We start from the raw sequence: 139,821 nt of genomic DNA on the forward strand, positions 1-139,821 counted from the left end.
CTGTTCCTATTAAATAGGAAAATTTATTGTAACATCCTAAAAACAAGAAAAGAAAATAAATAGGGTGGAAAGAGCTGAAATATACCTATTGTACCTATTTTAGTCACCTTTGAGAGCTGAATGGATCTCCCAGTAGGAAAATTAGCTGGTGCTCATGCCAGTATTTTGTAAGATTAATTATTTCAGCTATTGTTCCTACAGTTAATAACATTTTCTCTTGGCTGTTGTCCTACCATTATTATCAGTTATAGCACAATCTACCATGCTTACCTAAAACTTCAAATAATAGTGGAGTTTTATCAGCATATTGACTCCAGTGCCTCATACTCTCAATGACTGCAGATAAGATTCGCAAAGAATTCTTTTTTTCTTTAATTTTTAATTGAGATGATGAAACTTCCTTTCAGAGGAAGATGAAAACTCAAGTTAGAGACACACACTCATACCATTTCAAAAGGCACACAGACATTTATAGGTTATGCTAAACACCAAATATTTACATTCAAATTACAGTATTTGTTCAGACTATACAAACAACTCCCTGCCAATTTATATGATCATGCTGAGAGTTGTAGGCTATTATAGTATGGAAATTTCAATTCTAAATTTTCAGAAACTTAAGAGGTTTACTAAGGCAGCTAGGACTGATGAAAGCCTCATCTTCCCTCAATTTTCTTTACTGTTCTCTTCATTGTATCTTCCTATTAACTCTCTCCATAAGTTTACCTGACTTTTGTCTTCTGGAACACAATCAGATTGGTTTTCATTCATTTTATTTTGTGGAATTTTGTGGTTAAACTTATATGGGAGACTACGATCCTGCAGACTTCTTGAATCAGTGTTAGGTTTCAGTGGCCACTGTCCTTTAGATGTGTATGTTTGGCTGGTTTCTGTTGTTTTGACATGCTGAGATGAATTACGGTTATCAGAGGTTTTGTGCTGCTGAACAGTTTTCAAACTATTTGAAAGGCTCTCAAACTTTCGAATAATTCCACTATTAGATCTTGAACCTGTTGTATTACTTAAAGGAGCATACTCATTTCTGTTCCAAACCTTAGTACTGGGAGCCTTCTCTTCTGCCCTGCAGTACAACATAAGACACAGTTCAGTATCACAGTATCTATTTTGAATACTCAGATATGTAATAAAAGCAACCTATATATCGTCGTTTTGGCTTTAAAAACAGCTGTTAAATATTCAGACTCAAAACACCTGAGTATACACTGAAATTTATCCATATACAGGGTATTGATCACACCTGTGCTTAAATCCAGCTGAATTCAATAGGCCATAAAAGCTTGCTCAATTATCATCCTGCCCTGTAGAAGGGATCTTTCCTGACCCAAGAGTCACATTTTTTTCCACAACTCCAAAATCAAATAAGCAAAGCTTCTTCTGAGAGGGCTATTTTCAAATTGTTCTATCACCATCACTGAAGAAGTCATTTTACAACAAACTCTAGTGTTGACCGTATTATTTGGAACACCCTTGGTTCTATAAAGGCATCTCAGAAATTGCTTCCACCTACATTCCATTTTGCCCTTGTTTGAAACATTCACTCTCTTTTTGCCATTGGGGAGGAATAGGAGGAAGGGAACAGAGAAAAAGGACAATCACAACATTGTTGGAAGTTTTCCTGCCAGCTCTATGCATCTGAATCTGTAAGCTTTTCCTTGGTTTATAAAAGCACAGAGTTCACAATTATATCCAGTTTTGCTTAAAAGTTTTGATATACGATGGCCCTTATTACAATTACAGAAGCTTATTTGAGTCTATTGATAAATTTTACTTCAAGTAAAGGGGAATCTCAAAAAGTTACATCTAAGACAGGCAAAATTCAATCAACTTTTATGGCAAGACTGAATTTTAGGCTGGATAATAAAGCTAGATATTAGGTCTGATTAATAGGCCTCATTAGCTACACTGGAAAGATACTTAATTTCAGTGCCATTTGGCTCATAAGCACAATGGAATTATTGAGGACTACAGTGATGATCTGAGAGTTAAAAGGGTCCCTCTGAATGCTACAAGAATATTGAATAACATAAGATATATTTTCACATGCGAATAATTTTCGTTAAGGAAGGATAATAAAAATTAAAGACTTCACCAACCTGCAGGCATACGAGTTTTTTCCAGCATTTGTTAAATGCTTTGATGCATTCAGTGGTTTCATAAGGGAAGGAGCGACCTGATGTTCTGTTCGGCTTTCAAAGACAATGGACTTTGATGCATTTGGTGGTTTCATAAGGGAAGGAGCAACCTGATGTTCTGTTCGGCTTTCAAAGACAAGTTTAGTATCAGTGACAGAGCCACAGCGTTATTGTAAGACAGACACATGGATCATAGTTTGTGAAATAATTAGTACCCAAATAAAAATCAATAAGGGACAAATAATTGGCTTTTACATACCCATTGTTTGATGCATTCTGTAGTTCAGCCACTTCCGGGTTTGCAGTTCCCCAGCCTAATTCTCAAAAGACAAATGATTTAATATGGATACAAACTGAAAAGACTGAAAAGGCAATAGGTCTACTTAGGGCTCCTGATCTTCATCAGCTGAGTGTTCCACAAATAGTCTCACAGAGGAGGGAGAATTAAAAAAATATTTAAAAAAAAAAGGAACACGATCTTTTGATATAAGGCAGTTTCTAACAAGTAGGTTAATCCTCCAGACTTTTTCTTTATTATAAGCAAAGTTTTTTACTTTATTATAAGTAAAACATAATGAAAGTACCAAAGGCAGAATTCTGCATCATTCTTTCCGAGTAGAATTTGAGGAACATAAGTTCTCTTCTGAATGACAAGAAAGACATGTTATAAATGTTTCTTCTTGTAACACAGGACTTGAATGTTGATTGAAATCAACTGAAAACAAAAGGTCAGAGTTTCAAGAGACTCTATTTAAATGCCAGTGCTACTTCATTCTCCAACACACAAAGACTCAAACTCCCTCTAGGCACAAAGTATAAAAAGCTCAATTGTATAAAGGAGAAAGAAATTTCCTGAAGGACATTTTTTTACATAATGAACTTTTCAGAAATAAACAAGGATGATACAGTTCTTGATAATGTCTAATTTAATAAAATACAAGTATAAAGTTAAGATTTATTTGGATTTAGAGCCATTGCAAAAAATATATATCTTACTTACCAAATGATGTGGGAGAAAAGTTGTAATTACGAGTCCCAGAACTGGTACCTGGCTCATTTTCAAGTGGATTTGAAGTGAGGGGTTGTCTATTTCTTTTTTTCTGATTGAACAGAGGTACAGGCAGACAACCTAAAATTAAATTTAAAATAATAATACTACTCTTCCAATAGCAAAATTGTACAAAATCTACACTTAAAATATGTAAATAAATTTAGGCAACAATTATTTTACAGCATTCAGAGGAATTACATTTCATAAACATGTAACAGACCAGCCATTGCCTCCCAGAATTTCTATTCCCAGCCCTCTGTCCTGCACATAATCCTGTGAATGAGACATTTCCCTTAGTGACCAGTCCCCTGACTCTATTCAAAATCTTGCCCTGTGCTGCAATAAAACAGATAACCCATGCAAGGCCACTCAGGAACTGGGGGTCTAGGACTGAATACTCGATATGCTGTATGAATACTATGTGTGTGTGTGTGTGTATAGATACATATAAGCATAATGAGGTACGAACTGCAAAGCACAAATGAAGGGATGGTACCTGCCGTGCTGCGAGTTGAGGTGTCAGCCAAGCTCCTTTTCATTTCTTTGCCGTATCTTAACAGGCAACACTGTATTGATTACTCCAAATTTGCTGTATGGAAGTTGGATAAGCAGACGCAATAAGCTAATTAATGTTGTAAACATATCTAAATTTTATGGCAGTTTCTCTTAACTCTAGGCACCCAGTGACAGGCATCGCTTCAGAAAAAAGCCTAACATGCGAGCAGTTATACTGAATTTAGAAGATCCACATGTAACAAGCAATTGCTCTTTGTAGATTAAGGGCTCAAATGATTACATTCTTGAAGTAAAAGTTTTTTTAAAGTGGATTAAAAATATTTATTTCATTTCTGAATTTAAAAGCACGTACACAAATACAAGGATTTTTTTTTTAAATCCTGAAAATAGAATGCTAATAGAAAACGCATACTTACACATTGCTGCAAAGTGTGATGGCAAAGTACATGCTTTGAGTAAACAACTTAACTGTTCTGTAAAAAAGTGTCACGCTTCAACAAATAAACTTATTTTCTGTACTTTATGGTACAGACCTAAAACCTTTACCCAATTTCCTCATATATAACATCCATCACAAGTTAAAATCACATTATTATCAAATATTATCAACAAAGTATACATTAACATATTAGGTACAGGTAGTTTGTTTCCTGATTACTCGTATAGTGAATGTTTATACATTTCTCCATACGTTGAGGATACTACACAGACTGTTATGTAGCTTTTGTTGCTATTCTATCACAGTTAGCTACTGGTGCATATTGCCTTTAGTGGCACGTGAATAATACCACATACTTGTGTGTATAAATAATGTAAGACATTACCTGTACATTTGTTTTGATCTGGCAGTTAACAATAGGCAGCTATTAAAGATGCTGCTCAGAATGAAGCACAATTATCTACTACAGCTAGACTAATAGATCAACTCACGGTCTATTTCAGTGAGATACGTCAATTACACGTTACATTACAGCAACTTCTAGTTCATTGCTGTTATACAATTTAGACTGTATTGCTAGCACTATGAAGCCTAATGGTTATCAGTAACTTGTACAATAAAACCCCATGAACTTGACATTTCAGTTTACGAAGCCAGTTTTGGGGTTGCATAGCATTTCAGATTGCATTGTTTTGCTTTCTGTCCCCTCTTGATGGGCAACCAAAACCCAGACCTAAAGCTATAGAAAAAAAAAATTCGGCTAAGGCTAGAGAGGAGGAGAATACCTGGGCAAGCCTCTCGCTGTACTTCACACAGCAGCAGCACCAGACACTGGCTAAAAGTGCCTGAAGCCCTTGCTGGAGGCTGAGGGAGAAGGCTGAGGAGAAGCCCGCCAAAAATAACGGCCCGAAAGCGAGCGCCCTCGCGCCTGAGGGAGAGGAAAAAGGGCGGGAAGGGGCTGCTCGCGCGCTGCTCCCTGAGGCGGGGCTACCGCAGGGGGCGGCCCTGAGCGACGGGCGGCGGCACCGGCCCGGTGGGAGAGGGCGGCGACGGGTGGGGGGGGGACACGGTTAAGTTGGTCCTTTCGAGGATTTAATCAATTACCTCCGTACCCGTGGAGCTGGTGCAGGTGATGTTACGTTCAGTACTTAAGAGAACCCGGGGCTGGAGCTGAATTACCACAAATGTGCGAACACAAACATAAATAAAAGTCTTTTGCATTCTCAACGCTGTTTGTCTCTTCAACCACTCTTCTGTGTTGTACACACTGATGTCAACTGTGTGAATCCTGTCTGGTTCCTGTATAAAACCTTCGGCAAGACTGGGGCCTGTACTGTTTTTGTAATCCTTCAGCCTTAGAAGGCTTTGGTTTCATATACATTTTATTATTGCATATGTTTTTCAGCTCGTGGCACAAATTTGAAGCACTGCCAGATAATTGTATGTAGTACGTGACAGCAGTCTGAACTCTTAATGAACTAAACACGATCCTACACCATTTTTCAAAGCGTAAGTATTGGCACAGCACAGGAATGAGGGATTTGTCCCGGTGTTTAATTGAGAAGAGCAAAAGCTTTTCAAGTATCTGCATTTATGCCACAAATTTGTGGGTGCTCGTAATGCCCTGGGAGACCAGGAGTTAAAAACTAATTGGAAGTAAAGTTGTTCTAAGGGTATAAAAGAAGCCTCTAGAGCTTTAGTTCCTAAACTCATGTTTGGAAACACAATCTGCCCTAAAAAAGCTCTTCTTGGGGGATGAACTTCTTGCATGTTAAATGAGGTAAGTGCACAAATGATCTCTGTTCCATTCAGTGTTTTGCAAGGAACGATAACTGCTGCAGTACCACCAGCAATCAAAGATAAACTATACGTTCTAGCTCGGCATTTTTGCGTTTTGCCATCCACTTTTGGAACTGCTGTGGTGTTTAAATGCAGCAAACCCTAGATTCGGGGCGTGAGGGGTTTTCCCAGGCAGGGTGTAAATTGCCGTCCTGGCACCACCGCCGAGGAGACGAGGGTCAAAGGACAGTACAGACTGTCCAGCATTGTAAAATACAGCTTTACTGCTTTGTTTAATAAATTACTTACAATGATTAAATACCCGACAGCTTCCAAGTGCAGCAGTAATACAGCTGAGCGTTTAAGTAAACAGCTGCTCTGTATTAACTCGTTGTAAGGTTCAGCAAACCTGTACACACAAGCTGAAACAGAGAGAGCAACTTTGGTAGGAAATATATTCCTGGCAGAACTTGTCTTGATAAGTCCTATGTTTAGCTTTATTTTCATAGCCCTCCAGTCTATTAGCCTGCGTTACTAAGCCTTTCCTAGGCACGAGCCAAACAGTCCCTCAGCCACTGGAGTATAATCTTAATAAACAACAATGTTCAATAAACACTCTTTATTCCCTTGCAATATAACCTTTTTTTTATATTTATATTGTATGTCAGATACTAATTGCAAATATTTCTGTCATTTACAGTAGTTATTATTACAGTTTCTGTTATTAAGACCTTTTGTTCTAACTGTTTTGATCCTCATGATGCAAGTTATGGCTGCATTTTGGCTTAAGTTTCAGAAGCCTCTCCGAATGCTTTCAGCAATGGAAAAAATCAAGTTGTTGGCTAAGGGTTATTTTGGGGGAGAACACACCTATTGTCCCATGGTGGTCTGTACCTGTTTCCTTTTCAATAAGAGATTGCAGAAGTTAGAAGGGCCGTCACTGACAAAGTTGTTCGATGTGTTAGAGGTCTGTGTTAGCAGATCCAGAGGCGGAACTAGAGCCAGGAATACTTGGTAAGTCAGTCGTGGATAAATTGCAATTTAATTTCAGCTCATGTTTCTTCTCATCACTGTTCTTCAGATACTAGAAAACAAAAAAAGGTCATACAAGCAACAACATGCTTTGAGGAACTCAGCTGTTCTTGGGGTTTTTTTTAGATGAAATTACTTGATGTTTCAGCATTATGTGTTGATCAAGAGCCAAGATACGATTCATATTTTACTGTTTTTGCTCACTTTTAAATCATTCTGCCCTTGTTGTGAGAATACAGTAATGTTAATGTAATGTAAAACATACATGAGCATACTTGTTATACCTAGTTTGCAATGCAAAAATGTGACATTTAAGTGCATTATTAAAGTTTACATTTAAAAAGCCTTTTCATACTGTCATTAATACAATATCTACCTATAGATCATATATTAATAGAGATTGCCTATAGAAGTTAACTTTTGAACTGTGTGACAGTACCTTTAACAGACGTGGGGATATGACTACATATGGTAAGTGAAGGGGAGGGTTCCTGCAGAGGGAGGAGTGCCAGGATAGCAACTCCCCGCCTCCCAAGGGGAGTCTAAAACTCTTAGAGAAATGTTTATTCACTTTCATTCACATCTGACCTAAAAAGGCTTAAAGAATTTCCTATTAAAAGAATAAAGAGCCTTTTTTATTGTTTTTTGGGGGGTGGCAAAAGTTTTACTTTATCATTATTTTCTGTTTTGCTTTCAGCAATTCTTAGAGCTGCTGAAAAGCATGACTTCGTCTTCTGTTGTTGATAAACCTCCGGTAAGACGGGTTGCTATCTTCGGGGGAACTCATGGCAATGAGTTATCAGGGGTATTTTTGGTCAAGCACTGGGAAGAGAATGGAGCTGAGATTCAAAGAAGAGGAATGGAAGTGAAACCATTTCTTACCAACCCAAGAGCCGTGAAGAAGTGTACTAGATACGTTGACTGTGATCTGAACCGTGTGTTTGACCCTGATAATCTTGGGTAAGAATAGTTGTACTTTCTGTTGTTTTACTTTTCTGTCTTTTAAAATTGTAAGGAGCTTCCTTTCCAGATTAAAATGTTAACACAAGTTCCACTACTATTTTAACTGTGCAGTCACATAACTGAAATTATTGACCTTTAACCCAAAAAGAACAAATTGCGTGAGTGTTAACAGATTCATTTTAAAAGTACTGCCAGTAGAATGAGTCTCAAACCAACATATAATCTTAAAAACAGCATTTAAAATTAGTATTAGATTAGCTGTATTTGTGTTAAGTATTGCTGGTCTGAGATACAAAGTCATTATTTTTCACGTCTTCCTGTGCAATTCAGCTTTGGAGCTCTTCTGAATGCAACTATACTTGCAGGAAGATAGCAGATAAAAGCAATTTAAAGGTGGACATCTGAGTATCTGCAGGAATGGCATACAAATCAGGGAAGTCTATTTGATTTCAGTTATATACAGTAAAAGATACAAAACTTGAAATGAGCCAAGTTAGAAATAATGTATTCTATGGTAAAATGATGGCCACAAAGCCTCACTAATTTAACTGACTTATTATTTTAGAAGAAATACAATCTAAAATTACTGTAAAATAGTAAATGATTTTACATTTTTAATGGTATTTTATGTTTCTCTGCTTTTGAGACATCTGTTCCAGAAGTATAATGTGTAAACATTCTTATGCTTAGTATAGTTGCAAGCTGAACAGGTAAAAAAGTGTCAGAAAAGTTTTAATAGTAAAGGTGAATATCACTGAAAGAAATACGTGTCACATATTTTGTAAGCGTGATTATTCTTACGCTGCACATCTTTTCATCTGCCTTTTCCTCTTAGAATTTTGTTGTTGATTATTGTATTTAAGATAAACAGACTTTTTAACACGTAACTATTGAGGCCATTCTTAATTGCTTACTTAGGAAAACATCTGGAAAAATAGTGGTTTTGTTTGTTTTCAGCTGCTTTGAACGTTTTCAGCTGCTTTGAACATAAAACACTTGACAAAATAGCAGGTTAAGACAGTTGCAGGTTGTCTTAATTTTTGAAACTAATACTCCTCAGTAACTCCTATTAAATTACCCAGTCCTATTACAACACTGCTGAATGTTTGGAATAGCTTCACCTGATCCCTTTAAGTGTAGGCCCTTCAAGATTACAAATTATTTACAAAATAAGAAAAAGGAGAGTGAAATCCTGATACTACTGAAAGTAAGGGTTGGCTATTGGCTCCAATAAGAAGCATTTAACAGTCTTATGTGAAGAAACCTTGAATTTCAAGCACAGAATTAAAGAATACAAAGGTAGATTATGTGATACACAGAATCATAAAAAGAGGAAAAGGAGCTTGAAGGGCTCACATAAAAATTCTAATCCATCTCACATCCCACAGTAGGTCAACCACATGTAGACATTCCCAACAGATTATGTCTTACCATTTCTTACACTCCAGCAGTGGTGATCCCATAATTTTCCTTGTCAGCCTCTTCTGATACTTAAATATCCATGCAGTTAGTAAGTAGTAAGGTGTTTTGTTAGTATTTAAAAAAAAAAACAACTTTCTTTATGCCACTTAATACTGATATTTCTTAGAAAATTAAAATATCACCAAACTGGAGCTGTTGTAAAAAAACCCTGAATTTAGCACAAAAGATACTAGGTGTTTCTGTATTGTACTTGGGTAGTATCCCAAGCCTGTTGTCAAAACCAGATTTTTTTGTCTGTGCAGAACAAGCCTGAATCTGCAACAGTTTTGTACACTTTTAATACGTAAGAGATCTTTGTGTCATACATCAGTTTCCTACAGAGCCCTTATACCGACAGGAAGCCAATCTCAGACCTTTCCTTAGGCTAAGACTGTTTCTTCAAAGTGTAGTACAGCTGTAGTCACCTGAGATTACAAGCACTAAAAATCTGAAGGAACAGAGTTGAGGTAGCAAAATCTTTTATGAGCTTTGAGAGTCAGGAGGGCTCAAAACAAGAGACTGTAAAAGTCTGATCAGAATATGAGAAGACAAGAAATAAAGCAACTTATGAAAGGCATTGTGACTGATGTCCAAGGTAAAAGGGCACAGACCAAGATCTGAATACTCTCTTCAGCAGGAGGTAGATCCAGTCTTGGAAGGGGTTTAAGTTGTTGATAAATTTTGAGTTAGTTTTCTGCATAGGGGTAAATTTGGGGATGTAAAGAAATGAGAGAAGTAAATAGTCTCCATCTAAAATCAGATCAAAAAATTCTGACTACCCTTCTACACAAGACACATAATAGTGAGACCTGTTTAACGATTTTCAAGGACAAATTAATTAAATTTTAACAGTTCAGTAATTAAATAGGTGATTTCAACTCCAGTCAATTATGGAATTAAAGTAAAAGAAAAGGGTATACAATATTTTGTTGACTGTAAAGCCATGGAATGAGTTCACTAATTTCTTTGTACTGATATTAACAGCAGGACAGTGATGGAAGATATTCCATATGAAGTGAGAAGGGCTCAGGAAATCAATCATATATTTGGTCCAAAAGGTAGTGATGATGCGTATGACCTTATTTTTGACCTTCACAACACCACTTCTAACATGGGTGGTACCCTTATTCTTGAAAACTCCAGGGATGACTTTACAATTCAAATGTTTCATTATATCAAGGTAAAACCAATTTAAATGAACTATTAAAATAGATTATTAATTGTAACGTTGTATTACTATATATTATTTTGTAGTTTCTTTAAATATACTAATATTTATTCTGCAAAACTGTTTAAAATATTTAATCACATGTAGGATGGGGTTTTTTAATCAGAGATAATTATAAATTTTGATTATAACATCAGGCAATTCAGATTTGAACTCATCATGATCTTTATGTATTAAAATGAATGTTAGTAAGACTGATGGGCAAAGAGGAATGCTTAGAATAACATCTATGAAAATGAATGTAATTTAATCTGCTTTCACACTGATCTGTCAGGAACTTGGATAAATTTGGGTCACACATGCTAAATAGTTAAACATTAATTTTATGAAATAAAGACATGGAAAAAATAATGGAACTAGGTAATGACAGATGTTCCCTTCATCAGTATTTATAGGAACAGTGATATGTCTTTAGAAGCTGCTTGATTCTGCTGTTTCCGAAGTGGTTAAGTGTTGGTAGAGGGAGGTTTGCAGAAGTGCTGGTTTAAGCGTAATTTGGTTGAAGGACTAGTGACCTAGACAGTGACTGATGAAATCAAGGTTAGGGCAATGCTGTGCCATTTCAATTTTTTTTCCCTTAGAAACAAGTTATATATTAACATTTGATTTTTTTTTTCTTATTAAATGTATCCCATTTAAATGTTTTTAAAATACTTGAAGTTTAGAAAGCTTATGACTGCAATTTTATGAAGAGCAATGGCAGGCAGTCATCAAGAAAGAGGCCTGAAATAGGTTTCTGCGTCAAAAAAAGGTTAAAGTAAGGCTTAATTCACAATCTAAGGCCTCATAAAAGAATCTAGGTCTAACACAAAAAATACTTGAAATCTGCTTTTTGGTGTTTTGATTCCAAGTTTTGGAACACTGATCAGTAGATTTTACTTCCTGTTGGCAAGTTAAGACTAGAACTGTGTTCTTTGCCATTGCAAAGTTCAGTGGAGCATGCCTGGCTTGAGTTAATGGAAAGGAGACCAACAAATACAGCTTTGTGTTTTTTCTAAAGATGTCCTACTTCTTTGAGGGCTGTGAAATAAAGGCAACATATTGAAGACATTGTGTAAATCACTTCTGCATCAGTAATCTTTTGTGGCACAACATTTTAAAATATTTGCATAACAAAGACATTTTTAACCAATCTCCACAGAACGCTTTGGCTCCAGAACGCTGTCCTGTTCTGCTGATTGAACATCCTAGCTTGAAATATGCAACAACTCGATCTGTAGCAAAACATCCTGTTGGTAAATATGAAAAATAAAGACTATTTTAACCCACCATAAATTATTTAAAAATATATCTCTTCCCAGATCTGTTCATTTCATTACACAGAGCGCTGTGATCCCCAGCAGCTATTTGACATTATATTTGCCAAATTAAATGTATGTGATTATCTTTTCTTCTGAAGAGTTCTCATTTATACTTGGCTTCCAAAGTACAGAAGCCAGATGGAAATTCTTAAACTCAGTTAACCCACTGCTTGCAGAACATATTTATAATATATGAGGATAAGGAAGTAACAGCTTCAGTAAAAAAATGTTTACTTCCTCTAAATAAGCCTTGGCTGGAACGCTGGGTGTTAGCCAAGAAGAGGAAAAGAGAAGATGTGATAAAGGAATGAGGAAATGATGTTCTGCATGGAAGTGGTTAACTTTTTCATTTAGGGACTCAAAACCATAACTACAGAAAAAAAATCATTAGTTTGCTTTTCCTATTAAACAATGAGTTCTCTAAAATGCAGCATGGAAAAATAGGATGAGGAAAAAAATAAGAGAAAAGAATATATATAGTGACCCTTCCTCTTACCCTGGTAGCACATTCAAAAATGTACATATGGTTCTTTAAACTGATCCTGACTGGTGAGCGACATTTTCTGCTTGCCTTAGGAAAATCACAGAACTCTGCACTTTAAAATTCCTCTGAAACATAAAACACAGACCCAATCAGACATCTATTTCTGCTCTGTAATCTAAATGTGATATATTATGGATATATTAATAATCTCCCTCATCTGCAAACAGGTGTGGAGGTGGGTCCCCAGCCACAAGGTGTTCTTAGAGCTGATATTTTGGACAAAATGAGGAAGATTGTCAAGCATGGCCTTGATTTTGTGCAACTTTTTAACGAAGGTAGAGTAAGTAATGAGAGAATATAGCCCCCTGTGTCCTGTTTTAGTGGACTAGCTCAGGAGATTATGTTTTTAAAAAAAAATATATTGGGCTACAACATTTTACAGAAAAATGGGGAAGAGGGGAAGTGGGGTGTTCTCTAGACCACCTAAGGGTGGCATCAGAAAGTCATAATTCCTGTCTAGCTCCTTTGGGTAGCTTCAAGAATAGTTCCTCTTTCTGAGGATTCAATAACCATACTTGATCTTAATCTTACAGTTGCTTCGAGAATCTGAATAGCTAACAATATATCTATAGTAGTATGTGCAAGGAGTGAAGTGATTAATTTACAAGTCTTCTGTGCATTGCTATCTAAAATTAAAGTAGTTTTTGTAAGATTGTTACACCTGTGTACTGTCTAAAATACATACTGACAAAAATAGTTGCTTAAATTCTTCTAGAGTACATTTTGTCAGGGGGCTCTTTTTGAAAGTAGAAGGAAAAGAATATAGTTGTGCACATCAGAATCTCCATTATTGTGCTGGAATGGTAAAGATTAAATAGCAGTGATATCATTCTGTGTTGTGCAGCACTATCAAAGACAGGCCTGTCAATGATTTCTTCATCTAGAAGATACATCTTTCTAAGTATACAGTAAAAGTCCCATTTCAGCACTGAATTTTGGTCTGGGCTTCGTATGCTACAATATGTGACTGGACCATCTTTCTGCAACTGAGCTTCTAGGGGACAAAAATCTGGAGCAGGACATTTTTATGGTACATGAACAAATCACTAGTGTATAAACCCTGAGAGGTACAGCATAGAGATTTAAGCCATTCTAAGGAGAATAAATAATGCATTGTTCTTTTTAAAAGGCAGCTGTTCATTTTGACATTAAATTACATTTATTGTTTCTAGGAAAGGAATTTCCACCGTGTACAATTGAGGTTTTTAAAATAATGGAGAAAGTAGATTATCCCAGGAATAAGAATGATGAAGTTATTGCTATTATTCACCCTAAACTGCAGGTAAATTCTAAAATAGTTTCCATTTATGACCTTTTATAAGTATTCCTGTGTTGCTTCTGCTACGCTGTAGTATTTTTTAGTAGTAAATATTTAAAATGACAATATTGCCAATGGGTTTATTGAATACTTTAGACCTTCCCTATGGTAAGTTCTGTCACTAAGGTCATACAGTATTTCAGTAACTGACCTGGGAATCGCTGAATCTAAAATCACTTTTGAACCTAACACTAAAAAGAAAAAGACAACAGGTTATCTCATTTTCTAAAACATAAATCTGATTTTGAATTCTAAAATAAGGGTCTGTTTTTAATCAATTATGAGCACGTGCAGTTTCCTTTTAGTTCACCTTTACCAGTGAATTCTATACAAGCTTGAAAACGAGGGCCAGAAAATTGAAATTACATCCTGAAGATTAAAAGGAATTCTTTTTAATGTTTTTGCTGTAAAACGCAGAGAATATGATTACTATAAACTCAGAAATCACATGAAATATACAAAAACTGGAAAGTAAATATTTTCTATTTATTTTCTTTCTCTAAGGATCAAGACTGGCAGCCACTGAACAATGGTGATCCTCTATTTTTGACTCTTGATGGAGAAGTAATTACATATAAAGGGGACTGTACAGTTTATCCAACATTTATTAATGAAGCTGCATATTATGAAAAGAAACAAGCTTTTGTAAAAACAGTAAAAGTGAAACTTACTGCAAAACACATCAGATCCTCAGTCTTAGACCAGAACAATTCTTAAAGGCTTATTACAGATTTTTCCTACAAAACGTGGATTTCTCCTTTGTGAAATCCAGTGTCATTCATGGAATAAAATAATGCAGAATCTAATTTTAAAATGTAATTTAATTAACATTGCTGAGCACTTTTAAGATGATACATACTGTCATAATGCTAGTTATGACTACTGTTTACTTTTCTAATAGAGTACTACAGATGCAAAGAATAAATATTTTTATGAAGTTTGTTAGTTGACACATAAAATTATTAAACAATGTACCACATGTGGGTTAGAGACTATAAAAATTATATCCAGCATCATATAGAAATATGCTCATCCACAAAACTACATCATATAAAAAAATTACAGCATTTCTACTTGAAGTTTGTTAGTTGACACTATATAAAATTATTAAACAATGTACCACATGTGGGTTAGAGACTATAAAAATTATATCCAGCATCATATAGAAATATGCTCATCCACAAAACTACATCATATAAAAAAATTACAGCATTTCTACTTCATAACCCAGGCCTCCAATAACCATCATTTTTTAAAATAGGGTGATCCTTGAAACTAATTCCTCAGATAAACATACAAAATATGAGACAAAGGAAAAGCTAGGGAGGGAGAAAGAGAGTAAATATATATATATTAAAATGCTATTATATTATTTGCATATACGACTAACTTCTATTGCGCTGAAGTGGAAGCTTTAGGGTTTGTTCTATTTTTCTTTTCATACTTAGGAAGATATAAAATAAGCTAAAAACATGATTTGAGAAAAATATACTAAAATGAAATTGAAAGCTTTTTAAAGTATTACAAGATTAAGTCAAGCTTTTGCTGATTTAACATTAATTTAAAAGTTAAAAGGTTTGAATTTAGAAAGGATCTAATAGTCAGAAACATAATGGAGCGATATTCAAATTCAGGAAAAAGATGCACTTATGCCATGGAAACTTTTGAAGAAAATTTTTATTGCAATGGAGACAAGAGCTTTATAACATTCTGGGTGCAGCCACCTAATGCTTATAGCATTTTCCAAATAAAATTGTAATCAACTGTTGTACCCCAGAAGTTTTCAGTGAAGGTAGCAAGATTAGGTAAATGCAATGCACAAACCATACCTGAGTATTTCAGAATGGAAATTCACAAGAATTCCATATGGGGAGACTTCTCAGAATTGTGAGACTGACTTGTCCTGTGTTTGTAGAAAGCAAACTTGTCAGAGTAGCTGAAAAAGAGAAGAAAATGGGGATTTAATTCATTTTCGAGAGTTTTTAACATGTTTGACAGAGAAAACAATAAAAACTTTGCATAAGGGTACAATAATGAGCTGTTTACTGAAAGATTCACTGTCTAAATAACCCCCAAATTCTATCTGTTGAAAATTGGTATCTTCCTTATTTACTACTAAGCCAAAAATCTTTTTTTCCTTGATTTGTGTAATCTCCCTGGCAATGAAATGAAAACACAAGACAAAGATGTTTATTGAATTACAAGTTTTATTTCTTTCATTTAAATAAACATTGTATAAAAAGTACAGAATGATCTGCTGCAGTCATTACTCGTAGCGTTCTTGATAAGACCCTTGAGACAGGAGATGTTGTGTGTGATCTGGCAGGGCTCTGTGCCCACAAAAGGAGGGTATTTTCTCAGCGAAGAACTTTCAGAAACAACCTCCCAGTTTCCTCCTCAGTTTTATCATACAGTTTTGTACCTGCACATTGACACAGCACATTCCTTATGGTTTTTGTGCCTTCCCTGTTTTGTGGCTACACCTACAGTGTGACCTCAGCACAGCGCAGAGACACCTGAAGTTATTTTCAGTGACAAGTCCACCCCCAGCAACAGGGAGCTCAGCGCAGGCTGGTTTGTTCTAGTTCCTGAGTATACGTGAAGAGGTATTTTATTAATTTTTTTTATGTAAAAACTGGCACTCTAAAGAATCCAACTGGAACTGCGTAGTCCTGAGGCAATATTCTTTGTTGGCAGTTTCAATGCAGAATTAACCAGCAAAGATGAAAGATTCCAAGACCACAGGAATTTTTCTCCTCATACTCACACGTCCTACGAAGGCGGCCAAACAACGCTCAAGACATTACATTGGTCTATTGACGCGCATGAATGTGCTTCCCCTCACATTCCTGTGCCCTGTGAAAACATAACTGAATGGAAGATTTCAGTTTGATCCCGTCCATCCAGGCCATCCAGGGGTAGGGACACACAGGATACGGCATCTAGAGAAGACCGGTCGGGCAGCGAGACTCGCGTTCACCATCCCTGCAAACAGCTTTGCGCTGTCCTTCCCGCCAGAGCCTTCCCTCACGCTCTCTTCTGTGGTAAGAAAGTCTTTTGGATCATTTTGCCCACAGGAGGCTTGGCTGTAAGAATCCAACGCAATTCATATTATCATTCACACGCAGAACAGAATTCACCTGAGTCTTTCCTAACTAGCACCTTTGAAACAGGCACCAAATGACTATCTATGATGAAAACCCATGACACTGAAGACACATAGTGTATTGACTGAAATTTAAAAGTACATGGAACAAATATTTCTTTTTATACATACACACATAAAGTAGAAAACTAAAAATATAATTCATTTTACTAGGTCATCACAGGTAGTGAAATAAAAAGTGCTACAGAAATGCATTACATAGTCCTTGGAATAAAAACCAAAACAAAACAAAAACAAAACCAACCAACCAACCAAAAAACTAGAATACCTTAAAAGTCTGCAATTGCATTGCATTTAACTTATTTTGTTCATTTTGGGAAGAAATACTGATTTCTTATTTTCCTGAAGTGGTTGAATACAGAAATTAATTTACTTTTAAATTGGAAGAGCTTCCACAGGGATAACTTATTTTTATGCAGCCAGATGCAACAGCGTGGAAAAGCTGACTGGGAAAAGTAAAGACCTTGTGACTGAAACAAACTCAGAAATATTCTCACAATTTCTGCCCTATTATTATATGGGAATGCATATATACATAGTAATAAATAAAGAGCAGTAAACACCATGTTATACCCTAGGGGTTACACACAGGGAAACAGATCGGGCAAAGCTAATGAGACCTGAAGAGGCTTTTCTCCAGCTCGGTGGGATCAAGCCTCCGATAACACTGACAGACAATACAAAAGCTTCAAATGTATCCAGAACATCGTTATTTCAAAACAATGTACTTCATTTAGTAGTCTTCAGAATTGAAATGCCTTTCTTTTCTCCGCGACAAGAACTTAACGTTTTTCAGTGTACAAAATGTTTCTCATGAGTTAGGGATTCCAAAGACAGCAGACTGGGATCACGATGATCTTAAATTTCCCACAAAAGGAAGAAATATCTCACATTTGACCTTTTTTTTTTCATCCAGTAAAAAGCTTAGAGCCAAGTTTGAGCAAACTTGGACAGCAACGGTTTTCGAGAGGCTCAAAACTGAACCAGTGAAATAGTCCATTTTAGTTTAGCTGCCTTGATTAAGTGGGTTAAAGTCATCAGGCCGTGTCACTGGAAGGTTTGTGTCCCAGCTGGTTACAGCTGCCTGAAACACCAACAAAGCTTCCAGCACCCACTGCTGATGCTTTTCACCTCCCGAACGACCACGTATCAAATGCAGCACAACTAAACAGAAGTTTCAGGCAAATCATCCATTTCTTCAAACGTATTCAGGGTGTTTTTGCTATTAGTTCTTGAATTATCTTGAACTTTGCTTGGATCTGCAAAAAAATGCATTATAAACAAAAGAGGATATGGTAGAAACTGTATATGCAAGATCAAATTTTTGCGCATCTATTTTTCGTTAAAAAAAGGTGTTTATTTAACCAGTAAGTTGTCAGTTTACTACCATATCTTTACAGAATTTTTTCTGTCTGCTCCTTTTCATTCTTACTGAAATATAAGCAATATAAATGTCAATTGACTAATTAACTTCAGAGCAAGTCTCCCAGGTCCTCATATGCCCCCGTGGTAAACTCTGAGGCCTGCTGCCAGAGGGACATCTGACACCTCAAAGTTGGGTCATTTTGCTGTTACACTTCCAACCCTGTCAGCAGATGGGTATCTTGAATTTCCTACTCAACATCCAGGAGGGGCAGTTTGTCATCTAATACATATCGCAAAAACATAAACATGACACTAGAACATCTAGGGTTAAAATCAGCAGACAGTACCTGGGTACAGTGTTGTCAGGCAAAAATCAGTCTGATTTCTTCCCAGTTTTGCAATGCTATATTTAACTACTTAAGACCAAACTGAACTTTATAACAACTTTTTCAAAATAATATTTTCTGTCTATTGGAAAGTTCTCCGGCCTTGTACCACTCAAATACCACTCGAGAATGTAAAACTCAGATCAAGCATAACTGCTTAGAGAAAAATAAAGAGGTAAAACCACCATGTTTTGGTGCCAAGATGTAAATAACGAGATTTTGTAACCAACCCTCTCTCAAAATCTTTAAAAAGAATTAACACCTCTACCATATTAGCCATGAGTTTCCCTAGCAGTAAAGTGTGGTTAAATATCTAGATTACCAGAGGTTATATTTTTAAAGGTATAAAACTATATCAAAGCATTTCTAAGGACAAAATAATTTCACAAATATGGTCATGTAAAATTCCGCAGTACCTGTTGGCCCTGGATCTTCATTAATAAATGAAACATGTGTTTTCCATTCGGTCCATTTCACTTCATTAATCCTGTTTACATTGTATATAAGTTGGGTTACTGTTATTAGCATGCATTATCTCCCAGTCACAGAGCTGCAACTTCCCCTTTTATTTTTTTTATTTCTTTTTGGGATTGTCAGACTTTACCATCAACACCTGCTTTGCTAGTACTAAAAGGCTGATGGTTTTTTACAGTGTCATGTACTATATGAAGATAAGAATAATATTATGACTATTTTATAATTTCACATGTTATAACTACAGTCTCAAAACTCACCTTAAATATTTTTTCATAAAACAGCATAGCAATATATTCTTTAATATAGTAATCAATTATCAATTTAAATATAATTACTCCTTAGAATATTACGACAGTGTCATTTACTGCAAGCAGACTTGATACCTGTATATTAAAAACATATGAAGTTGAAAATCTGTTTTGTTACCAAAAAATTTTCTACATAAAAAGCCTATACATTTCCCTTTTCTTTTAAACAATTGGTCACAACTGAAAAAAACCCAACAGATTTTTGTACACCTCATATAATCTATAGAGATGTAGAAATAGTTTAAAGAGGCTTTTGAGGAGAAATAACCCTGAAGGAACATACAGAGCAGAATTGATAGCACAGCATTCCAGCTTTGTTTACCTTAAACACACCCTGGTGTCATTCTCAGCCACTTTGCACCGTTCTCCCAGTTGGAATTTTTTCCTCAAACATTTTGGTAAGAACTTTTCAAATTCCAAAATAGTTCTGGCTCTCTATTAATAATAAATAGTAACAGGAGTATGGTTAACTGCATTCAAACTTGTCTGATTCATTGCATGTACAATTTGCAGGCTCCATGGCTCATGTTAAACCTCCATCCACCATCCATAACCAAAACTGACTCCAACAGCAGCAAATAATACAGCATCCCACTTATTATTTGGCATCTGCAAATAGGTTGTCCACAGCTTTCTCTAGTTAGCCACATCGCAGAGGGCAATCTTGGAGAAGAATCAAGAAATCTCACTCTAAACTCAGTGTTTGGGGTTTAACGCTAACACCTTTGTGCAACACCCTGCCAGAGGGACACAGATAACCTGCAGGGGGATGCTGCCCACCACAGAGAGCCACTCCAATCCTAATTATTACTGTGTTCTCAGTGACAGCGTGGGACTCAGCTGTCTAGACTTGGTAAAAGAGCAGACTCGGTAAGGTGTGAGGAATGGGAATGGACTCAGGCACTGCTCAGACTCAAGGGATGCAATAGCAGAGTGTGCTGTGCCACGGATTTCTGGGCAGATAACGAAACACACCTTCCTGGTGACGTATCGAGGGGAATGAAAGTCATAAAGGTACGTGACAGAGCATGAGGTTGAAAATCTGAGCCATAAGATTACCTTTAGCATACTTGTTAATTCATAGAATCGTAGAATCGTCTAGGTTGGAAGAGACCCTTGGGATCATCGAGTCCAACCATCTACCCTACTCTACAAAGTCCTCCCCTACACCATGTCCATCAGCACCGCATCTAAACGGCCCTTAAACACAGGGATGGTGACTCCACCCCCTCCCTGGGCAGCCTGTTCCAATGCCCTATCACTCTTTCTGTGAAAAATTCTTTCCTAATGTTCAATCTAAACCTCCCCTGTTGGAGCTTGAAGCCATTCCCTCTCCTTCTGTCACTAATTACCTGTGAAAAGAGACCAGCACCAACCTCTCTACAGTGTCCTTTCAGGTAGTTGTAGAGAGTGATGAGGTCTCCCCTAAGCCTCCTCTTCCTCATACTAAACAGTCCCAACTCCCTCAGCCGCTCCTCATACCATTTGTTTTCCAGTGATACCCCAATACTAACATTACTTACTTCCCTTATTTGTACACATATACAAATGGGGGCTATCATTGCTAATACCTAACCCATTTGGTCAGCATGATGTTACCCTAGGTACAGCTCAAGAGATCTTAGCCAAGGCATCTATACTTCCCGAAGAAAACTAACTCACAAACAAACCTGGAGTTTCCAGATGTGCTCACTCTCTTTTGAAATATCTTCCACCGTTTCTCCCATCAATGCAATCAGCATGTTCAAGAGAAGAACAAAAGTCAACACAACGTAAGTTATGAGGAGCAGAAGAAATAGTACAGGATACTTTGAATTTTGCTGGATCTCCAGATCACCCAGTCCCAGGGTGAGCTTAAAAAGATCCATCAGAACAGGTCCCAGACTGCTGTTGGAATGACGGCATTCGTTACCGTCTTGGCAAGTGTCAATCAGTGCAGCAAGAGCTGAGAAGAAAGCACGAGAAAACTTTAATCACAATAATGCTTTATGTATACATGGCATTTTATCCTAAAGAATTCAAAACGTCCTGCATCATAAAGAGCTAGAGCTGCCCAGCAACACACACAGCATCAGGTAGAATACACAGTACCAGGAAGCAGAAAGAGCCCAAATCCGAATGAAATTGCAAGCAATTAAGAAAAAGACAAATTACTTATCTGTTCAGATAGTCTCTGGACAGTTTAAATCTCTGAACATGTTTTTAATATCCAGAAGAAACCCCAACATGAGCTCTCATCATGACAACAGGGTTCTTATTCATAATAACGCTAAAAGTTTTACTCACACAGAGCATCAGTGCTTTTCTCCAGTAATATTTACCTACGCCAAATCCCAGCAAAAACACGATATAGACAACTAAAAATTTTATCACATCTTGCAGGATGACCTAAAAATTAAATTAAATATTTATCAGAAAGTAAAGCTGAGAACAGGTTTTACGCTTATGAATTCTGCAGGGATACAGGTGGGGAACACACTAGAGTATCAGATGACTTTGATTAAGCAAACTGTTGTAGTCTCACTGAGAAACCCAGAGAAGATTTAGGTATGATTTTTTTCTCTCACGGCTGAGAGCCTGGAGTGTTGTGTACTTCCAAAGGTACTACACACACTTCCAAAGGTGACTAATTCTGTACAATATAGACATTACAGCAGATGATGCAATTGAACAGTAGAACTACATTAGCTGAAAAAACACAAATTACTTACATATTTGATATAATAAAACACTAATTTTAAGATATAAACTAGTTTGATATTGAAGTTATGTAGTATATTCTGCTGAAATAATACCTACAAACTGCAAAATGTCAATATGAACTATAAAATACATCAAAATTGCTGGATATGCTTGATTGGGATCATACCATAATAAGCAAATGTCACAACAAGGCAGGTAAAACAAAAACAAAACAAACTTGCCTTTTGAATCATAACACTGTAAATGCCCATGGACTGGAAGCCTCTGGTGAAATAGAGCATATTGGCCCATCCGAGGGCCATTGCCAAAACAAGACACACGAGGTGTTCTTTGTAGGAAAACAAGTACAAAAAGACAGAGAAGATCACAAGCAAAGCTTGTATAAAACTGTTAAAAAACAAACACATGTATATAAAAGGGGAATTACTAGCATAAAACCAACAACATAATCGAAAAATATGAAAACAAGACTTCTTTGCTTCAATTCTAATTTCATACTGCATTCTATTCTCCCCTATGAACACTACTTACACTACCTGTACTCATCTATTTTATCAATAAGCTATAATGGTATATTAACATATTAGAATGATATTTATTAAAGCTTATTTTAATTGAACTTCTCCCCCCAAAACAGCTGGTCAATACAGATTTTGCTGACAAAGACATTAAGAATTCTTAATAGTATCTTTGAAGCCATTTAATTCAAGCTTTAGCTTAATTAATTCTTCGAATCATCTCAGGTTCTCCATGAACAAGGAAGACACTGGCAGAAGGTGTGATGTGCTGCAGCAGGATGCAGACCAGATTCTCAGCAGCACAAGATGGGTATCAGTGTGGTTGGAGGAGGAGGAAGAAAGGTAGAGTTAAGCCACCTCTCTTTTTATTGATTCTACAATCATGTGCTAGAAATGAGAGGGAATTGTCTGTGCTTTATCTAGGCCAGCTGATGGGATACTCCCTTCAGCCACCTGAACCAGCTTTATGTGATTTTCCCTTCCTGAAGGAGTCAAACGGAGTGTGAAACTGGGTTATTAACCGTGTTTCTTAAATGCATTTCTCTATATAGAGCTCTAAAGAGAGACAGCATCAGGAGAAGCTAAAGACAGTGCTGTACTTTGGAAAAATAAATCCACTCTGTACACACCAACCCCCAGTGTTGTTACTGACCCGTGCAGCATGTGTTATGAGAAAGCTGCATGTAAGATTATTCCCATCCCTCTAAAAACTGGTAAGCTAGAGAGAAAGTGAGCATCTGCTACAGGAGTACATCCTCTGTGACCATGAGATCGATAACCATTTTATATATAGTATAAAATATATGCATGACAGACTTACAATGCAAAGTGGAACCACGCATCAGAGAGAATGGACTGCAGGTCTGAGGGCCGAAGCAGAAAGATGGCTACACTCTGTGTAGGCAGATATACAAAATACAGAAATGGTAATAAGAGAAAGCAAAAGCCTCAAAATTGATTTTTCAAAATAATTTAAGTTGGTCTTCTAGAAAAAAAAAGACTACTGACAAGGTTTCTAGAATTAAAAATCTTTTTATAGGGCTGTAACTTCAGAGTTTAAATTCCTGTCATCTCTGGCATAATTTAACAGTTAGCTACTGTTTTTAATTCCTTATAGTATGTGGTAAAAATTATACTCTTATTTTTTCTGTTACAAGAAACAACAGCATCCTTAAAGTCAGTAATATGACAAAATCGATGTCATAGAAATATGAAATCTGACTTGAGAATTTGAAAGGAAAAACCCCTCATATTTGTTTCTCAGAGCAATAGTTATATTCAAATACATATCCAGGCTCATTCTGAATAAGTGATGTATTCTGCCACAGACTTTCAGATATTTCACATCTCATAAATATATTCCAAACATACCGCCAAGATCATAACCAGCATATTCATAAATCTAGAGAAGTTCTTTATCTATTTTGTTAATTGTTATTAAAAAGTCTTACCTCCTTTATGGCTAAAAATATTGCTCCTAACATAACCATCACCTGTCCCGATAACTGCAGCCATCCCACACCGCGGGTCAGCGCCAGGGGATAAGGAGGAGCCTGTAAGACAGGTCCGGAAGGAAGGACTGAGTCCTGCACCTGAAGGGTGGAAGGTAAAGGAACAGGAATCCTCACGTTTGTAGCAATCTGGGTACCCTGTTCCTTCACTTTCACTGAGAATTTTCTTCACGGTGGATTTGCTAAATCGCTCCCCTGACGTGTATATTTGAAATGCCAGAATTTTTCTTCTTAAAAGAAAAACAAAAAACTCCCCAAACTTTTAGAAAAATTTAACTGTCTTTGTATTACATAATTCTTTTTTGAGTCACTTTCACAAAAAGCAAATTTCCTCTATTACTGCTGATCTTCCTTCCAGATACAAAGACCAGATGTGGGAGAACCTGGTCTCTCTACAGCCAGATATCCTGATACCTGGTTTTGGTTTAGCATTTTAAATGCAATGCAGGAAATACTAATGCATTATAAAGCAGTGAAATTTGCCAAGATTAAGTTGCTGTACTCACTTGGTTTTCGTTAGGCCTGTGGTAGGAAACTAACGTTAGTGTTACATTGTATAGGAAATAAAAACAACATGACATAAAAAACATGTGTCGTGCAAACTTCTTCCATTTCATTCGCAGGAGTGAATTCAGAGGCTCCAAAGTCAGCATTTCGTGACGATTCTGTAGAAAAAAATCAACACAATTACGATTTGAACTCTCCGCCTGTAAGGAAACTGAGATTATTTCAGGCATAGTCACTTACAGTTGACAATCTACAAAATATAAAATTCAACTTGCTCCTGATACCAAACTGAGAACTCAAAATTACTGTTTTACAAGTAATTCAGTCAACTGTATAGGCTAATACATGTGAAATGAGTGTACTGCTTGAAAATATATATGCATTTTAGAAAAAAGTAACTTACTCCAATATTTGTATTATAGACAATAATTTCCAAGACTGAATTTTTTGTGGTGGTGTCTAGGTCTGTCAGATCATAAAGAGAAGATTGAACAGGACCGTAAGCCCAGTCTGTGAATTTTCTTGACAGGCTCCTGTTGGGTTTATCTCGTATCTCTCTGCTCAGGATGTATTTCAGAATCTAAAACATACAGGGTTCTTATTCATAATAACGCTAAAAGTTTTACTCACACAGAGCATCAGTGCTTTTCTCCAGTAATATTTACCTACGCCAAATCCCAGCAAAAACACGATATAGACAACTAAAAATTTTATCACATCTTGCAGGATGACCTAAAAATTAAATTAAATATTTATCAGAAAGTAAAGCTGAGAACAGGTTTTACGCTTATGAATTCTGCAGGGATACAGGTGGGGAACACACTAGAGTATCAGATGACTTTGATTAAGCAAACTGTTGTAGTCTCACTGAGAAACCCAGAGAAGATTTAGGTATGATTTTTTTCTCTCACGGCTGAGAGCCTGGAGTGTTGTGTACTTCCAAAGGTACTACACACACTTCCAAAGGTGACTAATTCTGTACAATATAGACATTACAGCAGATGATGCAATTGAACAGTAGAACTACATTAGCTGAAAAAACACAAATTACTTACATATTTGATATAATAAAACACTAATTTTAAGATATAAACTAGTTTGATATTGAAGTTATGTAGTATATTCTGCTGAAATAATACCTACAAACTGCAAAATGTCAATATGAACTATAAAATACATCAAAATTGCTGGATATGCTTGATTGGGATCATACCATAATAAGCAAATGTCACAACAAGGCAGGTAAAACAAAAACAAAACAAACTTGCCTTTTGAATCATAACACTGTAAATGCCCATGGACTGGAAGCCTCTGGTGAAATAGAGCATATTGGCCCATCCGAGGGCCATTGCCAAAACAAGACACACGAGGTGTTCTTTGTAGGAAAACAAGTACAAAAAGACAGAGAAGATCACAAGCAAAGCTTGTATAAAACTGTTAAAAAACAAACACATGTATATAAAAGGGGAATTACTAGCATAAAACCAACAACATAATCGAAAAATATGAAAACAAGACTTCTTTGCTTCAATTCTAATTTCATACTGCATTCTATTCTCCCCTATGAACACTACTTACACTACCTGTACTCATCTATTTTATCAATAAGCTATAATGGTATATTAACATATTAGAATGATATTTATTAAAGCTTATTTTAATTGAACTTCTCCCCCCAAAACAGCTGGTCAATACAGATTTTGCTGACAAAGACATTAAGAATTCTTAATAGTATCTTTGAAGCCATTTAATTCAAGCTTTAGCTTAATTAATTCTTCGAATCATCTCAGGTTCTCCATGAACAAGGAAGACACTGGCAGAAGGTGTGATGTGCTGCAGCAGGATGCAGACCAGATTCTCAGCAGCACAAGATGGGTATCAGTGTGGTTGGAGGAGGAGGAAGAAAGGTAGAGTTAAGCCACCTCTCTTTTTATTGATTCTACAATCATGTGCTAGAAATGAGAGGGAATTGTCTGTGCTTTATCTAGGCCAGCTGATGGGATACTCCCTTCAGCCACCTGAACCAGCTTTATGTGATTTTCCCTTCCTGAAGGAGTCAAACGGAGTGTGAAACTGGGTTATTAACCGTGTTTCTTAAATGCATTTCTCTATATAGAGCTCTAAAGAGAGACAGCATCAGGAGAAGCTAAAGACAGTGCTGTACTTTGGAAAAATAAATCCACTCTGTACACACCAACCCCCGGTATTGTTACTGACCCGTGCAGCGTGTGTTACGAGAAAGCTGCATGTAAGATTATTCCCATCCCTCTAAAAACTGGTAAGCTAGAGAGAAAGTGAGCATCTCCTACGGGAGTACATCCTCTGCGACCATGAGATCAATAACCATTTTATATATAGTATAAAATACATGCATGACAGACTTACAATGCAAAGTGGAACCACGCATCAGAGAGAATGGACTGCAGGTCTGAGGGCCGAAGCAGAAAGATGGCTACACTCTGTGTAGGGTATTGTTACTGACCCGTGCAGCGTGTGTTACGAGAAAGCTGCATGTAAGATTATTCCCATCCCTCTAAAAACTGGTAAGCTAGAGAGAAAGTGAGCATCTCCTACGGGAGTACATCCTCTGCGACCATGAGATCAATAACCATTTTATATATAGTATAAAATACATGCATGACAGACTTACAATGCAAAGTGGAACCACGCATCAGAGAGAATGGACTGCAGGTCTGAGGGCCGAAGCAGAAAGATGGCTACACTCTGTGTAGGCAGATATACAAAATACAGAAATGGTAATAAGAGAAAGCAAAAGCCTCAAAATTGATTTTTCAAAATAATTTAAGTTGGTCTTCTAGAAAAAAAAAGACTACTGACAAGGTTTCTAGAATTAAAAATCTTTTTATAGGGCTGTAACTTCAGAGTTTAAATTCCTGTCATCTCTGGCATAATTTAACAGTTAGCTACTGTTTTTAATTCCTTATAGTATGTGGTAAAAATTATACTCTTATTTTTTCTGTTACAAGAAACAACAGCATCCTTAAAGTCAGTAATATGACAAAATCGATGTCATAGAAATATGAAATCTGACTTGAGAATTTGAAAGGAAAAACCCCTCATATTTGTTTCTCAGAGCAATAGTTATATTCAAATACATATCCAGGCTCATTTTCTAATGCAACAGCATCCTTAAAAAGTCAGTAATATGACAAAATTGATGTCATACAAATACCAAATCTGGCTTGAGAATTTGAAAGGAAAAACCCCTCGTATTTGTTTCTCAGAGCAAGAGTTATATTCAAATACATATCCAGGCTCATTCTGAATAAGTGATGTATTCTGCCAAAGACTTTCAGATATTTCACATCTCATAAATATATTCCAAACATACCGCCAAGATCATAACCAGCATATTCATAAATCTAGAGAAGTTCTTTATCTATTTTGTTAATTGTTATTAAAAAGTCTTACCTCCTTTATGGTGCCAAGATCATAACCAGCATATTAATAAATCTAGAGAAGTCCTTTATCTACGTTGTTAATTATTTGTTATTAAAAAGTCTTACCTCCTTTATGGCTAAAAATATTGCTCCTAACATAACCATCACCTGTCCCGATAACTGCAGCCATCCCACACCGCGGGTCAGCGCCAGGGGATAAGGAGGAGCCTGTAAGACAGGTCCGGAAGGAAGGACTGAGTCCTGCACCTGAAGGGTGGAAGGTAAAGGAACAGGAATCCTCACGTTTGTAGCAATCTGGGTACCCTGTTCCTTCACTTTCACTGAGAATTTTCTTCACGGTGGATTTGCTAAATCGCTCCCCTGACGTGTATATTTGAAATGCCAGAATTTTTCTTCTTAAAAGAAAAACAAAAAACTCCCCAAACTTTTAGAAAAATTTAACTGTCTTTGTATTACATAATTCTTTTTTGAGTCACTTTCACAAAAAGCAAATTTCCTCTATTACTGCTGATCTTCCTTCCAGATACAAAGACCAGATGTGGGAGAACCTGGTCTCTCTACAGCCAGATATCCTGATACCTGGTTTTGGTTTAGCATTTTAAATGCAATGCAGGAAATACTAATGCATTATAAAGCAGTGAAATTTGCCAAGATTAAGTTGCTGTACTCACTTGGTTTTCGTTAGGCCTGTGGTAGGAAACTAACGTTAGTGTTACATTGTATAGGAAATAAAAACAACATGACATAAAAAACATGTGTCGTGCAAACTTCTTCCATTTCATTCGCAGGAGTGAATTCAGAGGCTCCAAAGTCAGCATTTCGTGACGATTCTGTAGAAAAAAATCAACACAATTACGATTTGAACTCTCCGCCTGTAAGGAAACTGAGATTATTTCAGGCATAGTCACTTACAGTTGACAATCTACAAAATATAAAATTCAACTTGCTCCTGATACCAAACTGAGAACTCAAAATTACTGTTTTACAAGTAATTCAGTCAACTGTATAGGCTAATACATGTGAAATGAGTGTACTGCTTGAAAATATATATGCATTTTAGAAAAAAGTAACTTACTCCAATATTTGTATTATAGACAATAATTTCCAAGACTGAATTTTTTGTGGTGGTGTCTAGGTCTGTCAGATCATAAAGAGAAGATTGAACAGGACCGTAAGCCCAGTCTGTGAATTTTCTTGACAGGCTCCTGTTGGGTTTATCTCGTATCTCTCTGCTCAGGATGTATTTCAGAATCTAAAACATGAACAGAGTCATTTGTGAGCAGATGCCTTCTTCATGCAAAAGGAGAAAGCACACGGACATTCTTGCCAAACCCCCATCTTTTAAGTATCACATTTGCTCCAGAAGTGCAAGTCAATGTATTTGTAACTCTGTTATTCAGTAAGCACTGTGAAAGACAACAGACATCTAGGGAATAAATAATACACTATTTTTAATGCATCCGAATTTTCTGCCAGAGACATTTTTCTAAATGACGAAAGCACAATTTTCCATAGGTTCACATTATATCTTCCTTTAATTTAATCAATTACTTTCTAAATTATCCCATTGTCAATTATTTACCACAATGCAAGGAGTTATTTATGAGAGCCAAATTCTACTGCAGCATAATGGAGCAGTTCTAGTGAGTTTTCTGAAATTACTCAAAGATTGTGTAAGTGTACTATTGTAATAAATGCAGAATTTCTGAGTTCCTGTACAACAGAAGGGTTTGCAAGGCTGTTTTTAAACAGCACGTGTATTTTGTACAGAAAGGGGTTGTTAGAGGGAAACCTTGAAGGGCAGAAGCAACATTGCGATAGAAATATTTGCTTGTATTTTGAACAGAATTAGCTTACCAAATGTTATTGATGCATAGCACAGCATAGCCAGCATGGAAAACTACATGTATTCAGACGTTAGTGCTCTGACATAGTTGACCTTGACTCTTTCTCCATGTTTCATTTCTCTTAGATGCTACTAAAATAATACCCACCTCTAATTTCCCAGTTTTTGCAGCCAATTGTAGTGGTGTCAAACCATCCTTATTCTTTGTTGTTTCCAAATTTCTCTCTTTACTTTTCAACAGAATCATGTCATACATTCTGACCACAAAGTCATTCTGTGTTTTGAAGTCCTCTGCCACAGTAACTAACGCATGGAGGATGTTGTTTCCTCTGGAATCCTGAGAAGCAATATTAGTCCTGGTATTGTCCATTAGCAGTTGGGTTATGTCGGGTTGGTTGGTACACGCAGCCAACGCCAGTGCAGTTTCACCTACAAATTTACAAAATATAACGTGTGTTCATGCTTTATTACAATGCTTTATGCCATTTTTATATCTCATGATGCGAATTTTCTAATCTACATTCAGTTACAGTAATGATTCACACTTGCCTGTCTTCCACACCGTCTTAATTGTTTGGGTATTCCTTCCTACCTTTTCCAGAGAGATCGCATTTCCACTTACCAAAATAAAAGCCTTCATGTTTATGTTTGGGATTAAAGAAAATTCCCTGAGCATGAGCATTGACATCAGCTCCTTTTTCTATAAGGCTCTGAGTGATTTCATATTGTCTTCTTTCAATGGCAATATTTAGAGCAGTCTGGCCTGAAACAACAGACACAGGTATTTAGCGTTGAATCTCTTAAGCAGATTATGAAACATTAATGATATTTCACAATGGGTGGCACCAGTGATAATGAATAAAAGTTGTTTTAGGAATTTAAACCATCATTAAAATGTTTGAAGAAAACATTACTTTTATGGATGGTATATTTAACCATATACCTGAAAATGGTATCAGATGGCAATACCTTTATATGCCTCTTCTGTGTAAGCTGCATTGATAAATCTCTCCAAAATACCATTTTCTTCTGCAAAGGAGAGCAGCATATTCACTATCTCATTTGTGTTTTGGTTGATGTTCAGCAGAGCCTTCATCAGACAAGTTTTGCCAGTATCTGAAGCTGTGAATTTTTTCATCAGATAATCTACAGGAGTGAATTTTGAGATTAGATCATCATTATTCATTAAAGTGGATGGAAAATAATTCTAATCTTTTAATGTTTATTAGGGGTGGAACCTGACATACATATGTGAACATAAATTACTTGCCAAACTATTACTCCATCCTATTCACTTCGTATGTGAGCCATGGATGCTTGGTGAGACGATGCATTCAGAGATGTGGTACTAATTAATAAAGCAGCCTATGCACTTGGTTTTTCTTTTGGACATCCCATTGCCACGGTAACTCCAGACAGACCCAGAACTCTTCCCTAACTTCCCTGCCTGTTCTACCATGGTGCAACACACCACACACCCCCATCTATGCTGCAATTTCACTGCACTTTGGGTAGAGACAGTGGCTTAGAGTCTCCTGCTGCAAAGGGTGGTGTAGGAATCATTATAGGAACAGTACAGATGGACCCTCCACGTATCATAAACAGGAGACAAACACCCTCCAGTGTTGCCCCGAGGCAGCAAGGAGGTGGCTTATCAAGTACCTTAAGCTTTCATTTAGAAATAGGAAATATGGCATGCATTAAATTGCAAATCCACAGGCAATTAGTTGCTGCACAGAGATATTTCCCAGTTTTAGACTGCACATATGCTGCCAGAAAGCTAATAATCTCCCTTCAGGTAACTCCAGAGCTTACCTGGCACAGTCATGTTCGTACACGCGGTCGATCTTTCCTTCAGCTCTGCGAGCAGACACTGCAGTTCTTCTGTGTTCCCCTCAGATACTGCCCGAAATATGTATCTTTTCAGCTTCTTCCGGGCACTGGTCTGTTCGGGTCCTTGTGATATATTAGCACTGAATTATAAGGAATAATAATGAAATCGCTGATTCAATGTACTGTGTTTTATTTTATTTTCTATGTAAAAGGAAAAAGAAATACAATTACTTGTCCTAGACTACAGACACTTGCCCTGCTTCCATACATATATCTTGGCATAGATCTCAAAATGTTTCTGCAGGTTGCTTATTTGCACAGAAGTGGCTATTAAGAGAGTTCTTATAATAAGAATGTACATTTTAAAAATTATTTTGTTTTGCATTTTTTCCAGTTTATCCATCCTTCTAAAACAAAGTCTAAGAAATACTTCTCTGCTTTTCTTATCTCTCCACAACTTGCTGCCTTCAGTTCCTGAGTTCCCTGATGCTGCTCTCCAGCTGCACCCCTCCCACTCACAGCAGAAGATCATATTTAACCTCACATCTTCTTACACAACTTTCCTGATCATACATGATTCTGGAATAAGAATTATTTTATACTTTACCCCCAATCAGAAATACTCCTAGCTGATTTCCTTTGGAAGCCTGTCCATAATTAGCTATCTCTCTTCCCTTTCTACCGAAATCAACTACCATGACTACTAGTCCTCAGAAATGTTAAGCAAGTACATTTTGTTGATTCTGTCAAGCTAACAGGGGCCATGCCTCACCTCTAAAATAACTATTTTCTGTCTTAGTCTTACAAGAGTTTGATTTTGAAGGAAGAACGCATTGTATTCTTGCTAAAGAATATTGATGTCTAGTTGTGCATGGTGTTTAGGTCCCATGTTGTCATCTAGGAAACAGACATTATGTATGAAGAATCCTCACACTAAAAATGAGATCTGAGAAAAGCAGAGGTCAGAGTTGCTTATTTCAAAATTCAATTACTAAAGAATTGAAATGCATGCACACAAATGACCTCGTTTCTAAAACATAGCAGGCAAAATAGGTAATATCCCACCCTATCATAGACTTAATCCATTGAAAAATTAGCAAGAGATACTTCATGTCTCCACTCACCAACAACTGTCTACATTAGGGCTATATTCAGTTGCATCATCCTGAAGAGACTGTGGGGAATCCATATCTTCCCCGTTCCCAGACGCACTGTAGAAAACAGAAGCGGCGTAAGTGCTAAGTCAGGAAGACACTGGATGACATTTTAGCAAACTGCAGGAAGAATCAGTCAATACTAGGAAGCAGTATCTACAGTAGAGCTGAAATTAGTCTGATCTGACATTGTGCTTTTAAATCTGATTATTTTATCTCCCCTGGGAATTTTAAAGTGAGTGGTAACATTAAAGAGACCCACAGGATTTAATATATTTATTATATATAAAAAAATAATTAAAATGCAACCCGTTGTGTGTTATTTCATTACAGATTCTGAAACTGTGGGAAGTTTTCTTCTTTTTTTTTTTAAATGTTCACTGCTTTTTATGCAGAATGCTTAAAGCTTTACATTCTTCCTTTTCACATGCTTACTTTGTCATCTGCCACAAAGGGAGTGCTAAATCAGTAACTGGGCATGGGTTGCAAGCACACAACAAACATGATTTACCTAAAGATTTACTGCACAGGACACCGTAGGCAAGTCAAGAGCATTTTGCAGCTGACCTGAATGGAAGCTTCAGCTAAAAGAAATTGAGGACTGGGCCCTAGATACATATTTATGTAATAAATTTAAAGGATTTCAATCACCTTGGTATATGTAATTGCTGTATGTGATCTCCAGATATTCCTGAAAGCAGAGCTGACTTTAAAATGAATTCATTGTAGTTTTTCTTACTTGTATTTTTGTTTTCTGTAAGGTTCAGATTTGATAAACTACCTTGGGTTAGTAACTTAGGGAGCCTGAACTATTAGTTATTGACAAAACACACGTATGGAGAGTAATGCAAGGATTCGGTAATGCAAAGCTTATGCATTGCTCTGCAGATACTCCCTTCCCTTTGAAATACAGCTGGTAGCTCAGAGTCCATTCTTATTCAGTCCATCACTTCTCTGCAGAAAACCATGAGGAATGTGGTGACAAAGCCTATGTGTGTCTTGTGCAGGTTTGTCTCTTCCTGAATGAGGGAGAAATTTGGATATCTCTCCTCTGAAACCAAAATAAGACTCAGCTAATTCCAGAGAGCTGACCAGATGTCCATCAGACATAAAAAACTTGGCCATTCTGGGGTTATGCTAGATTTGATACATATTTCCCATATTCATAATTATTGGCTCTTAGTACCCCACACATTTTTAAAAATTAAGTGCATCCTTCCCAGTCATAATTTTTCTCTATTCATTCAGCAGAAATGGCTGCCTTGAAATATTTCAGACTCAGCATCTTCATGTTATTTGATTGTTAATGAGCAATAGAGGGAGGATGTCAGCACACAGCCAGGAATAGGGTTTGCTAAATTAAGCTGTGGTCTTCACGCAGTAGAAAATACACAAATGGGTGCATGGAATTTGTCCTAACATATCATAAATAGGAAGCTAAGATTTTTTTTAAAAAAAAGACAGTATTGATTTTCAATTTATTAAAATCTGAAGCCTGATTTATTCAATGTATATGACAGCAGTAGATAAACTCAAAGATAAGTCATCTAGCAACAACTGACCTCCAATGGAGTTCTGTCTTTGAAGTGACCAAAAGCTAAGAAAAGCCACGTGAAATTTTAGCTATGAAGTCTAAGGAGAAATAAGGAGTAGCTACTGAAAAGAAAATAGATATAATTACATTATGACTATTGCATATGCATCTGTAACTTACCATGGACGAATATTTGAATCCATTGGTTTTGAAAAGACAGGGGGAGATGTATTATTTGGAGTCGCATTGCTTTCAAAACCATCAATCTCCAGAAAAAAGTGTGAACTGTTGAACACAGTGCATTTGAAAATATTAGTTTAAAAAAGCAAGCTCAACCATCACATAAGCAAAACTCTACACGTACATGGCTAGAACAAGGTTGACAATTTATATTTTCTGGCATTATACCTAATAGGACACTGGAACAGAGGTTTATCTACTTTCCCCTGGGGGGATCTCAACTTCCAACACTGTGCCCAGCACTTTCATGTTGGCAGACGGGCGAAAGATCCCAAGATATTTTTAGGATACATGGCATCAAATCCCAACATGTCTAAGCAGCTACCCCAGCAGCCTAAAAACAACCTTGCACCCCACGTCTGTGCAAACAGCTAAATGTAAGAGCAGACATTGAGCAGATGTACATATATGCCTCCCCCCATGCACGTGCCTTTTAATCTACTGCATTCTAGTCCCTATTTCTCCAGCCAGGAGCCGTCAGGATGGATCATTTCAAACCCATCAGCAGCGATAATGATTAAGTCAGAAAGTTTGAAAGGTCACATGTTAAACCACATCAGGCATTTTCACCACCCAGGACTGAATGTGTAATCTTGCCAGTCAGTCCATGACATTTAACTATTTCTTTTTCCTATAAATAATTATTTATATTTATATTATTATAATAAATAATTATTTCTAGAGAAAAATAAATTAAATTTGAAACAACACAGAAAAGGGAACATGAGAAGAATAGGAAGATTTCGCCCTTTAGAAGCCTGCAGAGTTGAGAGACAAAATCAATGGCCTGGTATTACTAGATCTGATTAAAATATTGCTTCATTTCACCAAAGACAGAGGAGTTCCAGTGGTGGATACAGCAAGTCCCACATGGCCTATTGTTCAGAAACTGTCTTACATTTCTAAAATGTTTCAGTAGTCACCTGGAAAAGGTTTCCAATTCACATAATATTTATGGTTTAGTCCATAGGGTTTTTCTTTTTTTTTTTTTAAACTGCATCTTCCCCAAAGAATCCTGTTGAATTAAAGTATACACACTGATGCTAGAATGCAGTATATTAGGACACCTGAACAACCTAATGATATCTGGTAAAAATATCATTATCTAATGGCCCTAGTTCATCTCATTTTCCAACGTCTTGGTGATCCAAGCGTTAATTCACTGTGTGTAGTTGTTTAAATTTAAGTGACCTTTGAACATTTGAGATGTGCCTGTGAATATATTCTAAGCAGGCAGCAAGTAAAATGCCACTTCTGGTTAGCAGCACTGTGTCCCTGAAATCACTCAGGGGGTGCTCTTCAGAGTACAGGAAAAAACTAGACAGAAACAGGACCTTTGCCATCACTGATGCCACACTTGCCAGATTCACAGCTGCTGTAAATCACTGTTGTTTCACTGGGTTCTGGACCCGGCAGAAAGACTAAGGAGTGGAAAAAACATGTGTTCATCCCTGACCACGATGCACAGGAGTTGTCCCAACAGGCATACTGCTGCAGGAGGCCACAGTGAGCCTCCAGAAAGCCAGAAATGCCACTCTCTAGGCTTTGCTGGACCCTATCACCTGCCCTTGTCTCAGCATCAGTGTGTTCATGCTGAAGGTTTTGGCATCCAATAGATGTTCATCAGCTGTGAAGTGGCCCTTGTTTTGGAGGCTGACATACCTTACCTATCCTGGCACGTGGGTTATTTGGGGATACCATGGGAAGAGAGGGAAAAAAAAAAAGTCATCACGCAAAAGCAGCTGGAGAACTGCCAACAAATGCCCAAGTGCTTACGTGGCCGTGGTGCACACTCTCAGGACACTGCCCATAAGTGTAATCAGTCTCTGACAACGTTGGCAGCACTCCTCCCAGCCCGCCTGTCGGTTTTCCTGTTCCTAATTATACACTGTTCGTCCACCCAAATACCAGGACCTTCAAGAGTGGGAAGTCATTGTCTTGTCAGAAAGTGCACATCACCCATACATTTTGTCAAGTGAGAAATGCCACCCGTGGAGGTGCAGCAGCTGCTTCGCAGAAAAGGAGAAGGAAGCGTTTTTGAAGCAACAGAAGTACAGCAGCACAGAAACGTGTAATTAATAGGACACGTTAAACCTCTGCATTAAAATTCACGTGATCTTCATTCATTATATTACAGGAATGTTGTGGGCCACACCCTAAGCTCTTGGTTGAGAGGTGGGAAAAACCCCAAAGTTACTGTTACTGATGCCACAAAACTGAATGGGAGATACAAGCTGAGGTAATTGAGGGGTAGCGTTTGCCAGTATTTGTTGTAACTACACAAACTACTCCTAACTTTCATGGAATTCCTCCTTTTTGAAGTAGTATGTGTATTGTGAGCTGTTTAGACACCTCATCTCCCCCTTATAAACCAACAAGCTTCTCCTTTTGAATTTAATGACAGGAAGACAAGTTGGGCCACCCAGGTAGTGGGTCTCAAATAACTAATGACACCATCTCTGTGGAAAGTGACTCCTCTGATTATTAAGAATTATAAATGGCAGAACAGCCACAATTGCTTAGGCCTTCAGAGTTTCAAAAATTGCCATAATAGCTAGTAATTAGCCATAGAGTGAAAAGTTTATGAATGAAAATTCATCCTCGCTCTACAGTTGACTTCAATAGCATAGTATCAGGGATTAATTACTGCCTATATTTCTCCATTCATATTAAATACAAGCCCTTAATCCTTGTATTAATTCTCCAGCATCAATAATGAATGAAAGCGAATATTGTATAAAATGAAACAATGAAGAAATCTTGTTAATCAGAATAATGAAAAATAGAGTGAATTCAGGTTTCTGTTTGTGGTGGGATTTTTCAAACCCAGCCCTCATTTTTTAATCCACCTCTGCCTCTCCGTGATCTGTCCCGTTCCGATGTGAGGCTCAGTTTGAAATGCTCCCTTTTTTTCAGGCCAGCATCTCTTGCAGAAACCTGCTATATCCTGCCATGTGATCGCTTTAAAAAGATCACTCTACCTTCTCCTCTTGAAACTGACCATCATTAGACCACACTCTTATAAGCTTATACAGGTACATCCAGTGGATGCAGAAAGCCCAGCTGATACAAGACACAAAAGACCTGGTGGACAAGTCTGATGTCTCTAGGATTGGGTTAAATTTGTTCTATTAGGGCAAACACATAATATGTGTTTATCAGGATTCTCTTCCACTTCCGCACAGCATAAACACAAATTTTTTGAAGGCATCTTGTGTTCATCAGGTCCCTCTAATTCATACATACAGTGCAAATCAAGATGTTAGTGATATTTCAGTGCAAATCAAACGGAGTTTTAGTATTCTAGACTGAGCTCAAGTCCTACCTTTTCTTTGTGGGAGTGCTTTCAGTCGGCTTTTTCTCTTGCTGGTTTGAAGGGGGAATACCAGATGGATTTGTTTTCTTGCCCATTAGTGGAACAATTTCGTTGTTATCTTTAATCATGTTTCTGCAGTAGACAGATTCACAGTACTTAGCTCCTGTTCATTTGAAGAAAGTTTAGTGATGAAATTACCTGTTTACAGTCTCTTCACATATAAACACACAAATCTTGACATTTTTTCAAAGTTTTCCATTTTTCAGTTATTAAGTACATACACACCATTTTATGTGTCAAAGCTGGAGGTTTATATTCATGACTGATTAAATTACACTCTAAGAAAAGCGCCATTAAAAGTGATACCATAAATCCAGGAGAACGGTAAATTCAAGCGTGTGCCTAAATTAAACTGAAGGGAGCCTGTCAATCACAAGGACAGTGTGTTATTTAGAGAAACAAAAAGAGCACAAGAACTTTTATAAGTAGCCCTAAAGTTTGTGCATATTTACAGTTAATCTAAGTAGCCTGAAGATAACTTCAGAAAAGTGGTAAATTCCAGGAAGATCTGTGCAACGGATACAACGTGTGAAGGAAGGTTTCAGATGTGAAGGGAAGTGAACATAGAAAAAGCCCTGAAATGTTTCACTGCATTAGAAGAGCAGAAACAAGAGAGACAGACTCTGAACACGATGCCCAGGCTGAGCTCATCAGGGACTTTTGTGTCCTGGTGACACTTCCCAACATTTCTTCAGGGAAAAAGAAAAGATCGTGCTTCTGCTGGATGGGATCAATCACCACCACGACACAAAAGGATCTTAATGCGTGTTATCTGCTTATAAACACCCACAACATGAATTCTGTAAGTAATAATGAATAACTATCTTCCTATTTCTCAATATAATACTCAAGGGCATCATTTTAAATCAGCAAGGATAATTTGAAAGCGAGAAGGTGAATTGAGGATACTTTAAAATTCACTGAATGTAAAAATACTACTTTTTACAAGGTGATGGGCCCATTCCCAAGGAAATCAGGGGAATGCCCTCCGTACCCAAGGACAAATCATAAAAATCACTTGCCTGCAAGTTTGAACAAAACGAACTACACATTTCCCTAGTTTGGATGCATTTTCTAAGAATTCATATCATAACTTTCATAGAAATAATTTATAAGGAGCAAATATGATTTACTTAGTACACTTGCATACAAAGGACACTGTAGCTTTGACTGCAGTAAGTGCATGAAAGAACTAAACTTGGGTTTTACATATTTGAGGTAGGAAAAAGGGTTTTGTCTGTGCCTTTGAAAATGCAATTCATGTAGTCTTCAGACACATGTATCAGAGAACACTCTGATAAACATTTCATCTTAACACAGCTAAAACAAATTACTTGTCTTGCTTAGTTCATAAATAATTCTGCTATTTACTTCTTACCAAGTACTTTAAGAACAGACAGCAGTTTATGAGCAAAGATATTTCCCATCCAGAGGAAGAGGCAAATTCGATACTTGACATAAATCAAATATAAGGGGACTAGAATAAGATGGAGATGGGCATTAAATATCTTCACAAAATAAGTGACTTTAAAGAAAGAGAATAGTTGGAAATGGACTAATAGGTCAAAAAGTATGTCAGCAAAAAGGAGTTACCAGGTTGAGAGGGGCACAGCTGGTAGGTGTGTAAAGTTGGAGGGGTCAGAGAGAGTGGTAGGAAGAGCTGGCAAAATAAAGATCAAGATTAAAATCTCTAAAGCACACAACAGAGACATGGAAGAGCCTCTCATTTGTGAGCAATGTTGAAGCTGCTCAGATATGGCAACATGTTTCTGCGTGGGCCATCTGTGGTGGGAGGAAGTCAAAGCCCCATCTGCAGCCAGTTTTTACTGCAGAGATTTTAGCAATGACTTGAGAGCAGGCTACACCATTTAGGAGAGGTGAAAATAGTCAAAGATAGGATTGAAGCTGTATTGGGTGATGAAGGACTATTGAACCATCAGTAATTTAAGAAAACAATTTGGGAAGGAAAAATGGGAAAGATTCACTTTTGTACTCATGGACTGCAGCTTTCAAAAGCACACAGGAGATTTGACTGTGTAGTCTCAGCTACAAAGACTATTTTAAATGAGATCTCGGAGTCTGCACAAGTAAATAACTGCAGGCACAATGGCAGAAGTACCTTGCTACAGTGCTGAGGTAGTGTCTGTTTCTCATTTTTAATCACGATTAATTGCATGCTTAGATGAAAACTAAGCTAGGACTTTTGACAATATGGCCTACAGAGCTCACTTCTGTTTTAACTATATCCATGCAAATGTCATGGGGCTTAATGGAGCTTTTTTATGCTTATCAGCTTTTTCCCTTACCCTTTCTTAGGGTTAGTTTAATGACTAGCTTCTTTCATCGTCATCTTTCTGTGCACTATCGTTCTCTGTAATCTATGACATATAGAGAAAAACAGTGCAACAGTGCTGAAGAATGTCAGATCATAAGTAGTGTAGCTTACATGACCTGATATGGAGTGTCTTCTTTTGTTGTGACTATTTTCTACTCCCATTATCGAGTTAATTGTTACTTACAGGCCACTAGAGAAGTGGCTTATTTGAAGTGGGCAGTGAGACAAAAATACTGTGTTAATTTATAGTATTAAGAATTACTTTGAAGGGGATTCTGAGGACACTGAGAACTTAGTATCTCACCTCTAGAGTGCTGGGGATAGGAAAAGGGCATTTGTCTGTAATGGTGAATGGGACTTGGCCACTCCTACAGCAAGCGGCACTTTACACGTTATCACAGACTCTCCTTTTACTTATCTGAGAAAATGAAAAATCCTACATGTCTATATCTCTATAGCTCACTAACACTATAGACAAAGTGGCTAAAGAAAGAATCCTACAAATCAAAAGAAACACTCAGCTGTCATATCATAGGACAAAACTCTTCTCTTAGGGGCAGAGGAACAGCCGTGATTACCAATCGCTGTTTCATTCACAGGATCCTTCGAACATCCACAGCGCAGACCACGACACCTTCCAGCACCTACAACCTATTTCTTACTAGCTCATGAAAAAAAGAAATCCCCTCCCTGAGGGGAGAGACTAATAAAAGTTCATTCTGACTTTTGTGCTTCATTTATTATATATGAATCACATGATAGAAAGAGTTTCATCTTTCTGTAAGATTTTTAAACTTTTGAGGGACTTTAGTTGATATCAAGTGCTATCAAAAAGTCATTTTCTTCTTTGTGAGAAATTCACTCTTTCCTATGAAGGTTTTTCCTAACAGAAAGTTTAAACGACTCCGAAAAGCAATGTTTTTCCCTGAGGAAAATACTTTAAGGTTATTTATCTGCCTATCTCTGAATTATATAAAAAGAATAAATTTTATGGACATGAAATAAAAACTATTCTATTAGGTTAGGTATTTTACCTACAACAGTCCCTACAGTAACTAAAACTTTCAGAGGAAGATGAATGTATTATTTAAGTTTAGCTTGTATGATAGTATATTTTGGATCCCCTTGGCACAGAAATTAGGAAGCGTAGCAGTGTGTCAGGCTGACAAACCCGAATGAAATTAGGTCTATCTTTCTTCACTTCTGAATACCCAAGGAGTCAGCGTAGCACAGCTCAGGAGAAAGATTTATAAATGAGAAAAACAGAAACAAGCACAACAGAAAAGCATTCTCCAGTTGGAAGACAGGTTTAGTCTTTGTCTCCGGAAGATTTCACTCTCTACAAAAGCATCACACCTACACCAAACACCCCCAGAAGCGCCCGTAGAACTTACCCTGCTTATGAAACTTCCATCTTGGTATAGACAAGGTGCCTCAGAATCGTAGGAACGAAGTTCAAAGTAGGGGCCCGCTGCCACAACATCCAAAGAAGCTAATCTGCCAAAGGAGTGAAACTATATCCGAGCTCAAAACTATTCTAAAAACGCAAAACCACCCTTCTTCAGTCATCCGGTTCGCTCAGCTGTTGGAAGGCGCAGATAAGTACAGTGCTGGAGTACTGCAGCCTCCCAGGGTTTGCTACATCTGAAATTAGGGAGCAGAAAGAAACTTGCTAGACAACAAACTCTTTACTTCATGGCTGCCAAAGTGGGATGACACACACACACGCAATAATTATATACTGAAATATTACTGAAGCTGAGTCGCTCACGGATGACTTAATGGCAGCAGTAGAATATCTCAAACGATCGCTGCTCTGCAGTTTACATACTGTTTTCAAAAGAAAATGGTTATGCACATGCATTTGGGTTGTAAATTACATCCCTTTATGTCATGCTTAGTTTATTACACGTTATGGAACTATTCAGAAAGCACAAAGCCAAAATGAGAAAACGATCACGCTAAGTGCTCCAGAAAGCAAAAATTTTTGCTATTACTTTGAAAAAGTAGAGACGGCCTTAGAAAAATCATACACTTTCGGAGTGATAATGTCAGTGAAAACATGGTGGGCGTGTTTAGATCTTTTGCCATCGATAATAGTTTTTGATGAATGCGTACCCTTAGGGTCTGGGAGAATACAGACAGGCGTGTTTCACATAAACAGCACCAGTACTGGTGTTACTTCTTGCTGTGCCAAATACAGGGAATGGTGTTTTTCAGCTTTGATGGTTTTGAGCTGTTGAGCAATGGTTAACGCAGACTTCTGTTTTGGGACATGCCAGAAGAGTGACCCTTAGAGCTTGCGCCCTCCTTATAGAGTCTTTCCATTATCACCAGAAACAGTATGTTTAATACTTGTATGTCTTTGCAAGTGAGGCCAAAGAGGTGTACTTACAGCTGCTGATCTTTCCTTTACCTGATTAGCAGATGGGAGTTTGAGGGAACTACACAGGCCAACAAAACAGGAAACTTTGTCCAGCTGTAGACAAGGGAAGAAAGAATCAAGTTTGGGGCTTTTTTTGATCAGAGGTAGATAGAAAATTTAAATAAAACCACAAAATATCTTAGGATACTAAGACCTAAAGCCAGACATTTTAATCTGAAGAATATGGCTTTAAAATATATCTAGAAACTACAAGTAAAATCCTCCTGTTCATCAAGTAGTATCTTTAGAAATAGGACTGCTGACTATTACATTTGCTTTAAAAGTACTGTGTGAAACACCGGGAGCACCGCACTGGTTTTGGTAGTGAATCAGCTTCCCAGGAGCAGCGCAGTGAAACGGGCCGTGCCTGGGCCAGTTGGATTTGGCCTTAGGAGACCTTTGGTTGGATGTGCTGAGCACACATCCAGCTTCGCCCGACACAAATTTATGATGATATATTCCAAACCCTGTACCAGGAAAGGTTGTTCACACCTCATCAAATGACTGTGCCTAAACTAATAAACTACAGTCTAGAGCCAGCTGTTGGTCTAACTACCCAGATTAAGGACTGAATTCTGGTATTTAATCTTGCCTGGGAGAACTTCAGCTTAGTTCTCAACACAGTCTGTGAGAGACTGTTTAACTGAAGTCACTAGGATGGAAGTGTGAAAATAGGCAAGTTAAATTCAATCTGGATGAAGGTGCATTTGAGGACTCTGGCTTTAACTCTCATACAAACCACAGTAAAAGACCACTTTTGCTTCGGAAAGAAAATGAGTGTGGCAGCAAGCAGTACTTTGAACTAAGAAACTAACTATATCTGAAAACACCCAGATCTGTGTGGTTTAGCAAAATATAGGATCTAGCAGTGTGGTCTATTTATAATGTAATGGCAGTTATCCAAAAAGAAAAACTGGGACAAGCTACAGCAAGAGAGTCAGAGCCCCGTTTCAAACCTGCCTCTGAAAAGGTGTAGAAGATTGTACGAGCTGTAACAGTTCATTCACATGCACAAGAATTACACTTCACCCTCCCTGTTCTCTGTTAACAGCTTCTTGTTCCATTATGAGGACAGCCTCGACTTGCTAAAGCTGAGTGTGGCCTTTTCTGTGCAATTGTCAGATTTTGGAAACATGAGCCCAGACAGTTTCTAGCTAATCTTCCTGTCCCTGTTCTGCGTTAACAGCTTCTTGTTCCATTATGAGGACAGCCTCGACTTGCTAAAGCTGAGTGTGGCCTTTTCTGTGCAATTGTCAGATTTTGGAAACATGAGCCCAGACAGTTTCTAGCTAATCTTCCTGAAAACAGATAAGAACATCATGTGCTGCACATAGGTGTTATGAGCCTCAACGGAGCTATTTTTAAGGGCAGACTTAAGAGTCAGGAAATGGGAGGCAGAACTACAGTAAGTCACATCTGTGCAAACATTTTCTTATAGTTTTAATCATTAACCTACTTAACCTTTATGCTCTCAGACCTGCTCCACCCTGAGATTTCTGACAAGGCTGGCATTTTTCAGAAGCGTGAAGGGTTTTGCAATAGGCTCTATCATGGCTGTGCAGACCATTTTACAGAGTTTACGACAGTTACCGGCCGCTTCAGTTACTAACAGAGATGCCATAAAGGTCAAGAACATTAATAGCTAGGCATGTATCTCCTCTGAAAAATTGCTTGAAAACATTAGCTCTGCATAGTCTGCACAGTACGAATCAGCAGCAGAAACCCTATTTGGCATTCATTATTTTGTTTTTCTAGCAAGTGCTAGACTCACTAGAAACTAAAATGAACAAGATGAAGGAAACCCCAGATGGGAGGGATTGAGCATTTGGAGATCTGCCATCTGACATCAGCGAGTCAGAGCTGCATTTTCTGTTCTGCTGATACGTGACACGATCCCAGTCAAATGTGTGTTAAAAGTTATTCAGAGTTTATATTTAATTCTGTGATTTTCAGTGCCCCAACAGGGAGTCACTAAGGGGAAAAGCCATTGTTTAGAAAGGATTTTTAACATTAACTGGTAACAGCAGGGATAATTGCAAATTACTTATTGTCAGCATTCCATTCCCCAATCTCCTTAAAAATAATCCACAGCTTAGGTATTAAAACACTGTGCATGCCATGAGCATTGTGTTTAATTGATTCACAAGAGTCTTTCATGATTTTTTTACTGTGGAAAAAGTGCATTTAAATTATCTTTATTTCTGCAGAAAAGGATTCAGAGTTGTTGATCTGTAGTGGGAAGAATCCAAAAGATACCCCCTAGACACTACTGTTCAAAAATAATGTGTATGCATTTCATGCTAGTAGCATACTTTATGTGGAAAAAACCACATGAAGACATACTTCTGTAAGGTATGATAAGACAGATAAGATACTATCATTTTCCCATAGTTTTTCCAGCTAACTTTTAGCCAGACAGAGAGAAGGAAGGAAGTAGGAGAGAACAGCAAAGTCACAACAGTATGGTCACAGCACCACCTCAACCAGAGCTCACAAAGGTGCTTTGCTGCCAACCTGGTATTTTCAGGGAGTGTAAATGCTGCAGCCCTTCCGCAGGGGGTGATGCTGTAGCAAGGCAAAGCTCTCCTGATTTTACTGTCTTGCTTGCTAATATTGAACTCTGGATTTTCAGAGTCAGATTTTCTTGGTAAATACTCAGTCCCCAGCATTGAGAGGTTTCATGTTATTGATTTCCCTTCACTCAGTTATGATAAGCAGTTGTCTCCCTTGCAACAGGTCTTTTTTATGTTCCTAGAAAATACTGTATCAGAAAAAGTGATACGTCATCTTATCTTAAATTGACAGATTGACCTTAATCCTTAGCACTTGCCTTCACAGGGTGTTTTACACAAACTCTACAAGGGAAAAATAATACAACAACTATTGTTTAATAGATTAGTGTTACTGTCTCTCATTATCCCCTACAAAAGAATGGAAGTTTATAACCACATAGAATTCTATCTGAATTCAAAGAGACACGTTACTTTTTAAAGGTTGCCTTTCTGTTTTCACAACATTTCAATCCAACTATCATCCCAGATGAAAAAAAATCCTCCTTTAATATGCATGTCAGCATTTCCCCATTTCAGAGATATATTTAGTCAGTTCCATAAATGTTTTAGGCTTTTTAAATAATTATACTTTACTCTTCACCAAATCATTCCTTATTTTATAGATTACATTAAAACAACATTTTATATTTCTCACTATTAATTTAGCTATTCTTACTCTGAGGGGTGAAAAATAAGGGACTTCAAAGATCAGCAAAAGTCTGTGCTTAGTTTGTTTTTACCATGCTAACACTTTTGGACACGCTCACTGTGCTATATCCAAGTAAGTAGTAACAAACATTTTCAGATTCAGAGACTACAGTTTGCAGAATTAAAGAAGCCTACTCCTGATTGCTCTTTAAGTACATTCTCTCTGATATAATGCTCTCCTCATTCCTCCACTCAAAGTTAAACTTGTTGTAGGATCTTATGTGTGCTGCTACACACATATGAAGAGCTTTTCACACGGCTCCAGACAACTGAATAGCACTTGCAAATATTTAAATATTATCCTCATAAACTGTGAGACAAGAGATTGTTTTCTGCAGCTGAGCAACAGAGGAATGAATTATGCTGTAAATATTTACCTCCTAACCGGAGGCAGCCTTGTGGAAAATCATTCCAGGAAAATACCAGGGTATCACTTACCATTTGGTACAGTCCAGACTGCAGGGACAAGTCAGCCTCTTCAGCAATATTGTTATGCACATTTGCATAACATGCAGGCCTAGAAACTTTATTACTCAAAGATTCCCACCATAAAAGAACAGTCCCATTCACAAAAGGACAGAGAAGAGTAACCAGAGCCTCCATCACAAGCATATTCCCTGCAAATATGTCCCTATGCAACTTATTCTTTTGCTCAGGCAAAAAAACAAAGGGAGATGAGCCTGGAACACTGAAGGAATGGCACCACTGTTGGGACTGTCAAAATTATCCAATAGCCAGGCACCCTATTATTTCCTCTTCCTCCAAACTACATTTTCTGGACCAATTTCAAGCAGCTTTCTCCAGCTGCAGCACCAATGCCCTGAGACTCCTGACTATCACAAGGAGTAACACTGCTCATAACACTCCTCAGTCCATCTCTCTTTCTATGGCTAAGCTTGGGAAGATGGACCTTTATATTCTGCATTTGAGTAGCCCCTGGCATAGTGGGGCCCTGCTGAACCATGGCTAGAGCTCACAGGGGCTACTCTAATCTAGACACTAAGAAAACAAAAGAACAGAAATGAGGCTGATCCTTTCTCTCAGCTTCTACCCACTCCCCTCTCACCAAGGAAACAAAACAACTTCCATTCCTCCCTTATTATACTCTTTCTCCACCTGATTGTGTGCTCGTTTCCACCTGAATCTCTCTAATTCCTGCACCTGTGGCAAATTCCCTATGCAGAGGTGGGCTCAGTCTTGAATGAGTTGAGCTCAGAGCAAGTGAAAACCAACTTCATGTAAGTGCCATCAGTATTTGACTTCAGGTCATAGTTATCTCTTCTCTTGGCAAAGTTACAGGGGACTACATAAGCACAAGATATTAAGAGATGGGAAGAATGACTGTCACTCTTTTCCTATGTCTTTTCCTGCATCTGTGCTGCTGTTGGTGTCCTCTGCCACTCCCAAGGCAAAAAGGAACAGTACAAACCTACAAAGACCTTTGCCAGTCATCACTCCATCGATGGGGGGGTGTTGGGTACTTTTTCTTGTCCCTGTCCTGTGAGCACATGCCGTTTGCTGGGGCTGTAGGTCACAGGCTACACACGGTCTGTGGAGGAGGCTCACATGGGTGTGCAACCTATAGAGGCTTCCATTTTAAGGAAAAAAAAACAAACCAGTTTTAAGATTACAAGACAGGCACTTGTTACTTCTCACTCCAGTCTCCAGGGAGGGTGCCATGCCTCCTGTGGGCTGTTCTCTGACTATTTTGGCGTGCGTTTGTACCCTGGGTAAATCTTCAGTTGTGGTGCGTAGTTTCTGGTAATGCTGAGCAGCGCAGGGGAATTAAGCAATATGAAAATGCCTGAAGGAATACACCATGAAGAAAGCGGGCCCCACCTATACACCAATTTTTTTTTGCTCAGGTCTCTAGTGCCACTGTGTAATGTTATAATAATTTCAGGTGGAACTAATAGCTCAGTCATTTGATTTTAAGAACACCAAACCTCCCTTTTTAAAAGGGAAATATTTTTTATGTCTCATCTATCTAAATCCCAGGAATGGTTTTTTCCCCTTTCCCTTTCAAACATCTGGTTAGACCTGTAAAAACTATGAGGGGAACAAAAATTCAGCCACTCTCAGGTCTTACACTGAAAGCTAAACTTTGCATCAACTGTTGTAGCATATGAGACGCTCACTAACTGTAATAAAAGAAAGTCTCTCTTCCACTTTTTGTCAAGCTCTTTCTGGGAAATCAGTGAAGCAGAATTGAAGGTGAACATATATTAGTTGGAATAAATGCTCAGATACTGTGGTTCTCCAAAATAAGAGAGCTAAAACCTGCAGGTCCCATGTAGCTGCAGCCAGGATGACACTGTACGTATTTACTTATATGGGCTCAATGAATATTCCAGCGTTTCCAAAGGCAGTTCTTTGGGTGCATCATACGTGCCCCACAGAAAGATCTTTTCAGGATACATTTTCCCTGTCTCAGTTTCAACTCATTATTCTGATTAAAACCCCTTTTATTATGCAAATCATGTCCTCTCTTTGTCTATGCTTCAATTTTCTGTTATTCAGTGCTTAGCTAAGGTACAGGTACCTGATTCCATTTGTCCTTGCAAATCAGTCTCTTGAGAACTATTTCCAGCCCTAAACTCTACTTTTCTATACCTTTCTGGTTATGAGGGGCATTGTATTCTTTGTGTCTTCCTCTGTGCCAATTAAACACTCTTGGCTTTCCCCCTCTGACTAAAAGGAACTGAGGACACCATCCCTTTTCTCTAGGTGGTTCATTATCCGCATCCTCCTTTGGAATTAGTGGAACTCTCTGGGCTAAACCTACTACGTCAGCTTGGAAACAAATGACTTTGACAAGAGGAACTCTCTGGGCTAAACCTACGTCAGCTTGGAAACAAATGACTTTGACTTAGTGACATGGCTTAAAACTGCTCTTACTGGCCCAGTGAGTAGGACACTTCCTTCCAGTTCCTGTAATTGGGAGTTGCTCTCCTGGCTGTGGAGCAGCCAGCTGACACAGCAATTCCAGGCGACAGGAATTTTCATATCAACATTCGCATGACTAAAATGTTGATTTTAAAGGCTGATTACAACAATGACCGAGAAGTAGTGTTCTGGATGATGATGAAATCTGAAAACTTCGGTGATTCTGTAAATGTTCATGTCTCCTTATGCCCACTCATTGCCTACACATTGAAACAGGAAGTGTTACTAAGAGTGATGTAGCTCTGCCACAGTATCACAAACACACCAGAAAGAGAGAAGTCCAATGAGGTCATTTGTTAGGTTTCTCCTTCTTCCCAGAAAATAGGGTATTCTCCACCATGTATTTTGAAGTGCTTTGTACAGTGTAACGTCCGAGGAATGAGAAATTGGGTCCACATTTTCTCTGTGGAAACTATTCCAGAGTCAGAATTAATCCCAGTCTGCACGGTGTGGGTGATGGAAAGCACTTCAGAGCCCAATAACCACATCAAGAAGACCCAGGATGCCTTTGCTGCATCTGGCAGCATCAATTAAGACCTCTTCCTCCCAGGCCCTACTAAATCCATGCCTGTTGCTTAATGGAGCAAGAAAGACTTGTAAGAAGTATCCTTCACTGCAAGAGGATTCTCTCCAATGCACCAAAACGTGCAAGCTGCTGTTAAATATCCAGGACACTGGCTGACAGGGGGTTGCTCTGAACATCAATTTATCTGGGATTTTTAACGTACATGGATTTTTTTCATTTTTGGAAGATTTACAACAACAGTTTCTTCAGAAACATTGTACGACATTCCCATTGATGGTGTTCTGAAAACTTCAACCATCAGAATCCGAGTCCACTGGCTTTACCCTGAAGGCTATGGGGTTGGCAGGACACCCCCTGTTTTGTAGCACAGCAGCACTTACTGCGCATACACCTTGTGGAGTTTTGAGTACTGAGAACTCCAGCAAAGACGCATGGCTGAGTAATGTGCTAGTGTGATAGAGATGCCACAGAAGAGCAACAGGATTAGCTGGCCTTTGGCAAAGATAAATATGATTCTGTATAATGAATTTGATCAGAGGTAGCAAAGCAAGCAGCGGCATCAGAGGGAGAGGGGCTTTCCTGGGGCATGTCAGTTATGGGGTACCCTAGAGGGACAGGCAGCATCCCTGCACATGGCATGGGGGCCCTCTTGTGGGCCCTGGTGTCTTCCATGGACCCCACTAAAAACTACCATTGTGCTGCCTGAGAAGGGATTAACATTATTGTTTAATTAGGAGAAGGGCTATTCAGACTCCAATCCCAGCTGCTGCAGAGGGCACAATGAGAGCACACAAACAACAGCCTGTGTGGCTCCAAGTTTTTCAGGTAGGACGTATGTTTTTCTCAACTAATTCAGAAATTATTGGAAAGACACAGCAGTTGAGTTTACTTGGCTGACTAGACAAGTTGCATCTTGGGTACAGCAATGCTGTAAAATACTGAGATCACGTTTTTTTGCTTTTCCACACATACATTTTTAACTCCCAGTGAAGTGTAGCCCAACTCACCTTTGTCCAGCCCACCTCTTCTTGACATCTCCCATCCCACACACATCATTTGCAGTCATTGATAATTACAGTCGTTGCCCACAGCGCTCAGGAGATGAGCACATCAACACCCTTCATTTCTTTGCTTTTCAGCCAGTGAGGTTATTGGGAGCTGGTGGATATATACAGTTGTTGAACCTGATCATCTCATATTAAGCTCTTAGTGTGGACACAAATTAATGTGAGAGGACAGATTTTTACGACCTCCATGCCTCAAGGAATAGCATGGGAACCATGTACTGTTTCTAACTATATTCAGTGTGAAATAATTATGCAAACTTCAAACTAAAAAATTCCCCAAGCGCTCAAGACGTGGATTCTGCAAGACCATGCAAAGTATGTCTGCCAAGGTGAGCAGAACCTCCTCTAAACAACCCAAGTAAAGATAATTTCTTGCAAAGCCACCCTCCTCCTCAAGCAGTGGAGGTGTCTAGCAGCTGCAATAGAGAGGTGCTGGTCCCAGCAAAGCACAAACACTTCCTGACAAGCCACCTCTCTTCCCTGGGGGTTAGTTGCAGCCCTCCAATGTGACAGTGAGTATTTGTGCTCTCTGTCTGTTCAGAACAAGTACGTCCCTCGTAGGCATCCTACCCAGTCTGCCAGAACAGAGACACACCTCGATTTCCAAGGGCAATCCTCTTCACCTCAGTGGGATGAAGATGAAGGGAGTAAATTATGACAAACAGAGCCCTGGCCAGCTGAGTCTGAAAAAACGTTTGCGACAGCGGATTGGTGTCACTGCCAAGCTATACCTCCTCCGCTGGGGGAAAGAAATTTCTGCCCATTGCAGTGATGATATAGCTGGAAACTCTGAGAGATTAGTAATAACTTCCTCCAGAAAAGTTTGTTTGCTTCCCAGAGAAGACTAAGGGATTAAAAAAATGCAACCAAAGAACCCACCAGCACCACCCTATCCCACAAATATAGGGCATTTACATTTTTAACCACAGCATTATAGGATTAAAAAAATGCAACCAAAAAAAGGGCATTTACATTTTTAACCACAGCATTATACCGATGTAAGTTTTCACTCTGAAATATAGGATTTCAGTTTTTTATTAAGAAGTCCCCTGCAGTCTCATTGGAGCAGAAAGGGACAGGAAGGTAGAGGTCTATATTCTGTTCAGGTTACCCTGGGCAGCTGATCAATTCTTCTGGACAGGCACTTGATGTAAATCAAGGTGGAATTTAAGCAATAGATCAGGTCTCTAGCCAGGCTTATAATTACGAGAAATAGATCCCTCACAGGGAATACAGAAATTTCATGAATGCTTTCCAGCTACATCATGATCCTGGTGTGCTTTCAAGCATAAATTTGCCCTGGCACACAAAGGCATGGAGACAATTAACTATGTCTTTTCTGGTCAGCCACTTTCTACATTTGTTCTTAATAGTTTTAATAATAAATTATTTCACTGTCTCAGCCTGTCTTGTCTACTTAGCTCTACTTGTTTTACATATGGACTGCCTCTTGCCATGTTCAGTGTGGAGCATAATGAAGTCTCGAGTGGAATTTATAGAGCAGAGACTGCTACCAAGTGTTTGGAGATACACCTTTGTAATGGTGTGAAACTGAACATGCCAACTTTAAACATCTTTTGTGGTTTCCCTGTCCACCAGAGACACAGTTTTTGGGGTTTAAATTCTAATTATTTTTTAATCAATTCTTTCAAATCCTTTGGCAAGTTTCTCTGTTTATACCCTACAAACACTTTGAAAATAAAATTACGTTTGTCCTGAATAATGTTAACAAAAGAAACAAAAATTATTAGTCCTCTAGATGGTGCTACTATTTCAAATAAAGCAGCTGGATGCTTGAAGATTTTGTTGAAATAGACTGCTGTAGTAGCCTATAAGAAAGAAGCACTGTGAGAAATCCTGATCCCAGTAAAAGAACTGATGTCAAACAAACTTCATCTAAGTGTCAGCAGTGAAGGGCAGTTCGTATGTAAATATACTAATTGCTTCTCTTTAAGAATAGTGAATGTTTCAGTATCTTACTAAATGCAGAAGAATTGCAGGATGTATTGATGAAAATTATCTTTCAAAGGCTGGCTCAATTTTATATGTCTTTGATTTCCAGTTTTCCCAGTAATTAGCTGCTGATGTCACCAGCATATCACTTTTCAACTTCAGTGACTCCCATGAATGTTCTCTGTCCACAGCCTTTGGATGCATCACAGGCCAAGCATGACGGGTTTCCCTGGCAAAGGCTGCGCATTCTGCCCTGATTTCACAGCAGCTTTAGCACCACTGTACTTCAAACGCACTCAAAGGAACAGTGCACATGCTCAGACTGAAACCCATGGTTAAAAACCTTCCTGGCTTAAAGATACTTGTATATGCACACTGTACTTGTGCTTTAAAGGCTGTTAAGTCTAAGTGCTTTAGTGATACATAACAAGGAAAGAAGGTAAAACAATTTACCTTTTCTTGCCCAACACAGCTGCACAGCTCCAGCACTTGAAATATTGGGCTAGCTGTCTCTGAGACAAATTTTCTTAATTTAGGTCCTTTCTGTCCAGCCACTTTTCAAGAGGATGCCAAAGTTCCTCCTATTCTTTCCTCTCTTTCCAGGGCTCCTATCTGTAGTTTGGTAACATCTGCCTATTTTGTCTCCAGATATTTTTCCTGATTCTCTTTGTAAATCTGGCCAGATGGATTTACAGCACCAGATTTCTTTCCTCCTGTTGTTGCTGTCAAAGTCAAGAACAAAAACTTTCTGATTTCCAGATTATTATTGTTATACATTATTATACATCTGACCTTTGAAATGTATATTCTCTATAACCACTATCTCTTACTTTGTGCAAAGTTCATCTGTTATCTAAATAAATGTCAAATTTGGGATCTTGTTAAGCCTTTAGCCTTGGTAACAATAACTCTGAATTCTGGAGTTTACTCAGACAGAGTAAGAGAAACATTTATTTCATTGATTTTGACTATTCAACCTTTAAAATTTCACAGAGTATATTTGTTCTTGTGTTATGAGAAAAGAATAACAACATCTCTAGATCATTCATTATTTTCTATTCTTTCACTGTGTCCCCATTTATTTATCTCCTTTCCAAGAAACTTTCCTCACATGAACATATCTCTGGGCTCTTGGCGATTTTTAGTGCTCTTTTATGAGTCCCTCTCTAGTTTCATAATAGTTTTGTTGGTTAGTTTTTGAGGCTGCGAAGCCACAAAATCAGGGCCTGTAGCTGTTCACAGAAATACTTTTTAAGATAAAGAGAATCTAAAAGCAGAGAGAAGGTAGGAAATACACTATGTTCAGGGTGTAGAGTGATAACAATTTTCCTGTAGTTTCTTTTGTTATTTTCATATTATGAACAGAATATCCACCATCACTGGCCACTTGCAAGAACCTGCAAAACTTAGTGAAGCTCCTGTGAACTACCAATGCAAATGTCAGCTCAGATCTCCAAAATGCACAAGAGAACTTTCAAAGAGTAAAACAAGTGGATGAAGACTAGGAAAAAATATGTACTGAAAACTGGCTACCTTACAGACAGCCCTGAAGTGTGGGAAATTTCAATGGATTCATTTGTAACACAAAACAAAAAAAAAAAGAAACCCAACTATGGGAATTCTTTCTAACACTTCATGAGACACCCGAGATGCAAATATCTAGCCAAATAAATATAAAACAAGTAGTATAGACAGTTTATTACAGATTTATATTAAAAATAACCATGAAAACATGAACTTAAACAACAACTAGTTTATTTAGCATACTTAGTGAATCCTTGCACACAGCAATTTCTTAAATCCTCTGACCTTTTTTCATAAATCCCTGTCTTTTTCAGTAAAGTGCTCTAATTGTCCTGCTTGTGACGACCAACAGGCAATTAGAACTAACCTTCTTCTTAAAAATAAAATAAGATTAGACTGACTTTGGAATTGACTCCTTCAATGTCTCAGAATCTTCTGGCTCATAATAAGGTTCCAAAATAGGTTTTAATTTTACTTCTTCTGGTAGTTTATGAGTCTCTTCTCTCCTGCTTCCATCTCTTAAAAGCGGAACCAACGTTTTCCAGTTTTTCCCTGAAACTAAAAAGGAAAGGAACAAAAGAAAATATACAAGTGGTTTAAATACAAAGCTGTTGAAAGAAGAAGAAAGAAGCAGGAAGAAAGGACTTTGTGGTTTTTTCCCCCATACTGTTCCATAAGTTTTCCATATTTCCACTGACGAGTACAGCAGAGACTGATTGTACAGTTACACACTTCTGTGCTGGATGCTGAGCTCCCAAACTATAGGGTTTGGGGCCTCCAAAGTAACTTCTTGGCTATTTGGCTGCCATCATACACTGTTTCATCTCCTTGGGATTTACACATATTATCTGCCTTGTAAAATCTACAATCAGGATGATGAAGCTATGGGGCTTCTATTCCAGAGAGTAAAATTGCTACGTGAATAATGAGCCTACTTAATCCTTTACATTTTGTGCTGATTGAGAACACCATTAACTTGGCTACTGCCATTATCATTAAGTGCATAAAACTGACTGCCCTCTAACAATTAATCGATGCTGCTTCCATCACCAGTGTGTAGCCCATACTAGGATTTAAGTCCCTGAAACCCTCACCTCTGCCAGGCTTAATAGAGTAACTGGGATTTCGTTTGAGGTCCCCGGAGTACCCAGGGTCTTCGTTGATTATGCCCAGATTAGTATTCCACGTGGACCAGTTCACTTCATCAACCCTGAGGAGAGAGCAACAAAATGAGCATCTAGTCTAAGGATCACCAAACAACTCCAGGATGAGTTTATATCACAAACTCTCAACCTCAGATCTGACACAGAAAACAGATTAAACTGACTACTGCGGACAGTGTTAGTGCACTCAGAGAAGCACTCCAAAGGTGAAGTTTTGCTTCCCTTTACCAGATACTTGAATGTTATTTGTCTATAAAAGATTGCTCATTTGACATACAAACAGCTTACCTAAAGCACCATCTGTAATCATCTTGGCCATCAGGTGTGACCCCCACCAAGACTCGCTTACCAGACCGGAACGAGCGCCTCACACAGTTCAAGTAGCTGTTTTCAATATCCAAGGTTGTGATGGCTCTCTGCCAGGTAAAAGAAATCAGACCACTGAGAAGTTGTTTCAAAGTCATACAGATCCTGAATTCTGCCTATGTTTCAAAAACCTTGAGCTTTTATCACTGTCACCATTTTAGAGCAGGTATCGTAACCACCTCTGAAACATCACCCTCTGTTAATATGTCATTAAAAAACTGAATTACTGCCTGTACTTAGAACTATGAAGTTCCCTTTCTTACTTCAATTGCGGACAGTGTTAGTGCACTCAGAGGAGTGCTCCAAGGGTAAAGTTCTGCTTCCCTTTACCAGATACTTGAATGTTGTTTGTCTATAAAAGATTGCTCATTTGACATACAAACAGCTTACCTAAAGCACCATCTGTAATCATCTTGGCCGTCAGGTGTGACCCCCACCAAGACTCTCTTACCAGACCGGAACGAGCGCCTCACACAGTTCAAGTAGCTGTTTTCAATATCCAAGGTTGTGATGGCTCTCTGCCAGGTAAAAGAAATCAGACCACTGAGAAGTTGTTTCAAAGTCATACAGATCCTGAATTCTGCCTATGTTTCAAAAACCTTGAGCTTTTATCACTGTCACCATTTTAGAGCAGGTATCGTAACCACCTCTGAAACATCACCCTCTGTTAATATGTCATTAAAAAACTGAATTACTGCCTGTACTTAGAACTATGAAGTTCCCTTTCTTACTTCAAACGAAAAGCGATGTTCCTTTGAGATTCTGGTAAAGAGTGTTTTCCCCCTTGCATAATCCCTGTCTCCATAGTCTGACCAGGACTTTCCACCACTGAAACCCCAAGTAATTCTGTCTAATTAGAAAAGTACTACTTTTCTTAAATTCTGAACATCTGTGGAACACTGGGAACATCTGCTCAGGCAAAACATCAAACATGCACGGAAAAAGAACCAATACACTTTTTTAAGGAACTGTTCAGGGGAATCAGAAGGAAGCAGTGACTTGTTATTTAGAATGTTCCTGAACATTCTCTCTGAAATTTATGATTCTCCATACCCTTTCTTGGATAGCAGCCTCACAGAACGAATATACCTGGAGTTTCCAGATGCTCTTGCTCTCCTGTGCAATTTTGCTCACAGTTTCCCCCATCAGTGCAATCAGCATGTTGAGCAGGAGGATGTAGGTAAGGATGACATAGAGAACCAGAAGGATGACGAACACAGACTTGAACCTGTAGTTCTCTGTGAACTCCAGGTCCCCCATCCCAATAGTGAACTTGAAAAGCTCCAAGCAGGTATAATACAGACTGTTGTAGGACGTGCGGCTTCGTTTCATATGGCAGCATCGGGAATATTCAGAGCTATTTGTCTCTTGCCCCTCATTGTCATCTTCAATTAAAGTCACCACAGCTGTTGCAAAAGAGGAATCACGTATGCAGGATGAAAATACAATTTGAGATCATAATTCCATTGCAAGCAATGAAAATGAGCGTAAAGGTAAGACGTGTTGTCTTTGTGGTGCATTGTCCCCAGTGAAATTGCTCTATAAAATATTCCCCATAACCGACACCCTCTCAGAAGGTGGTGTCTTGGTTTTATCTATATAGAACAAGATGACTGTTCTTCCATTCAGCTTTGCAAAACAGTTTGAGACCCAGGGATGAAAAGCTATGTGAAATTACTATACATAATTATTAATCTGAAGAGATATTTTTGTAATTAGTTTAATTTGTTAGCTTTTAGTTGGAAACAAAAAGTTTAAGTCTCTTGAAAAATTACATTTTCTGAGATTCTTTAAGATAAGAAAAAAATCACTCAAAGGATGGTATTACCTGTAGAAAATCCCAAAAGGAATACCAGATAGACAAACATGAAGCGACATAAATCTCTAAGGATCATCTGTAACACGAAAACAATATTTTTATATTGCTAAAATTTAAATATAAAGCTCAACAAAAACTGGTAGAAAATACTTCTTCAGCTCAAGAAGGCATTTGCTATGAACTGGCTGTTCATGCATTAAACTGTTGCTTATCCTGCTGAGATAATAAACTTTAATACAGGAAACATTTTTCTCTGTTATTCATGCAAGAGTTTATACACATATGCAAGACATATGTACACCAAATAGTTTCATCTTGGTGAGTATAAACAACATGAAGACAGTTGCATCTTTGTTCCCCTCTTGGGTTTGCTGGCTACATCATATATAGGGGTTTATTAGCCAGCTACTGCCTGTCAGCTAATTGTTCTGTTTGGTAACATTTAAACTGTACCTAAAGAAATTTACAGCTGGTAGAAAGCTGTGCCATTTCACACCAGTCTGCACTGTTTTCAGTCTACTTTCGTCCACACCTACCCAACTGTAGTAATTTTGAAATGCACCAGGTAATATTAATATGAACACCGCTATATAAAATGTATGGATGAGGAGCAGGAGGCTTTTCTACATAACTGAAATTGTATCACTTCACTCAGAAAATAATGGCCAAGGATGTTAGAGTGATATGAGATTTCCCAGTGGCATCATGGGGGAAAATATGTCAGTTTCTCTCCTGGAAATGGGGCTGTTGGTAGCAGTGTCCTGCTGCTCCCATCTCTTACTCACTGGACTAACCTTGGCAATCATGACAGAGTAAATGCCCATCTGCTGGAAGCCACGGGTGTAGTACAGCATGTTAGCCCAGCCCAGTGCCAAGGAGAAGACCATGGAAGCCACGTACAGTTCCTGGCCACAGAAGTACAGCACCACAGAGCTCAGGAGGAGCAAGGAGTGAACAAAGCTGAAAGACAAGCAGGGTCTGAATGCAGAGTGCCGAGCTGGCCACAGGTGGTGGGAACAGAGGAGCCCCATGAAGTACACAGCAGAATGAGGGATTCTCTAAAACACAAAGGAGCCTTGGCAGACACTTCCTCTCTTCCCTTTATTCCTTCCCTTCTCAAACCCTACAGTTCCTCTTTCAAACTCCCCACAGAGTTTCCCCACATACAAACTTCTGTAGTCTACCCCTGCTCTTACTTGTGACTGGAGGGAAGAAAAGCTCTTGAAAACACTTGTTTCCTCAGCATTCCCTCTCTTTCCATGGACCCATGAAATCACCCTGTTTAGCTGCACTCCAGCTGGGAAGAGAAAGGGCCCAAATTACAGAGAGGCAAAGCTCCCTTCAGGAATGGGAGGATTTCTGCACATCCAGTGCATAGAATCAATTGCAAGTCCAACCTGGAGATCTATTCCTAACCCTGCTGCTTGACACTGAACTCCTAGATACTTCATTTGCTCTACCTCCAAAGGAGGTTACTGATCCAAACCCCCCAAGTGCTATGATATCCACTGGCAAGTATTTCGCCAGGAGATCCAAGAAATTATAGCAAAGCATCTACCTACTACAAGTGGCTTCAGCCAAAGCTACAGATCTCACACACTCATCCATTTCATGCTGAGATGCAATCAAAGATATCGGAGCTTACAAAAGAACCTCACTGTAGCTGTCAACTACCAGTGTCTTGAATGATGGGCGTCTCTGCACGAAATACTGTATCTGAAAAAAAACAAACAGGAATGAAGACCAGGTTTGCATCCAAGGATGAAGTATCCCATACGAATGCATCAACTAAGCACCTATACCCATACAAGGGGGCTGGTACCTATAAAGCATCTCACAAGACCAGCTCAAAAACAACACCGGCACAAGATCTAGGGAAGACTCTTCCAGTAACACTAGACTTCTCTTACATCTGGTGTCTCTTTTGAAGACAACCACCTACTCAGTCACTGTTTGAGGACCTGTGATTCACTGTACACTCTCCATTGGCTGCCAAGAGGAAGCAGAAAATCACTCAAAGGATGGTATTACCTGTAGAAAATCCCAAAAGGAATACCAGATAGACAAACATGAAGCGACATAAATCTCTAAGGATCATCTGTAACACGAAAACAATATTTTTATATTGCTAAAATTTAAATATAAAGCTCAACAAAAACTGGTAGAAAATACTTCTTCAGCTCAAGAAGGCATTTGCTATGAACTGGCTGTTCATGCATTAAACTGTTGCTTATCCTGCTGAGATAATAAATACAGGAAACATTTTTCTCTGTTATTCATGCAATAGTTTATACACATATGCAAGACATATGTACGCCAAATAGTTTCATCTTGGTGAGTATAAACAACATGAAGACAGTTGCATCTTTGTTCCCCTCTTGGGTTTGCTGGCTACATCATATATAGGGGTTTATTAGCCAGCTACTGCCTGTCAGCTAATTGTTCTGTTTGGTAACATTTAAACTGTACCTAAAGAAATTTACAGCTGGTAGAAAGCTGTGCCATTTCACATCAGACCAGTCTGCGCTGTTTTCAGTCTACTTTCGTCCACACCTACATGCAATAGTTTATACACATATGCAAGACATATGTACGCCAAATAGTTTCATCTTGGTGAGTATAAACAACATGAAGACAGTTGCATCTTTGTTCCCCTCTTGGGTTTGCTGGCTACATCATATATAGGGGTTTATTAGCCAGCTACTGCCTGTCAGCTAATTGTTCTGTTTGGTAACATTTAAACTGTACCTAAAGAAATTTACAGCTGGTAGAAAGCTGTGCCATTTCACACCAGTCTGCACTGTTTTCAGTCTACTTTCGTCCACACCTACCCAACTGTAGTAATTTTGAAATGCACCAGGTAATATTAATATGAACACCGCTATATAAAATGTATGGATGAGGAGCAGGAGGCTTTTCTACATAACTGAAATTGTATCACTTCACTCTGCGGACAGTGTTAGTGCACTCAGAGAAGCACTCCAAAGGTGAAGTTTTGCTTCCCTTTACCAGATACTTGAATGTTATTTGTCTATAAAAGATTGCTCATTTGACATACAAACAGCTTACCTAAAGCACCATCTGTAATCATCTTGGCCGTCAGGTGTGACCCCCACCAAGACTCTCTTACCAGACCGGAACGAGCGCCTCACACAGTTCAAGTAGCTGTTTTCAATATCCAAGGTTGTGATGGCTCTCTGCCAGGTAAAAGAAATCAGACCACTGAGAAGTTGTTTCAAAGTCATACAGATCCTGAATTCTGCCTATGTTTCAAAAACCTTGAGCTTTTATCACTGTCACCATTTTAGAGCAGGTATCGTAACCACCTCTGAAACATCACCCTCTGTTAATATGTCATTAAAAAACTGAATTACTGCCTGTACTTAGAACTATGAAGTTCCCTTTCTTACTTCAAACGAAAAGCGATGTTCCTTTGAGATTCTGGTAAAGAGTGTTTTCCCCCTTGCATAATCCCTGTCTCCATAGTCTGACCAGGACTTTCCACCACTGAAACCCCAAGTAATTCTGTCTAATTAGAAAAGTACTACTTTTCTTAAATTCTGAACATCTGTGGAACACTGGGAACATCTGCTCAGGCAAAACATCAAACATGCACGGAAAAAGAACCAATACACTTTTTTAAGGAACTGTTCAGGGGAATCAGAAGGAAGCAGTGACTTGTTATTTAGAATGTTCCTGAACATTCTCTCTGAAATTTATGATTCTCCATACCCTTTCTTGGATAGCAGCCTCACAGAACGAATATACCTGGAGTTTCCAGATGCTCTTGCTCTCCTGTGCAATTTTGCTCACAGTTTCCCCCATCAGTGCAATCAGCATGTTGAGCAGGAGGATGTAGGTAAGGATGACATAGAGAACCAGAAGGATGACGAACACAGACTTGAACCTGTAGTTCTCTGTGAACTCCAGGTCCCCCATCCCAATAGTGAACTTGAAAAGCTCCAAGCAGGTATAATACAGACTGTTGTAGGACGTGCGGCTTCGTTTCATATGGCAGCATCGGGAATATTCAGAGCTATTTGTCTCTTGCCCCTCATTGTCATCTTCAATTAAAGTCACCACAGCTGTTGCAAAAGAGGAATCACGTATGCAGGATGAAAATACAATTTGAGATCATAATTCCATTGCAAGCAATGAAAATGAGCATAAAGGTAAGACGTGTTGTCTTTGTGGTGCATTGTCCCCAGTGAAATTGCTCTATAAAATATTCCCCATAACTGACACCCTCTCAGAAAGTGGTATCTTGGTTCTATCTATATAGAACAAGATGACTGTTCTTCCATTCAGCTTTGCAAAACAGTTTGAGACCCAGGGATGAAAAGCTATGTGAAATTACTATACATAATTATTAATCTGAAGAGATATTTTTGTAATTAGTTTAATTTGTTAGCTTTTAGTTGGAAACAAAAAGTTTAAGTCTCTTGAAAAATTACATTTTCTGAGATTCTTTAAGATAAGAAAAAATCACTCAAAGTATGGTATTACCTGTAGAAAATCCCAAAAGGAATACCAGATAGACAAACATGAAGCGACATAAATCTCTAAGGATCATCTGTAACACGAAAACAATATTTTTATATTGCTAAAATTTAAATATAAAGCTCAACAAAAACTGGTAGAAAATACTTCTTCAGCTCAAGAAGGCATTTGCTATGAACTGGCTGTTCACGCATTAAACTGTTGCTTATCCTGCTGAGATAATAAACTTTAATACAGGAAACATTTTTCTCTGTTATTCATGCAAGAGTTTATACACATATGCAAGACATATGTACACCAAATAGTTTCATCTTGGTGAGTATAAACAACACGAAGACAGTTGCGTCTTTGTTCCCCTCTTGGGCTTGCTGGCTACATCATATATAGGGGTTTATTAGCCAGCTACTGCCTCTCAGCTAATTGCTCTGTTTGGTAACATTTAAACTGTACCTAAAGAAATTTCCAGCTGGTAGAAAGCTGTGCCATTTCACATCAGACCAGTCTGCGCTGTTTTCAGTCTACTTTCGTCCACACCTACCCAACTGTAGTAATTTTGAAACGCACCAGGTAATATTAATATGAAAACTGCTATATAAAATGTATGGATGAGGAGCAGGAGGCTTTTCTACATAACTGAAATTGTATCACTTCACTCAGAAAATAATGGCCAAGGATGTTAGAGTGATATGAGATTTCCCAGTGGCATCATGGGGGAAAATATGTCAGTTTCTCTCCTGGAAATGGGGCTGTTGGTAGCAGTGTCCTGCTGCTCCCATCTCTTACTCACTGGACTAACCTTGGCAATCATGACAGAGTAAATGCCCATCTGCTGGAAGCCACGGGTGTAGTACAGCATGTTAGCCCAGCCCAGTGCCAAGGAGAAGACCATGGAAGCCACGTACAGTTCCTGGCCACAGAAGTACAGCACCACAGAGCTCAGGAGGAGCAAGGAGTGAACAAAGCTGAAAGACAAGCAGGGTCTGAATGCAGAGTGCCGAGCTGGCCACAGGTGGTGGGAACAGAGGAGCCCCATGAAGTACACAGCAGAATGAGGGATTCTCTAAAACACAAAGGAGCCTTGGCAGACACTTCCTCTCTTCCCTTTATTCCTTCCCTTCTCAAACCCTACAGTTCCTCTTTCAAACTCCCCACAGAGTTTCCCCACATACAAACTTCTGTAGTCTACCCCTGCTCTTACTTGTGACTGGAGGGAAGAAAAGCTCTTGAAAACACTTGTTTCCTCAGCATTCCCTCTCTTTCCATGGACCCATGAAATCACCCTGTTTAGCTGCACTCCAGCTGGGAAGAGAAAGGGCCCAAATTACAGAGAGGCAAAGCTCCCTTCAGGAATGGGAGGATTTCTGCACATCCAGTGCATAGAATCAATTGCAAGTCCAACCTGGAGATCTATTCCTAACCCTGCTGCTTGACACTGAACTCCTAGACACTTCATTTGCTCTACCTCCAAAGGAGGTTACTGATCCAAACCCCCCAAGTGCTATGATATCCACTGGCAAGTATTTCGCCAGGAGATCCAAGAAATTATAGCAAAGCATCTACCTACTACAAGTGGCTTCAGCCAAAGCTACAGATCTCACACACTCATCCATTTCATGCTGAGATGCAATCAAAGATATCGGAGCTTACAAAAGAACCTCACTGTAGCTGTCAACTACCAGTGTCTTGAATGATGGGCGTCTCTGCACGAAATACTGTATCTGAAAAAAAACAAACAGGAATGAAGACCAGGTTTGCATCCAAGGATGAAGTATCCCATACGAATGCATCAACTAAGCACCTATACCCATACAAGGGGGCTGGTACCTATAAAGCATCTCACAAGACCAGCTCAAAAACAACACCGGCACAAGATCTAGGGAAGACTCTTCCAGTAACACTAGACTTCTCTTACATCTGGTGTCTCTTTTGAAGACAACCACCTACTCAGTCACTGTTTGAGGACCTGTGATTCACTGTACACTCTCCATTGGCTGCCAAGAGGAAGCAGAGGGACTTTAAACTAAGACGGCTCATCTTAATAGAGACCTGGCTATTTGCAATACCTCATTCTTAAACTTTGGCCAGGCTAACTGCTGAGAAGCTCATTGACTTCAAAGACAGCCTTTTTTTATACAATAGATAAAACTGTATCTTAGCCTGTGGGCTCATTAGTAACCTGAGAGCTCCTCATCAGGCCAAGGAAAAAGATTTGTAGCTCTTGACTAAAACATGAATTATCTTAGCAGCCAATGCTAATGAATAGGAAAGGCATGTTTGAGTCTCCCTTATGCCTACCCAAACAGCAAGAAGGAAAAATCAAATATCTTACCCCTCTGAAAAAAAAATAGAGACCTCCCAGTACACTCACGATCTCTCCAGTCACTCGAAAATATTCCCCAGTGCTGTGACCAAACGTGAAGGGAGGCTGTATAAGACAGGAACATAGATATGTTCAGCAGAACTGGGGATAGGAAAGACCTGGCCTTGCCAGCAGCTGAAAGCTACTACATTTTTAGGGGAACAGGTTAAGTTTCTGAATGTGTTGCAGCAAGGGGACAAGACTAGGAAACAAAGAGGGTCAAAATCTCCCTCCCACCTTCAGAAAAGAGGAAAATGCTAATGTTAGGAGGACACATTCAAATGGGAGGGAGATCTGGAATATCATGCACTAGGTGTTCCCCCTGATATATGACTGGAGGAACATACCTTTTCCTCCTTCTCTACAGGTCTGTAGTAAGCAGCCGCAGTGAGGATGATGATATGCATGGTATAGACAAAGAAGTTGAAGTAAAATAAGTGTTTGACAAACCGGTCCCACTTGTCTTGCAGCAGCCTGTTAAGGGGTTCCACCAGCAGCATCTCATGACGGTTCTGAGAGGAAGGAGAAAGAGAAGAATCTTGATGGGATCAGTACGTACTGGGCTTTGAGAACAGCAAATGATGCTCATCTTCAGCAAGTGTTGCCTCTAATACCCCTAAGCTCAGGAACAGATTCTGTTTTATAGGAAAGAGGCAAATAATGCACTGTGTGGAACATGGAGCTCTTCCCTAGCAGTGCCCCAGCCTGTGAATAAAATGCCAAGGAGGTGCATACTCACTGGTGTTTCACTGCTGTAGGCAATAATCTCAAGCACTGAATTTTTCTCACATGTGTCTATACAGGACAGGTCATAGAGAGACGAGTGGACAGGTCCGTATGCCCATTCAGTGAACTTCCTAGACAAGTGTCTGCACTCAGGATCTTTAATCTCTCGTCTGAGGATGTAAGCGAAAATCTAATTGCAAAAGAACAATACAACCAACATTTCAGTGTTAATGGACTTCTAATTCCTCAGTGTCTCCACAAAACAGGACGTCTAATTTCTCTCTAGTTTAACTGTGCTGAAGTCAAACCACTGGAGTGCTACAGAGATCAAAGTTTGAAGTAAACACAATTAATTTTCTCACTGGTTGCTGGGAGATAAGAAATACAGGTTACAACTTGCCATTTTCTGTTTCACAACTGCAAGAGAAAAGCAGAGGTGTATGTTACACATCTCTGAGCATACAGTTATTTTGAATGGAGACTGCCAGAAGATGAGCTGTATCAGCCAGACAAAAGTACAAAGCTTCCAGTGGTTCAGATAATAGCAGAGACCCACTTTCTGCTCCTACTTGGGCTGCCTTGTGTACCAGTGGAACAGGAGTAATAATGATGCCAGCTGGGCACAGATATGCACACACAGTTTGTAGTCTTTCAAGACTATGCAGTTTTGCATGTTAAACTGCAGCATCAGACCATCTTAACTAAAATGCTCTAACAATAAACAGTGATAAAATTTGTCCTGCATAAATGTTTTGCATGTACTCTGTATAACTTGGTAACAGCAAGGGCACAGTTAAACACATTTGCTCACCTACCCCTATCTTCCCTGTTTTGGCTGCCAGAGTTAATGGAGTCAGCCCTTTCTTGTTGGTGAGTTCTTCCAGTTTCAGGATTGGATTAATTTTGGCACCAAGGATCAATATGTTATTGTACATCTTGGTAACAAACTTGGTATTATCCTTAGTATTATCTGCGATCTCCACGAGTGTATGCAGGACTGTATTGCCCATGGAGTCCACAGCAGCGATGTTGGCTGGCTGGTAGGGGTTCTCCAGGAGGAATTTCACGATGCAGAGCTGGTTGGTGCAGGCAGCCAGGGACAAAGGCAGCTCCCCTATGGGCAAGCAACAGCAATGTGGTCAGAAATCCCATTACTATACATGCATAAATAGAAAGAAGATCATGTTGTTTTCATCTTTCACCATGAGAAGTGGATTTCTCAATCTGATATAGCACCAATTCCTGTGATCGCTGTTAGAATCACATTTTCTTTGGTTTAACTGCATCACAGAAACATGGTTACTTAAACAAGCACTGAAAGGACACCTAACAGAAGGTTACAAACTTTCAAAGGATACAGTGCCCAGAAAACAAAGGGATGCAGATATCAAGCTCACACTGAACACCATCAACTACCAACTGTGTTTCTTTATAATTTCAGCCTTTGGGAGTAATTATTTGGACTAAGTGGTGGAACAGCCCATCTGGTACTTCTGAGCCTCCAGTTCCCCCCCCCCCAGGATTATTTAACAGCTGGCACTTAGGATAACACTAGGATAACTCAATCAATAAAGCCCGTACTGTGCTCACCCCTACCGAAATAAAAGCCAGGTTTCCCTTTGATTTTCCTGAAGAACTCCCCACAGGCTCTTGCATGAACATCTGCTCCATTCTGGACCAAGAGCTTCACCAGGTACATGTTCCTTCTCTCAATGGCGATGTGAAGTGCAGTCTGGCCTACAGAGACACTCATCAGACAGAAATCTTCAATATTCAATACAGACTCAGAGCTTTCAGGTACCACAACTCACTCAGCTCCATGTAAGATGGTAGAATTGAGAGCTTTTCAGACTAGAAAGCTCTAGAATTGAACAAAAAAAAGATAGCATAGAACAGAAAGTACAAGTCCCCTGAACTGGCTATTAAACCACTTTATATCAAAACTGGCAGAATTTTGCCCCTAACAAAGCACTGCCCTCGCATGAACGCGCTGATTGTTAATCACACTCTGGAACTTTGGGGTGCTGCATCCTCAGGCACAAGGCTTCATGCAGAAGACTATCTGTGAGCCCCATCTAACCCTATCTTCAGTCTCAGCACCAAGAGTATTCACTATCGCAGCCACTTCTCTTACCCTTGTAGTAGTTGTCAGTATACTCTGCATTAACAAACTCTTTCAGAGTCCCAGTTTTCCTTGCAATATCCAGCAGCAAGGGAATGGCCTCGTTCTTCCCATCATGTAGATTCAGCATGGCTTTCAGTAAGCAGGTTTTCCCCGTTTCTGGCTCTGGAACACAAAAAGATTGCAGCTATATGGAAGTGATCACAAACCTACCGCTTACTCCCAGGCATGCAGGAATGAATGAGGCTCTTTTCAAAAGACAAGAGAATTTATTCAGGGATTCACATAAAATTTCAACTTTTCTGAGTTCTTTGGTAACCTTGCAATCAATGGGTTGCACAACCAATAGGGATGTATCGGCTATTACAGCACCTCCTGCAGACAACACAATTACATTTTCTTATTTTCATCTCAATTCTTTGGTAACGTTGCAATCAATGGGTTGTGCAATCAATAGGGATGTATTGGCTATTACAGCACCTCCTGCAGACACTTAACACAATTACATTTTCTTATTTTCATCTCAGGAGCACTGCTGGAAGAAGACAAAGGCAACTTAAGGTATGTTGACACTAAAGGGTACCTTTGAACTCATCATCTGTGAGATGCTTCAAGGTTCTATTAAGATAGAGTAGCAGATCATCCAGGTCCCTTGTGTTGCCTTGGGCTACAGCATCAAAGATCCTTCTGCGGTCATAAAATTTGAAAGCTTTTTCTGAGCAGCCTGTGATGGAATCTGTAGATAGGAGCCTAACAAAGGTAAATTTCAGTTACTTAAAGTCAGGTATTTAGCAGGCTTTTTATAAACTACCAGAATGCTATTTTTCATTTGCTTGTGTGAAGTAGTAAGCACTACAAATTAGTATAGATGGATCTGCAGAGTCTGCAAGATGAACAAAGTCTGCAAGATCAACAAAGTCTGCAAGATCAACAAAGTCTGCAAGCAACTGTCCTGATAAAATCATATGTTTGTTGCTGAAAAATTGAGAACAAGACTCAAAAGAGGCATTGAAGTATGACAGTCCAACTGCAGGCTTGGGCACCAGGCAATCCCGTGTTCACATGACGAGTCATGTCCACTCACTGAACAGTCTCAAACAAGTGAATTAAGGCCTACCACTAATTTTGGGTAAGATACCCACGGACTCAATTTTCAGAGATGCCAAGAGACAAGAGCTATTGTCACCTTCACATGCAACACTATTTTGTCATAGAAAACAGTGAAATTGAACAAAATGTGTATGCTCACGTGGAGAGAATAAATGCTCCTCTAAGAAACACAGTCTGCAGCTGTCAAATTGTTCATTACAACCAGATCTTACAATGCAAACTTACTTGTGAAGTTTCCCCCTCTCCAAATTGGCATGAAATTTGATGACAGAAGGTGCCATCAGGTGATCCATCTGGTAAAAGGAGTCCATGGGAGCCATATCCTTGTCACTGTCCCCCATCACAAACCGCCCACGTCTTGCAAAGATGTTGCTTTTGGGGGGCTGCACCTTGGTGCTGACTGTACCCTGGAGGCTGTCAGGTGTTTCCAGTGTGGAGTCCTCTCCATCTGTGTGTTCATCTGTCACTTCAGATTCCTCCATGTCAGAACTGCCAAATTTCTTCATCTTCCCAAGAATGGAAGACATGATGAGCAGGCAGTCTGTGAGGAACAACACAAACACCTTAAGTCAGCACTTTATAGAGCCAAACAACAGGGAACGGATTGGTTGCTCTCATCCCAGAAGCAAGATGGACAGATACTCACTATCCTGGAGTTGGACCAGTTCAGTAGGTCATTACCTTCACGCTAGTCATTACTGTCCCCACTGCCCTTGACCATTTCAGAATGGAGAAAGCAAGCCAGAGTGTCCAAGAGCTTCCCAGCCATCTCACTGCAGAGCTGACCAGTTCTGCTTAAAACTAGTGCCTCATCCTCCTCCAGCCCTTGTCAAAGCCCGAACAATCTCAAACCCTGAACAATTTCTGGTTTCTTTCTCTACTTTCTGTTTTATGCCACAACATATTCTCCGAAGTATTTCAGGCATGCAAAAAAAGCCTGCTTGTGCCATAACGATATCTCAGTGATGCTGAGCAGAGAGAGCTTCCTGCATATAGGAAAAATAGCACTTCATGGCTATTCAGAGTTACAGCAGTGCTAGATGAGAACTGGGGCATGTGATTCTTGGGAGATTAGTGTCACCTCAAATGTGAGACACGGAAACAGAAAGGGGAAGGTTACAACAGATAAGAGATGACTGCAAGACCACAGATCTTGTTTGATTTACAACCACAAAGAATTTCACACAAGTTAACAAATACACTGTGCTGATAGTAGAGCAGGCTTTTTTTTTTTTTTTTTTTTTTTAATCAGACAAATGCTGGTCTTCATGCCGCTGAATGCAAAATATCCTGGAACTGCAGCAGTGGAGACAGGAATGCATCGTATTTGAACTGCTGCACAGCTGGCTTTTAGAGAGAGCTGAACAGCCGTAGAAACATACTTTGAAATCCTAGATTACTTTTGAGCTTTGAGCATGCTTTGAGCACAGGAGTGTTACAAAATCTCTAAAAAGTCTTCAACTATAAACCAAATTACAGGGGTCAGTAATGTTCTCTGTACATTCAGTGTGAAAACAACATTAAAAATGCTTCAAAGCTGTTTCTCTTCACAAAAATATTCTGAGGGGTTGTCTGCAAACCTACACTGTACATTAAAACTAGATATTTAGTTCTACGGGACTAGTTAATATTCAAATTAAGTGTTACTTACATTTTCCTGTGCAAGTAGGATAGGAAAGAACCTTTTGTCAGGCATTTGCACTTTCTATAATTTCGTACAACATAGATGTAAAGAAAACTTCAATTTGCAAACTTGCATATTTAGGGTTATTGGAAGCAAAACAGCATAGTATAGATGAAATACTAATGACTACAGTTTAACTTGCTCTGCCCTCTGAGCTCACTCTCAAGTCCTTTGTGTCCTTAGAATCACTCTGAAAGAATAACATAATAACTTATTAACTTAATTGTTCTATAAATAAGAAATTATAGATTAAAAAATATTTCCATTTGGAATACGATACTAAAAGAACTGAAGAACAATTAATTCAGCAAAAAAGTTATAAAAATAGCTTTACAGTAAATGGAAAAAAATACACTGGGAATATAGCCATGTATAATTTTAATTTTTTGTCTTATTTAAATTAATGTTGATTGAGCCAAAAACATCAGAGAAACGGCTATGGAAAATGGAATCACTCATTTTCCACAGAATAGGTGCAATATTAAAATCCGCAGAATAGACTCAATCCTGTCTCTCTGGCAATTTGCTCAAACTTGATTTAGTCATTATATGTGCTTTTATTTCTAAACCCTGTTGATAATACCTTTGATAACGAAGACAAAGCTGCATTTCCTCATGAGTATCAATTTGCAAGGGAAATAACCTCAAAATTCTGTAGAAGGATTCTTTAAAAAAAATAAATATTATCTATCCTAAAAAATGTATGACCTACTCGAACTCTTTGAATCCTATGCACAATGAAGTTTGATACACTAAATAAGGGAATATTTTTGACAGAATGTCTAACCACATCACAATTTAGAATAAACCTACAGAGAGTTTACAAATAAGTAACAACCATGCTATTCAAATATACATGCAGAACTTACAAATATTCCAAAAAACCACTTCTTCCGCAAAACAGTCCACTGTCAGTAAACACCTTCTGATCTATAGGAATTTGGTGCCAGATATTCCTCCTCCAAGGTGCCTGGACTGAAAAGCACTCAGTTTGCTTCTCCACTTCATTTGTCTGTAAAAGTGTTCTATGTGTCTGATGATTTTAGAATCAAGGGAAGTTCACTAGAAGAACAGGGAATAGAATAAGATCATTAAGAACCATTCTGGAACCAGAAGCATCAGTAGCTTCTATTCCCAGGAGTTTAGCAAAGCTCTTTACAATAATTGCAGTAAGTTGCTGTTGTTTTTCCCCTCCCCTTTAATTGCATTTAGTAATGGACACTCTTCTCCAGATTTCCTCTTCACAAATACACTCAAGCCTGAAAAAAAACCCCAAACCACCAGACAACAATTGTTTCTGCAGGTCACAGTTTCATGTCAATTTACAAAACTTTGTAAAATACGCCACAGCTCTTCTCTGAGATCATTTATCTTTCTGGACATCTTTCTTGGGTGACTGCTGTAAAGCCCCACCAAGTATTTTAAAGATAAGCCAATTCTGAACAGAGTTGAGGGAGAACCAATTACAGAAAGTCCTTAAGACCATTCTATCATTCCATGTTCCTATTATGTTTTATTTAAATAATATATATATGTAATGTCAAATTTTAAATATTAATGTCATTAGAAAAAAAAAGTTCTTATCTAATCCAGGATGGATCTGACACCCTTTAAAAATGAAGAACTGTGTCATATATTGTTAAATACACCATTTACATAAGATCTTTCTGCCAAAAACTAGTCTAGAGAAACAGCTTTTCCAGCAGGCTGAGCATATAGGCTGTGGCTGTTAGGCTAGAAGCAATCTCCAAACCTCTAGCTCCTGAAGTTTCAAGTTAGATCATTAAATTATTCAATTAAATTATCCAGCTTAATTTGCAAAAGGTAACTATATTCCTAGTCTTGCCATCTATTTATCTGTGTATAAAAGAATAATATATTTGCCTATTTCATAGGAAACTAATTATACTACTTAAAACACCCAATGGCATTGTACTCAGATAAAATGCCTATTTATTAATGCATAAGTATAGATTACCAATGAGCCAGGTCCTTAGCTGGTGCTCCTGGAGCTTTACAGAGCAGAGCATCTCCTTCAACATCAACTCCTTCACCATTTCCAAAGCAGACACGCAGAAAGAAAACTACATGGATCAGTGGAATGTCTTCCTTATCTCTACCTTCTTGTTGGTCCCTTTGGCTAAATTCTCCTTCTCCCATTGCAGGCATCAGCTCCTTTCAGTCTCACTGTGCTCCAGTGTACACACTTCAGGAGCTTTCTGCTGTTTTCTGAGTTTTGATGCTGCCTTGACCTGTATTTCTTGTGAAAACGTTATTTCCTTCCTCCCAGCAGCACTCCATGGCTTTTTGCAACGGTTGTTGGACGTATCATATTCCATCTCAGCAGGGACCTGGTTTAAAGGTGTAAGCTTATAAGGAGATGTGAATACTTATCAAAATAGGCCAGTAATAAACAAGGAGGAATTTATTCCTTTTTCTTGGGCCTGCATCCAACATGCTGCATAGGCTTTGTGCAAATTCTGTGCTTGAGAGTGATTTTACCAACTAAAAGCTCTCTCCATCACTGCAAATGGAAATAACATCAGCAGATGTGCTAGAGATCTTAAAGATGTATCCAAAGGTGCAGGTCAGAGATAGTCTTACCTTTGCTAATGGAACCTAAAACCAGGCCACAATTTTACCAGCTTCTGGAAAAAAAAAACATCACTTGATTTCACAGTTATCAGCACGCTGGAATACTATCATCAGCTCTTTCCAGTTATTCAGTAAAAATGAAAGAAGACCTGCTGATGCAAAAATATTTTTAATAACATAAAAGGGAAAACAACACATAACAAATTCAGACTTTTTCAAAACCTTTACTCTAGTCTACACTTTCTCTGTAATTCCTATATACACCAATAGTTCCCTAAACACAGCATGGAATAGATACATGAAGTGAGGGTAGAAGAAGATGGAAATTAATCTGTCTCTGTAATTAAGATCTCAGAACAGCTTTCTCACTACAAAAATGAGTCAGCCCTGACATTGCTGCTGTGCAAGATAAGAATACACTTCCATATTTCTGTTGAAATACATGCTTTTAAGTAATGAAGTTGTATCTAGATAACATGAAACTATCTTACTTCCCAATCTCATTTGAGCAAAAAAGGTGTACTTCCATTTTGGCTTAGAGAGATAAGATGCTTTATAAATGTTTTCACCTTAAAATAGAGTAGGGGGAAAAATAAATTTTAAGAGCATAACACAGGGGACAAGAACTTAGAAATTTTAAGGAAATTTGCCTGAACAATACTTAAAATTAAAAACGGATGAGAGTCTAGCCTGGCAGCTGCCGTATTAAAACTTAATTTGACACTATACATGAAAAGCAGAATCAGAAACACGTGTGGATCAAATCCACTAAAACAGCCACACTTTATGTTACAAGAACAAATTCTTTTTGTGGACCATCTCTCAAAATGCTAATTGTGGGAGTTTGCCAGCTCCTCCAGTTTATCACAAATTCTGACCATTTCAGAGGCCCTGATCCACTCTACCACCCAAAACCCAAACATAAAAATACTTCTGCATGGCAAATAAGGAAAACAGTTACCTCCCACCATATGAATGTATTTTCCACTCGGACATAAGCCCTGCATTCCAGACTTCTCCAGTCACAGCACTGGCCTAGCCATGCCTTTGACCATAGTCCATGGCACCCGACCTGGGTAGCCGCAGAAAGAACTCTCCGTGTTTTATTTTGATTGTTTCTTTTGATACAAGCCAAGGTTGTATTCCATCTTGTCCAGAGACAGCACACATCTGAAAACTGCCATTCATTCTGTGCAACAGCCACTGAACTCCCCAAGCAAGGTTGAGATCCTGGTCTGCTGCCTATATGTATGTATATTGCGAGACAGCTTAAGGCCAAGTCGTCTTTAATGAAAGCATCAGACTAAGTTACAGACAGCTACTCATCTCTCCTAGCCCATCTAAACATATTTCCTAGCAGGAAAATGAGCATGAAGTATCATTTTATGCAGAAAGTTAATGGATCTTTCCTAGTCACTCAGTCAAATTTAATGTAATAATTACTTCTCATTTCACAAATGGAAATGACAGACCAGTGAAATGCGTACACCCAGAAGCAGACATTAAATGCAAGCTTTTATTTTCCACTGTAACAAGTGAGACAGCACGTTGCATAAAACTCCAGAAAAAGTTAAGAAAGTGAAAGGAAAAAGTGTACAGCCAGGAAAAAAAAAAAAAAAAAAGAGCTCCATCTCAGGCCATTCCAAACAATGACTTTATATTCTGTGGAACATCATCATGGCAGCCCCCACAGCAGCATCAACATCCTTCCCGTAAACCACAGGGAATGGAAAAATCCTTTCCACTTCCTGCCGCAGCACCTCGTTCCTGGCAAGGGCACTCCCGCTCCCCAGCACCCTCCTCACTCCCGTCTCCATCAGGCGCTGCACAGGCAACATGGAACAGAGGTTTTCAACGACGCCACGGCACAGAGCTCTGGTTACGTGACCCAGGGAGAGGTCAGAGACAGCAATATTGGTCACTGATGCCAACTGCTCGGGAAGGTGTCTCTCTCCAAATATGGTTGGGTGGATTGAGAGTTTGCTGTCGTTTTGGGCCAAGGCTGCTTTGATTATCTTTGTATAGATGGCAGGCTCCTGAACCTGAAGGCCTGCAAGGGGGAAATATCATGCACGTTACAAATCTGAAGGGGTCTAGTGTATTTCATGTGTAATCCATCCGTTCAGCAAGATATGATTTATTTTTTTTCCTGTCCCAAAGATAATTGTTTTTCCAGGATCATGAAACATAATTCTCCCATCCAATTGTATCTAGTATCTGTGACACAGATACTAGATACAACTTTCTGGTTACAGAAACTGGCTTTTCTGATAATACAGCTATTCCTCTTTGCTTACACTGTCCTAAGTTACATCAACCAACATCTTTAAAGGCACTAATGGCAGACTTCAGCTTCAGTGGCTGGATTGCATGTGAATGCAGAATTCACTCCAAGTGCTCCCTGAAAGAACAATTTCAGAGCTTATTTCTGTATTGCAAAACCCAAGAGATCATTAAAAAAACCTGTGAAGACCATGCTTAAAGCACTTAAAAGACATTACATGAGTTTCAGTCTTAAAATCCATTAGAGTGCTGCAAAATATGCAGTAAAAGGCAACTGATCTAATCAAGAGACTCTTTTGGACTGGAGTCATACAAAATTAGAAGCTGTCCTCAAAGTTGCTGACCTTTCCTTTTGAAAAACAACTTATAAAAAATACTTCTCTTGTGTTCTTGAAACAAAAGAAAACCCAAAACCCAGAGGCAATGTGAATGTGGAGTCCAGGCATGACTGTCCCAGCATGTTCATAAGCTTCAGCAGGAAATTCCAGAGATCTAGAAAGCATGACCTAAGAGCTACATCCTTGTTCCTTATATGACATGATGAAACAGCTCTAGGCTTGCTCCTTTGCCTTAACTTCCCTTTATCTTGCTGATCAACCTCGATTTTAAGCTTTAACTCTCCTTGAAACACAGCTCTTCTGTCCTTACCTAGCTCTTCTGTCCACTGTGCCACCATGTCCACAAATGTTGCTAGCACATTGCCTCCGTTAAGTGACGCTGCCACTGCCAAGTAGTCACCATTGAAGTAGGGAAAATAAGTAACAGCTGAGGAAGGATCTGGTGTCTCTGGAGGCTGGAAACCCAGGGGCATTGACACAGTCAGCTGAGCAGAAGTACTAATATTCAGAACTAGAACACAAAAGAAAAAAAAAAGATTAAAATAAAATCAGAGTTTTCCTAGCCTACCCTGAAGGAGGACAAGGAGAAAACCAAATAAGGCACCAAAATGACCATACCTGCATCAGTCCTCTCAGTCAGACAGGAATAAACAGAGCATTGGAAATCTCCCAGAGCAATTCCTACTTTTGCTCCTTTGGGTATTCCATGCCATGCACAGATTGTGTTCCCTGCAATACTGCCAGGGTCTCCCACCTCTGGAAGCAATTGAACAGGAAAGCCGGATTTTTTCAATCTGCAATCAGAGCAATATTATTGCAGGAAAGCAGTATGGGAACATGTGGCATGACTACTAAGATCTCTCTCAAGTCACAGATGAGCCCGGGCACATTTGTGGCTGCTGAATTTATGGATGCTTTCACCTATTTAGAAAGCTTTGTCTTGGACAGGGGCAGCATTCCAGTTCAACAGGCTGGGTAAACTAGAATAGTCTAGAAGAATAAATAGTTTTCCCTTATACACGAGCTGATTACCTGAGATTATACAGCAGTACACATTCAGCAAGTTTAACCTACTGATGTCAAATGGACAAGCTGTTCCATGGTAATGGGACAAAAACAGCCAAAAAATGCAACTTCCAAGTGTCAAAGAAGTTTAAGCTGTCATGCAGTTAGTGGTTCAAAACCAAGTCACAAAGAGTTAAGTCCAACAAACTCCTTACACAGTCAAAATATAAGATACACTACATTCCTACAGCAACAACACAAGTTTAGTCGAAGTTCAGTAGGCCAAATGCAAGTTTCTGTCACTCTTTCATACCTTCATGAGCAGATCTTTTCACCTTGGAGTCCTGGCCTAATCTAAGCCCTGAAATATGTAAGGCCTTAGCACTCAGCCCTGAAAGAGCAAATCATTAAAATAAATAAGTAAGTAAATAAACAAACTGATTCCCTATAAGACTTCCTGTAGCCTAAGAACTCTTAGGTATTATCACAAGTAAGCCTTAATAGTTATGAAGGAGCTCAGCTGAAAGAACTAGAGAGTAATAACTGGCTTTTACCATCACAGAGGTAACACCTTGGCTGTAGCATGCATTTGTCCATCCCATCCCACCACAGAAAGGGAGAGAACAGTTTGATATAAAAGGCCTCACCGTTGAGTCTCTCAACTCTGCTGTCTTAGGCATTTCTAAAAGATTTTCTATAATTTAAACATATGTATCTTACAAACCAGAGTGAAGTATCAGTAGCTTTTCAGTACAGGCCACACCACAATTGATTGGGAGTAACTTTCAATCACTTTTTTTCTGTAGCACATTCACACTTAGAGCCCAAGAGGCGTTCACACTGCCTGACACCAGCAGTGCACAAAACCCACTGAATGATCTCAGCACTTACATGTCAGTATTCCAGCTTTTGTTCCTGGAATTAAAATATCCCCAGCTGGCAGCGTTCTGGACAGACATGACTGGCTTCTTCAGGTCACACAACATGGCAACCACATAGTCATGGATAGTGCCAGCTGCATCATAAGACTTCAGAAAATCTGGACTTTTTAACAAAACATATTGAAAACAAAAATAAGAAAAAGCCAAAATCTAATAAGTTTTCCCCCATTTATTGAACCTCATTGCAGAGGAAGACATCAGCTCTTTGACAAATATAGCATATTGCAGGCGAAACTGAAGAGCAAACTCTTGCTGATGCCAAGTCATAAGTGAAAAATTATATCCTCTGCAAACATGCCACAACAAAGCAGATCATTCTTTGTAACACCTCATAAGGATCTCAGTGTCGAAGGAAGGAAGGAACTGAAATTAATTTAGGGACTATTTGTTTTAGCATCTGGCAGCGACCAGAAAAAGCAACTCTGTTACCGTTTTAGGCATGTTTGTACTTTTCACAATCTGCGCAAGGCAAATACAGTGTTCAAACTGCATTAGCAGAGCTCCTCTGAGCGACAGGAAGGAGTAGACTTATTTTATGATACTTTAAGGCTTCTGTTACTATATGGTCAAAAGCTTTTCTTCTTATTAAAGAGATCTGTAGTACTTGTATGAGGTCAGAGGCTCTTGCGTGCTCAGTTGCATACGGTTTATATTGAATACTGCCATTTTAAATATTTGTGACTACTTAATTAACATTATGATTACAGAGAAACACAGCCCGTCAGCCTGTAGTGGCATTAACATGCTACAGGAATACTAATTGTCACATAAATTCAAGATGAGAAACTGCCAGCGAAACAGCCTGATACAGAAACCCTTTTGAGAAACAACGTACCTCTTTTTTAAATACCAGTAGACTGTGGCACAGCCAAATCCTGTAGCCAAGCTGATATGTGACTGTGGCAGAGGAAGAGAAGAGAGGAAGGTAGGACTGCAGCGGCCGTCTTGCCAAGTAATGAGATGACTGACCTCCTCCGGCTCAAAGGCAGGCCCTGTGCCACACTCTGTCCATTTGCAACCTGAAACACACAGTATCCGAGAAGTCCAGTCATTCCCTGCAGAGCAGTCTGCCTGGCATTCTTCATTTCTGGACAATCTTGATGATTTGTCAAATATATTGAAAAAAAAAAGCAGAAACAGAATCAGTAGTGATTCTAATCGAATTAATTAGTCATACTTTTCAGCACCGGATAACATCATAATGACAGTCACCCTTTGCTAAAACAGAGAATGGAATCCAAGGCCTTCCTTCTCTATAAACACTCCTTAAGGAACAAGCAACGTGCACCTTGAGATATTAATGATACAACTTAAGTAATAGGTGACCCACAAAAAAAAAAAAAACACATACAAACCCTTACTGGGATCTACCACACCATGACCTAGAGAATGGTGTATTAGTAATGAACTGCCTATGATGGGTAGCCCCTAGTTTCATCACCTTTTGAGCCAAAACAAAAAGAAACATGGATCTATGTGTGTTAAGCAACGGACTGCAAAGCACTAAAGAGCATCCCTCCCCTTCCTATGTAACAAAGCTTCACCAAATGTGCAAAGGGGTTGAAATCAGTTTTCAGTTTTACCAGCCAAGCACGTTCCTTTCGAACACAGAGCACTACATCTTTGATGGCACCTTCCCATTCTTTCCTGTGAAGGCCTCAGCTAAATTATGGCAACTTCTCAGAGCTGCAGGGAGCCCTCTTGGCAATGTCTGCTATTGCTCCAGTCCAGCGTGTTGCTTCCTGCCCTGACACGCAGTAAAAAGCAGCCGTGAAAGCTGGGAAGTACTATGTGAAACATGCAAAGCAAATGCATATTTTTTCTTGTTCCCTTAATTTCCCGTTCTGTCAAGTCTGCTTGAGCTGAATTTCCAATTGGTTTGCTTTTCTAGTTTTTAAATGGATTCTAAGAAATATTATTAACCATAAATCTAACCCTAAAGGATGCTATTAAAAATGTAATTTGTGTCCCAAAGTGCACAGATTCACTTAGTCTACTCAAAACAAATGAGAGCAAACACCCTCTTTCACTTGATAGAAATGAAACAAAAGTGGCATGTGGCTTTAGGAAATAAAATATTAACCAATATGACATAAGAATCTATGTCTACCATGAACTTATGAGGCTTTGTTATGCAGCCCTTGGGACATCTGCAAAGCAAGCAACAGCTCCTTCAGTCCATCAGCCTTTGGATTTATTTCTTTCTAATCATTTTAGTATTTAATGTAAAATTACAGTTATGAATAGCATAGTGTCTCTTAAAGCAATTAAGACCCTGACAACTTTTGACAGGCAGTGACCAGCACTTTTGGGAAATCTATTCTGTGGTTTACAATAAACCTTTGCCTAATTTGCATAAATCCTATTATTATAAGACTTGTATAATTGCTCAGATGTGCACATCATAAGGTAAAGAAAAAGGTGACATGGAACCATATTCTGAAATCTGACCCTTGGACTTCACCAGGTTTATAGGAAGTTAACCAAGAAGATAATCCATCCCTGTCTCACAGGACTGGCAATCCAAGGCCTGAATTTTTTCAAATATCCTCATTGTCACAAAGATTATTTGAGTATTTGTACAATCAAGCCCCATGTGACCACCTCACTGTGGCTGATTTTGTTTCTGAGGTCTTGGCCCTTCACTCTACAAGCAGATGAGTATGCAGAATCACAACCATAATTCTTTTTCAGCTCCTACTAACAGAAGCACAAGCAGCAAGATGAACGCAACATGACAGTCTATGACTTGCTGGGAAAAATATGCCTTGAGGTTTTTTGGGGGAGAAAAGAACCCAAGAAGACCGAAAATATAATTTACTGAACTTCAATTTTTCTTCTACTGTACTTTCAAAGAGCATTTCAAAATAACATAGCGATATTCACTGTTGGATTGCTACTGCTATGCACATTCTAACATAAAGACCAAGCACAGCTTATTTTTCAAGGCATACACAGAACTGCTAATACTGCTACTGGCAAATCAGTAGAAGGTATTGAGATACTGGGCAACAGCTAGTTAAGTGTTTTATGAAAACACTCCCCCCTCCCCCCCCAAAAGTCATTCACATGATGTAGAAGTTCTTTCAACTGGCAGCAGATAGCATATGATGGACAAACAATTAACAAGCCACAAATATGTTATCCCTCCTTCATATTAATAATGGTGCTGACTCTGCAGGGCTCTCATAAGACTAAATCCTTCGACTAATCTGTGTAAACAACACGGTTAAATATAGTCAGCAGCTGAAAGTCCAGTAATAAAAGCAAAATTCCCACAGAAAATCTTCTGTTTATTCTGTTTTACAGAAGACCAAAGCAAACATGCAGCAGTTCAGATCACTTCATAATCATAATATTCTGAACAGGAAAGCCAAATAATTGATATTACCGTTATCTTTTTTCCAAAATACAATCCCGTGCATTTGTCCTGAAATGCCAATGTGAGTGACTTTTTGAAGCTGCTGCTGAGGTAGAGCAGCAAGGCATTCATTCAATGCTCTTATTATTCTTCGGACATTCTGCTCCATTCCCTGCAATCACAAAGCATTATTCTGAGCATGAAACCATTAGGATTCACTCAGTTTATTTATTAAACAACAATTCTCTAGTCAGAAGTGAAGAACAGAATTCATTTACCTTGATAGCATGTATTAAAATAACATTCAGTACTAAACTGGAAAAAAAAAAAGAATGCAAAAAAAACCCACAAACCACAAAACCTAAAAAAAAAATACTAGCAGGTTGAGAATAAGATAACAGTTTCTTAAACTGAAAGCCAAAGAATTCTTAATTTCCTAAGTTACCACACTTAAATATACCTTTTAAAAAAATTAATCCATTAACACTCACTACATGCTTTCATTAGTTCACCTTATATTCACCCTTTTCCTGACAAAGCAGATTATCTACACTTTCTGACTGGCCTGCAGTATCTCTTACACCTTCCTAAAGCCCCTCTGTATCTACTCATTGTTGATTTTAATGATGCTTATACCTTATTTGTGGATATTGTATTCCTAGAACCACCCAGCAAAGTGATCTGCTCGGCAAACTGATCAAACCATGCCATAAGAGAACCTGCATTCCAGCTTTCAAACTTTTGAAGATTGAAATTACTTTGTGACAGGCCAGTATGAAGATTACAAGCAAAAGTATTCAAATACAGTCTACATATAGATGTGAACTATTCTGCGCATACATACTTTTGGCTGCATAAACATGGCTGTAGGGAGGAGGGGTGGTTTGTTTGGTACCTTTGCTCAAAAATTAACTCCTGGACTCACTACAATGCTAGGCCAGAGGAATGTTGATACATATTTTTTTTATGATTCTGATTCAGCCTTTCTTAGTCTGATCAACACAGTGAAGGTAAAGATCTTTAACAGGAGTACACATGCCGGTTATTTCCACAGGGAATTTCCAGTGATGATTCCGTCTCACATTAAAGTGCAAATTACCCTTCCAGTTGGCAAGTGGCTGCTGTTTCCTGACTGGAAGCGTCAAAGAGAATATGATGGCTTATCAGAGAATAGTTCTAGATCACCTTATCCAACTTTACGAAACCTGGGTCTTTCTTAACTAAAAGACCTTTATTTGACTTTCTTGAACAGTTAACAGAGACCATTTTAATTCGACTTTCCAGAACACATCCAGACACGTGCAGCAACCATCTCCATCGTTCTAGCCACGACAACAACCCAGGAATGCCACCAAAGTCTGCAAAATGTACCAACACAACCCGGCAGCGACAAAGAAAGGTCAGTATCCTCAAAATGCCAGCAGTGCTACCTGCCCCCCCTTACCTGTGGTCCAGCTTCCAGGCTACTGGTGTGTGCCTGTGTCTCCCTGGAGCAGCTCGCTGCCACCACCTGCCCTTGCTCTGCCCCTACCAACAGGGCTGCCTTAACCGACGTCGTGCCCAGGTCTATGCCCAGCACGCAGGCGGGAGCAGGCCTGCCCGCCATGGCCACAGGGAGAAGGGGCTGTTTTTACCTTCCCCACCACACGCGGGCCTCTCTGTGGGGTGACTGACCCACACCAGGGAGTGGGCTGTGCCCCACACTGCTCCCCGATGCCTCTGAGGGGAGCAAGAACCAAGCTCTGCCCCAAGAACCAACGGTGCTGAGAGTACAAGCCGTGTGGGCTCCCACCTCAGCAGCGCCCAGGGACTGGGTCGGGACAGCGGCCTGAACTTTGCCCTCTGACTGAAAACGTCTCCCCTCAGCAGTACCTGGCCACTATCCCTCCATCTTGAGCGTGTCAAACCCTCCCTTCCCCCAGCCCTTGGCGCAGCTTCAGACGGAACTTCGACAAACAACCAAAAGCGAGGAGCCCTCCCGCCGCTCGCGGCTCTCCCTCCTCACAGACTGGCCGGCACCAGCCCAGCGCCCAACCCGCTCCGCCGCACCCAAAATGGCAGCCGAGGGCGGCCGCACCGCCACCGGCGCTGGGCGGGGAGGCGACAGCCTCACGTGAGAAGCTGAAAAGGGAAGAGCCGGGGCCGTGCGGGACGGAGCGGCGGCGCTGGAAGAAGGTAGGTGCCCTCTCCTCAGCATCGCATCCTCGGTAAAGGAAGGAAGGAACTGAAATTAATTTAGGGACTATTTGTTTTAGCATCTGGCAGCGACCAGAAAAAGCAACTCTGTTACCGTTTTAGGCATGTTTTTACTTTTCACAATCTGCGCAAGGCAAATACAGTGTTCAAACTGCATTAGCAGAGCTCCTCTGAGCGACAGGAAGGAGTAGACTTATTTTATGATACTTTAAGGCTTCTGTTACTATATGGTCAAAAGCTTTTCTTCTTATTAAAGAGATCTGTAGTACTTGTATGAGGTCAGAGGCTCTTGCGTGCTCAGTTGCATACGGTTTATATTGAATACTGCCATTTTAAATATTTTTGACTACTTAATTAACATTATGATTGCAGAGAAACACAGCCCGTCAGCATGTAGTGGCATTAACATGCTACAGGAATACTAATTGTCACATAAATTCAAGATGAGAAACTGCCAGCGAAACAGCCTGATACAGAAACCCTTTTGAGAAACAACGTACCTCTTTTTTAAATACCAGTAGACTGTGGCACAGCCAAATCCTGTAGCCAAGCTGATATGTGACTGTGGCAGAGGAAGAGAAGAGAGGAAGGTAGGACTGCAGCGGCCGTCTTGCCAAGTAATGAGATGACTGACCTCCTCCGGCTCAAAGGCAGGCCCTGTGCCACACTCTGTCCATTTGCAACCTGAAACACACAGTATCCGAGAAGTCCAGTCATTCCCTGCAGAGCAGTCTGCCTGGCATTCTTCATTTCTGGACAATCTTGATGATTTGTCAAATATATTGAAAAAAAAAAGCAGAAACAGAATCAGTAGTGATTCTAATCGAATTAATTAGTCATACTTTTCAGCACCGGATAACATCATAATGACAGTCACCCTTTGCTAAAACAGAGAATGGAATCCAAGGCCTTCCTTCTCTATAAACACTCCTTAAGGAACAAGCAACTTGCACCTTGAGATATTAATGATACAACTTAAGTAACAGGTGACCCACAAAAAAAAAAAAAGAAAAAGCAACAAACCACAGTTGTGCTATGGGAGGTAATGAGCTGATATGACAGCTCTCACATACAAACCCTTACTGGGATCTACCACACCATGACCTAGAGAATGGTGTATTAGTAATGAACTGCCTATGATGGGTAGCCCCTAGTTTCATCACCTTTTGAGCCAAAACAAAAAGAAACATGGATCTATGTGTGTTAAGCAACGGACTGCAAAGCACTAAAGAGCATCCCTCCCCTTCCTATGTAACAAAGCTTCACCAAATGTGCAAAGGGTAAGAAACTTGGATCTATGTGTTAAGCAACCAACTGCAAAGCACTAAAGAGCATCCCTCCCCTTCCTATGTAACAAAGCTTCACCAAATGTGCAAAGGGGTTGAAATCAGTTTTCAGTTTTACCAGCCAAGCACGTTCCTTTCGAACACAGAGCACTACATCTTTGATGGCACCTTCACATTCTTTCCTGTGAAGGCCTCAGCTAAATTATGGCAACTTCTCAGAGCTGCAGGGAGCCCTCTTGGCAATGTCTGCTATTGCTCCAGTCCAGCGTGTTGCTTCCTGCCCTGACACGCAGTAAAAAGCAGCCGTGAAAGCTGGGAAGTACTATGTGAAACATGCAAAGCAAATGCATATTTTTTCTTGTTCCCTTAATTTCCCGTTCTGTCAAGTCTGCTTGAGCTGAATTTCCAATTGGTTTGCTTTTCTAGTTTTTAAATGGATTCTAAGAAATATTATTAACCATAAATCTAACCCTAAAGGATGCTATTAAAAATGTAATTTGTGTCCCAAAGTGCACAGATTCACTTAGTCTACTCAAAACAAATGAGAGCAAACACCCTCTTTCACTTGATAGAAATGAAACAAAAGTGGCATGTGGCTTTAGGAAATAAAATATTAACCAATATGACATAAGAATCTATGTCTACCATGAACTTATGAGGCTTTGTTATGCAGCCCTTGGGACATCTGCAAAGCAAGCAACAGCTCCTTCAGTCCATCAGCCTTTGGATTTATTTCTTTCTAATCATTTTAGTATTTAATGTAAAATTACAGTTATGAATAGCATAGTGTCTCTTAAAGCAATTAAGACCCTGACAACTTTTGACAGGCAGTGACCAGCACTTTTGGGAAATCTATTCTGTGGTTTACAATAAACCTTTGCCTAATTTGCATAAATCCTATTATTATAAGACTTGTATAATTGCTCAGATGTGCACATCATAAGGTAAAGAAAAAGGTGACATGGAACCATATTCTGAAATCTGACCCTTGGACTTCACCAGGTTTATAGGAAGTTAACCAAGAAGATAATCCATCCCTGTCTCACAGGACTGGCAATCCAAGGCCTGAATTTTTTCAAATATCCTCATTGTCACAAAGATTATTTGAGTATTTGTACAATCAAGCCCCATGTGACCACCTCACTGTGGCTGATTTTGTTTCTGAGGTCTTGGCCCTTCACTCTACAAGCAGATGAGTATGCAGAATCACAACCATAATTCTTTTTCAGCTCCTACTAACAGAAGCACAAGCAGCAAGATGAACGCAACATGACAGTCTATGACTTGCTGGGAAAAATATGCCTTGAGGTTTTTTGGGGGAGAAAAGAACCCAAGAAGACCGAAAATATAATTTACTGAACTTCAATTTTTCTTCTACTGTACTTTCAAAGAGCATTTCAAAATAACATAGCGATATTCACTGTTGGATTGCTACTGCTATGCACATTCTAACATAAAGACCAAGCACAGCTTATTTTTCAAGGCATACACAGAACTGCTAATACTGCTACTGGCAAATCAGTAGAAGGTATTGAGATACTGGGCAACAGCTAGTTAAGTGTTTTATGAAAACACTCCCCCCTCCCCCCCCAAAAGTCATTCACATGATGTAGAAGTTCTTTCAACTGGCAGCAGATAGCATATGATGGACAAACAATTAACAAGCCACAAATATGTTATCCCTCCTTCATATTAATAATGGTGCTGACTCTGCAGGGCTCTCATAAGACTAAATCCTTCGACTAATCTGTGTAAACAACACGGTTAAATATAGTCAGCAGCTGAAAGTCCAGTAATAAAAGCAAAATTCCCACAGAAAATCTTCTGTTTATTCTGTTTTACAGAAGACCAAAGCAAACATGCAGCAGTTCAGATCACTTCATAATCATAATATTCTGAACAGGAAAGCCAAATAATTGATATTACCGTTATCTTTTTTCCAAAATACAATCCCGTGCATTTGTCCTGAAATGCCAATGTGAGTGACTTTTTGAAGCTGCTGCTGAGGTAGAGCAGCAAGGCATTCATTCAATGCTCTTATTATTCTTCGGACATTCTGCTCCATTCCCTGCAATCACAAAGCATTATTCTGAGCATGAAACCATTAGGATTCACTCAGTTTATTTATTAAACAACAATTCTCTAGTCAGAAGTGAAGAACAGAATTCATTTACCTTGATAGCATGTATTAAAATAACATTCAGTACTAAACTGGAAAAAAAAAAAGAATGCAAAAAAAACCCACAAACCACAAAACCTAAAAAAAAAATACTAGCAGGTTGAGAATAAGATAACAGTTTCTTAAACTGAAAGCCAAAGAATTCTTAATTTCCTAAGTTACCACACTTAAATATACCTTTTAAAAAAATTAATCCATTAACACTCACTACATGCTTTCATTAGTTCACCTTATATTCACCCTTTTCCTGACAAAGCAGATTATCTACACTTTCTGACTGGCCTGCAGTATCTCTTACACCTTCCTAAAGCCCCTCTGTATCTACTCATTGTTGATTTTAATGATGCTTATACCTTATTTGTGGATATTGTATTCCTAGAACCACCCAGCAAAGTGATCTGCTCGGCAAACTGATCAAACCATGCCATAAGAGAACCTGCATTCCAGCTTTCAAACTTTTGAAGATTGAAATTACTTTGTGACAGGCCAGTATGAAGATTACAAGCAAAAGTATTCAAATACAGTCTACATATAGATGTGAACTATTCTGCGCATACATACTTTTGGCTGCATAAACATGGCTGTAGGGAGGAGGGGTGGTTTGTTTGGTACCTTTGCTCAAAAATTAACTCCTGGACTCACTACAATGCTAGGCCAGAGGAATGTTGATACATATTTTTTTTATGATTCTGATTCAGCCTTTCTTAGTCTGATCAACACAGTGAAGGTAAAGATCTTTAACAGGAGTACACATGCCGGTTATTTCCACAGGGAATTTCCAGTGATGATTCCGTCTCACATTAAAGTGCAAATTACCCTTCCAGTTGGCAAGTGGCTGCTGTTTCCTGACTGGAAGCGTCAAAGAGAATATGATGGCTTATCAGAGAATAGTTCTAGATCACCTTATCCAACTTTACGAAACCTGGGTCTTTCTTAACTAAAAGACCTTTATTTGACTTTCTTGAACAGTTAACAGAGACCATTTTAATTCGACTTTCCAGAACACATCCAGACACGTGCAGCAACCATCTCCATCGTTCTAGCCACGACAACAACCCAGGAATGCCACCAAAGTCTGCAAAATGTACCAACACAACCCGGCAGCGACAAAGAAAGGTCAGTATCCTCAAAATGCCAGCAGTGCTACCTGCCCCCCCTTACCTGTGGTCCAGCTTCCAGGCTACTGGTGTGTGCCTGTGTCTCCCTGGAGCAGCTCGCTGCCACCACCTGCCCTTGCTCTGCCCCTACCAACAGGGCTGCCTTAACCGATGTCGTGCCCAGGTCTATGCCCAGCACGCAGGCGGGAGCAGGCCTGCCCGCCATGGCCACAGGGAGAAGGGGCTGTTTTTACCTTCCCCACCACACGCGGGCCTCTCTGTGGGGTGACTGACCCACACCAGGGAGTGGGCTGTGCCCCACACTGCTCCCCGATGCCTCTGAGGGGTACCTGCCCCAAGAACTAAGGGTGCCGAGGGTACAAGCCGTGTGGGCTCCCACCTCAGCAGCGCCCGGTGGGAGCAGCAGGGCCGGGACAGCGGCCTGAACTTTGCCCTCTGACTGAAAACGTCTCAGGGACTGGGTCGGGACAGCGGCCTGAACTTTGCCCTCTGACTGAAAACGTCTCCCCTCAGCAGTACCTGGCCACTATCCCTCCATCTTGAGCGTGTCAAACCCTCCCTTCCCCCAGCCCTTGGCGCAGCTTCAGACGGAACTTCGACAAACAACCAAAAGCGAGGAGCCCTCCCGCCGCTCGCGGCTCTCCCTCCTCACAGACTGGCCGGCACCAGCCCAGCGCCCAACCCGCTCCGCCGCACCCAAAATGGCAGCCGAGGGCGGCCGCACCGCCAAGCAGGCCTGCCCGCCATGGCCACAGGGAGAAGGGGCTGTTTTTACCTTCCCCAACACACGCGGGCCTCTCTATGCGGTGACTGACCCACACCAGGGAGTGGGAGCGAGCTGTGCCCCACACTGCTCCCCGATGCCTCTGAGGGGTACCTGCCCCAAGAACTAAGGGTGCCGAGGGTACAAGCCGTGTGGGCTCCCACCTCAGCAGCGCCCGGTGGGAGCAGCAGGGCCGGGACAGCGGCCTGAACTTTGCCCTCTGACTGAAAACGTCTCCCCTCAGCAGTACCTGGCCACTATCCCTCCATCTTGAGCGTGTCAAACCCTCCCTTCCCCCAGCCCTTGGCGCAGCTTCAGACGGAACTTCGACAAACAACCAAAAGCGAGGAGCCCTCCCGCCGCTCGCGGCTCTCCCTCCTCACAGACTGGCCGGCACCAGCCCAGCGCCCAACCCGCTCCGCCGCACCCAAAATGGCAGCCGAGGGCGGCCGCACCGCCACCGGCGCTGGGCGGGGAGGCGACAGCCTCACGTGAGAAGCTGAAAAGGGAAGAGCCGGGGCCGTGCGGGACGGAGCGGCGGCGCTGGAAGAAGGTAGGTGCCCTCTCCTCAGCATCGCATCCTCGGTATTAACGCGTCCTAAAAGCGTGGCTTGGCCCCGCGCAGCCGGGCCGCCTGAGGGGAGGGCGGCGGGGACTACAGTTCCCAGCGTGCACCGCGGCGCGCTGTTTGCTCCCGGGCTGGTGGAGGCGCGGAAGTTGCTGAGATTTGTAGTCCCGGGGCGCGGTGGGGGGGGTTATCCCTCGGGGGCAGTTGCTCTGTGTGGCGGGATCGGGCTAAATTATGAGGTAAAGTTGTCCCCGGGGGTGTGGGCAGACAGAGGGGCTGAAAGATGTTCTCTCGGGGGTGCTGAGTGCCCCTCAGCCGGGCTGGGCTGGGGGTCGTGGTGCTGGGCAGGGAGCTGTCTGCAGGGAGCTGCCGGCTGAGGGGATGGGCCGGTGCTCCCTCAAAACTTTGTGGGCCCTGAGCAAAGCCTTCTCCCCACTTTTCCTGCAGTTTTTCCACCATGAGGATGTCATACCTGCTCCCCACTCTGCTGTACCTCTTGCTTGCGCTGCTGGGGCCTGGTGGTGAGTGTTTGGTCATCCCAGTTTGGGCCCACTGGGCCTCCCGGGCAGGGTCCAGGTCTAAACTGGTAAAAGGTGGAAGAGGGCTGCTCTGCAGTATCCACGTTGCGCCCCTCTGGGGAGACCTGTGCCGTGATTGCCATCAGCTCTTCTTTCACATGTTACCTTCGGTTTGGTGTGCTCATCTACAGACAGCACTGCGCTGAGGCACTGATGTGGTGGAGCGTTCCCCTTGTGCTCCAAACTCAGCCTCTACAGAAACAGATTAAATACTGTCTGTGGTGAAGTCAGTGATTAACTGGGGAGCCCTCCTGCACTTAAATAACTTCTTAAGAATACTATGTAATATGTGGCAACAAGGGGAAAAAAAAGTGTCCAGGGCAACCTGTTTATCTCTCCATTTCTGGTCTTATTTTTATATAGTTCTTCATTTTTTTGTCTCTTGTGCCCTTTAAACATACACTGAATAAAATAGACTTGGATTCCAAATGTCAAAATTGTTGACACACGACCAGCTTATGGTTTTGATATCAGCTGTATTGGCACTTGGAGTCTCAGCCTCTCTTAAAGCATGATGTGGTACAACATAGATGGATTGTTGTAAAGTGTGCCCCTTAATAGCAGTATTTCAGAGCACTATAGTAAGGTGCTTGTGATTCCTGAAATGTTAGGATAGTAAATGTATATTCTCTTGAACATCCTAAGTTACCTGGATCATATCAAGAAACAGTTACTGTGGGTTTGAAATATCCTACAGCTTTCTCTTAGCGTGAACTTTTGTTGCACTTCTAACATTTAAATTGCTTCCTTGTCCATGGTCAAGTAATAGTTGTTTACTTCTCCTTTGAAGTCGTTTAGTTGCCTTGAAATAAGCTGTACTCTCTTTGCTGTTTATCATGTGTACTAATATAATTAATCTGACAGTGCAGGTACCAATGGGGAAAATGTTTGTATCACAAAAGAAAGCAGATAGTTCTTCTGAAGGAGCTATTAGTCATTGGTAGTAATTGAAATTTGTGGGGGGTTTTTTTGGTTGTTTTTTTCCTCCCAGATGGAGTCATTGTACTGTCTGCCCCTGAAGTAGTTTCATTAGAAAGTGGAAGTTCAGCAAACGTCACTATCTCTCTGAGGTAAAATCATGATTGTGTCTTTACTTTCTTTTTGGAATGGGGTATGGGAAAGCGGGTAGGACTTGGCTGTGTGCTTAAGACTTTCCTGCAGCCTCAGTTAACTGTTCATACAGAGCATGGGTATGACTTGGCTGCGTGCTTAAGACTTTCTTGCAGCCTCAGTTAACTGTTCATACAGAGCAAATCTCATTGGTGTGACTGGCCGCTTCTAGACTACTACATCTCTTAGTACCAGAATGGACCAAGATAGTGCAGCATTCTCACAAACAGCCTCATATGGTTGGCTTCTGACAATATCCCATGCCATTTGTATGGGAAGTTGAGCAGGAAAAGCTGTTTTGATGTTTTATACTGTCTGCCCTATATTAGCTTACTGAAGTGTCTTCCATGAGTGAACTTACAGTTCCTCCATTTCTAAAAATTGATGCTTAAGAGAAACTTGCATTTCCTGGAGGGACCACCAAAAAAAAACTTTACCAAGCAAATAGAACTCACCGTTTCTAGCAAAGAAATGCAGCTACTCCAGAAAGGGGGCTGGTGCACCTTAGTCTCATTGTTTAATACAGGGAACTCAGGCACCAGTCTAACTTGCTTTTTCTGCATTCACAGGGCTCCATTAAATGAGACACTGGTGATAACTCTCAATATTACACACTCATCAAAACGCAGCACTATTGTTGAACTGCCTGACGAAGTAAGTCACAGAACAGACTTCTGACCTTATGCAAAAGCCTGCTGTGAGCATGGTGCAACTCTCCTCTTTCTTCCCTCCACTTTGCCTTGCAGGTACAATTGCCTGCAGGTCATACTAAAGCAGACTTCCAAGTGAAAGCAGAGGATGTTGGACAAGTAACAGTTTATCTTTATACCATTAATTCCAACTTAACTGGGTGAGAAACTGGTTTTAGTTCTACTTACTATCCTACAGCTTCCTACACTTTGGGGTAACTATTCCCTTCTTACAGTTAAATAGTTAATGGGAGATGGGTTGTATGTCATTGAGAAGATGTGACCCTCCAGCAATCCCCAGGGGATTCAGATAAATACAGGGTATGGAAGTAGAGTGATAGTCTTGGTATTTTAGATTTCATTACTAGGTGACTGCGAGTTCTCATGGCTCCTTAGCCTGGTTTTAATAACACCTCCCAAAAGTATCAAAACTACATGTCAGTATTTCTGATCCAGGAAGCATTTAGTTGTAAATATTCAGTGGGATATCGTTCTTACTGTGCAGAACTTGTTTTGGAGTGCTAATAGCCTGATGCAGCTGTGTGCTCATGTCACTGCCACGAGATACAGGTGCTTTGCTTTCTACTTAGGGAAAAGTCTAGTTTTCAGAGACACCAGTCCTCCCTAATAGGAAAACAGTTGAGCAAGACAGAGAAAACTGGGTTATATTTGCTTGTTGCCCAGATGCTGCTGAGCAACAGGATATTCCTGATTTACTTCCTCGTTTTACTTCTGCTTTTAAGATTTGAAGCAAATGCAGAGGTAAGCACATGAAATATCAACAGGACAGGCGTGATCATGAGGCTTTGCTGGCACAGTGTGAAAAGTGAAACTCTGCTCTTGCATAACAAAACTCGTGCTAAGAGAGTGGAAGCCATAGCCACGAGATGACTCTTTTGAAGATTTCTATGGTAAAGGAATGGAAAGGAAAGGGTAGGTTGAGCTTAGGAGTGGGATATATCCTAAATGTAACAAGGACACTAAAGAAAAGGGGAGTAACTCAACTGAAAAGAACTCTGAATATGGTCTTGTCTCAACACCTGGACTCTGTTTTTTCTCTCAAAGCAGAACAAAGCAAAAAGTGTGAACAGACAAATTAACTAAGTCTTTTTGCATTAACCATCAGACCCAGGATTCAATTTCAAGTGATTCATAGCATCATAGTGAGATACGCTGACGAGGTGATTGGCTGGATCTATTTCCTCGCCTGGTCTATCTCCTTTTATCCTCAACTCTTTGAGAACTGGCGACGAAAAAGGTAAAGAGACTTAAGGGGTATTTGCAAGTCACTTAAGCACTTCTGCAAATCATGTTCCTGGCTTCAGTTACATCCATCTTGGTTAACATGAATTACGCATGGAAAGACTAGGGGAAAAAAGCAAGGCAAGGACAGAGCATGAATAAATGCAGCCCCAGTGAGCTTTTATGCATGTAGGTCAGGGGAAACTAAGTGCATCCTATAGACACCTAATCCTATGGCTTGCCATCCAATACTTATTTGTATTAGAGGAGACTTCCCCATTCCCTTTGGTGTCATGGTGTCATGTTATAAACCATCTCCATAGACCAATTGTGATGACCACCTTCAAAGATTACCTACCTTTTAGGCTGCTTATCAGGCAGCTCCTTGTGCTGCTGTCATTAGGCCAGCTCCCTTTAACCTAAGGAAATGTAAGTAGAAACATTAGTATATACGAAAACTAAAGAATTTGTTTTGGCAAAGATGCACTACTGCTTCTGTGGATTCAGGCTGGAATGGTTTTATCAGGCTGTTTGAGCTCATGGAGGGGTGAAGTTAAACAGCAGGGACACAGCCTTGTCAGTGAGAGCTGTTGTGAGTACCTGTGCACAGCATATGAGGGGTATTTCACCTTGCTTCCTGATGAACTCACAACAGCATCTCCTCACAATACCTGCAGCTTTGGCTTACATCAAAAATTGCCTTATAAATCTGTACATTCTAGGGTCAAGTTGTCTCTGGAACTGCCTGTTATGCTCCAATACATATTTCTCAGCCTTTTTTTTTTTTCTTTCCCCCCTTCTCTAGTGTTGTTGGACTAAGTTTTGACTTTATAGCATTAAACCTTACTGGCTTTATAGCATATAGTGTGTTTAATGTTGGACTCTTCTGGATTCCCTTGATTAAGGTAAGCATAATTTTGTCTCAATACTTGCCAGAGGGCAGGTATCTACAGAAGGGAGTTAAAGCATTTGGCTGGTTTTGGTTTCTCTTACCTTTAGGAGGAATTCCTAGCAGGGTCAAGTTGTCTCTGGAACTGCCTGTAATGCTCCAATACATATTCTCAGCCTTTTTTTTTTTCCCCCCTTCTCTAGTGTTGTTGGACTAAGTTTTGACTTTATAGCATTAAACCTTACTGGCTTTATAGCATATAGTGTGTTTAATGTTGGACTCTTCTGGATTCCCTTGATTAAGGTAAGCATAATTTTGTCTTAATACTTGCCAGAGGGCGGGTATCTACAGAAGAGACTTAAAGCATTTGGCTGGTTTTGGTTTCTCTTACCTTTAGGAGGAATTCCTAGTCAGTTATCCCAGTGGGGTGAACCCTGTGGCTATCAATGATGTTTTCTTCAGTCTCCATGCAGTGGCTCTGACTCTCCTCACCATAATTCAGTGCTGCATCTACGAGGTAAGTCTGGATGCCGTGTCAGCTCAGGCGGAGCTCCCTCTGCCGGGCACCTCACCGCTCCTTTTGGGCTCCAAGGTCCTCTTCATGGTGCTTCATTGGACTTTTTAGAAGTCAGGCTTCACAATCCAGGCGCCTTTTATCTTTCCTGGGCTTATAGCAACTCCAGTAGGCTTAGCTACTTCAGCCTCATGGATGTCCTGAGCTTATAAGTAAACTCCTTTAAGGACTCAAAATAACTAAGGCAAACAGCCAAGTTCATAAAATTCCCAAACAGATCTCTAGACAGCACATAGATTACAGCTCTGCACAGTGCAAATACTGGTATGTGCTTTGCTGTTTCCTCATTACTTGGGAGTATTCCTCAAGCTAGGACTGGTCCTCGAGGGTTCCCTGCAATTAAAACCAGGTTTTTTTCAACCTCTTCTGAAACAGCTGCAAAGGCTCTTTTATTATTCCTGCTCCTTTTTCAGGTGAGACTGATTGTTACAATCAGGAAGTTCTTTCTTTAATTCCCATTGTAAAAGCCTCTGATCTGAACAGCCAATTTTCTCTAGATGATAACTGTTTCTCTCTTGGGGGGCTTCCTTTGGTGAAGCTGAACTTCAAGCTGCAACAGCCCATTTTTTCTCCACTGCCAGGTGCAACAGTCTTTTCTAAGTGAAGAATAAAAAGGCAACTATGTATCTTTTACCATAATGGTATTAGCAGCCTTTCACATATCTAGGACCGCTTGATATCATCAGACTGAACTCAAATTTGTTACAATGTAGCACCAATAATAGGCATCGCACTCAAAAATAGTGCTACAATATTGTTTCCCACTTCCTCATGACAATAGTGTTCCAAATGATTTAAAGCATTTGGCTGGTTTTGGTTTCTCTTACCTTTAGGAGGAATTCCTAGTCAGTTATCCCAGTGGGGTGAACCCTGTGGCTATCAATGATGTTTTCTTCAGTCTCCATGCAGTGGCTCTGACTCTCCTCACCATAATTCAGTGCTGCATCTACGAGGTAAGTCTGGATGCCGTGTCAGCTCAGGCGGAGCTCCCTCTGCCGGGCACCTCACCGCTCCTTTTGGGCTCCAAGGTCCTCTTCATGGTGCTTCATTGGACTTTTTAGAAGTCAGGCTTCACAATCCAGCCACCTTTTATCTTTCCTGGGCTTATAGCAACTCCAGTAGGCTTAGCTACTTCAGCCTCATGGATGTCCTGAGCTTATAAGTAAACTCCTTTAAGGACTCAAAATAACTAAGGCAAACAGCCAAGTTCATAAAGTTCCCAAACAGATCTCTAGACAGCACATAGATTACAGCTCTGCACAGTGCAAATACTGGTATGTGCTTTGCTGTTTCCTCATTACTTGGGAGTATTCCTCAAGCTAGGACTGGTCCTCGAGGGTTCCCTGCAATTAAAACCAGGTTTTTTTCAACCTCTTCTGAAACAGCTGCAAAGGCCCTTTTATTATTCCCACTCCTTTTTCAGGTGAGACTGATTGTTACAATCAGGAAGTTCTTTCTTTAATTCCCATTGTAAAAGCCTCTGATCTGAACAGCCAATTTTCTCTAGATGATAACTGTTTCTCTCTTGGGGGGCTTCCTTTGGTGAAGCTGAACTTCAAGCTGCAACAGCCCATTTTTTCTCCACTGCCAGGTGCAACAGTCTTTTCTAAGTGAAGAATAAAAAGGCAACTATGTATCTTTTACCATAATGGTATTAGCAGCCTTTCACATATCTAGGACCGCTTGATATCATCAGACTGAACTCAGATTTGTTACAATGTAGCACCAATAATAGGCATCGCACTCAAAAATAGTGCTACAATATTGTTTCCCACTTCCTCATGACAATAGTGTTCCAAATGATTGATGTTGAGTATAGCTCATCAGCTCTTGCAAACCTACAGCTGGTTGCTGTAGCACTCATTTAATATTAAAATTCCGCTGTGGTATGAGATCAAACCTGTCATTGTACCAGTTAGACTGTAACCTGGCATGGTCCTGAGCACATTCTGTATCTCACAGTGTCTGGGGATGTATCACGTCGGTCAATCTAAGTATATCTGCCTTTCCATTTCAGAGAGCTGGTCAGAAAGTATCCAAAGTTGTTGTTGGACTGCTGGCACTTGCCTGGATCTTCACATTTACAACACTATTTCTTGCTGCAGCTGAGGAAATGACATGGCTACAGTTCTTATTCTGCTTTTCTTACATTAAGTTAGCAGTCACACTGATAAAATATTTTCCACAGGTAAATCTGAACTTTTCTGCTTTTATACTCTATTCCTGTCACCCTGAGCCTGTAGTGTATGCTCTTGAAAGTCTGACTAGGCTAAACCAGCAATGGTTATTTATTAAAACTATTAGTGACAAACCCAGTATAGTTATACAGAAGGCTTCTTAAATGTTAATCTCAGAAATACTTGTCCATGGCACACTGACCAACCTCTCACACTCTCAGGCATACATGAATTTCCGTCGGAAGAGCACTGAGGGATGGAGTATTGGAAATGTATTACTAGACTTCACCGGTGGAAGCTTCAGCCTTCTCCAGATGTTTTTGCAGTCATACAACAACGGTGAGGCTGGAACTGAGGTGGTGGGGCCTTTCTTAATGGGGTGGGAGAATCCTGCTACAAAGCAGATATGACCTGGTAGGTTATCTATCTTGGGAGAATGATTTGTGCTATAGTATGGGTAGCTGTTCTTATCCTAAGAATAAAGAATCCGTTCATATTCCTTCAAGATAGAAAAGGAAATAACTGTTCCTGTGGCTTCTTCAGAATAGTTATTAATTAGCTCTGCATAAGATGCGCACTAGCATCAGACTTCAGGTGTGTCTAAGCAGTCCAGGTAATAACCATGAACTTCTCTAACACGTATGGCACAACCTTGTAGCCTTGAGACAAGACCACACTCAAGGAGTTAATCTTAACTCTCCAATTCTGTGTTTGACAGATCAGTGGAAGCTAATCTTCGGAGATCCAACCAAGTTTGGCCTGGGTGTCTTCTCTATCATTTTTGATATTGTTTTTATGGTCCAGCACTACTGCCTTTATAGGAGGAGACAAGGGTATGAACCTTGTGAATAACATCACTTTATGAAGACAAAAAACTTTAAATTGAACTTCCCCTATCTTGGCTGAGGGCTTTCAAGACACCTACTGCCATTTACCAGAAATACTGATTCTGATCTCTGTTTATACTTTGATCCTCTCTGGTATGGAACACAAGCTACTGCCTCGCCAAATCCTGATCACCAGATGCCTTAAAGGAGAGCAAGCTCTCTCTCCACCACTTGCAAATGGAAGACTCATGCCTGTTGAAGCTGTAGAAACAGCTTAGTGTGAGCTGTCCAAGCAACGTGTGGCTCTTTTTCCACTAATAACAGGAAAGAGAAAGACCAGAGTGGTGTCTTTCTGATTGGAAGTGAAGCACAAAAAGCGAAGTTCTGCCTTCCAAAAGTCTGAGATCATATTTAAGCAACTTAATATCTTAATGTAATGACTGAAGACTGACTGTGGATCTAAGTGCTGCTGCTGACTCCTCACAGACAGTTCACTGTAGAACACCACCCAGGTTGGTTGTTAACAGCTGTAATGGTACATGAAATAATGGGGTTGGTAGCAAATACACAAATATTGGAACCTGAATTTAAAAAAAATTAAGAAGCAGAAACTGTACTCTTATTTCACTGAAGGCTCTTTCAAAGGTGCTAAGACAAGTGCTCAGATTTATCTGAATACCTCTAGTGCACCCATTTCACTTTGCTCGGTTCTACTGACATGCCTTGGATACTAAACTGTGGATGGTAAAGATTAAAGATTTATCAAAGAGATTATCTCTAAGTGGATTGTGTTAACAGCCCTGCAATTACAGTTTAAACGTGTGTTTGTTCCTGGGCTACCTGTGGTACGCTCTAGGTAGAGATCAAGGTCTTGAGTTACTTAAGGTAAACATTATAATACCCTTTAAAAGAACTAGAAGGGAATCCATGCATTTGTACTGGAATGCTCAAAAGCTACTGTTTTACTGTGTGTCAGCCCAAGGAAAAGTAGAGCCCCTTCTCGTGCTGCTAGAGAGCAGGTGAGGTTTGACAGCTCATTGATGCTGCACCTCCCCACCACTGGGATCAGACCTCACTAACCTCAGACTGCACTGTGTCGATGGTGTGCTCCACAATCCACTTCGAGCCAGACAAGAGGTGTCAGCTGGAGGCCCTCAGGTGATGTGGCACTCTTAAATGTAAGGAGAAACAGCTCAGGAAATCCAACTTTGTTTTATTGTGTGTAAAATCAAGTGAAATAGCAGTACAAATAGCAGTGTATCTTTATAGTAACAAAAATAACTTCAACTTGAAAGCCTTAAAATTTACCACTGAATTCTTAAGTTACAAAAGTCAAAAGCAGGATTGTAGTAATTCCATAGATATAAAAATGGTCAATAGGCATCTGCTGGTGCGTACAGAACAGTCTGAGATGCATCTATCACAACATACGTACATGGCACAGCAGTAACGTACTGAATAAGTTAGTCTGCCACCTCCTCATGTTCTATTTACAACAGCTTACCTGAAGACTGTTTAAGGAAAGTATAGAAATGTATAAATCAACTGAAGAGGATTAAGAACTCCAGTTTTTGGATAACTGTAAAGCTAACTGGTTAACAAACCACCAGGATGCTAGATAATTAACTTAGTGTTGCAGCAAAAATCTTAAATCCTGATTTAAACAACTTAGTATCTTAGCAGAAGTTTCAATTTGGTCAAGAGGCACTTTTGGAAATTATTGGCATATTCATCCATCCAGTAAACCAGTGATTTAAGTGAAGTCTTCTAGAAGACAGACCAAAATCTACCCCTCCCATTTCAAGTCTGACAGAGTGGAATGAAAAACTGAAGACCCTACAGCTACAAGCAGCTCTTTTGGTAAGTTCAACAACAGTGATCTCTTTCCTGCTCCATATCCCTTTCATTTAAACATGATTGATTTGATGTTATAAATTACTTGGGAACGAGGAGAATTAAGGTTTTACTGATAGAGAAATTTAGCTGTAGTGTCCATGAACTTTTAAAGTACTTTGCAGGTATTGATCTAAAACTTCTGTGTTACTTAATTGTTTCTTGTTTTGCCTCTTGTCTGAAGGGGCTGCTTTGTAGAGGGAATCTTTGCAGTAAACCGTAATGCCCCGAAGCCTCCAGCATGCTCTGTGTAGCTAGCACACAGCGTGGGGTTAGTACAGTGCTCCTCCCCCCAGCAGTGAGCAACTCTTCATTCTGGCACTCAACAGCGTGGGAGGACAGGACAGCTCACTTCTAAAAGCTTAGGCACAGCAAACCCTCTTCTTTTCCATAGCAGGAACCACATTTCCTCTTAAAATAGGAAACTTTTGTGCTGCAAAAGAATCCTGTCAAAGCTAAAGCTTCTCCAGTTGCTTCTTTAAATAACTAGGGTTTGTCCTGTCCTCCTGAAAGCTGTGACTACAATAAAGTCTTACCATGTACCTGCAGGGAAGACTTTAGAGAAGCACTCTGCTGAGGGGATGAGAGTTTTACTACTGCCAGTTACACCAGAGAAAGGAAAAATAAAAAAAAAAAAGTGTGTACCACAGTTAGGAACATGCATTTCCTTCCAGACAACCTGCTCAGGTCTAGGGTTTGCTTCCTTGCTTGATATCAGTCTATGTATCTCCCTCCCCAACCCTTCCCCAACTTGATGATGGATTAGGACATCATGGACTGTTGCACAGCCTTCTGCAGAGATTGCCTGGTCACCAGCAGCCGTACCACTTCTTCGTTCCTTTTTGTCAGCCTCTTCCTAGCTTGGTCATGGGTCACCATTGTCATATCCCAGCCATTCACCTCAGGGGAGAAAAGAAAACACCAACCAACCATAAAATGGAACGGACTCACAGCTGTCCTTTAACTGTTCTATCAGAACTAGGCAGTAGATACGCTTATTCCACAGCTCAGTTTTTATTTATAAGCCCCACAAACTGTCCTGGAAAGTACCCAGAAGACAGCATTTTCCCCAGTGGAAACTTCTCTGTAGCGTACACATAATTCTTGTCTTATCTTGATGTTTACCTGCATGATCTTATCTCCAATCTGAAGTCCTGCAACTTCTGCTGGGCCTCCTTCTGTCACCCTCGTTACATAGATACCCTGGGGGAAAAAAATTTAAGTGTTCATTTACTAAATGCAGGAGCATTAAACACTCAAGGGCCATTCACTCTTTTTGCATGACAGTGCAAAAATAATTTGTAGCATATTACAGGATTCTAGTTAAACCAGACTTGTGCAGCATTGGACAATAGAAAGGGGGGAGAGCTAACTTAAAAGAAGCTTAGTCTGCAAATGATAACGTTGAGACAGAGTAACTTTAGTGGTCAGCCTCGTGAGAGGACAGGACGCAGATATGGGAGAGCAGAGCTTGCCCAGGGAGCTGGGTACACTCGGCCTCTCGCAGGGACTTGCTCCAGAAAACAAAAGAGTGCCTGACCTTGTCGGTCTTGTCTTCAGAGAAAGGATTCTGAGTAGGATCTTGATCAATGCCACCTCCAATGCTGAACCCCAGAATCAAATTGTCACCTTGGCGAAGCTTGTGTATTTCAATTCTTTGCTGAGAAGAGAAAGAGATAAAATAGCTGAGTATTAGGATCGCTGGAAGAAATCTCAAGTGTGTTTCTGGTAGATTGTCTCTCAGAGATGCTATAAGCCTCAGGTGAGTCTCCTGGACCACGCTGCGTCCCCACCTGGGCAGGGTAAGAGCCATCTGTCACACCCACACAGACTGCAGGCAGAGCTCTACACCCCCGGCAGCACACCCCTATCACACGGCGCTGGCTGTTGGTGACACCAGTTGTGGTGTTGGCAATCAGCTCTGAACTGTTCCAGCCCTGCCACAGGACAGGAAACCATCTGCAAGATCATCTGTGGTACCACCAAGATCCTTAATTCCTCAGCACTTTAGCGTTGCCCCGAGATACAAGGGGAAACCATCACAACCAGAGCAGGTCTCTTCAAACATGAGTCATGTCTTGATAACGAGCAGTCACTCAGTGACTCATCTGGCTCTGTAGCCACATGCCCCGTGTGCCAGCCTAGCCCGGCTGTGGAAATAACAGCCTATTATTAGGACGGTTCATTAAGATAAGTTATCAACACACTCTTGTAACCCAGAGGCAGGTTCCTCGCTGTCTGACGAGCACAGGCATCTGACAAGCTCTGCCCATGATCTAAGGACGGCACAAACGCCAGCTTGGGCGAGCCCCGAGAAAAAGCCCCGGCTTTAACTGAGACAGCGGCCGCTACAAAGGTTCCTCAGCCTGGTCCAGGGGAAGACGTCTGGGCTGGATGCCCTTTAGAGCTCCCTTCCCCCCCAAACCGTTCTGTGATTCTCCTCGAACGCCCTGTCACACCCCGAGCTCCCTCAGGGGCGCCGCGACACCGCCCGGTCCCGGCCGGGTTTAACGCTCGCAGCCCCCAAACCGCCCTTAAAGTCAGTGCTATAACCGGCGGCACAACCAACAGCGACCCTCGCGTGCCCTCTCCGATGATTAAAGCGACTAAAATCCCCGCTAAGCAGGTGCTTACCCCACCCATATCCCCCGGCACCGTCTGCTCCCTCAGACCGGCGGAGCTTCTTCCCCCCCGGGGGGAGGCCGAGCCCGCCGCGGGCACTGACAGCCTCCGTGACAGAGCCCCCCCGCCCACCGCGGCCCTGTCCCCGGCCCCCCCAGCCCTGTCCCGTTCAGCAGCCCCCGTCCCGTCCCGTCCCGTCCCGTCCCCGTCTCACCACCACGGCGGTAACGGGCTGTCCCGGCACGTACGCCATGGCCCCGCCGTCGCTGCCGCCGCCCGAACAAAAGCGCCTCGCCCGGCTCCGCCCCCCGGCCGCCGCCAGCCAATCGGGTGCCGCCCCGCCCGTGGCGGAGGCGCGAGCGCCGGAAGCTCGAGCCGCTCTCCCGGCGGCCCCCGCGCTCAAAGATGCCTGACAGGAGCTTCCGGTGGGGTGGTGAGGAGCTCCGCTGTGGCGGTAGGTTGGGCCCGGTGGGGCGGCGCGGTCGGGCTCCGGTTCCGGCGAGCGTGCTGGTGGTGACGGGCGGTGTGTGGTGTCCCTTGGCAGGGTGTGAGGCGTGACGGTCGGGCCCGGCCGGAGGTGCCGCGGAGCAGCGCGCCGCCGTGGATGAGAGGTAGGGGCCGGGAGACGGCGGGAGGGCCCCGTGGTGCCGGGAGGGGTCTCCGCGCCGTTAAGGGCCGTTGAGCTCCCACCGCGCATCTGAGGGTGGCCTCGTGGTAGCGGCCGCCCCAGAGTCCAGCGGGCTCGGTGGGTCGGTGCGACGGGCCCGGAGGCGCCGTCTCGGCCTGGAGTGGGGCCGCGCCGGGCCAATCCGCCTCCCGGCCCGTACAGCCTGTGTCTCCTTTACCCCAGTCTCGTTGAGAGAGAGGAGGTCCCGGAGCCCGGCTGGGAGCCATGGCCGCCGTGGTGGCCAAGCGCGAGGGGCCGCAGTTCATCAGCGAAGCGGCGGTGCGGGGGAACGCCGCCATCCTGGACTATTGCCGGACGTCGGTCTCGGCCCTGTCGGGCGCCACGGCGGGGATCCTCGGCCTGACCGGCCTGCACGGCTTCATCTTCTACTTCCTGGCTTCCGTCCTCCTCTCCGTGCTCTTGGTGTTAAAAGCCGGACGGCGATGGAATAAGTACTTTAAATCCCGGAGGCCGCTTTTCACAGGGGGGCTTATAGGAGGGCTCTTCACATATGTCCTGTTCTGGACTTTCCTGTACGGCATGGTTCATGTCTACTAAACCAACTAGGAGCCGCAGTAGCTGCAGTGGTTTTTAATGAAGCAGGAGGACTGTTGCCAAAAGTCATCTACACAACTAGGCCAGCTTACCTTTTAAACCGTTGTTCATCGCTTGTATTGTTAATACTGTCAGTAAATTATGTCCAAGTACAAATGAATCGGTAGTACTGTTCAAATTAAACTGAATGTGAAACACCACTTGGATGCCTCCCATGAATATTTGTTTGGTGGTTGAAGGAGTAATTTCAGTCCCTAATTGCAGGCACAACCGTGGGTTTTGGTTAATGTAGTCCCTTGTATCCTTTGTGTTTTGGATAATACACACTAGTTATAATCCCTTCTAGATTTGCTGCCTGTTCCTACACACAAATACTGGTAAAAGTAGCACTTTTAAAAAAATACCACTGACACAAAGATATATTGCACAGTAGCATATAATTAAGTATCTGTAAAAGTTTGTAATTGAGTTGCTAGTACAAACATTGCTTCCACAATTCCGGTATGTACACGCTGTCAATAAATGGCATTGTCACGGGAGCTCTTCACTGGCATACACAAAATAATAAATAATTATATTTAATAATGCTCTCACACATGACACATTTTGTGCCTTTTTAGTACCATTGTGTCCAGGAAACAGAGACAACCAAGTAAGTGTAGCAGCATCTTACCACCTGCAGTCAGTCTGTGCTGAACACACCGGTACACCTGTTGGTGTTTTCTGTAATTGAGCAGTGTGGGGGTGTGTTCTGTGTCTCTGGCAGGAACAGAAGGGAAAAGGATCACCTGCTGTCCTGGCAGTGTCTGTGCCATAGCCCTGCTTGTGAAAACATAGTGCTTGGAGACTTTTATTTGAGTGTAGTGATTGAATTCTTGTACAACAACTGGGGTTTGTCATGTATTTTTCTCCTACAAACACACACTGCCCCATCTGGTTTATTCTGTTCTTTCAATTAGTCATTGTTTCACTAGAACACTGTAAGATAGTCTATTCTTCTGTTACACAAAGTTTTTACATCATCACATTCTGTATTTAAAAGTATTTTATGGGAAAAAAATCAACTTCTGATGAAATGCAGTGTTACACAGAAGGTGGAATCGATACTACAAATGTAGTAATGAAACAGTGATGTTTCCTTTTGGGTGAAAAAGACAATCAAGGTTTGAATTCCCACAGTAGCATATGCTTTGGCAGATTTACACCATCAGAAAACAACCAGCACCTGTTACCCACTAACAGGTATGTTTTATACACCTGTGCTGTTCAAATACTTTCTAAACACTTAATTGAATTGTTTAGCATAAGTGTGTATCACAGAGTGAAAGCAGTGTGTGCAACCTAAAGAACACCCTTTACAGAAGCTCAGAGAGCATTGCCCTACAGTGACAAATTTTATTGCTGTACATTAAATAGAAGAAAAAAAAAAAATCACTCAAAAGAAACAAGGAACCTGATTATGTCTTATTAACAACATGGTTGTGGCAATTGTGTTAAACAGAGGGTATAAAAAGGGAACTATTCTAGGGTTTTGGGGGGCTTGAAGACTTTGTCAGGAAATCAATTTGGTCATCTCCCAAGAGGATGTTGTTTTGTCAAGTGGAAACACTGGTGCCAGTAGGGCACGGGCAGCTTTATGTGTTCCAGGAGCTGTGCCTTGGCCTGGTGTCACCTGTGGGGTTCACCACCTTTCACCATCTAGAAATTACTCAAATTAAGAATTAAGCTCTGGTGGTCAAAAGCCTGGGCTGTTTTATTGGTGTGTTGGTTCTACACACGGTAAGTCATGTTTGCCAAGAGGAGAGACTTCTGGCACAAAGAGAGGCAGCTCTGGATGCCATTAGAGCATCAGAGGTTGAGCACAGCTTGCCTTGTCTGTGCAGCTGTCCTGGCAGTACCTAAGGACTCTGCCCCAGGAATCCTTTAAATCTTGATGGTCAGAGAGTGCAAAGAAACACTTAATCTTCATCATGATGGCTCCTGATCGATGGCACATGCAGAACACTCTGATCCATTTGTACTGAGAGTCAAAGCCTTAAATGAAAGGACTAATATTTCAAAAATATTGACAATCAACTTCTGTCATCTCAAGCAAATGCAAACGTTAAAAGTAAACAATGATATTCTATAAGCACTTTTCTCTTCTGGGATTAGTTACATCCCCACATGAGCATGAATTCACAAAATGGGCAGCAACCAGACTATTTCTCTGTTGGGAAACAAAGAAGCACTTGTAGTTCTTGCAAGTTACCAGAGTGTTAAAATAGTGGACATCTGTCTTCTCAGTTTTCCTCCTGTTGGTGTACTTGGAAAAACCTGGCAAAATCTGTTTTATCTGATCAAGCTCCCCTTTTCAGTCTCTCTCAGGGTACTACAAAAAACAGGAGAGGTGTTAAGTCCCCATTCCAGATCTTCCCACCTCTAGCAATTGGTGAGTGACACAGAAAGGACAAATCCCAGGCAAAATAAACCAGGCACTGAAACAAAGGAGGGAGAACCAAGACCATCCCCGTGCAGCTCCTCCCAGTGCCACGCTGCTTTCCAGACCCCTTTTCCCAACCACAAACACACCTCTCCCCACCTTCCTTCAAGAGACCCCCCCTGCCTGCCTACACACGGAGACAGGGGCAGTGGGTGAGGTAGCAGGACCCGGCCCAGAGAACTGATTCTCCGTTCAGAGCTGGAGCAGGACCTTCTCCCGCAGTTCCTGAGACGAGCAGAGCACCTTGTTGTAGCTGCTGGGAAGGCTTTTCCCAGAGGAGCAGCGTTTCTAGCCCTAATGGTTACACACACCACAACGGAGCAGTCCTGCTGCTGTTCAGCTGATCTTGCAGGAAACACGAGCGGGAGCTGGAGGTGGTGGCCCCAAGCCAGTGGAGCAGGAGAGAGTGGAGCTTCAGCCCTCCTCAAGGGGCCCTCAAGGGGCCATCGCACGTGGAAGCGAAGCACAGCCATGGGGTAGCACTGGCTATTGACGTAGGTACGGATATATATCTATCAATAGATATAAAAACATACATTTGGTGCCTTTGTTTTCCTTTTATGAAATCCTTTTATAAATCCATGGTGCTGACACACTGTTGCAAGCTCAGGACACCGGAGGACATCTCAGGGAAAGAAGGGCGGTCTTTAAAGGACTTTCTGTTTTTTTTTCCCCCTCTGGGAATCCTTATAATGGCCAGTAGATCTGATCTGGGGTATCTCCACCTCCCAGTCCTGGTGTGACTCCACAACTGTGTGGTTTTCCTGGCCCACGAGTCCAGCTGTAGACCCATTGCCATGTCTAGAGCCCCCCGAGCTGGTCAGGGCTCTGATTCCCATTCAGCGTGGGGCTGGATAACGATTTCCTGGAACCAGACCTGAAGAAACAAGCAAAGGTGACAGAGCAGACTATTCCTTTTGCAGGAGCAACATGGACAAGAGGTTCCCAGCAGGCCTGTCATAAAGGCCGTCACCCTCTATACAGCTAAAGCCCCAGTTCCCTGTTTCAGGAGGCCCCAAAGCTGCCCCAATTCCATCTGTGGTCATTATGGGCCAACAGTGTGAGGCCACTTAGACCCCACCCCATGGCCCAGCTGGTCCCTGTGCTCCCCAGCTCTGCAGCAGTGAATTACGGAGGGAGGGAGGAACTTGGCTAAACTCATTTGGAGAAATACAATTTCCTGGAATTGGCCTTTGTTTGCCACTAATGTTTACTGCGTTCCCACATCTCCCTCTATGTCTATCAGTCACAGCAATAAAGCCATTACATTTAAACACAGGAGCCAAACCCACTTACTTTACTTCCTCGTACTTTTTGCCTCGATAAAAGTTACTCTTTTTAATCAGATACAGCAGCACCAGGTCACAAAAGAAAGCTCCCTGCAAACAGAAAGAACTTGTGGTTGATCTTTAGAGGAGAAGAGGAAGTTTTCTGCTCCAGTTAGCAATGAGCATTACTTAAAGCAGAATAACTTGTAGAAGCTGTATTTCCCTTCATACTCCATGTAGTCTTAGGGATATTTAGACTACAAGGTACATTAACAAATGCCTTTAAGACAGGAGACAGGCACACACCTGAGGAGCAGTCAGAGCTGCAGAAACTCAGATCTAAACCAACCATCCCCTTTTATCCTTGTAACAGCCAAACCAGGGATCTGGCCCCAACATGTCCCTTTAAGAAAATATATTCACTTACTGCCCCCATGAGAGCCAGCCCCGAACCGATATTGATGATGGTGGGAATGATGTTAAATTTCCCCGCCTAAAAGAGAAAAGGCCATGAAGAACTTGGTGAAAGGACAACCCGGGAAACAGACTGCAGGGTGTGGTTTTACAGGGTGGGAAGCTGCTGGTGCCCGTGGGTGCGTTGTGTTGGCAACGAGCAGGAGCAACCACAGAATTGCAGTGAACAATCTTGGAGGCTAAAGGTCTGTGTGTCCCAGATCTGACTGTCTGGGGCTGCATTTCTGAGCTTGCGTCACCCCTGGCTTAGGTTTCTTTTTTTTCTGCATTGCCTACACATGGAAAACAAGGCTCTGAGGCATATTGACTTCTGTCAGACTCTACATGAGCCTGGGTTTAGGTTCTCTGGTTTTAGAGTTCTCTGCACTCCAGGTCATCTCCTTTCTTATGTCGGGTTAGCTCCACCTGGATGAATAGCAGGAGCTATTGACAAGCCAGAGAGGCCGTTCTTGGTCCCAGAGCTGCCATCCCACTGAGAGATGTCCCCCACCTCCTTTCTCTCCAGGCTCTGAAATACTCTGGGACCTCACCTTGCCATTCACCATCACATCAAAGCGGATCCCATACGCTTTAATGAGTGTCCGGTAGTCGACCCCCTCAGCATCCCGGTAATATTTGGCAAACCTGGAACATAACAATGCTGACTTTAACTCCATCATCTGCCCCACACGCAGGAACCATCTGAATTCACCTCTCTCTTCAGACAGACCTATTCCCCTACCACAAACTGCTTTAGTTTGCCATGACCATGGCTCCCTCCCTCCACTGAAGCATTTCTCCCCCAGCCTCCAGTCAAACCAGCTCAGCCCAACTCTGGTACCGCATCCTATTCTCCTCTTCACTCACCTGAAGTTGTACCCAGAAGAGATGGACTTTTCTGCAAACTTGTTATCCAGCCGGCTAAAAGAATAGTGAGGATTACATTCAGAAGGGGCTTTATCAAGATCACAGTTCCATTCAATCTGAATTCCTATCACACCACCCTTAACGAAAGAGAGAGACAGCGTGAGTTGTTTTTAAGCTTAGTTCAATTAATGTGTCTTCAAATTTGTCAGATCCTTGGGCAGGTTTTCCCCAGGGCAAGACCAGCTGCGTTTCTGGTCACAGACACGAGCACACATGTTCTGGATGGGCTGAGGTCATGCTTCTGACATCAGTCTCCACACAACCCTGGCCTTCCCTGTGCTGAGGAGGTTTCTCATCCCAGGACACTGATTGCATTCATTTAGGTGTCTGTAACATACTTCAGTGGAGAAGATGCTTTTTTATGCAGGGATGAGGTTTGCAGGTGCAGAAGCCAGCACAAAGCCTGCTCTCTTACCCTGCACTTCCCGGATGGCTCAGACTGGCTCCATCTTCCCCCCCAGGGCAACACACACGGGGTCACAGCCTGTCTGGGGCTTAGCCCCAGGTCTCCATGTAGGAACGGGTCAGTTCCCCACAGGGGAAGCCTCCCGGGGTGTTCTCTGAACAGAGGAGCCCCATTGGCCTTCCAGAGCTCTGGGGTTTAATCAATGGTGTAGCAATGTGGAAATTAAACACAGAAACCCTTCTGGCAGAGCAGCGGTTTGGGAAGCTCCAAATAACAGATAACTGACCCAACCACCTGTTCCAGAGGACCTACAGCACCCTGCCTCCCATTCCCTGGGGACAGGATAAATGGGACCAACGTGACTTTAAGCACCAGCATCTCTCCACCGCTCCCTGGCCAGCGGGCAGGTCCCCAGGCAGTCACCAGTGGCTCTCCTCACGGCCACCCAGCGAGCAACATGGCCAGCTGGGAAGCTGCATGAGCCCAAGGGGCTCCTACCTCCAAAGCCATTTTCTGGAAGTCGCTCCCAGCCCACTGGACGATGTTCCCCAGGAGGAAGATGGGGCAGTAGGGATGCTCCGTGCTGTAGCGGCAGCTCTTCAGGTAGGACCCATTGTTTGTTGTCAGCACGTTTGTCCTGCACACAGGGAAGAGGGAAATCCTTGTCTCCCTCTCCGCTTGCCTGCCCAGTCTACACCACCAAGGCTGCAGAGACAAGAGCTTTCTCCAACACCCTCTACACAACAAAGCGGCACCTTGCCTTGTCACCTTGTGAGCCTCTCTACTGCTGGCCCAGGGAAAGCAGTCTGCACCCACACAAAAATCACCTCCATTCCAGCTGAGTCCGGGCTCAAGAAAGGACTCACATGGAGCAGGTTGCCACAGTGCTCCAGGAAAACCAATAAAGATGCCAGAAATATCTAGCTGAGGCTGGAGAATAGCAAGAGCAGACTCCTTTCTACACTTATTTATTTTGTTCATATTGTAGCACCAAATACAAACAGTTTTATCCCAGTTGCTCTCTGAGAAGCTCCAAGTCTTCATTATCTCCTTGATTCCACACAGCCTGAAGCCAAAGGCCTCTCTATGCACCATAGAATATCCACCTCCCCACCCCAATCCTTGGCCAGGAGAAGGACAGTGGAGCAAATTGAGTTTATTGGCTCTGTGATGGAGAGGCCAGGGGGATCTCTGAGCACCTGCACTTACTTGGAGAACTTAAATTTGGGGAAGCGGATTGAGTTCTTGATGTAAACAGTGAAGTTTTCTGCACTGGCGAGAAGTGGTTTCCTGGAAGAGAAGGGTTTGTTATCTGGTTTGTGTTCAGAAGTTGTCCACAGGTTTAAACTGGAATTGCCATTTTAGAAAGAGCGAGGTTTCACCCCGTGGTGCTAGGCCAGCCATGCCACCTCCCCCACACTGCCAGCACGGAGCTGGTGGGGAGCGTGCAGGCTGAGGGGAAGCCCTGGGAGCTGGAAACAGCCCTGGGACAGGCAATGAGCCAAACAGGGGGGGAGCAGAGGGTCAGTCCTGCTGGGGGGCCATGCAGAGCTCCCTCCTGCACTGGAACAGCCAACATTCAAGCAAGGGTGCAAGCAGAGGGAACCCAGAAACCGCCCCAAGTGACACACAAGCCAAGTAACTCAAGCTTGGAAACAGCACAGGATGGCCACGTACTTGGGCTTGGATCTTTTCTCCACTGGGCACCAGGCCAGTATCTCACAAGTCCCTCTGATGCTGTCCCTGTCTTTCAAACAGCGGCCAGTCTTAACCCCTGCGGCACAGACATCACAGAAAAGGTCACACAGAGCAGCCACCTCCTCTCCTTGCCCACAGGGCACATGGAAACAAAATGCTTTACGTGCCACCCTAAAGGCTCCTCCCTGCTGTCAAAGAGCCTCCCAGCTGGAACAACCTCTCCCTTGTTGCTCCTCTGAGCAGCCTGGGGTGCTCTGGCCCAGCCACCACAGAGCTGTAAGCAAAGTGGCAATCTTAATAAAAGATGGTAAAGAAAAGAAAGTCCTTGTCACTCTCTGCAATCAGAGATCCTTGGGGTTGTAGCCAGGGCAATGCCTCTGGAGGAACCTGCCTCTACCAGACACAGAGCTGGAGGGACCCTTCCCTTACCATTGCCAGCCACCACTGCTTCTCCTTCCGGGCAGTCCTCGTCCTTGTCACACAGGGCATCGGGAATGTTGCCACTCTGCAAAGTGGAAGAGGACAGAAGTGAGACCTGTGACAGGGCACGAGACTCAACGGGGTAAGGAAGTGTCACTGATGTTGGCGAGTCCTCTACAGGATGGTGAACACTGAAAATGTGCAGCTGAAGTGGTAACTGCAGGTCACATGCAAACAGCTCGACAACATCACTCCACCAGCAACACCACAGTTCAGCTACGATGTCCTGCTTTTGGGCTCTGCTCAGCCTGGAAAGGGGCAGGCTGTGGAAAAACCCAGACATCACCTACCACTCACCAAAGCCAAGCAGGAGGCCACATATGTCACCTTAAGCGATAACCCTACCTTTGATTTAAACTACAAGCTCTCTGAGCTCAGATTTACCCTTCCCTTGGCTGCACGCTGGGCTGATGCAGCCACTAGAGGACAGCCATGTCCTGAACGAGCAAGCTGTGCTCTTGGCCCAGGCTACCCCTGTGCTTGAGATATGGAAAATTAATCATTGCTCCATGGAGACAACACTCCCTGGATGGCCAGTGTCCTCCTCCCCCGGGCTCCAGCCCATTCTGAACCGCGTCACCACAGAAGACATTTCAGTATCACATGGAAAGACCTCATGCCTTTGGCCCATAAGGCACATTCTGGGAGGCAGTAGGCACCCTCCTGTGTCCTGAAGGTAACGAAAGCCTGAATGTTCAACCCTTCCCAGGATGGGGTCTTAGAAAGTCTCCTCTATCCATATCCATTGAGTCACCCCAAAGTTGTTTCCCATAGCCTTTTCTGACCCTGAGCAATCACTGTTCTGGTCTCATCTCCAGCTGGGCAGATGTCCAACACCTTCAACTAAAGTCAGCAAGACTCTACATGATTAGGGCCTCTAGGAATTAAGACAGCTGAACCTCCCAGGTCTGCAGTAACCAGTCTGATTTTCCCAACTGAGATATTACACTACAGAGAAAAACCATTCGCCTTCAATCCTTCCTGTGTTCGTTGCTCCCCAGGTGTCCTCTGTCAGTTCTTACCCCTGGTTTTGTAGGGGTCGGGGGGCCAAGGGGCTCAGTTCTTCCTACCTCAGGACACGTGGCTTGCCTCTGGTTTGGGGTCACGATCAGATTCGTCATGACAAAGAAGACATTTTCACCCTAGAATAAACAAAGGCAGGAAGAGTTAGAAAACCAGTCTTACTCTGAAAGTACCTGTTAGGAGGAGGATACAGTTCTCTGCAGGGCAGTAACATCTCCCTCTCTCCTGATGCTTTTCAGGCTGAGATACCACAGTGCCCTTTGCCTGGATGTTTGTTTGGATGAGGCCGGTGGGTCTCTGTGGCTTTAGGGGTTCTGCTGCAGAGACCACATTAATTCAGTGAGCAGGATGGCTGAGCCTTTCCTCGCTGGCTCCTCCACAAGCACTTGGCCTCCTTTTCCGTAAGGACACGGTGCCTGGTCAGGGATCAAAGGCCCCGTCCCCTGCAGAGCCGTGGGTGCCTGTCCTCAGCCAGGGTCAGGCTGTTACAAGGAGCAGGGCAGCAGGACACAGCACAGGAGCAGAGTTAGTGCAACACCACGGACGTGCGATAAACCAACACAGAGCACTTCTAGCGTGGCTGGAAGAGAGAGAACACAGATCCCTTTATTGAGCCGTTGGGATGACCGTCTGAGACATGCAACAAGAGAGCTGACTGCATCTTCATCCCTAAAATCCTTGTTTCTGGCAATGTAATGTTCCCTCTGTATTTAGGCAAAGCCCCAATACGCATGGCTGACTCCTCCTCTGGAGCCTTCTCTCCTTTGCACACTCACAGCTTCTGTTTGGTCCCTTCCCCACATTCAGCAAAAAGGTAAAATAGATACCTTTTCTCCCAAATGGTGTCCCTTTAACAACCACCCACCAAGGGGTCTAACATCAGGGTGGTTGCTGGAGGCTGATGCACTCCAGGGCAGGCTGCAGCAGGGCTGGATTTGATATCGTAGCCTGGTGGCCCGGCCACGTCTGGCTTCGCGATGCCACAGCCCAGAGGCAGAGCCACTGCCTTCACTCAGCACACCCCCTACAAGCCCTCCCAATAAGCCACCAGGCTGTAACCCCACTATGTCACAGGAGAAATGTCTGACAAGTTAAAACACAGGTCAGCATCACCATCTCACTGCTGGGTGTGGGCACAGCCACCTGCTAAGTGTCCCCAAGGCCTGCACACAGCTTGAACAAGAGGCATTGCAAACACACTGCTGCACAGCACATGGTGGTCTGAGTCCCACAGCTCCCATGGGCACCAGCCACCTGCTAAGTGTCCCCAAGGCCTGCACACAGCTTGAACAAGAGGCATTGCAAACACACTGCTGCACAGCACATGGTGGTCTGAGTCCCACAGCTCCCACCGAGGCTTTGCATTAAACTGGTGGAGACACAGAGCAAAGATTCGTGGGTCTGAGTAACCCCGGGCTGGAGCAGGAGGAAAGTGAACCCTTATTCTTATGTACAGACAAGCGAATTGTTCAATTTACCACTTTCTGCCCCCTTGTCAGCACAAAACCCTGGTTCTCCCCTCACATCTTTCCATGTACGTGTGGCAGACACCAGCAGGGCAAGCACAAACAGCCCTGGGCAAGCACAGCTGGGCAATTCCAACCCGGTGCTGGGCTACATCTGCTGCCCTCTTCTCCCCTTCAGCATCAGCTACACATCTCGCTTCGTCCAAGTCGAGGAAGCAGCAAGGCAGGTTTGGCCAGACACATTTCAAGCAACCCTCATCACTCAAATTGCACCACATTCCTTTTCCATCTCCCAGCCCCTCCAGGCTGCCCCACGCACGCCTGCTCTAGCCCAGGGATGGAGGCCAGCAGACACTTTGAAAAGTCCTACTGAAATCCACAGGACTTCTCCTGCAAGGCTCTGCTTGCCAAGTGGTGTGAGCCTTTGTAAGAGAGACAAAGCTGCTTTCAAATTTGCTGGAAAGACCTAAGAGAAGGCACAGCATCCCTTTCTTGTAGCCCATCTCCTGCTTATTCCTAGGAAAGACCCCAATACATCACTTCAGCCTTTCCAGCACCATCCATGCTGGAAGATGGCAGAGACAGTAGCAGTGGGGTGATGCCAACCTGCGGAGGGATGACGTAGTCTGCAACGTCCCACAGCCTTTCCCCCAGCTCCGAGGTGTTGGTGAAGGCCACCCCTTTCAGCTTGGTGATGACAGAGCTCTGGAGGGACGTGTCTGTGTCCTGATAGCCCTTCTTGACAACAAACACCCACCTGCAAAAACACAGCAGGCACCACTGTTAACCAGTAGGGTCAGGGGACAAGTTAGCCAGAGATTTACCATTCAAGGGTGAATCAAATCATGCCAACACCACCAAACCCTCTGCAACTACTACTACAAATTTAGAATAAACTCTTTGACACAAGCTGGAGGTATCCACAGGATTGGAGAAAGAGTCAGGACCAAGACTCTATGCGGAGGGAAAAGTGAAATAACTGGTCACAGGGTAAAAAACCAAACCTTCTGCCTCCCTGTCCTGTGCTAGGCTTGGAAACCTGGATGGAAAGAGGGGAGGGCAGGGCTCTGTGCTCCTCATGATGAAAAATAACACAAGCTTTTGCAAGTTGCAGTGAAGAGTGTAGTTTGTTTCACAAATACACGACTCCCATTTCAGCAGCCTGCCATTAAGCTCCCAGTCCAGCCACAGACCGGGGAGATGCAGGTGAACTGAGTATCCCTAACAGAGATCTGCAGGGAATGTTCTCAGCTGGATGCAGGGTCTGCTGTAAGCCAGCATGATGGTAACGACCTGACATCACCCCAGCTTCTGTGCTGAGCTTCAGGCTTCTCGCCAGCACCCCTGGAAGAGCTGCTCCCTTGCTGAGCAGCCCAGGGAAAGGCTTTGCTTCCTTCTCATCTCCTGGAGCACCAAGAGCTCCGTATCACCGAGTGAAAACCTCTGTGGGTTAAATGAAACACCTCCAGCTTCTCCACCCTCTGGGAGCACCAAGAGCTCCGTATCACTGGGTGAAAACCACTCTGGGTTAAATGAAACACCTCCAGCTTCTCCACAATACTGCCAAATTCAGGTGCCAAATCACCCAGACCCTTGGAGACGCTGAGGGTGGCAGGGCAGGTTTTGGGGGAGGGATGCAGGCTGACCCCGGGCTGAGCAGCACTGACAGATGCTGCCCTTCACCTGCCACATGGGACAAACCTGATTTATAACATTCCCCACCCCTGTGAAGTTTCCTACATTCCCATTTTCCCAAGAACACTCTTTTTTTCTCTCCCAGGAAGGCTCAAAAGCCGACCCTTACCTTTTCTGTGGTGAATCGGGGAGGAAATGGCAGCTACGTGCAAGAAATCTGAAGGGGTTTGATGCTCAGAACCCCTGAGCCAGCCTCTGAACAGGAATGGGTATGTAATCAAGACACCAGACCAACACTAACGACCTCTGCGATACGCTGTGAGCCCCCAGCCACAAAGGAGTCACTGCAGGACCATCGGTGACAGTGACAAAGGGCTGCAGAAGGCAACAGATTCCAAGGGAGGAAAATAGCCCGTATGGCCCCACCAGTCTCTGAACATAGACAGTCACTGGTCGTGCTGTATCCCTTTTGGACAGAGGATGTGTCCTCAGCAATGTTATCTACAGGATTCCTCCCTTAGCAGCTAATACATGCCAGGCTGCTGAGACTTCAGCTCTGCCCTGCTAACTAAAGCAGGCTCTGGATCTGTGCACCTCTCTATAAATAAACCCAGCGTGTAAAAATGACTCTGCTATATTTAATCAGTGAACACATGAGTTGTGAGAAAGGTGAAGGGACTCAGAAGCACGGGCAGTGAGGGGGAAGGCTTACAAATCACATTCTGCAAAGCCTCAGAAACTCAGGGAGCAACGGCACAGGTATCTCATAGGCTGGATAATTCCAGGTCTGAGCCCGCAAGGAGCATTGCTGTGTTCATTATGTGTCAGCAGGACCAGTTTCTTGCAGAACTGGGCCTTTTCTGAGAGGTGCTCCAGCTATCTCCATGCCAACTCCCCCTGCTCTGAAAGAAATGCAAGACTTTCATGCTGCCTCAACCTCCACAACCCTAGCTGCTGCAAAGAAATCTGCCGCAAAGAAATCTGTCACTTTGTGCTCAGATCCCTCCCGTTTAGGCTCGAGCATGTCGTGCAGACAAGGCAGGTTTGTCCCAGGGCTCAGCAGCCGTGGCCATAAACGCTATTGTTTCTCATGTGTCCCCCTCAGGTGTTCAGGACTGGCACCATTCCCACCCAATACAGACATAAAGGTGTAAATAATGCAGCACAAAGCAATAGTGCCATTTGATCTATTTTTAACCCTACGCTAATCTGGAAGGTAGAGCCGAATCTAGCAACCCCTAGCAGGTGAAAAAGAATCAGATATAAATCTTTTAGTCATTACAAAACCCAGCTGTATAAACAAACAGAATTATCTGCATTAAAATCCTAAGGCACAGCGAGCTGTCTCTCTGTGCAGAGTATCCTACATTAAATCTTCCTCACGACACAGCGAGCAAACGCAGCCGCATGCGAAACGCAGGGCGGACTCTTACCCCACCAGGTAAGCCAGGATGGAGAGCTGCACCACTCGGTAGAGAATCCCCACCTTCTTGTTCTTCGCAATGACGTATTTCTCTGTCTTATAATCGAAAAGCGACAGAAATAAACCCTTCCAAGCCACCTGCCCCATGCTCCCGGCTCGCTCGCTCCGTGCCGGCGGCTGGAGGAGGCAGCGGCGCTCGCAGCTCGCATTATCCACACGTGCCCCGCATGGAAACCTGACACACCAACCCCTCTGCAGCCTCAGCCTGATCTCCTCCTCCCGGCAGCAGCTCTCGGGACAGAAACTGGCAGCTGCTCTAACACCGGATCCTTCCGTCGCTGCTTCCCAGCTGATCCATCCTCCGGGGAAGCCCCCGCCTCAGTTTTGCTCCTGAGCTTCATTCTCTCCCCTGCAGTCACAAAATGTTTCTAGTGAAATGTGTAGCATGAAGCCGTGTTGCAGCATCCCAGGGGACAAAGCTGTATCTCTCCCTGTTAAACACTGCTTTTCTTCAGCCTTGACATGATGACAAAGCACCTGGCTAAATTTTTAATTTCTTAAGCGTCTGCATGAGCAGTGAGAGCTCGGGTCCTTGCCAGTCATCCAAAATACCTCTCTGGTTACTACATCTTCCTACCAAAAAACCCCAACAACTTAAGAAACTAAAAACAGAAGTTCTGCCTGTGCTTAAGGAACCAACCACCCTCACGTCCCACTGAAATGCCCAGGGAGTGCTGCAGGAGGCACACAGAGAGACAGAACACAGCGGCTGATGAAACACCAAAGGGAGAGGAGCAGTTTCACCCCGAGGGAGGGAAGGGCTGTTTACCAGGCAGTGGTGCAAGAGATGACCCAGTCTCACAGAGGCATCTGCATGTGCAAGGACATGAAATGATCCTTACTTGACCAAGAAGGGTGGACACTGTCTCCTGGCTGAGCAACAGAATGAGCTCCGAGGTAGAAAATGAAGCAATCCAGGACCTTCCAGCAGCCCGGCTAAAGGAGTTAACCTACCTCTGCAAGAGGAGAACCAGCAGCAAGATGGGATTTGAACTGGAGTGTGCCCAGTTCTGGGGGGATCCCGTACTGTGCACTGACAGGAGATGTCTTCCAGGGGGTTCTTCTGGGATGGGAAAGCTCATAGGCTGAATCTATTTGAGTCTATCAGAGACACGAGGTGGTGTATCAGGCATAAAGCACAAGGTTTACTGCACTCGTGCATGAGCACATCATTAGCTCACACCTAATTAGCTCAAGGGACTCTGTCAGGACCAGGAAGGCTCTAGAAGTTACAGAGTATGGAACTGTGACACATGCTCAGACACAGATCAGGAGAGCAGGTCACCCCATGGAGGCGGCGCAGGGAGGGGATCTGCTCCAGCACACACCTCTGCCCTGTGCACCACAGAGAATCATCCTCAAGACCTCTGGTTGTACAAAAACGTTATCCTTCATACTCCTTAAATTCCGTATCAAATTTAAACAGATGGATCAGATTTTTAATGAATATGTAACAAGGTTGCTCCAAATCATGAGAGAATCGCAAACAGTGTAATAACAAACAAAACACTATCCTCAAAATACCTGGTTTTGTCCCTCATCCCAGAGCCATCCCCAGAGCTTCCTTCTGCAAAGCGAAGCAGACTTTTCTCCAGCAACTGCAAAATTGGAACAGAAAAGTGCTCGTGGCCTCCTTTTAACCCCGCGGCTGCCGTGCTCCCCAGCCCCACGTGGGCGATGGCTTCAGCGTGTGGCTCTTTCACGAGGGACCCCTGGGGTGACAGAGCTGCCCCCCACCCCTACGCACCCCCCAGGGTCACTCCTCTGGCCCAAGGGTAGCCCCAGCCCTGCTCCCAAACTTTGCAGCCACCCTCCAGCCTCAGCACAAGCCAAGGGCTGGTCTTGCTCACCTCTCCCACTCCCCACGTCCCCTCCTCTCCCCATCTGCCCCACACGGGCAACCCCACTTTATCTCACAAAACACGCTGGCTGCTCCCCGAGCCCCTCCTGGAGCCCTCTGTCTCACTCAAGCAGCCTCTACTCATGGTTTCCCTTCTCCTCAAATGCTATTTGGCCACTGGACCCACTCCTCCTCACCAGATGCCTACAGACCACACTGTCACTAGTTCCAGCCTCTGTGCAAAAGCCTGAAGGACAAATAAAAACACATAAGATATATAATACCAAAAGAAACAAACCCCTCCAAGCAAATACACTTCTGCAGGGAGAAAGGAGACCACAGAGGTCCATGAGGCCAGAAACAAGTAAGAAAGGCAGCTCAGCCCATCTTCCCTCACTGTCATCCCTAAATGTCCCTTCTAACTTTGTTCTCTAGACATCATCTCCACTGTCTGCATCCCAGAGCCAAGTGGGGATAGGCACAGGGAGACTGACCCAGCTCCAGGAACCAGAGCTGTATGGAGATAGGAGCAGCCTAAAGGAGCCACCACCTGATCTTCTGCCCAGTCTGCTCCTAGATGAGAGACACTTTGTAAGCACAAGCCGCTGGCTGAGAGCCAAGCATCATTTCTGACCACGGGTCTGGTCCCACAAGAACATTATCTGCTTGCCCTGGTCCTGCTGGATCTGCTCCAGGGACAGAAGTAAACAAGTATATCCCATGTTTCAGGACCATCTCCACCGTCGCTCCTGCTGCACTAAGAACACCCAAGTTCATGGACAAAGTATCAGTGGAAACAGGTCAGCCCTTGGTGGTGTCCAGAGACCCCCCCTCTCCATCCCCATCTGCCGTATCTGCCTGGGGGACTGCAGAGTAAACAAGAAGTATATCCCACGTCTCAGGACCATCTCCACCGTCGCTCCTGCTGCACTAAGAACACCCAAGTTCACAGACAAAGTATCAGTGGAAACAGGTCAGCCCTTGGTGGTGTCCAGAGACCCCCCCTCTCCATCCCCATCTGCCGTATCTGCCTGGGGGACTGCACAGGATAAAATCAGACCAAGAAACCTGCCAACAGTTAAGCAGGTGTTGCCTCCTGGCCTGGTTTTACTTAGTGGCACAGACACAGGTCTGCTAGGAGTTTTTATAATTATATTCCAGGTCAATTAATGTGAGAAACGATTTACACAGGTTAGAAGAAATGTTCCTTAGAGTGAGAGGCGTTTCTGCTATAGGTGTGACCTGAAGAAGTCAAACGAGTCTGATCACTAAAAAAGAAAAGGATGTAACACTGATACTTCTCGTGGTTTTTTAGAGCCATCAAGTAGAAGCGCAGTTGTAATAGTTGCTTTTGAAGAAAAAGTTCCAATTTGTATCAAATGTACCTCAGAATACTCTGAATACTGCTCAGCACAGGCTAAATTTGTGCTGACAACACTGTTGCTGACATGCTCTTACAGATATTGTTATATCTGTAAGACATATAGAATATATATTAATACATAAATAACATATATAGAAGGTTATCACCTTCTAGTTTTCACAACCTTATTTTTTTTCTTGCCTGGAAATTAAGATTTCTGGTGTGTTTCTCCAAGTATCTCTGGGTTGTTCAGACACAGGCAGTTTCATTCCCCAGGGCAGGAGGGGGGCGGAAATGACCTAACAAAATCTAATAATCATCTGTTAAAGACAAAAGCCAGTCATTTCTCTTAGTCCTTCTCAAGGGACAGAGGCTGGATCTCTTCTGCGAGATACCTCCCTCCTTGAGTCCAACATTTTGAATTTCCCATGGAAAAAACCAGTTGTGCTCCTCTCCCGTGAGGGCTGTTTGCTCAGCCCAGGAATTCCCCCAGGGAGGATTTCTCCTCCGGTACCGAGACTCTCCCTTCCCCTCTGTGTTTTTTTTTTATCCCTGACATGTTACACCTATGAATAAACCCTCACACTGCTCGGGGTAATTGCTTTCTCATTATTCACACATAGTCACAGGACACACGTCCCTCTCTGCCCAGGCTGCTCCTCGTCTTACATTTCCCTCCACCTGGCAGGAGCTCTTTGGTGCTCCACTGCCCCACAGCTGAACTCAGCCCAGTCACAAGCCCAAAAATGCCACGTAAAGGGACTGTGGAAACTAAACTTTTGATCCCTGCCCTGACACAGTGGCATTTGAAACCTCAGGAGGTGACATCTGCCTCTCTATGGTACCGTGGCACAGAAACACTTCAATATCAGCCCAACAGTATCTTTAAATCACACCCAAAAGAGACAGGGGGTTTCCAGGCACCAGCAGCCAGCCCTGGCCAGTAGAGGTGTGATTCATGAGCCACTGCTGGAGGTGCTTGTTACTAACTCTCTCTGTGATCCCCACTCCACCCTTTACTGAGCTATCAGCTCCCCCAGGCTGACTCATCAGATGCTGAGACATTTCTGAAGCACTGGAAATGCTCCTGCAGCAAATGCCTGAGTGATGCAGATGCATCAATCTTTAGAAACAGGCGCCAGACCAGCTACTGAAATAGAAAGGAGACAAGGAGCAGAGGATGTAAATAGGAGATAAACTATTTTGGCAAGGAAATGAACAGTGGAAAAGACAGAGGCCGGCTCTCTCCATTATGTGGTTTTTTCCTCATGGTATCATACTTGCAGGTCAACATCTTAGAAAGAAAGCAAGGGGAAAAGTTGAACAGGTTGAAAGAGGAAGTTGCTTTTAAACCACTGCTAATGCACCCGGAAACACATGGAGATCAGTAACATCAAGCATAAGCTGCTTCCTCTAGAGGGTGGGTTTGGAACGAACAAAGAAACGTGTGTACAGCCTGCAGTGAAAACTGCTCCCTTCACCTGCTCTTTTAATCGTTGTTGTGACTTTGTGGTATCAGAAAGAAGTACGTTGCCGCTTCTCAATGAAAGATTGACAAAAATCAGCCTTTTGTTCTCCTAACTGGCACTGCTGCACACCCAGCCACAATGGAAAAGGAAATCTTCCTTTCACGAGCTATCAGAAAAACATTCAGATTGTTTCTTGCCTAGAAAAGGAACCTGTGAAAAGACCATTTCCCAACCTGGCTGTAGGAGCAAGAAATGGAAGTGTGCTGAAGGTCCTGAATATATTCTCTCTTTGATTCAGCTCATTATTTCCAGGAGAGCCATTTTCAGCCTCTGAATGCATTCCAGGTTGCTTCCCCAAGTCTTGAGCCTCCTATTCAGCGTGCAGGAGGTCTTCTTATCATCAGCTGGGGTGTTTATCCACGCCTCTCTCCTAACCCAAAAGGCCAAAGAGAGGGAAGCAAAATACTGCACATCTAATGAATCTAATGCATCATGCCCTGTTCTGTGAGAGGGCTGGCCCTGAACCAGATAACAGAAATGAAATGAAAATGCCTATAAAACATGGTTAGATTATGTGCAGCGTTGGCTGGAAGAACAGCAGCACGCAGAGCTGTACTGCAGTGTCTTCACCTTCTAAAGTCAGCCAATAAAAGCATCATTGGGGAATAAGAGGAGAATGTTAAATCAAAGGCGTGAAAGCTGAATGGTTTTAATAAAATGTGTATTCACATTAACCACTGAGTTACAGGTGAAACCCTGCTCTTGAATATATGAGACAGTTTTTTACTTCTTTGCCAACACACATCAATCCTGATCCGGGAAGATATGAAATTAGTCCTGGCTTGACAGCTCTATCAGACCTTACCTTCCTGCGAGTGCTGAGGAAACCTTCATCCCTCTCCTTCACCTTCAGCATGTAAACATCTCAGATGTCTACACAGATGCCTCAGCCCTTTCCTCCCTGGAATTACCAATGGGGAACTTCTTCCAGCCATGGAAAAACAGACTTAACCCCCAGAGGAATAGGTTTCATGAGCACTACCCTCATCCCAGCACCAGACAATGCTTTGGTTCTGGAGGCTGGTGGTGCTGGAAGCCAGTTGTGTGTTGGTGTGTCCCAGCTCCGCTGCACAGACCTTCTGGAGCCAGTTTAGCCAAGCTGGCGGAGAGAGCAACCTGCTCTCAGCATTCCAGCTCCATTCCAGCTCATTCACCCTCTTATTATAAGAGACAGGAAATTTCTCTTTTGAGCTGCAATCCAATTAGCCTCCAAATAAAGCTGCCCCAACAGGCTCTCAAGCCCAGCAAAGCACTTCATGGCTCCTATCTGATGCTCTTGCGTCAGCACCCTGCACTTAATAATGAAGAACTACTTATGCCCTTTTTCCAGATAAGCTTTTCTAAGAATCAGACTTCTGCTTCACCTTCTTCTGCTCACCACCAGGCCACCACACTCCCACGGTTCTGAACACGCCGAGGGAATTATAACCCAAGGCTTGTGAATCTTTCTGGCACACGAGAGAGACATATGCAGCTGGTATCACCCCGCTTTAAAATAGCATCACAAAATGCATCCTGTCCTCCCCTTCAAGGATACAATTAAAAAGCCATCTCAGATGCATCAGCCCTTGTCAGTCACCGCCCACCTTCACACCTCCTACTCCTCGGTCAGATCACTGCAAAAATAGCCAAAAATCTATCAGGTCAATACAAGGAGCTAATATCCAGACCCGGAATGATCCAGAGCCAAGCCAGGACTCGGAGCTAAGATAGTGGATGGGTGACCAGCACCAGTAGAGAAGAAGCATCTCTCTTGCTCTCCTGGGCCACCAGCAGCATTGAGAGTCACCTCTCCCCAACAGAGCAAGTCAAAGGTAGCATAACAAATCCTTCCAGCCTAATGAGCAGTGCCAGGAGAACAGACCTGAATGGAAAAGGATTTAAGACCAGATCCATACTACTCTGTATTTCCTACTCATGAGCAGAAAGACCCTCCCTTTTGCATGATGTGTAAAGATCATGAATGACACCTACAGTTCAGAGACCTCTGGGACATCTGCAGCAGCTTCCCTGCCTGTGACACCTGAACCCCAAACAGCTGCCAACCCGTTATCCTGGCTGGGGTCAGATGTTTCATGGCTCTGAAGGAGTCACTTGCAGATCTTCTGCCATCCAGGGGAACGGCACAACTGCACCACTGCCAGCGTGCACTGGAGTCAGGGCCACACAGCAAGGCCACAAATGTTGACAAGGCTTTTGCACAGGGGATATTATTCAAAATGGAGATTGCAAACAAATTTAGAAGCAGACCCAGCAAGGCTTCCATGGAAACAGCACAAAACCCCAGCTGTGGTTTGGACGACTGCGAGTCTTGGCAGTCTTGGCTAATCCCCTAAGTGCCATCCAATTACTGCAAATGTGTTTGGCATCTACTATAGCAATTGCAAAGAATTAAATGGTCGGATGGCACTCATCGGAAATTACAAGTCACAGAACCCTGTAATGCATTTAAGAAAAAACATCTAAAAAGGAAAATAGCATTACCCACTGCAAGAACTGACCTCCTTGAGAGCCATAAGGGACAACGAAGGGGATCCAAGTAATGAGAGAAACTTAATTCAGAGAAGAAACTAGAAAAAAAGGAGAGGAAGAGAGAAAATAACAAGATTGGGTGAAGGAGCCACGTTTGTTTAGCCTTGAGAAAACTCTCCTTGCAACTCCTTACTCTTAGCACAGCTTCTACAATTAATCCTCCTTCCCTTAGGAAAGGAGGGTTAAAAAAAACTACAAAGAGCTTTTCCGTGCCCAGACTTACCGAGTATGATCTCACTGAAGAGACCTCCAGGTGCTTTGAAACAAGCAGGACTTCGTTGTGACACAGAGAAGGTCTGGGAGGGAGGACGGGCAGCAAGACCACACCTGCTGATATACTGTAGTCCTTTCACCAACAATCAGCCACACCACGTGTCACTCAGTGGAAGATCTCTCTAGAGCAGTGGAAAAAGCAGACAATACATTTTTCTCTTCTAAAAAAAGCCAGCATGCCCTGAAACTTGAAAATAAATAAGCGAATAAAACACAAACCTTTGAAAAAGTGTCTTCCTTTTAATGCCCCCACCTCAGTCAATACTGCCCCGGGCAGCTCCAGAGGAGCAGCTCTCTTGCCTGAAGGTCTTCAAAGGGATTCTCTCTCTCAGCCCGGCATATTCCACTTTCCACGTACTTAATTCCTCATAAACGTCCTGGGTCACAGGGACACACAAAGAAGAACACATTTGTACCAGCTCTGCCAAAATCTGAACTAAGTGATGGGAAGCAGCCCATCCAGAGACATGCAAAATGCTCAAACCACCTTCTGCCAGCAAGGGGGACAGGCAGCCAGGCTTCTCTTGCAAGAATTTACTTTCAAAGAAGATGTAATTAAAAACAGTACCAAAAAAAGAGGATTTACACAAACTGGGGTGATAGTCCAATTGTTCACACCAGGCAAAGCACCTTCCTTTCCAAAGAGCCCAGAGCTGTTATGACAAAACCCCTGACACAGGTGGTTCCTTGGGTCAGGCACTAATTTCCTTTCTGAGCTCTCACCTAGGAAGTCTCATTTCCTCAATCCCTGGCACCTGTGAGCAGATCTGGAGCAACTCACTCTCTGTGCAGCTCCAAGGAACTCTACCATCAGCCAGGGAGGAGAGAGAGGAAGAAATTCAAGCCAGAAGAACAGGTGCAGCTGCTGATTGAGCTGGATGCCAGTACGAGACCTCTGCACCTCTCTCTCTCTTAGTGTTGGAAGTCACACAAGGGTCCTATATTATTCAAACAATATCTTGCTGTGGTACCTCTTCTGTCCTAAGCGTGCAGGTTGGTGTGCTCACCACCTTTAGCCAAATTTAGAGGTAGGACGTAGCCAGGCTTGCACTGCCTGCAGGGAGCTCATCCCACCGGGAAGGTGAGCCCTGTAATAGCCTTGAAGAGATGTATTAATAGCCCTACCTGGGCACCAGGCAGGAATTTTACAAGGAAACTTCAACGAAGGCCACAGTTTGCATGTTAACTTTAGTTTTCCATCAGGCAACACTGGTTAAGCCAAAGGAGACAGGAGCTGGTTTGTCTTCTGAAGGTTTGAAGGGAAAATCTGTGTTTAATCTACCGCTGGGTGTAAACACGCTTTAGATTTGTGGGGTTTATGGTTGGCCAAATACAACAGAAATAAAACAACTACACAATTAGGGGCAGAGAAAGCCACAGAGAGGAATTGTACCAGATGGCTGCTGTGCTTGTCCTTCTTTGGAAACGGCAAACACCTGAGGGGGCCCAAGATCAGTTCCTTGCTCAGGCAAGAAAACGCTCGGTAGTGGCTAAAGCCAGTCACTGGCTTCGGCCAGGGACCTTCTTTCCCCAAGCCTTGTAAATTGCAATTACTGATAATCTGCATAATACCCATAAACTGAGACTGCTCGTGATTCACCCTCTTTTCAGTCACACGTGCAGCAGGGCAGGTGGCAACACTGCAGCTCGCTGCTGGGCTCTCTGTGCTTGTCCTTCTTTGGAAACGGCAAACACCTGAGGGGGCCCAAGATCAGTTCCTTGCTCAGGCAAGAAAACGCTCGGTAGTGGCTAAAGCCAGTCACTGGCTTCGGCCAGGGACCTTCTTTCCCCAAGCCTTGTAAATTGCAATTACTGATAATCTGCATAATACCCATAAACTGAGACTGCTTGTGATTCACCCTACTTTCAGTCACACATGCAGCAGGGCAAGTGGCAACACTGCAGCTCGCTGCTGGGCTCTGCCCCTGACTCAGGGGTGGTGGGTGTGCTCATTTGGAGTACTGATAATCTGCATAATACCCATAAACTGAGACTGCTTGTGATTCACCCTACTTTCAGTCACACATGCAGCAGGGCAAGTGGCAACACTGCAGCTCGCTGCTGGGCTCTGCCCCTGACTCAGGGGTGGTGGGTGTGCTCATTTGGGGAATTTTTAAGAACTATGGAGAAAGAACTGAAAGGAACAAGATACCAGCTGCTTTTCAGTCAGAATTTTTAAGAACATGGAGAAAGAAATAAAAGGAACAAGATACCAGCTGCTTTTCAGTCTTTTCAGAAATACATGTTGCAACAGCAAATCCTTACTTGGACTGTAAGAACCGCCCTGTCCAGTGCTGCCACCAAGCCGTGTCTGGTGAATATAGCCTTATGTGATGAGAAATCGTCTGGAATGATGAAAGCTTGTGGATCTGTAAGAGTCATTTCACAAAAAACAGTTTCTGAAGGAAGCAAGAGGACCTCTTCTAAGCACTGGGTGCCTCCCGGGAGACACTGCCGTGAATCAATCATTGCTCTTGCATCACGTGTAGAAGAGCAACCAGCCCCAGCTCCCTCAGCCTTTCCGCATCAGGGAGGTGCTTCAATCCCTTAATCATCTTTGTCGCCCTACACTGGACCCTCTCCAGTAGTTCCCTGTCTCTCTTGAACTTGGGAGCCCAGAACTGGACACAGGATTCCAGTTGTGGCCTCCCCAGTGCAGAGCAGGGGGGGAGAATGACCTCCCTCGACCTCCTGGCCCCACTCTTCCCTCCGCAGCCCAGGATCCCACTGGCCCTCTTGGCCACCAGGGCACATTGCTGGCCCATGGACAGTTTACAATCCACCAGGACCCCCAGATCCTCCTCAGAAGTGCTTTCCAGCAGGTCCATCCCTAACCCATATCGGTGCCTGCCATTCCTCCTCCCCAGGCACAGGACCCAACGCTTGCTTTTATTGAACCTCCTGAGGTTCTTCTCTTCCGTGCACACCCGGGGACAGATGTTTAAGGTCAATTCCGCTGCCACGGCGGCTCTGTCCCCGTCAGTGCGGGCGCTGGTAACGCACATCCCGAATGCCCTCAAATACAACAGAGCGGCTCAGTCCCCGGCTCCCGCGGGTGTCCCTGGGGCCGTCCCCGCAGCAGCACCGCCCGCCTGGGGCTCTGCGCCGCCGGAACCCTCCCGAGGACCCGTCCACCAGTTCACGGATGAACAATAACAACACCGGGAGGCGGTGCCGCCCCCGGGAACCGAACCCCCGGAGCGCAGAACTCCCGGGAAAACCGCGCGGGGGGGCGGGGCCTGGCCGGTCAAGGGGCGGGGCAGACCGGCCGAGGGGCGGGGCGGGGCCGCGGGTTCCGCCCTCTCCCGTGTGGGGCGTGGCCGCGCCGTCCTCTCGCCCCCCCCTCCCAGCTCTCGCGAGAGCCCGTTTGAACGGGCGGCGGGCGGGCGCTGTCAGGCCTGGCCGCCATGGCGCCCCCGGCGCGCCTGTTCCGCACCTACTCCCGCCGCGGCCGGCAGCTCCGCTGGCTGCCCCCGCCCGAGCGATGGATATCGCCGCCTCAGGACCGCAAGCGCTTCTTCAGCTCGACGTCGGTCGGCTCCAGCGCCCTCTCCTCCGCCTCGGACGACCCCGATTACTCGCTGCCCGGCAAGCGCAGCCGCCAGCCCCAGGGTAAGGGTCCCGCCCGCCCCTGGCGCCTGCGGAGCCGAGCGGGGAAGGAGAACCGTCCGCCGGAGCCGGAGACCCTCGTCGTTTCCTCCTCCTCCTCCCCATCCCCGTCCCCCGCCCGCCGTCGCCCCCCGCTGCTGTGCAGCACCCCGCAATGGCCACCCCCCGGCAGCGCCCGCCGCCTCCGGCCCCGCCGCCGCCGCCAGGCCCCGCCGGCCGAGCTCAGCTCCCTCATTCTGTACAGCAGCGGCGCGGACGGTGGCTCGGAGCTGGGCGGCAGCCCGGAGCTCTACTCCCCGCCGGCCGCCGCCTCCTCCCGCAGCGCCCTCAGCCCGCCCCGGTCGCCTCGGGGAGGCCGGGAGCGGCGGGCGCGGGGGGAGAGGGGGGCCGGGGCGGCTGGAGAGCCCCGTCCCCGAGGTGCGGGGTTGGAGAAGTCCGGCAGGGTCCTGAGGGCATCGGTGCGGGCATCCTGCCGGGCACAGGCTCCTCCGTCCCCGCAGGAGGACACGTCCCCTCCTCGGGCAGCGCTGCCCCCCGGTAACCGGCAGCCGCTGCACTCCACGCCGCACGACGGGGCCGCTTCTGCCGAGCCCTGTGAGGATCCGGGGAGAGACTCAACCAAAGGGAGCTCGGGTTATCAGAGCGGCAAAGCCAAGAAGTACCATCTTAAGCCGGTGGTGGTCCTGGATCCCGAAGAGGTGCAGATGTGGCTGATGAGCGCAAAATGCAACGAAGAGGCAGCTCTTCAGCCCGCCTGCCCGCAGCCGGTGTCTCCTCCGGGCCGTCAAGGAATCTTGGAGAATAAACATAAAAGTACCGGGGTGATGCCCGGAGTGGGAAGTAGCTGTAGAAAAGCTTGCATCAGTGGCTTCAGTGCCAGCCGGTGGGGAAAGCAAATAAGGCTCCGTCCAAAAAGGCACAAAAATAAGAGGCAGAAGCAGCCTAATAACTCATTTCTCAGACCACAGATGAGGCAAAAAGGAATGAAGAAGGACGTTCTGGAGACGTCTGTAGATGTAAGGGACAATGGCTGTTCATTCCTCAATAGCTCCCAGGCCTGGGGTAGAGTTCGAGCATCTTTGTCCTTCCATAAGAAGAAGAAAGTTACCACAGAAGGGAGTTTCTGCAACAGCATCTTTGGTACCCCTTCTACCAAATTCCAGCTTTCAGAGCACCAATTGACCCAATCTGCTGGTATGGCTCAGTGTGGCGCTTGGTCTGCTTCCTCCATGATCCTGCTGGCTCCCAACAATTTTTCTTCTGTCCTGGAGCCAATGCTCACAGACGCAGAGAAGGTGTTTGGGGAATGCCACCAAGAAGGGCCTATCGCTTTTGAGGAATGTATCCCTTTAGATAAGATGAAAGATTGCAAGAAAATTGGAGAAGGAGTGTTCGGAGAGGTCTTCCAGATTGACAGTGAGAGAGGACCTGTGGCCTTAAAAATAATTCCCATTGAAGGCACTGAAAAAGTTAATGGTGAAGCTCAAAAGAGCTTTGGAGAGATTCTGCCTGAAATCATAATTTCAAAAGAACTCAGTCTTCTGTCTGAGGAGTCTGTGAATAGGACTGTTGGGTTCATCAGCTTGTACTCTGTGCACTGTGTTCAAGGGGCCTATCCTAAGTATCTCCTGGAAGCCTGGGACAAGTATCATGAAGCAGTGGGATCGGAAAATGATAGGCCAGATTTTTTTGGAGAGGAACAGCTCTTCATGGTTCTAGAATTTGAATTTGGAGGCAGTGACTTGGAGAATATGAGAAACAGGTTCAGTTCGGTGGCATCGGCAAAAAGTGTTTTGCACCAGGTGACTGCTTCCCTGGCTGTGGCAGAGCAGCAACTGTGCTTCGAGCACAGAGACCTGCACTGGGGGAACGTCCTGGTCAAGAAAACGGACGTCAAGGAGCTCACTTACGTGCTGAACGGGACAACACACACCATCCCCACAGCAGGGGTTCACGTCAACATCATAGATTATACCTTGTCACGGCTGGAGAAGGACGAGTTGACTGTGTTTTGTGACCTTTCCACTGATGAAGAACTCTTCCAAGGCACGGGGGACTATCAGTTTGATATCTACAGGCAAATGAAAGAGGAGAACGCCAACAGCTGGACGGACTATCACCCACACAGCAACGTCCTCTGGCTCCACTACTTGTCAGATAAATTTTTGAAGTGCATGTGCTACAAGAAAAAGGCATCATCAACCGCTTCCCTGAGGAAAATAAAGCAGCAGCTCGTTGAGTTCCACAAAGAAGTCCTGAGCTTTGACTCCGCCAGTGACGTTTTACAAAACAGCAGCCTCTTCCAGTGAGCAGGGGAGCGCGATGCTGCCAAGAACTCACTCACTGGTGCTGCCTTTCTCCTTTGCTCTTTTTTTATGTATGACATTTATAAACGTCAGCACAATGAAGAAACGTTACGATCGGTTACCAGTGTGTATAACATGCTATCAAAGATGTCTAAAAAACTGCCCTAAAAGTCTTGTGCTTTTAAAAAGTTTCCATGGGTACTTTTTTTGAGGGGTGATGGTGGGGGAGGGAACAGAGTTGATATTTGAGAAGGGGGGGGGGAAAGACACCTTTGTGCTCAAGTAATGTTTTGAATTCCACAGTTTTCTTACCTTTTTAATATTAGATTATTGTCTTTAAAGAAAAAAATAAAAAATATTCTGGGCAGTGAGGATAAAGGTAAATATTCTCAGCCCAGCTGGGGACAGAGATTGGGGGGGGGGGAACTCCACCTTCTGACTTACTTTTAAAAATGAACTCCTGTTCAGTTTGGCAAAATTTATACCTGGAATGATGCTACAAAATGTGAATATGTAGTGTTTCTGCAGTGTAGGCTTTAAAAACACTCTAATCTGCAACAATATGCTTTTTTTTTTTCCTCTGTAAGGACCAGTGAAGAGGTACTGGATTAAGAAAAAAATAAGAAAAAGTACCTGTGTTCCTGATGCATTTTTGGCCATTATTCTGTTGTGACCTCGTATACGGATAGGAACCCAAATCTGTAACTTGATGGTAGCATTAAAGCGATTTTCTCCATTTATCTACAGAAGAAAATGCACATGGTGATTAGTGTTCTTTAGGCCTGACTGCGGATGGATCAGGTGACCTGAATCTGAAGCTGCACTTACATTAGGTTTTAATTCTTTGCTTTAGAGATGTCCTTTGCTAACGTTCAGTTAGAGAACGTTAAAGAAACTGGTCTAAAGAGAATGATAAATCAAACTAAGTTAAAAGTGAATTCGATTATTATTAAAAATTAGTAAACCAAATGACCCAGGTGCATTAAGTTATTAAGAGGTAGCGTTATTGGATTTGTTATAACTGGAATGGTGTCTGTGCCATTTGTCTATATGTGAGTGTCTATATGCAGTCTATCAATTAGATGCATCTTTGAACTTGTCTTGAAGTCTACTTTTTACAAGCCCCTGTGATACAGTTTTATTGTTCTGTCTTCCAGACTCTTTTGCTGTTTAGTACCACAGAAAATGACTTGACAATCTGCAGTGCTTGAAATTATTAAAATGGAAATTGTATTGGAATCTTACCAGGCATCCTCTCAATCCTTTTTTCCCCCTCTAATTGACTAAAGTAATGCAATATAATTTAATATTCTTAAAACTTACTTGGTAAGGACTGCAGTGAATGCATATCTGACATCAAGGATGTGTTCTTCAGCCAGATTGGTGCTATTTTCATTTTATGCTTTAAAAAAAAAAAAAAAGAGGCAGGATGGATGAAACGAGGTTATTATCTGCAGTTTGAGAACTGCCAATATTGGCTGTACAAGAGGGATGGAACAGCAGTAATTAAGGAAAGGAGAGGTGCCAGCCTGCTTGGTGACGTGGGACAGCAGTGCTGGAGTAGCCCTTTATTACCACACATTTTGAAAGTTGCCATAGCCTTGAAATGTTTCCCCACAAACCAATGCTAGTCTGTGAATATGTCATATTGCTTTCATTAATCAAAGCTTAAAGCTTCTGCCCCTCACAGCACTGGATGCTAAATTAATATAGAAACCTTTGCCTGGAGCTGTGATTGCAACAAAGAGTGGCTGCCAGAGATGAGGTCTCATTTCCCTTTTAAAGATGCTCTCTGTTTAAAAATGCTGTGTACCAGGCTGTCCCCATAAATTTTAATAGGAGGAACGTGACAAGAACCGAAACCGCCTGGGAACTTTCTCACTGTAGAAAGCCCCTAAACAGGAAAAATGCCCTGAAAATATGGTCTCATCCCAACCATTTGGTAGGAAAGCTTTACTTGGAACAGAGCTGGATGAGGTATTTCACTCATCTGTCCTCTCTGCTAAGGAAGAAGGATGTCAGAACCCTCTTTGCCCTTTCAGAAACGCAAGCTTTGAAATACACTTAAATTAGGACGTCCAAGGGTGCTCTACCTTTAACTGAAATAATGAAGTATGAGCAAAGCTAAAATTATCATAAGGGAAGGAAAGATTTTTCACATGGACCCAAATGCTTTCAAAGGTTGAACAGGACAAGTGTAGCTGCACCCAGTGACAGTTCTGTGTCCAGTATGGACATGGAGTAGGGATTCTGGTATTCCCTTCCTAGCTCACAGTGTATTTTGTGGTGAAAATGGCTATACTCACTTGGTGATATTAATGGTGCTTACAGGCTTATTTTGCATTGTGCTTTCATCTAATTGCCAAATCACTGAAAATTTTGCCTGTTTTGAGGGAAGAAAAAGACACAATAAAATATCGATTACCCTGTAAATACTCTTTAACTCAACAGCGTACCCTTAAAACACGAAATCATTCCGTTCTGGAAAAATTTGACATTAAGTGCAGGGATATAAAAATTATCTCTTGCCTTGAGAAAATTCATACCAGCCATAAGCTGAATTTGAAGGAATAGAAGCTCTGGCCTAATTATAGAGGGAGAGGACACAAGAGCAGCTGCTCAAAGTATCGTTTAGAGGTGGGGGGGAAAGTGAAAATAACGATCTCTGTGTCGTCTTGAACAGCAGATGCCAAATTCTGCAGTTAGAGGATAAGACTCAGAAGTTAATGGTATTGGTTGGCCACAGTGAGCAGCCGGAGAGGATGGCTGCCAAGAGAATAGGAATGCTCTTTAATGTTGAATAAAAACAGACCGGGAAATTAAACTCAGTCTGTGTCTGCTCCCATAAAACGAATTAGGTACAAATAGCCCCATAAAATCTTGAGAATCTTAAATCAGATAAATTCAGCGCTCGGGTTCTAGTCCCAACAACTGAAATGCTCCTTCCCTTCCCCTGGACCTTACTTCAGGATTTATTTTGCTAGTAAATGAATAGCAGTCTGCGATGGTTTTTCCTTCAACAGTCTGCTGCCAGCTGAAGAGTTGTTCTGTGATCTTACCTCAACAGTCACCTTCTCAAAAAGTAGGTTTTTAGGATAGTTAACTCGTACATGACAACTGTGGTCTTGATCTCCAGTGTTTGTTAGTGAAACATTCACGGTCACTTCTGTAGCGTGCCCACCACTAGCTCCTCTCTAGAAACAGACAGAAAAATTAGGTGGGTGACCTGTAATTTTTAAGGGTTATTATTCAGTAAGAGGCCCAAAGCGTTCTGGTTGTGATAATTACTCTCTCCAAATGATTTCACACACAGGATAACATAATGGCCCAATTAATTATTCAATATTCTTCAGGGTGTGTTGGAAAATGCTTCCTTCTTAATATTGAAGGCAGTCATCTCCAAACTTTAACATTTTATCATTTCTGTTTTACATCAAGATAAACTTTAACGTTGTTCCATTTGATTACATTTTCACTGAATCTCCAGGGTAAATTTGACATTGACGTGATGGCTACCGTTTGGTCAAAGGTGATGGAAACTGGGCAGCTCTTTGCTGTGCACCAGCCTAAAACAAAATCACGTGTTCACAAGTAAATGCCAGAATTGTGACTTTAGGATGACTATAGTTGTTTAAACCTTGGTGTTTCCTCTCAGATTTCCCAGCCCAGCCCTGCAATGCCCACAGCAGCACACAGTTACAGCCTTGTGTGAACGTGCTGTTATGGAAGGATGAACTGGATGGAAAGTAACATAAACAAAGGGACAGCAAATCAATCTTGTCTGGGAATTTGATGAAAACATCTTATGCACAAAGATGACATTTTATATGAATGCTAAATGCAAAATCTGGATGATACAACTACTGTGACTCACTGGGTCTGACTTGTCAAAGTTAAAAGAGCAGCACAGATGGTCTTGTTTTCCTTCTTGTAAGGACACTGAAAGCAAACACAGGTCAAGTTAGATTTTAATAGTCCTATTTTTTTCTAAGGTAGCAGATTCAGAGTATCTTTACATATACACACACATTCTCTGAAAACCAAAATTCCCATGACTTCAATTAAGGAGAAGTTGGAAATAAAAGACCCTCTAGTGATAAGTCAGTCCTAAATAGATGATGTTTTGTAATTCAGCTCCCAGGAGAAGGTCTATTAGCAATAACATTAAAAGTCTTCACTGGGGACAAGGTTTTGTTAAAGAAATGCCAGTTCTTTACCTCTGGATTGCCACAGGACAATTCATATTAATTTATTTTCCAGAGATGATACGTTTTTCTTGAATAAAGAAGTTCAAATGCTGTGCCAGCTTATAGGCACACGATTTTGTAGAGATGAGATTACTTTCTTTAGCAATAGTTTTATTCAGCAATAAAAATATACTGTCTGGCTGTTGTTTCTGGAGAAGTTCAATGATAATTAGTAATTAGATGTTGGGTGCAATAAGTACTAAGCAATGCTGACCAGCACTCAAGAATCTCATGAATTATTCTCAGGAAATAAATGTACTATCAACATCATAATCCCTAAGAGTACTGCAAATATAGTAATTAGTGTTCCTTACTGCTCAGTGCTAAATGTTGTCCATTTTCACATCTAAATCCACCGTGTGGAGAATGTACAACTGCGAAAACACTGCAAGATTTTCAAAATCCTTCATTAGATGCACCAGAAAGTGTGCTCAGTGCCAAGTTTCTGAGGACAGCATAGGACTGTAGATTTCCATTTGATCACAATTTCCATTTTATTGTCTTGTTGAGACACTGGTAAGGCTGAGATTGTATCGAGATGTAGTTTTGCTGTAGCAATTCTGTTATTTTGGAAAATGGGGATTCTCTCCGGGTTGCTGGTGAGAACGTGGACAACTGCTCTCAAGTTAGTCACTGAAGAACAAATAAGGACAGAATCAAATATAAATTTTTGAAGTGAAACATTACAGGGGAAGTGTTTTAAAAAAGCCTGGCAGCAAGAGTTAAGAATGGCTCAGTATTTCCATGGTATTTCACCTGGACTAGGCTGCCCTATTTACAGAAGTTCCCGTTTCTGCTTGGGAACATTCAGAACACACAAAATCCCAAGAGTCTGAAGGAACAAGCAGCCAAAATACACCAATATGGCAAGAGTTTCAGAATTAAACATGGTGTTTATCTTTCCATTAGATAAACACATTATTTAGCGGTTCAAATTCTCTCTTTATCTACATTTTTTTTCAAATAAAAAATGCAAAAAAAAAAAATGAAACGTTTGCCATGTCTCAGCCTTTTCGAACTGCACCAGATGTCTGATTGAAAATGAGGCACGGTATGTAAAGAAGTTATTTTTTTTTTTTCCTAAATGACCTACATTATCCATGCTGAATTGCAGACATCAAGGTCATCTTAGGCCCAGATCTACATTAATCAGTTCGTGTTCACCGTCTCATACTTGTGCAAAGCTTTTGCAACTTGAACTAAAAGCTTTACATTTTAAATAATTTTTAGCACTGGGAAAGATTTTTTTTTATGTCCCTCTGATGCTGAATTAAAAATAGAATCATTACATAGTGCTTGGAACACAGATTCTATATTTGTCTTTGAAACATTTCCCCAGCACACTAAAAAATAGCACTTATTACCTACCGAAGCACAATCCTGTTCTCCAGTGATCCTACTGTAGTATCTTGGAGACCATCATTAGTGAAGTCAAAGCCACCACCAATGGATTGTCCAAAATACTGGAGAGATTTCAGAGGCTTTTGCTTTCTAGAAGTGGGGAAAACATCAACAAATACAAGTCAGAATCTCTCTCCTGTCCTTGGGAAAATATACTTCCTTTCACAAGGCTGGTGTGAGGATGAGTTTTTAACACTCCTGAGATGCAAAATATTGACTTTTACCTTCCGGTAATGAATGGACACTTGCAAAAGAATATACAATTCTATACGCAGCACCTAAATCCAACTCCTTTCCCTAAGCAGACAGGTGAATAATTACAATTAAGGAGCAGCTCTGCTGCAGAAACCTGTGGAGGCACATAAACCATCTGGCATTGCAAAGTTCTCACCCACCAATGCAAATGAAATGTGAAGTCTTTCTTCCCAGCCTCTGCCACAAAACCACAAGCTTTTCCCTCTCAAGGTGTTCTGGAGGCAATTCCCAAGACAACACGTACTTGAGAAAAACAGCTCCTGATCTTCTCTTTATCCCCATTAAAGACGTAAAAGCTGCCAAAGAAGAACTGTTTGAAAGCTGATCTTCAAGGGGGGCTCCAACTGCAATATCCTCATATGCATCTTCATTGATGCCTCTAATCAACGTCTCCAATCAGTTGATGTCTCCAATCAGCTGGCCACTGTAAGCCCAAACCTTGCCAAAGGAGAGGTCACCTGGACATTTAAATGTCTTTTCAAGGTGAATGAAGCAATCTGAAAAACGTCCAATAAAGAAATCCATTTGCAGCACGAGTAGCTCTTACATTAAAAAAATAAAAAAATAAAAAAAATCTTACTACACACTTATAATGCTTAAACATGAGCAATAAAGCTCTGAACAATATAATAAGAAGTTTAAAATACCATTTTACTCTCGGAACAGAAGTGTGACCCTTCCACATGGAGACCATGCAACTTCTCCCAAACTTCTCCCTCGGCAGCAGTGTCTCCAGACAGCCCCACGCGATGGACACGCTGCAGCAAAGTCTTTTCTTAATCCATGGCACATTGAGTGGATCCCCAGCTCGTTTCACAACAGAATCCATCCCATCTTCTCCACCCTGTTACAGAGAAAAGCCACAAGAGGGTGCACGATATTTGAATTCTAACGTGCCCAGACTTTTCTGCTTCCAGCCATCCGCAGCGCACCAAAGTGGGGTTTCTCCTGCTTTGCTGCTAAAGTTCATTTCTCATTCAAATGCAATTAACTCATATCCTATTTATTGCATAACAGATCCTGTAGCTAGGCCCACAAAACATTTTGTTTTCTCCAAGTCCCAGGAAGCAAAGCTTCAGCAGCTACCCATGCACAGGGTTACTGCAGCCCTGCAAAGAACACTGCTTGGCAGAGAGAGGTCTGCACCAACAAATTGCCCATGTAGAGGCAAAAGGCACGATTTTATCACACTGCGATAAGAGTATACCTTAGGTACAGGATGGTTTTATTTCTATACTTCTTTCTCTTTTATATTTATATATATTTATGTAGTCTAATGACTAAGAGAGGACTGCTGGCTTCAGCCCGCGGTCCTCTACCATACAGGGAGAGCACATTCAGTGAGGGCACAAAGGAGGAATGTTTTATTTGTCACTACTTAGGCATGGCTGGAAAATCCCCAACATGGAGTGTTTACGCTACCAGTGTTTTTACCTCTGTCTCCAGGCGATAGACGTAAACCCTTCCCTTCTTCCCCTCGAATGTGATACAATGGAGCTCCAACAACGAGGAGAAGGTCTGTCACCCCATCAAGGTTCACATCCAGTGGGCAGAGCTCAGATCCAAAATAAGGTCCAACCTGTGCTCCAGAAGAAGACAAGCAGCTCTTTCACTGGAATTCTCTATATATAGCTTTGTAGAATTAGTGTCCTTTGCAGCAGTAAGGCAATTTTTAGAACAAAACATCACATATCTACTTATATGTGGATCGTTTCCTATTATTTATTTTATTACAGCCATCCTCAGGGACAGATCCTGTAACTAGTTTAGCAGCAACACAATCATTATTCAATAATTTGACAGAGGAAAAAGAATACCACAGTTGACGACCTCTTTCCCCACGAACCATGAGAACAGAACACAAATATAGTACACTCCACTTAGCTAAGTTTTTCCCCAGTCTTTTTCCAAATTTCCTTATTTCTTCTGATATTCCCAAAGCATTATGGAGCGCACAAAGACTGTGAAATCCATATCTGGCTACATTGGATGCTTGTGTAAAGATGTAAGTGTGTCTGGAGGAGAAAATGCAGCCCCCCTGATCCCCACTGGTCTGACCATCCCTGGGTGAGTGAAGGACAGTACCTTTTCTCGCAGGGCTGGTTGTAAGGAACCATCCTGAACCACCACCACCTTCCCTCTCATGCTGTGCTGTGAAGCTCCAGCCATCTATGAGGGTCCATATTTTGTGTGCACCACCACAAGGGAGATTTGACTACAGGGGCCTCACGCTTTTGTAATCACCATAATTTCTTGTGGGAGACCTCCTGCATCCTCACAAGTACCAAAGAAGAGCATACAGCCCTTTAGCAGGGTTACACAAGTACCAAGAAGAGCATACAGCCCTTTAGCAGGGTTAAATGCAGAACCACATACCTTATCTGAGATCTGACACTGAAACCAGCTTGTGCAAGCTCATCCTGCAGAGCATCACCCTGAGGATGCAACAGAAACAGGGTAAAGCACTTTCTCCTCATTTCTCAAAAGGTACTAATGAAATAGAAAGGTTGCTATTAACCTCCTATGCCGCTAATGCTCTGCTGCAGGGTTGAAAGCAGCCCATCTGAAGCTGAGTAGCTGGTCACCTGAAATACATTAGTGTCAGCTGGACCAGGTGCAATTATCCACAATTCATTTAGGGCCTTTGGTTTTTTGAAGGCATCTCCCACCTGCAGAAGAGATGCAAATCAATCCAAAGAAGCAGCCTTTAGAGTCTCCTTACCCCTACCTACTCCATTCAACACTTTGTGGTAAAAACCTCACCTTCAGCCACTATGTAAAAGTGCTATTTCTGGTATAAACCCAGAAATAGCAATTGCTTTGGAAGCCAATGAATTGGACAGTTTCAGTGTCTCCTGGAGCCAAACCTTTACAAAACCTCTTCACGTAACTGGCTGGTGCTGTGTTTGGTGTATATACCTTTGTTCTACCCAACAATCAATTTTGTAAATCAACAAGTTACAAGACATGATAAAATTGAACATTTTCCTATCCTGAAAGAATGAAAAGAGACAGCAGGAAGATTATTTGAGGAGACACACAGTGTGTCCGAAACCAAACTCCAGACTTCAGGACAAAGCCTTGTTGACAAACACACACACAGAGGCTAATTTTCTAGCCAACTTCAGAATGTCTCAGAAGTTTTGTCCTGAAAAACTTAAAATTTTAAGCATGCACTTCATCTAGAAGGTAGCTTTAAATTTGTGGCCTAGTTCTGAGTCAGAAGAGCTGCGACTGAAACCAAGCGATGAACAACGACCCTTTTGTTCTGCTATTTTGTCCTTGGGTGGGTAGGCCAGAAAACCTTTTCCTTTTTATTTATCACTTTGACATTTTCCAGAATAAGGAAACAACAATCACACTTTGTGGAGCTGGGCTTGACTAAGGTTAAGTACTTCGCTAGATTAAGAAATTTGAGAAAGATTTCTCTAAACTTTGTACAAGGAAGAACGAGATGGTCTGATCTACTGAAAGCATGACTCTGTGCTGGAAAGTCTGAGAGTAAGTGGATCCAGGGCATGGACTGTAGATGATGTAGGAAGGAACAAACATGGGCATATAATTGACACTGGGTGGATTATAGTATCAGTTCATACTGTAACTTTATCTTTCACCTCCCTATTTTTTGCATACCTCTTCCCTTTTTTACTGGAACCAGGCACGGATCAGTTTCTCCTCTTCTCTCCCCCTGGTGCCACCAAGAAATGGAAGGAAGATACGATCCCAGACCATTCCCCACTTACCCCAATGGCACAGCGCTCGATTCCTGCCATTTTGGGAGGAATCCGTGGGCGGGGTGAGGGGGACTGTTACTAGTCTACCAGAAATCACTTTTATTTGTTTTGCTGTTGCTGGGCAAGTGACTACGAGAACAGGCTAAGATCTGGAGATGTATTTACATTCCTTGAGCAATGAAACTACCCACCACCACTGATCCACCCTATAAGTTATGGAGGAGATAGAAGTGTTGGGAGTGGGATTACTTCTACCTGAATCACTCGCCGTCTCTCTCGCCAGTCTCTGTTCAGTTTGGATCTGTGCTCCATAGTGCACCACAGCAAACCTGAGCTGGAGAAAGCAGATGGCAAAGCCAGAGCTGGTTAGACAAGGCAGGATCTCCAAGTCCCTCAGAGAGCCAAGTTTAGTTCCAAACTTTCTTACACAAACACAGAAAGCCTATATTGCAAGTAACAGGTATATCAGCTGTCTTTATCCCTCTGTCTCTGCCACACATCTGTATTCTGGTGATCCCTTTTGGATCAGCTCCCGGAACTGACTTCATTTTCTTTGGCTCAAGACAACGATTTCTCTGTCTGAAGTCCCTCTGTTTATCTATCTGCCTAGACCTTTTGTGACCACATGGCTCAGCCTCACTTTGTCCCCAGATTTATTTAAATCATTTAAAGTAACAGCTTATAAACCCCATTCCTTATTTTTGCGTGTACTGTTTCAAGATGCCCTGTAAGATTTGCCTGGTGAAATACCTGAGCGTGCTTCTGGCATGCAAACCCACTCGTAGCTCTTCCACTTCCCTCTTCAGCTCCTCCTCCTCAGCTCACTAACGTTTAACTCCCGCATTAAAATGTGTAGAATCCTTACCAGCACCACTGTGAAGTTTAAAAAGCCATAATTACGTGAACCACGAGACTTTCTGTTCTTCATTAGAGCTCTGA

At 42.2% G+C, this 139,821-nt stretch overlaps 12 protein-coding genes across 15 annotated transcripts in view; 4 read left to right on the top strand and 8 right to left on the bottom strand.

The window, feature by feature from the left end:
* SPATA22 (spermatogenesis associated 22) overlaps positions 1 to 3,743 on the bottom strand; it is a 4,972-nt gene extending 1,229 nt beyond the window's left edge. Inside the window, exons 1-6 of the mRNA XM_014953324.1 lie at positions 3,701 to 3,743; positions 3,202 to 3,282; positions 2,413 to 2,467; positions 2,115 to 2,207; positions 727 to 1,081; positions 271 to 400 (exon numbers count right to left, since the gene is read on the bottom strand). Coding sequence (XP_014808810.1) covers positions 271 to 400; positions 727 to 1,081; positions 2,115 to 2,207; positions 2,413 to 2,467; positions 3,202 to 3,282; positions 3,701 to 3,743 — 757 coding nt within the window. The remainder of the gene's footprint in view (positions 1 to 270; positions 401 to 726; positions 1,082 to 2,114; positions 2,208 to 2,412; positions 2,468 to 3,201; positions 3,283 to 3,700) is intronic.
* A 1,818-nt stretch (positions 3,744 to 5,561) lies between these two features.
* On the top strand, positions 5,562 to 14,855 carry ASPA (aspartoacylase). Of its 3 annotated transcripts, none has more exons than XM_014953394.1 (7): positions 5,562 to 5,668; positions 7,668 to 7,930; positions 10,379 to 10,574; positions 11,764 to 11,857; positions 12,635 to 12,742; positions 13,640 to 13,749; positions 14,290 to 14,855. In XM_014953394.1, the coding sequence occupies exons 2-7, from the start codon at positions 7,692 to 7,694 to the stop codon at positions 14,500 to 14,502; spliced, it is 960 nt and encodes a 319-aa protein (XP_014808880.1). In that variant the 5' UTR covers positions 5,562 to 5,668; positions 7,668 to 7,691; the 3' UTR covers positions 14,503 to 14,855. The 3 variants fall into 3 exon arrangements, with proteins under 3 accessions (XP_014808880.1, XP_014808878.1, XP_014808879.1); XM_014953392.1 differs by lacking the exon at positions 5,562 to 5,668 and adding an exon at positions 5,881 to 5,939; XM_014953393.1 differs by lacking the exon at positions 5,562 to 5,668 and adding an exon at positions 5,881 to 5,939 and having other exon boundaries at positions 10,382 to 10,574.
* A 2,378-nt stretch (positions 14,856 to 17,233) lies between these two features.
* On the bottom strand, positions 17,234 to 38,199 carry TRPV3 (transient receptor potential cation channel, subfamily V, member 3). The gene is made up of 17 exons (XM_014952989.1): positions 38,081 to 38,199; positions 34,696 to 34,800; positions 32,952 to 33,038; positions 31,810 to 31,967; positions 30,964 to 31,140; positions 30,617 to 30,757; positions 30,143 to 30,423; positions 29,224 to 29,400; positions 28,820 to 28,978; positions 28,254 to 28,355; positions 27,377 to 27,450; positions 25,995 to 26,160; positions 25,392 to 25,458; positions 21,158 to 21,432; positions 19,810 to 19,922; positions 19,119 to 19,189; positions 17,234 to 18,210 (listed from the first exon to the last, which is right to left on the bottom strand). The coding sequence occupies exons 1-17, from the start codon at positions 38,197 to 38,199 to the stop codon at positions 18,116 to 18,118; spliced, it is 2,367 nt and encodes a 788-aa protein (XP_014808475.1). The 3' UTR covers positions 17,234 to 18,115.
* Positions 38,200 to 54,419: 16,220 nt separating this feature from the next.
* On the bottom strand, positions 54,420 to 70,235 carry TRPV1 (transient receptor potential cation channel, subfamily V, member 1). Its single transcript, XM_014953408.1, has 15 exons — positions 68,558 to 70,235; positions 67,806 to 67,972; positions 67,235 to 67,387; positions 66,697 to 66,837; positions 65,916 to 66,214; positions 65,114 to 65,290; positions 64,722 to 64,886; positions 64,345 to 64,440; positions 63,663 to 63,733; positions 62,812 to 62,977; positions 62,022 to 62,088; positions 61,284 to 61,600; positions 60,585 to 60,712; positions 55,262 to 55,377; positions 54,420 to 54,725 (listed from the first exon to the last, which is right to left on the bottom strand). The coding sequence occupies exons 1-15, from the start codon at positions 68,857 to 68,859 to the stop codon at positions 54,559 to 54,561; spliced, it is 2,532 nt and encodes an 843-aa protein (XP_014808894.1). The 5' UTR covers positions 68,860 to 70,235; the 3' UTR covers positions 54,420 to 54,558.
* Positions 56,089 to 59,460, bottom strand: LOC106894626 (transient receptor potential cation channel subfamily V member 1-like). Its single transcript, XM_014953407.1, has 4 exons — positions 59,161 to 59,460; positions 58,310 to 58,475; positions 57,525 to 57,591; positions 56,089 to 57,102 (listed from the first exon to the last, which is right to left on the bottom strand). Exons 1-4 carry the CDS (start codon positions 59,298 to 59,300, stop codon positions 56,699 to 56,701), a joined length of 777 nt encoding a protein of 258 aa, XP_014808893.1. The 5' UTR covers positions 59,301 to 59,460; the 3' UTR covers positions 56,089 to 56,698.
* A 4,012-nt stretch (positions 70,236 to 74,247) lies between the features above and the next one.
* SHPK (sedoheptulokinase) lies at positions 74,248 to 82,156 on the bottom strand. Its single transcript, XM_014953081.1, has 7 exons — positions 81,984 to 82,156; positions 80,570 to 80,711; positions 78,014 to 78,197; positions 77,129 to 77,281; positions 75,851 to 76,026; positions 75,543 to 75,743; positions 74,248 to 74,661 (listed from the first exon to the last, which is right to left on the bottom strand). Exons 1-7 carry the CDS (start codon positions 82,143 to 82,145, stop codon positions 74,267 to 74,269), a joined length of 1,413 nt encoding a protein of 470 aa, XP_014808567.1. The 5' UTR covers positions 82,146 to 82,156; the 3' UTR covers positions 74,248 to 74,266.
* Positions 82,157 to 82,475: 319 nt separating this feature from the next.
* LOC106894371 (sedoheptulokinase-like) lies at positions 82,476 to 87,571 on the bottom strand. Its single transcript, XM_014953003.1, has 4 exons — positions 87,362 to 87,571; positions 85,948 to 86,089; positions 83,168 to 83,419; positions 82,476 to 82,627 (listed from the first exon to the last, which is right to left on the bottom strand). Exons 1-4 carry the CDS (start codon positions 87,521 to 87,523, stop codon positions 82,476 to 82,478), a joined length of 708 nt encoding a protein of 235 aa, XP_014808489.1. The 5' UTR covers positions 87,524 to 87,571.
* Positions 87,572 to 88,833: 1,262 nt separating this feature from the next.
* CTNS (cystinosin, lysosomal cystine transporter) lies at positions 88,834 to 97,506 on the top strand. Its single transcript, XM_014953177.1, has 11 exons — positions 88,834 to 88,888; positions 89,097 to 89,170; positions 90,219 to 90,297; positions 90,907 to 90,991; positions 91,084 to 91,187; positions 92,153 to 92,284; positions 93,074 to 93,173; positions 93,555 to 93,674; positions 95,749 to 95,919; positions 96,130 to 96,247; positions 96,627 to 97,506. The coding sequence occupies exons 1-11, from the start codon at positions 88,884 to 88,886 to the stop codon at positions 96,758 to 96,760; spliced, it is 1,122 nt and encodes a 373-aa protein (XP_014808663.1). The 5' UTR covers positions 88,834 to 88,883; the 3' UTR covers positions 96,761 to 97,506.
* A 422-nt stretch (positions 97,507 to 97,928) lies between these two features.
* Positions 97,929 to 101,604, bottom strand: TAX1BP3 (Tax1 (human T-cell leukemia virus type I) binding protein 3). The gene is made up of 4 exons (XM_014953175.1): positions 101,465 to 101,604; positions 100,169 to 100,288; positions 99,754 to 99,831; positions 97,929 to 99,528 (listed from the first exon to the last, which is right to left on the bottom strand). Exons 1-4 carry the CDS (start codon positions 101,501 to 101,503, stop codon positions 99,391 to 99,393), a joined length of 375 nt encoding a protein of 124 aa, XP_014808661.1. The 5' UTR covers positions 101,504 to 101,604; the 3' UTR covers positions 97,929 to 99,390.
* Positions 101,605 to 101,639: 35 nt separating this feature from the next.
* Positions 101,640 to 102,672, top strand: EMC6 (ER membrane protein complex subunit 6). The gene is made up of 3 exons (XM_014953176.1): positions 101,640 to 101,704; positions 101,795 to 101,861; positions 102,101 to 102,672. The coding sequence occupies exon 3, from the start codon at positions 102,143 to 102,145 to the stop codon at positions 102,473 to 102,475; it is 333 nt and encodes a 110-aa protein (XP_014808662.1). The 5' UTR covers positions 101,640 to 101,704; positions 101,795 to 101,861; positions 102,101 to 102,142; the 3' UTR covers positions 102,476 to 102,672.
* A 353-nt stretch (positions 102,673 to 103,025) lies between these two features.
* Positions 103,026 to 116,341, bottom strand: P2RX5 (purinergic receptor P2X, ligand gated ion channel, 5). Of its 2 annotated transcripts, none has more exons than XM_014953173.1 (12): positions 115,744 to 116,341; positions 113,282 to 113,432; positions 111,209 to 111,328; positions 110,136 to 110,211; positions 109,686 to 109,782; positions 109,218 to 109,298; positions 108,507 to 108,645; positions 107,543 to 107,679; positions 107,227 to 107,320; positions 106,650 to 106,715; positions 106,251 to 106,333; positions 103,026 to 105,831 (listed from the first exon to the last, which is right to left on the bottom strand). In XM_014953173.1, exons 1-12 carry the CDS (start codon positions 115,878 to 115,880, stop codon positions 105,756 to 105,758), a joined length of 1,257 nt encoding a protein of 418 aa, XP_014808659.1. In that variant the 5' UTR covers positions 115,881 to 116,341; the 3' UTR covers positions 103,026 to 105,755. The 2 variants fall into 2 exon arrangements, with proteins under 2 accessions (XP_014808659.1, XP_014808660.1); XM_014953174.1 differs by having other exon boundaries at positions 111,257 to 111,328; positions 115,744 to 116,332.
* Positions 116,342 to 126,715: 10,374 nt separating this feature from the next.
* GSG2 (germ cell associated 2 (haspin)) lies at positions 126,716 to 130,509 on the top strand. The gene has a single exon (XM_014952993.1). It carries the CDS (start codon positions 126,738 to 126,740, stop codon positions 129,246 to 129,248), a length of 2,511 nt encoding a protein of 836 aa, XP_014808479.1. The 5' UTR covers positions 126,716 to 126,737; the 3' UTR covers positions 129,249 to 130,509.
* Positions 130,510 to 139,821: the final 9,312 nt, after the last annotated feature.

The sequence above is a fragment of the Calidris pugnax genome, unplaced genomic scaffold, assembly GCF_001431845.1.
Source record: "Calidris pugnax isolate Ruff unplaced genomic scaffold, ASM143184v1 scaffold133, whole genome shotgun sequence".
Classification (NCBI taxonomy): domain Eukaryota; kingdom Metazoa; phylum Chordata; class Aves; order Charadriiformes; family Scolopacidae; genus Calidris; species Calidris pugnax.

What these genes read in the sequence shown, in the direction of transcription:
- TRPV1 (XM_014953408.1), bottom strand. Translation starts at nt 68,859, where the DNA reads ATGTCTTCCATTCTTGGGAAGATGAAGAAATTTGGCAGTTCTGACATG. An exon ending in CACAGATGATGAGTTCAAAG is followed by an intron (nt 67,388 to 67,805) that starts GTACCCTTTAGT and finishes TTTGTGTTCCAG; the next exon opens with AGCCAGAAACGGGGAAAACC. An exon ending in TACTGACAACTACTACAAGG is followed by an intron (nt 66,838 to 67,234) that starts GTAAGAGAAGTG and finishes GTGTCTCTGTAG; the next exon opens with GCCAGACTGCACTTCACATC.
- SHPK (XM_014953081.1), bottom strand. Translation starts at nt 82,145, where the DNA reads ATGGCGGGCAGGCCTGCTCCCGCCTGCGTGCTGGGCATAGACCTGGGC. An exon ending in AAAAGCTGGAATACTGACAT is followed by an intron (nt 76,027 to 77,128) that starts GTAAGTGCTGAG and finishes CTCTGATTGCAG; the next exon opens with ATTGAAAAAATCCGGCTTTC. An exon ending in ACAGTGGACAGAAGAGCTAG is followed by an intron (nt 74,662 to 75,542) that starts GTAAGGACAGAA and finishes TCCCCCTTGCAG; the next exon opens with GCCTTCAGGTTCAGGAGCCT.
- LOC106894371 (XM_014953003.1), bottom strand. Translation starts at nt 87,523, where the DNA reads ATGGCGGGCAGGCCTGCTCCCGCCTGCGTGCTGGGCATAGACCTGGGC. An exon ending in GCCTGGAAGCTGGACCACAG is followed by an intron (nt 86,090 to 87,361) that starts GTAAGGGGGGGC and finishes TTGTGATTGCAG; the next exon opens with GGAATGGAGCAGAATGTCCG. An exon ending in ATTTTGGAAAAAAGATAACG is followed by an intron (nt 83,420 to 85,947) that starts GTAATATCAATT and finishes TGTGTGTTTCAG; the next exon opens with GTTGCAAATGGACAGAGTGT.
- LOC106894626 (XM_014953407.1), bottom strand. Translation starts at nt 59,300, where the DNA reads ATGCATTCGTATGGGATACTTCATCCTTGGATGCAAACCTGGTCTTCA. An exon ending in ACTCTGTCATGATTGCCAAG is followed by an intron (nt 57,592 to 58,309) that starts GTTAGTCCAGTG and finishes TTCGTGTTACAG; the next exon opens with ATGATCCTTAGAGATTTATG. An exon ending in CCTTTTGGGATTTTCTACAG is followed by an intron (nt 57,103 to 57,524) that starts GTAATACCATCC and finishes CTTTTGCAACAG; the next exon opens with CTGTGGTGACTTTAATTGAA.
- TAX1BP3 (XM_014953175.1), bottom strand. Translation starts at nt 101,503, where the DNA reads ATGGCGTACGTGCCGGGACAGCCCGTTACCGCCGTGGTG. An exon ending in AGCCCGTTACCGCCGTGGTG is followed by an intron (nt 100,289 to 101,464) that starts GTGAGACGGGGA and finishes TTCTCTTCTCAG; the next exon opens with CAAAGAATTGAAATACACAA. An exon ending in CTGAAGACAAGACCGACAAG is followed by an intron (nt 99,832 to 100,168) that starts GTCAGGCACTCT and finishes TTTTTCCCCCAG; the next exon opens with GGTATCTATGTAACGAGGGT.
- P2RX5 (XM_014953173.1), bottom strand. Translation starts at nt 115,880, where the DNA reads ATGGGGCAGGTGGCTTGGAAGGGTTTATTTCTGTCGCTTTTCGATTAT. An exon ending in AGCAGTGGTGGCTGGCAATG is followed by an intron (nt 109,783 to 110,135) that starts GTAAGGGAAGGG and finishes TCTGTGCCGCAG; the next exon opens with GGGTTAAGACTGGCCGCTGT. An exon ending in ATGTGATGGTGAATGGCAAG is followed by an intron (nt 106,716 to 107,226) that starts GTGAGGTCCCAG and finishes TTTCTCTTTTAG; the next exon opens with GCGGGGAAATTTAACATCAT.
- GSG2 (XM_014952993.1), top strand. Translation starts at nt 126,738, where the DNA reads ATGGCGCCCCCGGCGCGCCTGTTCCGCACCTACTCCCGCCGCGGCCGG.
- CTNS (XM_014953177.1), top strand. An exon ending in TGATAAAATATTTTCCACAG is followed by an intron (nt 95,920 to 96,129) that starts GTAAATCTGAAC and finishes TCACACTCTCAG; the next exon opens with GCATACATGAATTTCCGTCG. An exon ending in TTTGCAGTCATACAACAACG is followed by an intron (nt 96,248 to 96,626) that starts GTGAGGCTGGAA and finishes TGTGTTTGACAG; the next exon opens with ATCAGTGGAAGCTAATCTTC.
- TRPV3 (XM_014952989.1), bottom strand. Translation starts at nt 38,199, where the DNA reads ATGATTAAAGATAACAACGAAATTGTTCCACTAATGGGCAAGAAAACA. An exon ending in CCTAATGTAGACAGTTGTTG is followed by an intron (nt 31,968 to 32,951) that starts GTGAGTGGAGAC and finishes CTTATAATTCAG; the next exon opens with TGCTAATATATCACAAGGAC. An exon ending in TGAAGATCCAGGGCCAACAG is followed by an intron (nt 18,211 to 19,118) that starts GTACTGCGGAAT and finishes ATTTTTTTGCAG; the next exon opens with ATCCAAGCAAAGTTCAAGAT.
- EMC6 (XM_014953176.1), top strand. Translation starts at nt 102,143, where the DNA reads ATGGCCGCCGTGGTGGCCAAGCGCGAGGGGCCGCAGTTCATCAGCGAA.
- ASPA (XM_014953392.1), top strand. An exon ending in AAATGTTTCATTATATCAAG is followed by an intron (nt 10,575 to 11,763) that starts GTAAAACCAATT and finishes CAATCTCCACAG; the next exon opens with AACGCTTTGGCTCCAGAACG. An exon ending in TGTGCAACTTTTTAACGAAG is followed by an intron (nt 12,743 to 13,639) that starts GTAGAGTAAGTA and finishes TATTGTTTCTAG; the next exon opens with GAAAGGAATTTCCACCGTGT.